At 44.8% G+C, this 111,142-nt stretch overlaps 1 protein-coding gene and 1 pseudogene across 1 annotated transcript; one reads left to right on the plus strand and one right to left on the minus strand.

The window, feature by feature from the left end:
• The first annotated feature begins 14,093 nt into the window (after positions 1 to 14,093).
• Positions 14,094 to 87,794, plus strand: slc16a2 (solute carrier family 16 member 2). The gene is made up of 6 exons (XM_078412111.1): positions 14,094 to 14,491; positions 37,036 to 37,180; positions 57,832 to 58,261; positions 75,583 to 75,729; positions 77,286 to 77,514; positions 78,257 to 87,794. The coding sequence occupies exons 1-6, from the start codon at positions 14,173 to 14,175 to the stop codon at positions 78,481 to 78,483; spliced, it is 1,497 nt and encodes a 498-aa protein (XP_078268237.1). The 5' UTR covers positions 14,094 to 14,172; the 3' UTR covers positions 78,484 to 87,794.
• Positions 58,682 to 60,811, minus strand: LOC144600466 (uncharacterized; annotated as a pseudogene).
• Positions 87,795 to 111,142: the final 23,348 nt, after the last annotated feature.

Here is a 111,142-nt window from a genome sequence, read left to right on the forward strand (position 1 = left end):
CATTTACTTTTACCACCATCTTTTTTTAAAGTACATAAACCCTTAGTCTATTTGTTTCTTATTATTTTCTTCCCTCAATTTTTAAATATTCCTTTGCTTGTTAATACTCCCCATCACTCTGATTTATTGCAGACTGTAGGAGCCATTTACGCTTAAATTTAGTTACTGTTATTGTATTATGGCTATGTTTAATATTTCTAGTTTCTGTCTTTTTTTGCATGCTTGTGGGTGTGATTTGATACGTAATGGGGAGTGTCCACATGGGAGGAGGCTAGTGTAGTGACAGAGATTGTGGGTCAGTTTAGTCTCGGAGGATGGAGAGAATAGTTTTTTATCACACTCGTGCCAGCCACACTCGCGCCAGCTATACTCAAGGACCACACGGTAACGACAACACGATTCTTACTGTATTGTTTGAAGAAGAAACAGTTGATAAGAACGAAAAGTTATGAATTACTCTTTGATTTGTGCTACTTTAATAAAGGCCAATTAATCAAGAAACGGCGTTTGGAAGATTTGTTTTTGTTATCTCTGAGTGCGGTGAGCTATACCATTCCATCCCCGAGCAGTAATGGCTATCGAAGTTGGACTTTGAGAGGGTATAGAAACCGCCATTACATTAGAGTAAAAAACCTCTGAATGGAGCTAGAGTTAAAAAAAAATCTCTGAATGGAGATATAGTAAAAAAAAACTATTCTGACAGAAGAATCTAAGAAAGACTTGTTCTACAAGCAAAATACGATTCAACCGTGGAATTGAAGAAGTAGCGGAATCTCTGCCAGGGATTAGAGCTGAAATCCTGGAACAAAGAACCTGCCGGTTGAAGGCAAATTGACACGGTCTACACCTCGATCATTAGAAGATTGAAGACTTCAGTGACCAGGTACCATGATTAGACGACTGTTTAGTCATAATTTCAAGTTAAGAAGTTTAAAAAACAAGCCTGTGAGAAAATTCTGCAGAAGTACTATTTGATACAAGAAGCTTGTTTATGCTACGAGGAGATAAGAAAACCAAACTCGCAGAGCACGACCTTGAAAATCAACGATGTTGTGAACTTCTACAAGATAAGGTGCTCAGCTAACGATTGTTTACCATAGGTACTGGCCGAAGACTGTCAGCCTTCGAACTAATGATGTGTTTTGAAAAAATACTCATTCTGTTTTGAATTCTTCTGGTTTTTCTGGAACATAGCGATAAGCACCAATTCATCATGGATCTTCCATCAGGTAAGTATGAAGAACCGCCACAGGAGGGAGATGCGGAGCAAAAATCAAGAAGGTATGAGAAAAGGAACATTAAACTTTCGGAAAAAGGAGAGGCAGCCCATCTGGAAAGATGCCAGAAGGAGAGAGACAAGTTGTGAAAGTAGGTCATCAAATTAATTGAATATCAGAAGGAACTAATGGAATCAGATGAGAATGTGAACATTGTACAATCTAATCTGGATCAACTACTTAACCTTTGCCATGGGGTTGGAGAAAAACAACACTCAATACTGTGTTTACAACTACCAAAGGAGCAACTCAAATGGCACACTCAGTGGTTCCAAGAGAGAGTGGAATTTTTTGATGGTTTCATGGCTGATGCGGAGAAGTGGTTGTCTGAAACCATAGCTCAAACATTGCACTCTACAGTAGAAGGTGCGATGCAACAAGGTGTTGAAGTGGAAGAACAAATTACACCTCTGGATAGTGTCTCAAACGTTTCAACGCGAAGATCCAGACATAAATCTGGTTCTGTAGCCAGTTCAACTACGAGGGTCTCTGATCAGATGGAAGCCGAAGCTGAGATGGCTGCTCTCTCGCTAGAAGCTGCCGCCTTAGAGAACAAATATGAGATTGAGGAACAAGAAGCCAAGCTGAAGAGAGAGACTGAAAGACAAGCAGAACAGCTGAAGAGAGAGACTGAAAGACAAGCAGAACAGCTGAAGAGAGAGAAGGGACGGTTGGAAATAGTCACGAAGCTGGCAGCTGCAGGGGCAAGGAGGGACATACTGGAAGGCCAAAGATCAAAATGCAGCTCGAGAGTATCTCGGAAGAAGAGTTCCTTAGTCCAGGAAGGAGCTACAAAGCTGGAAACAACAGCTAAAGTCAACCCACAGCAAGAGCCAGTCTGGTCTCGTGACGCCAAACTGGCACTGAGTAAGTGGATGGCCGACAAAACTAGACCGAAGCAACCTACCTTTGGGATGTCTGTTAAGGCTCGAAAAGAGCCAACCCAGTACTCTTCTCAGAGGCCTGTTCATCAGCCACCTGCACCCAGCCAGAGACAAACAACTGATTATGGGGCTCGTGACAAAATTTATCCGGATCGATCTGCACTAAGCCAGGGATTTCAAAATGAATTCTATGAATTGGTAAGGAATCAAACGAGACTCAGCGAGCTCATGGTTAAACAAAATCTTTCTTCCACCTTACCCCCAATGGAAATTCCTAAATATGATGGTGATCCTTTACAATATGAAACTTTCATAGTAGCGTTTGAAGAAGGAGTGGAAATGAAAACTACAAGTCACAGATTGCTTACGATTTCTGGAGCAATATACAAGCGGATATTCGAAGCATCTTGTTAAAATTTGTCGACATTTGCCTGCGGATGAGGGCTATCAAATGGCAAGAGAGTTGCTTGAAGAGCATTTTGGTAACAAACAGAAGATTGCTAATGCATACATGACAAAGGCATTTGCTTGGTCAGTTATCAAGGTGGAAGATGTGAAGGCTTTGCATGAGTTTGCGATATTTCTTGGGGGTTGTAATTCAATGAGAAATAGCAACCACATGGAAGAAATGAATGTTAGTAGTATGAAGGCTATCGTTCTAAACCTGCCCTATAGGCTTAGAGAAAAGTGGAGAGCTAAAGCAGACCTGATACAGGAGGTTGACGATAGAGAGGCAATGCTTCCTGACCTGGTGAATTTCATGGAAAGAGAAGTACGGTTAATGTCAAACCTACGCTATGGGAATATTCAAGATCCTAAATCAGCAAGTGTCAAAGGCTCTACCTTTACTAAAACCAAGGGAGGATCAGGACCTAAGGAAAGCAGTTTTGCTGCTGCCGTAATACCCGTAGAAATGAAGGACGGAATGAAAAAGGATGTATCTGCCGTTAAGCCACAAGGGTTTTGTTTTCATGTAATGAAGTTGGTCACACTATAAGTTGGTGTTGATTTTTTTTTTTAAAGGAATATAAAGATAAGATTGACTTCTTGAAAGAGAAAGGAATCTGTTATGGATGTCTGAAGAAAGGACACATGGTTAAAGACTGCAGGAATCGGATAACTTGTAATATATGCAAACAAGATCATCCTGAATTGCTTCACATTGAACAGAGGAATACAGACAAGAAGCCGGAGCAAATGGAACAAAAGGAGAAGCCAGCTACAAGTGATGTTGTTGCCTCACCTCAGTTGAATGTGCATATTGGGGCCGGGGTAGAAACCTGTATTTTCTCCATCTTGCCAGTACAGGTAAGGAGTAGCGAGGGGAATACAGTGTTGCAAACATACACATTTTTGGACAGTGGAAGATCAGCTACCTTATGCACAGAAAGCTTGATGAGAAGGCTGGACATTACAGGAGAAAAGGTTAAGCTTCTCTTGAACACCATGAATGGTCAGAAATGCTACGATAGTTATATCACAAGTATGGAAATATCTAGTCTGGAGGAAAACAATTTTGTACAAATATCTGATGTATTTACACAAGAGACTATGCCCGTCTCTCATCCAAATATACCTAAGCAAGAAGACTTGGAAAAATGGCCTTACTTGAAGGATGTCAAGATACCTAAAACAAATTCTGATATCGACCTACTTATCGGAACGAATGCTTTGAAGGCATTAGAACCTCGAAAGGTCGTTACCAGTCAAGGAGATGGACCATTTGCTGTGAGAACCATACTCGGATGGGTTATCTATGGCTCATTGAGAAGGAACAACAAAGGCAGGAAAAAAAATAACTATACTGCTGCTGCCATCAATCGAATATATCTATTGTAAATCTAGAGGAGTTGTTGACCAAGCAATGTAATCACGACTTCAATGAAAGAACCAGCAAGGAATCAGAGGAAATGTCCAGAGAAGGAATTTTTTTGGAAATTATGAATCACTCAGTAAACATGCTAAAAGGACACTATTGCCTAGACTTGCCTTTTAAACAAAGTGTTAGTCTGCCGAATAACCGTTGCATTGCAGAACAACGCATTCAGAATCTGAAACCCAAGTTTGGCAAGAATACGAAATGTCATGATGAATATACATCTTTCCTCACAGAGATGATTGGTAATGGTTATGCCAAAAGGATGCCAGAAGACCAGCTGAATCGAAGTGATGGAGAGCTTTGGAATATCCCACACCATGGGGTGTATCACTCGAAGAAAGGAACATAAAGAGTGGTCTTCGACTGTGCTGTGGTTTTCAAGGGTAAATCACTTAACTGTCAATTGCAGCAGGGTCCAGACCTAACAAACTCACTCATTACCAAGAGCCGGTAGCTTTGATGGCGGATATCAAGGCAATGTTTCATCAGGTCAAGGTATCGGAAAACCATGTCAACTACATGATTCCTATGGTGGCCGGATGGTGATGCACAACAAACTCTCGTTGAATAGGTACAGGTATGTAGGTTAATTGGCTGGGTAAATGTAAAAATTGTCCCTAGTGGGTGTAGGATAGTGTTAATGTACGGGGATCGCTGGGCGGCACGGACTTGGAGGGCCGAAAAGGCCTGTTTCCGGCTGTATATATATGATATGATATGATATGATAATACCGGATGAAGGTACATCTCTTTGGAGCAGTGTCATCACCAAGTTGTGCAAACTTCGCATTGAGGAAAACCGTTGAGGACAATAAAGCTCATTTTTCTGAAGAAGTGACAAACACAGTAAACAGCAATTTCTATGTGGACGATTGTTTAAAATCCATGTCTACGGAACAAGAAGCAATTCAAATGGTAAAACATTTGACTTCCCTATGCAACAAGGGAGGATTCATGCTATCGAAATGGATTAGCAACAGCCATGCTGTATTGGAAACCATTCCACTAGATAACAGAGCCAAGGAGACCAGGGATTTGGACAAAGACAATCTGCCAATGAAGAGAGCACTGGGATTGCACTGGTGCGTTGAAACATATGTGTTCAAGTCCAGAATTTCGATTCAGGATCGACCATGTACAAGATGGGGCATCCTGTCCGTGATTGGTTCTGTTTACAACCCTTTGGGATTTCTTGCACCATTTGCACTACCAGCCAAGTTAATTTTGCAGGATCTCTAAGAAAAAACTTGGATGGGATGAGAGTATAACGCAAATCTTCTCTCAGCGATGGACAGAGTGGTTAGAAGATCTCGACAAGATCTCGGAGTTTAGAATGGACCGGTGTATGAAGCCTACAAACTTTGGCCGAATCAAATATGCACAGCTGCATCACCTTTCTGACGCAAGTGAAAGTGGTTATGGTACAATGCTACATTCTTAATGGGAAAGGCCAGAGTGGCACCATTGAGGCAAATGACAATTCGCAGGATGGAGCTTGCAGCCGCAGTATTAGCTGTCAGAATTGACATTGCTACAAAAAGAACTGCAGCTTTAGCTGGAGGAATCTACCTTCTGGACTAATAGTACGACAGTGCTTAAGTACATCAACAATGAAAACAAACGCTTCCTAACATTTGTCGCAAACAGGATCTCTTTTGTAAGGGATGTTACTAATGTATCACAGTGGAAGTATATTAATACCAAGGAAAATCCTGCGGATGAAGCCTCTAGAGGATTAACAGCAGACCGTTTCTTAAACAGTAAGAGATGGATTAATGGGCCAGAGTTTCTCTAAACCAGACCGAGAATGGCCAAAGTTTAACCTGGAAACTGAAATCTCTGCTAATATCCGGAGATCAAGCAAGACATCTTAGTGAACGCCATTATTAAGGACCCATTGGATTTAACAAACTATTTAATTACCCATTTCTCATCATGGAATAAGTTGAAGACTGGTAGCTTGGTTTCTTAAATTAAAAACCATGCTTTTGCAGTGGACTCGGAAGAGAAAGAAACTCGGGCTGCTATGAGTAGCTTTGAAATGGATCCTGGCAAGCTGAAAGAAAAGGTTGACGAAGAGATGCAAGTCTTTAAGGCATCAACAGTGTTTATGTCCGGATGATCTTTTTGAGGCGGAAAATGCAGTTATCTCTTTCTGTCAAGGCAAGAATATAAGGAAGAGCTATCAACACTACAAGCTGGTGAACATGGTGTTAAAAGGAGTAGTCATTTATACAGGCTTGACCCGATACTGGATAAAGGACTTCTGAGAGTAGGTGGTCGTCTAAATAAACTAGCGATGCCTGAAGAAGCTAAGCATCCTATTATTCTCTCGAAGGACTTTCATATTTCAACACTGCTGTTACGACATATTCATGAACAGGTCGGACATGGAGGAAGAAATCACATGTCGAAACTTCGTAACAAATATTGGATTGTCAAAGGTAACTCCGCTGCAAGAAAGGCTATAAAGAATTGTGTTGTATGCAAGCGTCAGCGAGGAAGAGTTGGAGAACAGAAGATGGCAGACTTGCCTCTGGAAGGGATTCAACCTGACAATCCTCCATTTACAGAGGTAGGAGTTGATTATTTTGGTCCTATCGGGGTCAAAAGAGGACGATGTCTGGTGAAAAGGTATGGTGTAATCTTCACTTGCATGGCAAGCAGAGCAGTACATCTTGAAGTTACATCTACACGATACAGACTCCTGTATTCATGCATTATGAAGATTTATTTGTCAACGATGGTTGAGAATGAGAAGAAATTTTATTCCAGGTGATATCGTCTTGGTTGATTCTACTGCACCACGAGGTTCTTGGTTGATGGGTAGGATACTGGAGATCATGCCAGACGTTAAAGGTTTTGTGCGCTGTACAACTTCAGACTAAGGGCAACATCTTGGTAAGACCGATAACCAAAATATGTCTGCTTCTAGAAGGTGAAGGAGAAGATTGAAGAATCGCTAAAGAAGTTTGAATGCCAACATATAATGCATATTACTTTTGTTTTTGATAAATATTAAGCTTTTATAGCTCCTTTTGGTATCTATTGGTAATTGCTTTGTTATATACACAGAACAATTAGGGACCAGTGTGTAGGAGCCATTTACGCTTAATTTCGTTACTGTCATTGTATTATGGCTGTTTAATATTTCTAGTTTCTGTCTTTTTTTGCATGCTTGTGGGTGTGATTTGATACGTAATGGGGAGTGTCCACATGGGAGGAGGCTAGTGTAGCGATAGAGATTGTGGGTCAGTTTAGTCTTGGAAGATGGAGAGAATACAGTTTTTTACCACGCTCGCGCCAGTCACACTCGCACCAGCTACACTCACAAGGACCACACGGTAACGACTACACGTTTCTTACTTATTGTTTGAAGAAGAAACAGTTGATAAGAACGAGAAGTTATGAATTACTCTTTGATTTGTGCTACTTTAATAAAGACCAATTAATCAAACGTTTGGAAGATTCATTTTTGTTATCAGAGTGCGGTGCGTGCGTAAGCTATACCTCCATCCCATCCCCGAGCAGTAATGGCTATCGAAGTTGGACTTTGAGAAGGTATAGTAACTGCCATTACACACCCAATTCAAACACCCAACCTCGGTTAGCTATTACACAAATTGCAATTCTGTGAGTCTTTACTTCTCAAGTGTATATTGTTGAGAATGCTGAGTGCCAGAAAATTTCTGAGTTCTTGAGATTTATTATTTATTATTTATTATTAAGATTACTCTTCCCACAATATGCTTGCTATATGGTTACAAATTAATTTGATCTCATTATAAATGAACAGAGTTGAAATCGCTTGTCCTCGGTCTGAAGATGATTCCTGACCCAAAACAACATCTGTCCATTTCCTCTACAGATATTGCCTGACCCGCAGAGTTCCTCCTGCACTTTGTGGTTTGCTCAAGATTCCAACATCTGCAGTTCCTTGTGTCTCTGGTCTGATTTCTGATTGGATCCACAGCTTAATGTTTATGAAACTATCCTGAATAGATTCCATGAACTTATCCTGAAAAATACCAGAAAAAGTCTGAAGAAGGGTCTTGACCCGAAATATCGTCTATTCCTTTTCTCCAGTGGCTCAAGAAATCGTGGACGCTTTGGTGATCATTTTCCAATGTTCAATAGATTCAGGATCAGTTCCTGTGGATTGGAGAGTAGCTAGTGTTATCCCACTTTTCAAGAAAGGAGCGAGAGAGAAAACGGAATTATAGACCAGTTAGCCTGACATCGGTGGTGGGGAAGATGCTGGAGTCAATTATTGAGGTAATAACAGTGCATTTGGAAAGCGGTAAAAGGATTGGTCCAAGTCAGCATGGATTTATGATGGGGGAATCCTGCTTGACTAATCTTCTGAAATTTTTTGAGGATGTGACAAGTAAAACGGATGAAGGAGAGCTAGTAGATGTAGTGTATCTAGACTTTCAGAAAGCCTTTGATAAGGTACCACATGGAAGGTTGGTGAGCAGAATTAGAGCACATGGTATTGTGGGTAGGGTATTGACATGGATAGAGAATTGGTTGGCAGACAGGAAGCGAAGAGTAGGAGTAAACGGGTCCTTTTCAGAATGGCAGGCAGTGGAGAGTGGAGTGCTGCAAGGCTCGGTGTTGGGGCCGCAACTATTTACAATATATATTAATGATTTGGATGAAGGAATTAGAAGTAACACTAGGGCCAAATGGCCGCCTCCTGCACCTATTTTCTATGTTTCCAGAGATGCTGTCTGACTGGCTGAGTTAGTGCCCTCCATAATGTTTGGGACAAAGACGCATCATTAATTATTTGCCTCTGTACTCCACAATTTTTTGATTTGTAATAGAAAAAAATCACGTGTGGTTAAAGTGCACATTGTCAGATTTTAATATAGGCCATTTTTATACATTTTGGTTTCACCGTGTAGAAATTACAGCAGTGTTTCTACATAGTCCCCCCATTTCAGGGCACTATAATGTTTGGGACACAGCAATGTCATGTAAATGAAAGTCATGTTTAGTATCTTGTTGCATATCCTTTTCATGCAATGACTGCTTGAAGTCTGCGATTCATGGACATCACCAGTTGCTGGGTGTCTTCTCTGGTGATGGCCTATATTGCAGACATCTTTAGCTTATGCTTGTTTTGGGAACCTGTCCCCCTCAGTTTTCTCTTCAGCATATAAAAGGCATGCTCAATTGTAAGGGCTCAAATTCAGCGTAGCCATGTGGGTTTTATTGCAGGGGTGTAAAAAAGGTGTAAAAGCTCCAGCTCGATTATGTTGCCAGGACATCCTGTTTATGGCTAAGGGTATCCTTTGATATGGGCAACTGGCTTTAAGGCTTTGATGGTTAGCCATCCTTTGAAGTGTTGAGAAGAACAACTTGCCATATGGACTGCCCTTTGTTCCCAAGAAAGAAGAGGTCACGATGGACACAACGATGGAGGTCCCGAAAGACACATAAAGATTTATAGGACATTGTAAAACTTGCCATATAAGGTAGCAACAGGAAATGTACTGGCACATGTATTTCGGGTATAAATATGTGTAATTGTTAGCATTCGGTGAGAGAGACTACACTAGCTTCCTAAGTGTTTCTAAACGCTTCGGTTTCTAGACTCTCTCCCACCTGGGTGAGTAGAATAAAGAGGTTAAACGAATTTGGTTGTCTGCCTGTTTTTTTCTAATAGGCCACAGACTACAACACAATTGCTCAATTAGGTTCAGATTGGGTGATTGACTTGGCCACTCAACAACTGACCATTTTTTTGCTTTGAAAACTCCTTTGTTGCTTTAGCAGTATGTTTGGGATCATTGTCTTGCTGTAGAATGAACCACCGGCCAATGAATTTTGAGGCATTTGTTTGAACTTGAGCAGATAGGATGTGTCTATACACTTCAGAATTCATTATGCTACTACCATCAACAGTTGTATCATCAATTAAGATAAGTGAGCCAGTACCTTCAGCAGCCATAACATGCATGCCCAGGCTAAACACCCCCACCACTGTTTCACAGATGAGGTGGTATGCTTTGGATCTTGGGCAGTTCCTTCTCTCCTCCATACTTTGCTCTTGCCATCACTCTGATATAAGTTAATCTTCGTCTCATCTGTGCACAAGACCTTTTTCTAGAACTGTGGTTGCTCTTTTAAGTACTTCTTGGCAAATTGTAACATGACAATTAGTAAGCTCACCAGTGCTCTCTCTTCTTAATGATGTTCCAAACAGTTGATTTTGGCAAGCCTAAAGTTTGGCTAATGTCTCTAACAGTTTTATTCTTGTTTCTCAGTCTCATAATGGCTTTAACTTTCATTGGCACAACTTTGGTCCTCGTGTTGATAAACAGCAAAAGTTTCCAGAGGTGATGGAAAAACTGGAGGAAAAACTGGGTGCTGAGAGCTCTCTAAAACCTGCATTAAGGGGGCAATTAAACACACCTGAGCAATTATAAACACCTGTGAAGCCATGTGTCCGAAACATTATGGTGCCCAGAAATGTGGGGGACTATGTATAAACACAGCTGTAATTTCTACATGCTGAAACAAATTTATAAAAATGGCCTTTATTAAAATCTGACAATGTGCTCTTTAACCACATGTGTTTTTTTCTATTACAAATCTTAAATAGTGGAGTACAGAAGCAAATAAATGATGCGTCTTTGTCCCAAAGATTATGGAGGACACTACTCCAGCGTTTTGTGTCTATCTTCGGTTTAAACTAACATCTGCAGTTCCTTCCTACACTGATAAATACCTTTATCAGTTCCAATTGCCCACTCTCTTAACATTACAACCACTAAACTAATGTATTTTATTGTGAAGCCATTTTATGTCATAAGAACATAAATAGAAACTGGAGAACATGCTCTGTCCCATTTGCTTACTGTACCGTTTTGATACGATCATGGCTGATATTTCACCGTCGCTCTTCTGTATTATTTAAATCCTTTAATATTCCAAATTATTAATTTCTCAAATATATTCAGCAATCCAGCCTCCACGGATTTACTATTCTGTGTGAATAAATCTCAGCCATCCTGAATTATCAGCCCCTCAGTTTGATTGCAACCCATTCCAGCCAGAGGAAGCATCAAGAAATGAGAACATTTTAAATGTTTCATTGAAAGTACCTCTCATTTTGCATGCAGAAGAGCATCAGCACATCCTGCATTATCCTCCTTTTAGGAAGAAAAAAAAACACGCCCCAGGAATCAATCTGCGCTGTCTCTACCGCTAGACCCTTCCTTAGACTGGGATAGCCAACATGGATGAAATAAGCAGACGTGATCTTACAGAGCTGGATATGATTGAAGTTTTAATCACCGGGTGGCAAGGTGGAGCAGCGGTAGAGTTGTTGCTTTGCAGCCAGAGACCCGGGTTCGATTCTGACTGGTTGCTTGCTTGTCTGCAGAGTTTGTACGTGGGCGTGAGTTTTCTCCGAGATCCTCGGTTTCCTCCCACACCCCGTGCAGATTTGCAGGTTAATTGGCTTGGTATGTGTCAATTGTCCATAGTGTGTGTAAGATAGTGTCAATGTCCCGGGGATCGCTGGACTCGCGGTGGGCCGATGGGCCTGTTACCGCTCTGTATCTCTAAACTAAAGTGAAACTTCCACGTCCTATTCCAACAATGGCAGTATTATTTGCCTTTCTAACTCCTTCCTGAACCAGCTTGTTAACTTTTAGTGATTCCTGTATGGGTTGTTATCTCCCATCTCCAAAGCCGCCATGAGATTCCAGTCATGGGAGTTTTATGTTTTTAAGCCTATTAATTTCTCAAATAGAATTTTAAGTAACATGCGAATTTATTTCTGCTCTTTCACTCTCACAGCACGGACACACTGAGTTCTCTGCTATTTCGGGGAGGTTTTTTGTGTCTTCTATGCTTAGATTTCTGGATTTATTTTGGCAGTAAAGCGATTGTTTGACATTAAAGGGGCAATATTTGCTCCTTTTCTATTGCCTCCTCCAAAACCGATTCTACTTCAAAGCCAAGATGATTCCTTCAGACTGCCCTCATGCCACCCTTTATCAGAATATCAGCTACCTTTCTCGTACCTACAACCCCTGCCCCCTTTACAAGTACCTTATTTGTCACTTGCTTGTTTCCAAAACATCAGGCACCTGGAAATATTTCAGCGTGGTCATCATCATGTCGCTGTTGTCCATTTAGATCAAACCAGGATATTTTGCCACTTTTTAAAGCATTTTTATGCATTCTTTGTGCATTGGAATAGACCCGTTGCCTTCTATGCCTGCAGCCCTGCCTCAACGCCCCTTCCCCGCGTCGCTGACTTTATACATTTTTCTATTTCCCTCTGAAACCTCAAAACAAAACGTTTACGGTAAAGTAAAGTGAAGTCGCTTGGAACGCAGGTAAAGCGGTCACTGTGGCGCAGCGGTAGAGTTGCTCCATTACAGCGCTGGAGACCCGGGTTCGATCCCGACTACAGGGTCTGTCCGTACGGAGTTTGTACGTTCTCCCCGTGACCTGCGTGGGTTTTCTCCGAGATCTTCCGTTTCATCCCACACTCTAAAGACGTGTCTTGACATACAATCACCATCACTAGTCCTCGCATACGTTAGGAGGTTAATTGACTTGGTGAATGTTAAAAAAAATGTCCCTAGTGTGTATAGGACAGTGTTAATGTAGGGGGGTCGCTGTCTCTAAACTAAACGGGAAAAGTGTCAGGAATAACTGACAGGACTCAGAGCAAATGGCTGTGAATCAAGGTGTTGCCCGAGAAAAGGTCAACAATAGAATTAGGTTCAAACTATGTCGGTACACGGAAGCGAAACGACGAGATGGGGAATAATACAGTGATGGTTTTTTTAAATGATGCCCAATTTAAAAAAGTGAACTCGTGAGAACAGCAGCCAGTGGGGAGCAGGTCGGGCAGCACCTGGGGAGCGAAGAGGGGGACGCTGTGTCGCACACATGGAGAACAGCGCGAATGGGGCTCACACGGGACAGGTGGTGGTGGTGAGACCACGTTGGGGGGGGGGAGGGAGTGTGTGGGTGTGTGTGTGTGTGAGTGAGTGAGTGTCTGTCACTGGCAGGGAGCTGGGGACTGTCTGGACCTGAGTGGGGCGAGGCTGCCCTCCGTGCTGCAGGCTCACGGCCATCGCTTCCTGTTTATGAGGGACTAAGTGTGAATGGAGATGAGTTTGGCCGTCGGCGGGCGTGTTGTGTGTTCTGCATCCCTGCTGTGTGTCCGGGGACGTGGTCTCGCTGCCACACTGTCTGTCTGATCCGTTGCGTTGGTGACAGAGCCAGCGGCGGGTAGCGGATTTGCACCTGATTTTGAAGCAAGACGTTAATCTGGAACAACCTATTGGTGCAGGGGCAGCGGCGAGCCCTGGACAGTGGGAGTGAGTGAGGGAGGGAGTGAGGGTGTGTGGGAGGGAGGGAGTGAGTGTGGGAGGGAGGGAGGGAGGGAGGGAGTGTGGGAGGGAGCCGCATGACATCAAGGCGCTGGTGTAAATAACACTGCTCTGCACACGGAGAGCGGGTGAACAGACTGCTCACTCCCTCCCTCTCTCACCCCCTCCCTCCCTGCCGCTCTCTCTCTCACCCCCTCCCTCTCTCACCCCCACCCTCCCTCTCTCACCCCCTCCCTCCCTCTCTCAACCCCCTCCCTCCCTCTCTCAACCCCCACCCTCCCTCTCTCACCCCTCCCTCCCTCTCTCACCCCCCCCTCCCTCCCTCTCTCACCCCCCTCCCTCTCTCACCCCCCTCCCTCTCACCCCCACCCTCCCTCTCTCACCCCCACCCTCCCTCTCTCACCCCCACCCTCCCTCTCTCACCCCCTCCCTCTCTCACCCCCCTCCCTCTCTCACCTCCTCCCTCTCTCACCCCCCCTCCCTCTCTCTCTCACCCCCTCCCTCCCTCTCTCTCTCACCCCCTCCCTCCCTCCCTCTCTCTCTCTCACCCCCTCCCCGCCTCCCTCTCACCACCCCCACCCTCCCTCTCTCACCCCCCTCCCTCTCTCACCCCTCCCTCTCTCCCCCCTCCCTCTCTCACCCTCCCTCTCTCACCCCTCCCTCTCTCTCACCCCTCCCTCTCTCTCACCCCTCCCTCCCTCTCACCCCCTCCCTCTCTCTCACCCCTCCCTCCCTCTCTCACCCTCTCCCTGCCGCTGTGAGGGATGGACGCCGACGAGCCTGAGCCGGAGCCCGGCCAGATGGGGGTCGAGGATGGGCAGATAGTGGAGTGCGCTGAGGGGATGGGGGAGAGGAGAGTGCCCGTGTCCGGGGACAGCTCGCAGCCGCCGGGGGACTCGCCAGCCGACCTCCCCCCTCAGGGCGACCAAGTGGCGGACGGCGGCTTCGGCTGGGTGGTGGTGTTCGCCGTCACCTGGTGCAATGGGTCCATCTTCGGCATCCAGAACTCCTTCGGCATCCTCTTCCTCATGCTGCTGAGCGAGCAGGCGGACCAGAACGACCCGAGCCTTCGCTTTAAGACTGGTGAGTGCGAACTGTCCGGCATTCACCCTCCCCAGTGTGTGAGTGGACCCTGCCCCGCCAGAGTGTGAGTGGACCCTGCCCCGCCAGAGATAGCCACACACAGCCAGCCATTACTACTGCAACTGCGAGTTAAAATACACACGAAATGCTGGAGTAACTCACAGGGAGGGACAGGCAGCATCTCTGGATGGAAGCAATAAGTGCCGATTCGGGTCGAGACCCTTCTTCAAACTGCGAGTCAGGGGAGAGGGAGAGGGAGACACAGAGATATGGACAGTGATGTAGAGAGACGTAGAACAAATGAATGAAAGATGTGCAAAAAAGTAACGACGAGACTGTGGGCGAGGTGAAAGCTAAGAGTTAAAGTGTTTGGAATTGATGCATTTATTTTGCTCAAATGAGTGAGTTGTTACAAGTTTGCCCAAGGTGAAATAAAAGTAGTAAATACTGGGAGCATCTAGGCAGGTGGGGTCGTATCCAGAAGAGTGGGCTCCCTGGTTGATATTTTCAACCTTTTCCACCTTTTCTCTACATGCCACCCCAGGCATGGATGGGCACGGAATTTAAACAGTTGCCAACTCCAGCCACTAGGTCTGGCGAGGAGATGGGGTGAGTAAATTGAGGCAGGTGTGAAATGTAACATTCGCCAGGTGATGGTAAGAAGCCTTAAGATGCAGCTTAATGTGACGGTATTCCCTCGGCACGTAACAGTTCTCCACAACTCCAACTTAAGCGCAAACTGCAGAGTAAAGCACCTGGTCACAGCATTCACTAGGTGACCCGAAACATCACCCATTCCTTTTTTCCTTCTCTCCAGAGATTACTCCAGCTGTAAACCAGCATCTGCTGTTCCTTCCTACACAGCACTCACTTGTCGGTTGTCGGCGGATGCCTCGGTCATCTTAAGATATAACCAGCTTCTAGTTCAAAGTCCGAAGAAGGGCCTCGATCCGAAACGTCACCCATTCCTCCCACAGAGACGCTGCCTGTCCCGCTGAGTTACTCCAGCGTTTTGCGTCTATCTTCTTTTCTAACATATTTGTAAATTCCGACCACATTTTCTTACAACACAGAAGCAGGCGATCTGGCTTCAAAAGTCAGTGGCAGTCTTCAGAGCAGTCCCGTCAATCCTATTACCCACCCACATCCCTGTAACCTACTCTGTCTTAAATGCCCACTTCATTGCCCTGATTCTCCTGCCATCCACCCACACTGGGGATAATTTAAGGTATCCTATACATCTACCAGCTTGATCTACCCATGATCAAGGACTGAAACATGGCACATGGTGGTGTCTATGCATTTTGATGCCGATTTCAGTCAGTTTGTAACAACTAACAATTAATGTAAATTTTGACTTGAAGGTCAGAGCAGAGAAACAGGCAATTTTCCATATTTGGGGGCTGTGAAACAATTGCTAATAATCCCATGGATTGAAGTTGAGCACAGCCAGTTATACAAATGAAGAAAGCTTGTTGCGATTCAGATTGATTCAACTTGCCATCTACTGTACATGAAAGAGATTAAGAAAATCCTCTCCTTTTCACTCTAATCATGTGGTTAGAGTTACCAGAAACATTTTGAAGCACTCCCTTGTTGTTACTTTTTAGAACTGTTTCCAACTCTGCTAGAATTCTCACTCCTTCTCACTGTGCTTTCAAGGAATAATGGAAAATAGCGTTCTCACATACAGACTCGTAGAGCTTTTGAATAAGTTGTCCAAAGGCAACGTACTCAAGTGAAATTTCCTTCACTTATATTGAAAAATGTTGCCGTTCTTTGCAATGTAAAAAGCACATGAATGGAACATAATTGTTTGTATTATTTGTGTCCTTCACCTGAAACAGGCTTACTCTTTAATAAAGTTAAAGTGCTGCTGTGGAACTTCAAAACATTTGGCAATGACAGTATGGGACAGGCATTACATGTAACCTTCTAAATATTTTGTGCTTTAATCTGTGAAACAAGTCACTGAGTCACTAGAAACGAATCACTGCTCAGTGTGGGCTCTTATTTTGCTGGCATAGCTTTGATCATTTTGTTAGAACACAGTATGTTGATTATTACATATTAATCAAAATCATCATTGATGAAACATAAGAATGATCCCGGGAATGAGTGGGTTAACGTATGATGAGCGTTTGATGGCACTGGGCCTGTACTCGCTGAAGTTTATACCAATGAGTGGGGGACCTCATTGAAACGTACCGAATAGTGAAAGGCCTGGATAGAGTGAATGTGGAGAGGATGTTTCCACTAGTGGGAGAGTCTAGAACCAGAGGCCATAGTCTCAGAATGAAAGGATGTGCGTTTAGAAAGGAGATGAGGAATTTATTTACCCAGAGGGTGGTGAATCTGTTGGATTTATGGCCAGAGACAGCTGTGGAGGCCAAGTCAATGGATATTTTTAAAGCGGAGATTGACAGATTCTTGTTTAGTACGGGTGTCAGAGGTTATGGGGCAAAGGCAGGTGAATGGGGTTGAGAGGGAAAGATAGATCAGTCATGATTGAATGGTGGAGTAGACTTGATGGGCCGAATGGGCTTATTCTACTCCTGGAACATGAACTTTTCATTCACGTTCCATTTTTTCTTTCTCTGATTTGTCAACTGTTAACATCCATGCTATCCTAACTCTTTTGTAGTCAGACTTTACACTAATCCTTTTAATATTTCCTCTCTTCCAGCCTTTGCTGCTTACATTGAGCCAAGTCTGTATTGAGTGACTAAGACCTAGATATCTGTCAGAATTAATTTTGGGTTATTAATCAATTTTTTGGGAGATTTCAAGAAGATTCTTTTGAACAGGACTATGATTCCATCCCTGTAAAAGCTGGCATTTTTGGACTGGTCTTTTAGAACTCCAGGTACTTCTCCCAATCTGATGGCTCTGTGTGATCTTGAACGGTGAAATAATGCTGAATGGTGCAAATAAACAATCCACAACTCGAATATCAGAAAAATCTGCAAATGCTGAAGATCTAAAATAAAATCAGAAAATCCTGGAAACACACAGGTCAGGCAATATCGGTGGAAAGAGAAACGGAGACACCATTTCTTGTTCTAGACCCTTCATTGCAACTGAGTTAAAGGTGAGGAGAGACACAAAAAGCTAGAGTAACTCAGCAGGTCAGGCAACATCTCTGGAGTAAAGGAATAGGTGATGATTCGGGTCGAAACCCTTCTTCAGTCATGTTAAAATGGTTCATTTCAATCACATAGTAAATGCTTAGTTCACTTGTTCTGTATCTTGCCCAGCACATATAGAAATTAATAATGGCACAGAAAGGCTATTTTTATTTCAATCTACAAGGTAATTGATAACCATCTCGTTAAGGCTTCAGATTTTGATCACTAGAGGTCTTACCTCTTAAGGAATAAGTTGTCCTCAGGAAACATTGGGTGGGGTTATTCTTCTGGTATTTTTGGCATCTTTTATCATGTGATAAGGTTCAGAGAAATGAGGAAGGAGAGTAAAGAAATGGAAAAGACCGTGATAAATCAGCTACAATAGTCACAATAAGCTGGAGTAACTCAGCGGGTCATGCAGCATCTCTGGAGAAAAGGAATAGGTGACGTTTCGGGTCGAGACCCTTCTTCAGACTCAGAGTCACGGGAAAGAGAAATGAGAGGTATAGACGGTGATATAGAGGGATATAGAATAAATGAATGAAAGATAAGCAAAAGAGTCACAATGATAAAGGGAATAGGCCATTCTTAGCTGTGGACTACATGAAAACAAGTTACAATGAGACTCAACAAGGCGACTTTGAAGTACAACCACTTGAGTGGGGGAGGGGTGGAGAGAGAGGAGATGCAAGGGTTACTTGAAGTTAGAGAAATCAATACTCAGACCACTGGGTTGTAAGCTGCCCAAGCGAAATATTTGCATTTGGCCTCAGCTGGCAGAACTTGTTAAATGATAAAAGGTGAAAAGAATAGCAATGGAATAGATAAAGAAAAGGATTAGTCTAGAGATGTAATAGTGGGATATCTTTAACACTGAAGTAGTCACTATGATACTCAGGTCCCTGTGCTCACATGGTCATTCAGGCATTTTGGAAGTACTCCATTTTCTCCTCACATACTTGGGTAAGGTTCTGTGAAATGCCCCTCTCCCAGGATCTGCTTGACCTGCTGGCAGTTTCCAGCAGTTAGATGCAAAAAGCCAGAGTAACTCAGCGGGTCATTCAGCATCTCTGGAGAAAAGGAACAGGTGATGTTTCAGGTCGAGATCCTTCTTCAAAGGCTGACCCGAAACGTCACCTATTTCTTTTCTCCAGAAATGTGGTCTGACCCGCTGAGTTACTCCAGCTTTTTGAGTCTATCTTCGGTTTAAAGAAGCACCCACAGCATCTACATGTTTCCTGTTTATATTTCAGATTTCCCGTATTTTGCGTTTTTAAATGTAGTTCCACAATATTTCCTCCGATGGGTAGAAGATCAGTTGATTTTCAAATAAAATCCCTTCCGTTAACCCTCTAACAATGGACCCGTAAAGGAGATTGATTCTCGAGCTGTTGGTACCACTAAAAGTACAGTTGAAGTGGGCACTCTTCAAATCCTGAAAATGAAATGATTTGCTACCAAGCACTTCAGTAATGATATGTTACAGTAAAACATTTAAATTTAAATTGAGGCAACTGTAATCCAAATAGAAATGAACTGCCTTGTATCTTGCACTGGAAATAATTTATTCTTAAATCCTTTGAAGGCAAGCCAAAGCACGAGTGTAAAATCAACCACATTTGGAGCAAGCACTTTGCATCCCTTGAGAAATGCATTTGTCCGCTTAGTCTAATTTTGTTGACATGAGATTTTGAAATAGTAATGACAGAGATACTTTGAAATGTTAATATAATAATTCACAAAGGGAATTTTCTACGAATTATAAATTCATATATATATATATATTCATATATAAATATATATATATATTCAAGATAAATTCATAGTACATTGAATATAGAACAGTACAGACTTTAGGAGAGCTCCCCCTCCCCTCCCCCCCACTCCCCATCAACAGCACCACAGTCATTTAAGTTCCTTGGAACCATCATCTCCAGGGACCTTAAATGGGGGGCCACCATCGACTCCACAGTCAAAAAGGCCCAACAGAGGATGTACTTCATGCGGCAACTGAAGAAACACAATCTGCCACAGGCAATGATGGTCCAGTTTTGTACTGCCATCATAGAGTCTGTCCTCACCTTCTCCATCATGGTCTGGTTTGGCTCAGCCTCCAAGCACGACATTCGGAGGCTGCAACGGATCGTTCGATCAGCTGAGAAGGTTGTTGGCTGCAACCTTTCCACCCATTGACGAACTGTACACTGCAAGGGCCAGGAAGCGAGCGGGCAAGATCATCTCTGACCCCTCTCACCCTGGCCACAAACTCTTTGAAGCACTTCCCTCTGGAAGGCGACTCCGGACTGTCAAAGCAGCCACAGCCAGACATAAAAACAGCTTTTTTCCCCACGAGCAGCAGCTCTACTCAACAACCAAAAGTCTGTAGCCTTCTTTTGCTCAGGTATTTTATTTCATTCTTCACATGTGTAAACTATAATGTTTTATTCTTAACTGTTTACTCTATGTCGTGTTATTACTTGCGAGCAAAGCACCAAGACAATTATTTTCCTTGTATGTATACATACTTGGCTAATAACATTTATTCAATCCAATTCAATAGAGGATTAGGCCTTTTGGTCCATGCTGTCTGTGCCAACCATGATGCTAACTGAAATGACCCCATCTGCCTGCGCATGGTCTACATGCCACCATTCCCTGCTGGTTCATATGCCTATCTAAATGCCTCTTAAACATCACTATTGTATTTGCTTCGGTTTGTGTTCTGTTGTGCTGCTGCAAGTAAGAATTTGGTTGTTCTATCTGGGACATATGACAATAACGGTGGCGGCACAGTGGCGCAGCGGAGAGTTGCTGCCTTACAGCGAATGCAGCACCGGAGACTCAGGTTCGATCCTGACTACGGGCGCTGTCTGTATGGAGTTTGTACGTTCTCCCCATGACCTGCGTGGATTTTCTCTGAGATCTTCGGTTTCCTCCCACACTCCAAAGACGTACAGGTATGTAGGTTAATTGACTGGGTAAATGTAAAAATTGTCCCTAGTGTGTGTACGATAGTGTTAATGTGCGGGGATCGCTGGGCGGCGCGGACTCGGTGGGCCAAAGGGCCTGTTTCCGCGCTGTATCTCTAAATAAATCTAAAAAAAACTCTCTTGACTACTCCCCCCACCTCACCAAACTCCAGCTGTGGGTCGCAGGCACACCCTCCTTTCTGTGTGTCTGTAAAAATAAAACCATCTTGCCCTGCACATCACTTTTAAACTTTCCCACTCTCCTCTTTAACCTACGCCCTCCAGTAATTTGTCATTTTCACCTTGAGGCCAAAGATTATTGACGATCTACACTAAACACTAGGTTAATTCCCGGAATGACGGGACTGTCGTATGTTGAAAGGCTGGAGCAATTAGGCTTGTATACACTGGAATTTAGAAGGATGAGGGGGGATCTTATTGAAACATATAAGATAATTAGGGGATTGGACACATTAGAGGCAGGAAACATGTTCCCAATGTTGGGGGAGTTCAGAACAAGGGGCCACAGTTTAAGAATAAGGGGTAGGCCATTTAGAACGGAGATGAGGAAGAACTTTTTCAGTCAGAGAGTGGCGAAGGTGTGGAATTCTCTGCCTCAGAAGGCAGTGGAGGCCAGTTCGTTGGATGCTTTCAAGAGAGAGCTGGATAGAGCTCTCAAGGATAGTGGAGTGAGGGGGTATGGGGAGAAGGCAGGAACGGGGTACTGATTGAGAGTGATCAGCCATGATCGCATTGAATGGCGGTGCTGGCTCGAAGGGCTGAATGGCCTACTCTTGCACCTATTGTCTATTGTCTATAAACCTGCTCTCATAATTTTATAACTTTCTGTCAGGTTTCCCCTCAGCCTCCGATGCGCCAGAGAAAACAATCCAAGTTTGTCCACCATCTCCTCTTAGAGTCATCGTCACACAGCAGGGACACAGATCCTTTAGCCCTACTTGCCCATGCTGGCCAAGATGCTCCTTCTAAGCAAGCCCAATTTGCAATTTAAATTAGAGCCGTCTAGTCCATCGTCATGTGCGCCAAGGTACAGTAGAAAGCTATGGAGCAAGAACTTTGCATCCGTTGAGGAGAGTATTTGCCTGCTTAGTCTAATTTTGTTGCATTTTGTTTCAAAATTCAATGCCTGACCCATATCCCCCAATTTATGCATCAGCCTCCAAAGTGCCATCCTGTCGAATGTCTTTTGGAAATCTAAAAACATTACATCTACATCAGGTTTCTCCGTCATCTTTCCTTGTCACATTTTCAAAGATTTGCAGCACATTTGTCAAAGATTATTTACTATTCATAAAACCATGTTGACTTGCTTTGATTATATTTAGCTTCCCTAAATTAATTGTTCTTTAAATGTTACTTAGTGACCCTAGCATTTTGCCAACAATAGAAGCCAAACCAGCATTGTTGTTTGTACACAAAAACGTTTAAAAAACATATATGTCGCGTGCCAGCGCATATCGCCACAAGAAAACATGGTGTGTTAAACTAGCCCGCTTACCGTTCCCAGCCTTGTGCCGTCCTCTGATATTCTGCAGATTGACACAAAATGCTGGAGTAATTCAGCGGGACAGACAGCATCTCTGGAGAGAAGGAATGGGTGACGTTTCAGGTTGAGACCCTTCCTTCACCCATTCCATTTCTCCAGAGATGCTGCCTGTCCCGCTGAGTTACTCCAGCATTTTGTGTCTATTTTCAGTGTAAACCAGCATCTGGAGTTCCCTCCTATAAATTCAAATATTCTGACATCCTCCCTCAATTTGGCGTGCTCTATTTTGACCAAAGTTTCATCCTTTAAATGCTTTGGGTGCCATCCATTGTGTCCTGGCAACTTTTCAACTTTTAGCTATTCGTTTCTCTGATACCTTATTCCTTATGATTAGGCTTGGAAATTCTTCCCCGTTATTTAAAATCAGTTCATCTGCTAGCTTAGGAATATTTACAATGTCTTCCACAATGACGACTAAGGAACACTTGATTTAATTTATTGTTTTCTGTTATTAGGAATTGGGGCCAAGAACTCATTACCTGGGCTAATCCATTAGTTCCATCCTTCGAGCTTATAAAGGACCATTTTAGGATTAACGAGGCTATCCCCCTCCTATCCTTTCTGGTCTGTTATTTAGGAAGATTCATTGGAATTTAGAAGGATGAGAGGGGATCTTATAGAAATGTATAAAATTATAAAAGGACTAGACAAGCTAGATGCAGGAAAAATGTTCCCAATGTTGGGGGAGTCCAGAACCAGGGGCCACAGTCTAAGAATAAAGGGGAGGCCATTTAAAACTGAGGTGAGAAAAAACTTTTTCACCCAGAGAGTTGTGAATTTGTGGAATTCTCTGCCACAGAAGGCAGTGGAGGCCAATTCACTGGATGAATTTAAAAGAGAGTTAGATAGGCTGGTTCGTGTGATGGACTGAGCTGCAACCAAAACTCTGCAATTTCTTATGGTCTTTGACAAAGCTAATGGCAAACCAAGCCGTGATATAAGCTGATAGGACGCCTTTTATGGTGCATCTGCAGAAGTTGGTAAGAATCATTGGAGACATGGTAAAAACTCCCTTTGTCTTCTGAGGAAATAGTGGCATAGGCATCCTTTCTTGGCCATTAATATTGTAGCAGCAAGATTGGGTGATAAAATGGGCATTGGCTTTCAACATGCATGCACGCCCTGCTCTCACCCAGCCTGTCACATCTCCAACAATCTCTAACGTTGTTTCCTTATTCCTTCCCAGCTCAACGTAGATTTGGCTCGAAGGGCCAAATGGCCTCCTTTTGCACGTATTTTCTATATTTCCATTCAAAGCTCAATTGCAAATGAAATGATGCAACATCTTATACTTGTGTAACACATCTAATTGCATCAAATGTCCTGAGGCATGTCATGGGATTGTGGATAAACAAAATCTGACAGATATCAAAGGAAGGGAATATTAGGGCAAATGATCAAAAGCACTGTCAAAGAGATCGTTTTCTGTAAGTCTAAGAGGAGGGAAAAGGGAAATGGGTTATTTTGAAAGGAAAATTCAGAGTAACTAAAACCACAATGTTTATATGTTAGTGCAAAAGTCAAACGAGGTAGTAAGGTTTGTTTCTTCAAATGTAAGTTCTGCATATGAATATTTATTGTGTGCAGGTTAGCCAGCTGGACAGTTGCGAGGCTAAAGGTTTTTCTAATGATAGACACAAAATGCTGGAGTAACTCAGCGGGTCAGACAGCTTCTCCGGAGAGAAGGAATAGGTGAAGTTTCAGGTCGAGCTGAAACGTCACCTATTCCTTTTGTCCAGAGATGCTGTCTGTCCCGCTGAGTTACTCCAGCTTTTTGTGTCTATCTTCGGTTTAAACCAGCATCTGCAGTTCCTTCCTACCCATAAAAGTTTTGCTAACTCTTTTGAGTCTTTGACTCTGTTAAACAAAAACAAAAAACATTGTAGGAATATGAACCAATTCAGATGTTTCGTAATTAGTTGAAAATCCTGACCTCCTCATGTCTGGCATAATTCAGAGCAGAAGCAGTGGTTCAAAACTATGAGGTGCTTTCTCCCATTCTGCAGAGGACATCTGCCTGTAAGGTGCACAGATGTCACCAGCTCTGGGTTGGAAGGAGCTGTGCACCCGGGTTTGATCCCGACTACTGGTGCCATCTGTATGGAGTTTGTACGTTCTCCCCGTGACCTGCATTGGTTTTCTCCAAGATCTTCGGCTTCCTCCTACACTCCAAAGACGTACAGGTTTGTAGGTTAAGTGGCTTGGTATAAAATGTAAATTGTCCCTAGTGGGTATAGGACAGTGTTAAAGTGCGGGGATCGCTGGTCGACGCGGACCCGGTGGGCCGAAGGGCCTGTTTCCGCGCTATATCTCTAAACTAAACTAATAAACTAAAAGTTGATTAATAAGGCCACCACTTAGTAGCAGCCACACAGCCACTGGAAGTGAGGTTCTTGCATTACTTAGTTACAGCTGTAGATGCAGCAGATGACAGAGATCTGTGAGAACCAGTAGACAGAAGAATTGCTCCAAGGACACCTGGGCAAATGTGCCTTCCTGTTGCGAATCCTTCACTCTCTCCTCCCCCTCCCACACTGTACCTCTAGGGAAACACACACATGCACTGATATACATGCAACTGGGATCAATTAAGGGATTCATCAACTACGGATGAATATCCAATCTTCCAATCTACCTCGTTATCACCCTTGCACTTTTTTAATATGTACTTTCTGTGTATTCTATTCTGCACTCTGTTTCCTTTCTCTTTTTCACTATAGTTGTGAACATTTAAAACACTACATTTAAAAGGACTGGACAAGCTGGATGCAGGAAAAATGTTCCCAATGTTGGAGTCCAGAACCAGAGGCCACAGTCTAAGAACAAAAGGGAGGCCATTTAAAACTGAGATGAGAAAAAAACTTTTTCACCCAGAGAGTTGTGAATTTATGGAATTCTCTGCCACTGAAGGTAGTGGAGGCCAATTCACTGGATGAATTTAAAAGATAGTTAGATAGAGCTCTAGGGGCTAGCGGAATCAAGGGATATGGGGAGACGGCAGGCATGGGTTACTGATTGTGGATGATCAGCCATGATCACGATGAATGGTGGTGCTGGCTTGAAGGATCAAATGGCCTCCTCCTGCACCTATTTTCTGTGTATATGTCTATGTCTAACTCATGAATAGTATGATTGTGCTCATGTATGTATAATTTGCCTGGTTAGGATGCAAAAGGAAGCATTTCACAATATCTCGATGCACATGATAATATTAAACCAATTCCAATACCAACTGTGTAGGAAGGAACTGCAGATGCTGGTTTAAACCGAAGATGGACACAAGATGCTGGAGTAACTCAGCGGGACAGGCAGCACCTCTGGAGGGAATGGGTGTCGTTTCCGGTCGAGACCCTTCTTCAGAATTCAGTCTGTCCACCAATACCAACTGTTTTGTACAAAATTGGGTTAGACTTTCAATATGTGCCTTACCTCTCCTGCCAGGCACCACCAATTGAAATCACTGTAGAAATTAATGATAAAACCAGAAAAGGTTGGAAAAACATAGCAGTTCAGGCAGTATCTGTGGATAGAGAAAGTTGTTAATGTCAGTTTGGACCAAATCTCTTCAACCTGAAATGCTAACTACTCTTCCCTTTTTAAAGATGCTGCCTGATCTGCTGAGTATTTCTGACATTTTCTGTTTTTATTTCAGATTTCCGGCATCTGCTGTTTTATTTTATTTTCATGGAAATTACCAACTATTTATGACAAGAAGAAATCGGCCACCGGTTAACCCATAGATGTTTTAGTTTAGAGATACAGTGTGGAAACAGGCCCTTTGGCTATCCGACACACACTAAGGACATTTTTATTACATTGATACCAAGCCAATTAACCTACAAACCTGTACATCTTTGGAGTGTGGGTGTAAACCTAAGAGCCTGGAGAAAACCCACGCAGGTCACGGGGAGAACATACAAACTCCACAGAGACAGCACCCGTATCAGGATTGGACCCGGGTCGCTGGCATTGAGGCAGCAACTCTACCACTGCCCAGCCATAGCACTGGCATCAAATGAAGGTTGCATGCTGACTGTCATCGTAGTTTCTCAATTGTACATGCTTCTCGCCAACATTCAGAGCATATGCATTAATATCATCCCTGATCTGGTATTTTGCAAAACTGTGCACATGTGTGTGTGCCATATACACATCCTGGACCTTGCTGCACCCAGTCCATGTAACTATCTGGTTGCATTTCATTCTGCGTTGTTATCACAATTGATTGCCCATTGGAGGTGAATCAAGGAATAGAAGACATAGGTTGAAGGTGAAGGGGAAAGATTTAATAGGAATCTGAGAGGTAACTTTTTCACACAAAGGATGATGGGTGTATGGAACAAGCTGCCAGAGGAGTGGCCACGGTGGCGCAGCGGTAGAGTTGCTACCTTACAACGCTTGCAGCGCTGAAGACCCGGGTTCGATCCTGCCTACTGTTTGTACGTTCTCCCTGTGACTGCATGGGTTTTCTCCAAGATTTTCGGTTTCCTCCCACACTCCAAAGACGTGAAAGTATGTTGGTTAATTGGCTTGGTGAATGTGTAAATTGGCCCTACTGTGTGCTGGATAATGTTAATGTGCGGGGATCACAGGTCGGTGCGGACTCAGTGGGCCTATTTCCGCGCTGCATCTCTAAACTAAAAACTAAACTAAAGGAGGTAGTGGAGGCAGGGACTATCCCAATGTTTAAGAAACTGTTAGACAAGTACATGGATAGGACAGGTTTGGAGGGATATGGAACAAACGGGCAGGTGGGATTAGTGTAGCTTGGACATGTTGGCCAGTGTGGGCGAGTTGGGCTGAAGGGCCAGTTTCCACGCTGTAGCACCCTATGACTTTATGCTGTTCCATTGTACAACATTTTGCTTTAAGATTGATGGGCATTTTGGTCCTTGTAAAAACTCACTGATTTGAAAGGAATGTGAAGCTAACATTATTATTAATTCAAGAATGATCTCGCAAATGTCCTGTAGGATCACAGTGTTCTTGTGCATAAATCACAAAAGGTTAGCAGTCAAGTGAAGTAAATAGATAAACAGACACATTGACCGTTATTACAAGGGTGTTGATGTTTAGACAAAGGGAAGTATTGCATGGTGTTAATGAGACTACACTTGGAGTACTGTCCAGTTTTGGTCTCTTTATATAAGAAATGGTATAACAGCATTGGAGACAGTCCAAAAGAGATTCACCAGGCTACTTCTAGAATGAAAGAGTAGTTTTGTGATTAAAGAAATAGGAAGTATGCTATTTGGAGTTTAGAAGAATGAAGTGTTAACTTATTGAAAGGGGCATGACAGGGTAGATATTCAGATGTTTCCACCATAGAAACATCGAAAATAGTTGCAGGAGTAGGCCATTCGGCCCTTTCTAGCCAGCACTGCCATTCAATGTGATCAAGGCTGAACATCCACAATCAGTACCCCGTTCCTGCCTTCTCCCCATACCCCTTGATTCCGCTAGCCCTACGAGCCCAGTGGGGGAGCCATAAATGAGGAGACATAGATAAGGAGGTAGTATTTAAAACCAGGTCCATGGACATATCTTCCCATAGAGGCTGGCAAATCTTTTGAATTCTCTGCGCAGGGGGATTATGGAGGCCAGGTCATTGAGGGTATTTAAAGAGGAATTGGATATATTATTAAAAGATTAGGAATTGAGAGCATGGAGAAATGGAATAAGAGGGGAGATGAAGCCCTGGGCAGAACAGCCATGGTCATGATGAATTATGGGCAGGCAGGGAGGGTCGAGTGGTCATCTCCTATTTCTGTACCATTTTGTGATCATTTCATATGTATGTAGAATGGAGATGTTATGCAGAACTCTGACCTTTACTCACCTGCTGGATTTGCTGCTAAACCCCGTTAGGAATAGGAAGAGGAATACTTTATTGTCACATGTGACTAGGCACAGTGAGATTCTTTGCTTGCATACACAATATATACAACTAGCAGCCACCTACGGCACCCCCGAGGCCCCATCGTCACGAGGCTTCAGCGCCACTGAGGCCCCATCGTCACGAGCCTTCACCGCCACCAAGGCCGCATCATCGCGAGGCTTTACCGTCACCGAGGTTCCATCGCCACCGAGGCCCCATCATTGCGAGGCTTCACCGCCACCGAGGCCCCATCGTCACGAGGCTTCACCGTCACCGAGGCTCCACCGCTGTGAGCCTTCACCGTCACCGAGGCCCCATCGTCACGAGGCTCCACCGGCACCGAGGCTCAACGTCGCGTGCCTTCACCGCCGCCGAGGCCCATCATCGTGAACCTTCACCACCACCGAGGCTCCACCGCCACCAAGGCTCCACGTCGCGTGCCTTCACCACTACAGAGGCTCCACCACCACCACCAAGGCTCCACGTCGCGTGCCTTCACCGCCGCCGAGGCCCATCATCGCGAGCCTACACCGCCACCACCAAGGCTCCACCGCTGCGTGCCTTCACCGCTACAGAGGCTCCACCGCCGCGAGGCTTCACTGCTGTCGACGCCCCACTTCACATCTGCGTGGTGCCATTCCAGGCCTCAGCCATGGGCTCCGCCAGCTAGGCGTCGGCTGGGCCCCGACCCGGGCTTCTATGCGGTGATCCGGGAGGCAGCGAGACCGCGGCGCCTCGATAAAGGCCTCCGGCCGCGTTCCCATCCCACTGACCCCGTTACTGATACATGCTAACATCTCCAAAGCTCCAGCATGTGGAACTCTATATTGACCGTGGTTTCTGGTGCACTCTGGTCTTAAACTTTTCCGAGTCAAGCAGTTTGATTCCATTTGTGATTGTTATATGGAAAAATCATCTGAACTTTGGAACAGGTTTGAATCAGTTTACATTTATATATTTTATATTTCAAGGAGTTTTTGCTTAATTGAATCAGAGGTTAAAAGAGTTAGCGACCAATAGAAGTTGGCACGTACTGTTTTCCAATGTCTATTCTGAACAATGTAATGAGCAAAATAACGATGAGACAACAAATACAGGTCAGTTGACATAACTGTCTGGTAAAACCTGAGTAAAAGTTTAACTCTCTGTTAGACTCTGTTCCTTCCCTGGAATGGCATTGCTTAATTTGGATCAACACTCAATAGTTTACCCTTCACCAGTTTGATATTTGCACTGGGTTGCATTGGTCACGGGCAGTAACCTTTGCTTCTCTCCAGAGTCTATTTATCTCTGTCATATTGTCTCTTCTTGAATTGTTTGTGCAACTACTCAAAATTTCATCACTATTTCAAAAGATATTCAAGGAAAATATCTACACTCAAATGTCCAGTCTCTCCAACTGATCACTTAATTCCACGAATGATGTTGACAATGGTAGTAGCATAGGAACATGTGTATTCAATAGACAATATACAATAGGTGCAGGAGTAGGCCATTTGGCCCTTTGAGCCAGCACCGCCATTCAATGTGATCATGGGTGATCATCCACAATCAGTACCCTGTTCCTGCCCTCTCCCCATACCCCCTGACTCCACTATCATTAAGAGCTCTATCTAACTATCTTGAAAGCATCCAGAGAATTGGCCTCCACTGCCTTCTGAAGCAGAGAATTCCACAGATTTACAACTCTCTAAGTGAAAAAGGTTTTCCTCATCTGTTCTAAATCGCCTACCCCTTATTCTTAAACCCTGGTTCTGGACTCTCCCAACATTAGGAACATGTTTTCTGCATCTAGCGTGTCCAATCCCTTAATAATCTTATATGTTTCAATAAGATCCCCTCTCATCCTTCTAAATTCCAGTGTATACAAGCCTAGTCGCTCCAGTCTCATGAGGCATTTGATCATAAAATTTGTTCTGAACATTTCTAATCCTCTTCTAACTAAATAGTTATATTGCGATCAACTAATCCACTTGTTTTTATACTGCTTTCCTTGTGCAATAGCACAGAGAGCTTTATAAGGAGAGATTAAAAGTTATTTTGCAATTAATATGTTTCTACTTTGCAGTTTGTGCTCATTAAACTTTATTTAGAACCATCAGGCAGAAAATGAGGAATGACATTTGTCCTCTGTATGCCCTGAACATGTTTAGCAACCAGGCATGTTGACCTACTCTTTTAAAAGAAGGTTCCACTGAAGTCAGTCAAATTTCAGAACGGGATTGTAGCAAGCGCACACAACTACATCACATGTTCAGCAAATACAACTCAGGTACAAACTCTGTACAGACAGCACCCAAAGTCAGGATCCAACCCGGGTCCTTGGCGCCGTAAGACAGCACTCTACCGTGCTGACTTGATGAAAACAGAAAATACTGGAAAGACCCGGAAAATACAGGAAAGACCCGGAAAATACTGGAAAGTTTTCTCTTTACATATTCTGCCTGATCTGCAGAGTTTTTTCAACTTTTTTCCATTATTTCACATGCCCAGCATCTGCATTTTCCCTTGTTTATGTTTCCGGCCATTACAATGGGAGCTTTGAATAATTGTTTTATCCAGTTGTAAATTATCCAGTCCTAATTTGAGGAAGGACATCCTTGCTATTGAGGCAGTGCAGCATAGGTTCATGTGGTTAATCCCCGGGATGGCGGGACTGTCATATGAGGAAAGATTGGCAAGACTGGGCTCGTATTCACAGGAGTTTAGAAGGATGAGAGGGGATCTTATAGAGACGTATAAAGTTATAAAAGGACTGGACAAGCTAGATGCAGGAAAAATGTTCCCCATGTTGGGGGAGTCCAGAACCAGGAGCCACAGTCTCAGAATAAAGGGGAGGCCATTTAAAACTGAGGTGAGAAAAAACTTTTTCACCCAGAGAGTTGTGAATTTGTGGAATTCTCAGCCACAGAAGGCAGTGGAGGCCAATTCACTGGATTAATTTAAAAGAGAGTTAGATAGAGCTCTAGGGGCTAGTGGAATCAAAGGATATGGGGAGAAGGCTGGCACAGGTTACTGATTGTGAATGATCACAATGAATGGCGGTGCTGGCTCGAAGGGCCACCTATTTTCTATGTTTCGATGTTTTAAACTTTTTCAAAGAGTTGAAACAGGCCCTTTGCTTCGGCCCACCACTTCCTTGCCAAGCTTTCTGCTTACCAACCAAGCAAATTTCCAACGTACTTTAAAGACAACTTATTAAATGTAATCCAAATGTGCCGATTCATTTCATTGTTAAAAGAAGTAGCAAGTAAATTAAGTTTGTCCAATCTCAGAATTTTCTGATGAATCTGAAATATTTTGACATCTCCAATATAAAAGATCCTTTCAGAGTCAGTACATGGGCTCCAACCATTCAGATCTCTCCCGGAACCTCTGCACAAGCCCTTATTCAAACCTTTAAAATATTATACGCCTAGAAATCCGTCCTGATCATCAAACACAATGTAAGGTGGTTTCGTCATATTTTAGACACAGAATGCTAGAGTACCCCAGTGGAACAGGCAGCATCTCTGGAGAGAAGGAATGGGTGACGTTTCGGGTCGAGACCCTTCTTCAGCCTGTATGTACTCCAGCACTTTGTGGGTCTACCTTCAGTTTAAACCAGCATCTGCAGCTCCTTCCTCCACATGTGTCATATTTTACTCCACTTATGAAGTACAGTTCCAATGACACATGTTGAGCCTACAATTTGGAAGTCATTTCCCAGCAAAGGTTTACCTCACATTCTCCTGATAATATTTCTAAATACAGAACATTTTGAACAGGTAGCAATATTTTCTGTTGTCTGTAAGATTTTACTGGCAACATCACCTCCAGGTCTGTGCCTGTCTCTTCTTGATCAGTTCCAAATGATTTGAGTCAAGTGAGAAACTAGACAAACACAATTGTACTGCGTCTTAACAGGGCAAGGTGACCACAAAAGAACATTAATTGTCAACTCTGTGGTTATTAATTAATAGTTATTTTTATTTCACAAAATGCTGGAGTAACTCAGCAGGTCAGGCAGCATCTCAGGAGAGAAGGAATGGGTGACATTTCGGGTCGAGACCCTTCTTCAGACTGATGTCAGGGGGGCGGGACAAAGGAAGGATATAGGTGGAGACAGGAAGATAGAGGGAGAACTGGGAAGGGGGAGGGGAAGAGAGGGACAGAGGAACTATCTAAAGTTGGGGAAGTCAATGTTCATACCGCTGGGCTGTAAGCTGCCCAAGCGAAATATGAGGTGCTGTTCCTCCAATTTCCGGTGGGGCTCACTATGGCACTGGAGGAGGCCCATGACTGAAAGGTCAGACTGGGAGTGGGAGGGGGAGTTGAAGTGCTCAGCCACCGGGACATCAGGTTGGTTAAGGCGGACTGAGCGAAGGTGTTGAGCGAAACGATCGCCGAGCCTGTGTTTGGTTTCGCCGATGTAAAGAAGTTGACATCTAGAGCAGCAGATACAATAGATGAGGTTGGAGGAGGTGCAGGTGAACCTCTGTCTCACCTAGAAAGACTGTTTGGGTCCTTGGATGGAGTTGAGGGGGGAGGTAAAGGGACAGGTGTTGCATCTCCTGTGGTTGCAGGGGAAAGTGCCCGGGGATGGGGTGGTTTGGGTAGGAAGGGACGAGTGGACCAGAGAGTTATGGAGGGAACGGTCTCTGTGGAATGCAGAAAGGAGGGGATGGGAAGATGTGGCCAGTAGTGGGGTCCCGTTGTAGGTGACGGAAATGTTGGAGGATGATTTGTTGGATACGCTGGCTGATGGGGTGGAAGGTGAGAACGAGGGGGATTCTGTCCTTGTTACGAATGGGGAGAGGGGGAGCAAGAGCGGAGCTGCGGGATGTAGAAGAGGCCCTAGTGAGAGCCTCATCTATAACTCCCTGGTCCACTCGTCCCTTCCTACCCAAACCACCCCATCCCCGGGCACTTTTAGTTCTGGATGTTGGTAAGAGTTCAGCTTAGTTTATTTAGCTTAATTTATTGTCACAAGCTGGCCCCTTGCACACGCAGAACCTCAGACTGTAAACCACCACTGACCTATTTTGTTTTTCTAATGTTTTTTGAGGAGTTTAACTCTTGGTTACCAGGAAGGTTTGGAAATCACTGACTCTGCAAATAAGTCTTTGTTCTTTTTGATTTCTACTTTACTGCTTACATGGATAATAGTGAGTTTAACTGTTTAAAGGTTACAGATTGTAAGGTGAGGTGAGAATATTTCATAATTTGTATTCTCCAGGTATAGCGAGCTGATTTGTTTATCACTTGCACTCGTACTTTGGAAGCAACATATATAGAAGCTGAGACAATGTTAGTATTGAGTGCTGTTGCAAGCACATTTGATTCAGTTCAGTTCAGTTTAGTTTATTGTCACGTGTACCGAGGTACAGTGAAAAGCTTTTGTTGCGTGCTAACCAGTCAGCAGAAAGACAATACATGATTACAATCGATCCATTTACAGTGTATAGATACATGATAAGGGAATAACGTTTAGTGCAAGGTAAAGCCAGCAAATTCCAATCAAGGACCGCCCAAGGGTCACCAAAGAGGTTGTGGTAGGATGATTCAGTTGCCTGAATACAGCTGGGAAGAAACTATCCCTGAATCTGGCTGTGTGCATTTTCTAACACTGCCAAACTTTTCCACGATCAACAAGACACATATCAGCAGTGTGATTGAACAGTCTCCACTTCACTGGATGTTTATAGCTCCAACCCCCAAATCTTGGTTTGGGAACAGCTCCATCCAAGACCGCAAGAAATTACAGTGAATTGTGCACACAGCCCAGACCATCGCACAAACCAACCTCCCTTCCATTGACTCCATTGATACCTCACGCTGCCTCGGCAAGGCCAGTAGCATAATCAAGGTCGAGTCACACCCTGGCCACTCCCTCTTCTCCCCTCTCCCATCACGCTTGCAGTAATAGTTATTGGATCAAGAAACAAAGCTACCTACTTCATACAGCTCAGACCGCAAAGCTCTCATTGGATTGGAAGTCGTTGAATGTATGCAACCGTGTATTGACCTTTGTAGTGCAGAGATCTTCTGTGACTTTTTTTCAGATGGCCATTGTTTCGACGTGTATAAGTCAGTTGCATGCAACCTTTGTATAAACGTAGATGATTTTCTGTTAACTTTTAATTTGGATAACATAAAACATTTACATTAATAGAAAAATGTACATAGCTGAATTACGTCCCATTTCTTTTGTTCGTAACCAGTGCTTATGAATAACTTTGGGGAGATTTTGAATACAAATGTCAATGAATATTTTTAAGGCAGAGATAGATAGATTTGTGATTAGTACGGGTGTCAGGGGTTGTGGGGAGAAGACAGGAGAATGGGGTTAGGACAGAGAGATAGATCAGCCATGGTTGAATGGCGGAGTAGACTTGATGGGCCAGATGGTCTGATTCTACTCCTATCACTTATGACCTTATGACGTGCATAAATGAAAGGTGGCCATTAGGTTGGGAATGAGGCAAACACCAACATTTCAGCATTGGCACCAGAGCTTTTGAACCCATGGGGGCAGGCCACCAGCTTCAGGTAAATCAGATCCCCTTTCCTGACCCAGCATCCGCCTTGGAAGATACACTTAGGCATCATTCCCACTGGGAATGTGGCCAAATGATTTTCAGGTCTGCAGAGTCTGAAATGGAAATGCTAGGTTGTGGAAACAAATGCAACTTTGTTCAAAGAAATGTTGAGCATTTGGCTCAACAGTGGACCTGTTCCCCACATAAAGAGACAAGGCAGTGCACTGGGAGACTAAAACCCGCCAGAGCCGGTTATAACTTGGCCTTTGACAAGGTCTTCAGAAGCGCATAATCAAATTCCTGTTGAGACAGAGCTTTTCAAAGACGATGGAAGCACTTTGCGCAATTAGTTGATAAAAGCTAGTCGAGCCCCCCTGCGGCCTATTGAACTGAACAATTCATGCGAGAGTCTAGGGTGAACATAGACAATTGCAGCAATTTGGAAAATGTGTAGTTGGTCTCTTTCACATTACAGGACTTGAATTTCTTTGTGGGGGAGATGTGAATGTTTTCAACTGATTTGTTTATATCCCAATGCTTAATATTGTGCAAGTGCCACATTCGAAATGGCACACAACGATATGAGATACAGCCAAGTTGATCAAATGAAGAGAAATGGGCCTGTCATCACCTTGTCCTCCATTGCCAATGCCCCCTTCCTGAGAATCCTCTATTAACCACCAAGGTGCTGAACTTGGTGCAGAAAATGGGAACCGTGCCTGTCCACACCTAGCTCATAAACGCAACAAAGCATGAGGGCAATATAGATGTTTCAGGGCCGCTGAATAAAACTATCTCATCCTACTTTTTAAACTTAAAAGTATATATTGATTATAATGATAAGAAGGTATTTATTCACAAAATGCTGGAGTAACTCAGTAGGTCAGGCAGCATCTCAGGAGAGAAGGAATGGGTGACGTTTTGGGTCGACACCCTTCTTCAGACTGATTGACTGTCTCTTTTAAGGTGAGCTACACAGGAGCAAATTCCCCTTCACTGTATTCAATTTTTAAATACAATAAATAGGAGCTGGACTTGGTAGTGCTTTCAATTGTTTGGACGATATTGAATTTTCACAAATGCAGCATTTTGGGAGGGAAAGAATGAGTGACGTTTCGGGTTGAGACCCTTCTTCAGTTTTTAGTTCAGTTTAGAGATGCAGTGTGGAAACAGGCCCTTCGGCCCACCGAGTCCGCACCAACCAGCGATCCCCGCACATTAACACTATCTTACACACACTAGGGACGATTTTTACATTTATGCCAAGCCAATCAGCCTACAAACCTGTACGTCTTTGAAGTGTGGGAGGAAACCAAAGTTCTTGAAGAAAACCCACACAGGTCACAGGGAGAACGTACAAACTCCGTACATACAGTACCCGTAGCCAGGATCGAACCCGGGTCTCTGGCGCTGTAAAGGCAGCAACTCTACCGCTGTGCCACCGTGCCACTCTGTCCAAAGATCTTTAAAAGGTCGTAATTGTATTGCCTCTATAGATTATTCCAGATATGGACAGGCATCCGAGTTAAAAAGTTGCCCTAAAATATCTTCCCTTTCACCATAAGCCTATGCCCTCTAGTTTCAGATTCATCTGTCCTGGGAAAAAGATTACATTCATTCACTCTATCTAGGTACTTCATGATATAGTACACCTCAATAAGTTCACCCCTCAGCCTCCTATTTTCCAAGGCAAAGGTCCCAACAAATGCAACCTCTCCCTATAACTCAAGCCCGTAAGCCCAGGCCACATCCTGGTGAATTACATTTGCACCATTTCCAATTTAATGACATTCTCCCGATAGCTGGATCACTGGAACTGCACACGGTACTCCAAGTGTGGTCTCACCAATGAACTGCACACGGTATTCCAAGTGTGGTCTCACCAATGAACTGCACACGGTACTCCAAGTGTGGTCTCACCAATGAACTGCACACGGTACTCCAAGTGTGGTCTCACCAATGAACTGCACACGGTACTCCAAGTGTGGTCTCACCAATGACTTGAACATCTGCAGAATGATCTGTCCATGTTTGTTCTCGATACCTGTCCCGATGAATGCAAGCATGCCAAATGTCACCCATTCCTTCTATCCAGAGATGATGCCTGTCCCGCTGAGTTACTCCAGCATTTTGTGTCTATCTTCGGTGTAAACCAGCACCTACAGTTCCTTCCCATACATGTTGTCTCCTTCACCACACCATCCACCTGACTTGCCACATTTAGGGAACCAAGCACCTCCTTAGATTATGAAACCATGATGTTCTGTACTTCAAATCACGATGAGTTCATTTTTTTAATGTATGGGCTCTTAATGGAAATATTTTTACATCTTCCTGATAAATGGTATTACAAAACAATGTGAATAATGGATGACTCAAGAAGGAAATGATGTTTCACTTTGTTATTGTTGCAGCGTTTATAGTGTGGTAAATTGTGGGAAGGGATGTTGAAATCCTATTAAACCTTTGTCTTCTCCACAGCCTGGGTTGGTTCTCTCTCGATGGGGATGATATTCTTCTGTTCTCCTGTCGTCAGCATTTTCACTGACTGGCTTGGCTGCAGGAAGACTGCCATGGGTGGTACAGCAGTGGCATTTATTGGACTTCTCTCCAGCTCCTTTACAAAGTAAGACTGCATTTCTGACTTATTGCACACATACACACAAGCACTGGTACATAGACAAAAGACACACATTTAGTTTGGTTGAGAGATACAGCGCGGAAACAGGCCCTTCGGCCCACCGAGTCCACGACGACCTGTGATCGCCGCACATTAACGCTATCCTACGCACACTGGGGACAATTTACATTTTTATACCGAGCCAACAAACCTGTGTGCGAGGAAAGGGAAGATCTCGTAGAAAATCCACACAGGTCACGGAGGAAACGTACAAACTCCGTACAGGCAGCACCTGCAGTCAGGATTGAACCCGGGACCCAGGGCTCTGGCCACAGTGCTGCACAATAGACACATGAAACACATAAGCATGTGTAGGAAGGAACTGCAGATGCTGGTTTACACCGAAGACAGACACAAAAAGCTGGAGTAACTCAGCAGGTCAGGCAGCATCTCTGGAGAGAAGGAATGGGTGATGTTTCGGATTGAGACCCTTCTTCAGGGGAGAGGGAAATTAGAGATATGGAAGGGTTAGGTGTGAAATTGAGTGATCAAAGCAGATGGTGATCAAGGAAATGTAGAATGGTTTATTGTTAGCTATGGGGAAGGTGACAACAAGACATACAACCAAAATCAACCACAAAAATGAATATAAGCATGTTGAGTTAAATATTTTATCAATTTATTGGCAGAAACTGGCTAGGGGGCCTGATCAGCTGGGTTGATATCTGAATGAAACTGTATGTTGGCTGATGCCTCGCATGCCTCTGGAAGTTTAAGGAGTTGGCACTCTGATCTATCTCTGCCCCAACATTATGCCTTCATGCCCACCTGATCTGATGAAAAGCACTTTTTCTTCCATCCACATGGTTTTATCCCACTGACACATCCTTTCTGAATCGCTACATCATCGCGCGGCAGTTTAAATTAACGTGTCATTTTTCATGTAATATTCTCTATTTTTTAAATGATTGGTTTCTTAATTGATTTTTTAGTTACGCTTTTATGCATACACAAATAAAACACACACATAACAACGAAACTTACAACAGTGCAGTATACAGAACTATTAATGATGCAGTATACAGAACTATTTTCTTATTAAAACATTTTCCAATAACGTACATTATTGTCAATAAAATTATACCGTGTTTATGCCTTCATTTCTATACCTAATCCATTTTTCCTATTTTCTGTTCAACTCGTCTTCTTTCACTCTTAGAGAATATGTCATTTTCTCCATCACAAATATTTCCTGTACCATGTCTAACCATTGTCTAAGTCTGGGTGTGTCCGCTACAAGCCAGTTTCTTGTAATGGCCTTTCTGCCAGGATTTTAACCAAGTAATGATCTTCCTTCAGCACCACTGTAGTTATATTACCCAGGTATAAAATGGAACACTTCTTGGAGACTATATATCCTAATACCTCCTTTAATACTGAATTCACTCTGTCCCAAAATGGTTCTATTTTTGGGCAACTCCAGAAGATGTGTGCATGCTTTGCGTCTGTATGGCCACATTGCCTCCAGCATGTTTGTTGCCTTAGAATTTGCTTGCTTTTTATGTTAGGCATAATAAAGAAACGAATCAAAATTTTCCAATTAAATTCTCTCCATTTTTGTGAATTAGTGGATGTCTGTCGTGTTACATTCTTCTGCCATTCTTCTTCTGAGATTGTGATGTTCAATTCCTTTTCCCACTTAAATTTTACATAAAATATAGTTTTAGCTTGACATTCCATAAAGTTTAGAAATAATCCTTGATGTTTTTTGATGATACGCATTGACTATCACTTCTACCACTGGATTATTTTCTTCTGGTGCCTCCCTTTTTACTTTTTTGTTGTAATATTCTCTCAGTTGGAGGTATCTAAAGAAGTCTTGGTTCCAAAGTGCAAATCTGTCCTTCAAATCTTGAAAACTTCTTAGGTCTCCATTTTCAGTAACAGTACAAAATGCAGTCATTCCTTTTTTCATCCACTCTTTAAATGTTGAGTCATACATCCCTGGTTTAAATTCACTATCCAAAGCTATCCATCTTAACACTTTTTGTCCTTTATTCAATTTAAGTTGTCTGGTAAGAGTGAACCAGGTTTCTAAAGTAAATATCGTTATTGGATCGATTATACTCCTGATATGTCCAGGAAGCGCTTTTTCTCCCAAGAGTGTTTGGATGTGGAAGTCAGGGATATATGTCTCAATCTCTTTCCACCTCGTTATGTAGTTATCCTCGCACCAATTAATTAGTGGTCGAAGTTGGGCTCATAGAAATATAAAATTTGGAAGTGCCATTCCACCTTTGTCCTTTGGCAACTGGAGTGTAGTGTATCGAACTCTGGCCTTCTTTCCTCCCCAAATAAATCTAGATATTAATTTATCCCATTCTGTGAATTGTTTTAGTGGTATCTCTATTGGCAGAGATTGAAACAAGTACAATAGCCTTGGCAAAATATTCATTTTCACCACATTTATCTTACTACTAAAATCCATTGGGTAGGTCGACCATCTTTCTACATCCTACTTATGTTTTGGTTGATGAATTATAATTGGCCCCATACAACATTGATATATTTTTCATTATATATACCCCTAGGTATTTGATTGATTTTGAATCCCATTTAATATTATACTTTTGCTTGATTTCTTCTGGAGGAGCACAATTAAATAGGAGGATTTGAGTTTTTGAAATATTCAATTTATATCCTGCTTAGAAATTAAATGTCTCTATGATCCCCATCATCCTTGGAAAGGAGGTGTTTACATCCGTGAGATACATCATTACGTCATCTGCAAAAAGGCCAATTTTATGTTCTCCAAATCTTTTCAGCTTCTTGCCGCGATAAATGGGTTTCTTGTAAATGGGTTTCTTTTTTCAATTTAGTCATGACTTTGGCCCTCTTAATTGGATTACCCAAACCATTAACATTTAAAGACATCAGCTTAAGTCCTTGGCATTGCATCATTACACTTAGTATGATTGATTTCACTGTATCCCCTCAACTCAACACCAGAACCATTCTGAACAGCAAACCAGAACATATCACCAAACAAAGGTGTTTTGCCTGGCAAAACAAAACAAAATATCAAAACATAGATGGACTCCCAGAAAAGGGTATTCTCTCTCCACCATAGATCCCGAATCCCTTTGTAAATTGAGGGGGGAAGCCGAACACTAAGAACGGGCCCTCTCCTGGATAAGGGGACTAACCCTCCATGGGTCCCTCCACTCATTCTAGCTCTAATACTTCGCTAATCTCCCTAACAGTCGGATTTATCTGGTACAAAAAGTTGTATTAAATCAACATTAATCACACTCACATGAGGTCTGTGATGCTTGGTGATATTCTTAGAACCAGGCTTATAAACGGATTTGTCTATGCATGCGCACTTATTTGTAAACCTAGGATTCCATAAGAACTCAGTATTCTAACATATTGACCACTGTATTATCCATGTCTATGCGTATGATATTAAATGATTGGTTTCTAAACGCAAGACACAAAAGACTTCAGCTGTTGGAATTTGGAACAAAAACTAAACTGCTGGAGAAACCCTGCAGGCCATTGCAGCATCTGTCGAGGCAAAGGGAAGGGTAATGTTTTGGTTTGAGATCTTGCAACAGGAAGAATGTATAGGGGAGGTAGCCAGAATAGAGCAAAGACAGTTCTAATTACTTGACTTGACTTGCTCACAGCAGTGTAGTGTAGGTTTACTAGACCCCTGAGCTGAGGTGCAGGTACAGCTGGCAGTGAAGAAAGCTGATGGCATGTTGGCCTTCATAACGAGAGGATTTGAGTACAGGAGCAAAGAAGTCCTATAGTTGTTGTATAGGGCCCTGGTGAGACCACATCTGGAGTATTGTGTGCAGTTTTGGTCTCCTAATTTGAGGAAGGACGTCCTTGTTATTGAGACAGTGCAGCATAGGTTCACGAGGTTAATCCCTGGGATGGAGGGACTGTCATATGAGGAAAGACTGGGCTTGTATTCACTGGAGTTTAGAAGGATGAGAGGGGATCTTATAGAGACGTATAAAATTATAAAAGGACTGGACAAGCTAAATGCAGGAAAAATGTTCCCAATGTTGGGGGAGTCCAGAACCAGGGGGCACAGTCTAAGAAAAAAGGGGAGGCCATTTAAAACTGAGGTGAGAAGAAACTTTTTCACCCAGAGAGTTGTGAATTTGTGGAATTCTCTGCCACAGAAGGCAGTAGTGGCCCATTCACTGGATGAATTTAGAAGAGAGTTAGATAGAGCTCTACGGGCTAGTGGAATCAAGGGATATGGGGAGAAGGCAGGCAAAGGTTACTGATTGTGGATGATCAGCCATGATCACATTGAGTGGCGGTGCTGGCTCGAAGGGCCAAATGGCCTCCTCCTGCACCTATTTTGTATGTTTCTGTATCTTTTATGTGAAAGATCGTACTGACCTAGAACCCATTTGGACCGCTGGATGAAAGGGGAATCAAGGGTCATGGGGTCACAGGCAGCATGATGGAATTGAGGCTAGCTGTCAGTTCAGCCACAATCTTATTGATGAAGAGAATGAGGTTAAGGGGTTGCATTGAGTCCTAATACTATTGCCAGCAATAGAAATCATGCAGTTCATTCATGCATCCTGTGTCCTGCACATTACATAAGAACATAATAGATAGGAGCACCAGTGCATTGAGTCTGCCCCACAATTAAACAAGATCATGGCTGCTCTTCTACCGCAACATAATGACCACATCCTACCCTAAGGTATTTATTCACAAAATGCTGGAGTAACTCAGCAGGTCAGGCAGCATCTCAGGAGAGAAGGAATGGGTGACGTTTTGGGTCGAGACCCTTAGAAGGGTCTCGACCCGAAAGCTCACCCATTCCTTCTCTCCTGAGATGCTGCCTGTCCTGCTGAGTTACTCCAGCATTTTGTGAATAAATACCTTTGATTTGTACCAGCATCTGCAGTTATTTTCTTACACATCCTACTCTAATATGCATTGATTCTTCCAAAGTCTGAAAATGTATTAATGATTGTGCCACCTCTGCTCTTCGTAGTAGAGAATTCCAGGCAAGCACCACCCTTTGAATGGAGAAATGTCTCCACATTTAAGTTCTAAATAGTCGACTGCCCTCATTTTGAGGCTGTGACTTCCCGGTTCTGGACTTCTCAGCCAGAGGAACCAGCCTCCCCACATCTACCCCTGCACAAAAAGATGACATTAGTTGGCAGAAGGAGTGCCAAGTTGCCATCTGAAACTTGAGGTCTCAAGGGCTTTGGTGGGCAAAAGCTGCTGTTTTAAAATCTGCTCCAATAATTAGATTATGAAGGAATAAGACTGTACATTTGTAAATTTGGATTTTCAGTGGAAAAGATCGGGCGGCACAGTGGTGCAGCAGGTAGAGCTGCTGCCTCGTGGCACCAGAGACCCGGCTTACATCCTGACCTCGAGTGCTGCCTTTGTGGAGTTTGCACATTCTCAATAGACAATAGGCAATAGACAATATTCACTGTATCTATATATCAAGGAAAATGTAGAATAGACCATTGTTAGCTGGGAGAAGATGACAACAAAGCAGACAGAGATACAATGTAATCAGAGGGACAGTCTTTCTGTCCTGGGCCTCCTCTATTGTCAGAGTGAGGTCCAGCGCAAATTGGAGGAACAGCACCTCATATTCCGCTTGGGCAGCTTACACCCCAGCGGTATGAATATTGACTTTTCTAACTTCAAGTAACCCTTGCTTTATCTCTCTCCATCCCTCCCCCTTCCCAGTTCTCCGACCAGTCTGACTGTCCCTCTGATTATATTGGTCTCCGTCTGCTTTGTGGTCACCTTTTCCTAGCTAACAATGGTCTATTCTACATATTCCTTGATCTGCATCTCTTTTGATCTCTGACTCCTCCTCATCTCTATAACTCCCTCTCCCCTGATGCTCAGTCTGAAGAAGGGTCTCGACCCGAAACGTCATCCATTCCTTTTCCCCAGAGATGCTGCCTGTCCCGCTGAGCTACTCCGGCATTTTGTGCCTATCAAAGTTTAATTTTGTCCTACATCCCTAATTGTCCACACGCAAGTGATGAAGAGCCACCTTCTTCAACCATTGTGTTTTGAATCTCCACCTATAGTGCTGTTGGGAATTTCACATTTGACTAATCGACTCCTTGGTATTCCAAAGGTGTGCAATCTATAGGTGGTGTCTTAGACAATAGACAATTGGTGCAGGAGGAGGCCATTCGGCTCTTCAAGCCAGCACTGCCATTCACTGTGATCATGGCTGATCATCCACAATTAGTACCTCGTTCCTGCCTTCTCCCCATATCCCATGACTCTGCTATCTTTAAGAGTTCTATCTAGCTCTCACTTGAAAGCATCCAGAGAATTGGCCTCCACTGCCTTCTGAGGCAGAGAATTCCACAGATTCACAACTCTCTGGGTGAAAAAGTTTTTCCTCATCTCCGTTCTAAATGGCCTACCCCTTATTCTTAAACTGTGGCCCCTGGTTCTGGACTCCCCCAACATTGGGAACATGTTTCCTGCCTCAAGAGTATCCTATCCCTTAATGATCTCATATGTCTTGTCCATGTTGCCTTTCTCTTTCTAAATGGCAGAGATTGCAGATTTGGGTGATACTGTTGTGGAAGCCCTTGTCAATGGTTCATTTGGCAGCCATGACATGCCAGGGGCGAAGTTGGTGAATATTTAAGATGATGAATGAGCTGGCGATCAAGCAGTCCTGGATGGTGTCAAGTGGGAGGGGAGTCTACAGGTTGTGGTGTAATGGTATACCTTTGCCTCTCTTGGTGGTAGTGACTGCAGACTTGGGAGGCAGAGTAGTGATTGGGGCAGCCCGGGTGAATAACTGCACCATGTTGCTGGAGGGGATGGATGTTTGGGCTGGAGGATGAGGTGCCAGTTAGGTGCGCTAGTTTTTTTCTAGTTGATTGCAAGCTTCTTGGGTGTTGTTGGAATTCCACAGAGCCTTTGCAGTCCAGACTTGTGCCTTGCAAATGATAGCAAAAGGTTTGATCTGTCAGGCAGTGAATCACCATCCTCAGGATACCCAGCCTGAGACCTGGTCTTGTGGCCACAGTGCTTGTGGATGTTGAGCTGCAGGTCAGTGGCAATCCCCACAATGTTCATTAATAGTGGGGCAATGGTAATTGGAGCTTTCTGAGGCTGGTAGTGCTGCTGGAAGGATACGGCATGTCATAAGGTCATAAGTGATAGGAGCAGAATTAGGCCATTCGGCCCATCAAGTCAACTCTGCCATTCAATCATGGCTGATCTATCTTTCCCTCCTAACCCCATTCTCCTGCCTTCTTCCTATAACCCCTGACACCCCTAAAAGAGGATTAATTGACCTTGACAACTGATTCCAGCGTCCAGGTCCACAGGGCTTGGGTCTTGCCATTGGAGAAGCTGCTGCCACTGCCTCTGAGCGTGTGTGTGGGTGACCTCCTCTTCCTTACCCTTTAACCCATTCCTTCTCTCCAGAGATGCTGCCTGTCTGGCTGAGTTAGTCCTGCGTGTTGCGTCCATCTCCCACCTTGCCCCTTCCTTTACAGCGCTGCATTGTGTTCCATCAGCACATGTCTACAACGTGGCAACAAACACCCGGATCCTGCAGCCCACCAATGTCAACATGAGCCATCACTAGATCCCATAAACCAGGAGCTCTGCCTTTGATGGCCTGCACTGTGAGATGGTGCCACAGCTGGGCCCCTTTGTCATTCGCTGCAGTGCAATGTTCTGTTTTACCATTGCCGCATTTAATGCGTGTAGCTGTGGCAGTAACACCATTAGCTTCGTAAACTAAATACACGAGAGTAGCAGCCAGCAGCCCCGGTTTAAGCTTTTCTTTCTCTTCCCCCAATCCGGCCCCTTGCGCACACAGAACCTCAGACTGTAATCCATTTCACTGACCTATTTTGTTTTTCTAATGTTCTGTGAGGAGTTTAACTCTTGGTTACCAGGAAGGTTTGGAAATCACTGACTGCAAGTAACTCTTTGTTCTTTTTGATTTCGACTTTACTGCTTACATGGATAATAGTGAGTTTAACTGTTTAAAGGTTACAGATTTTAAGGTGAGGTGAGAATATTTCTTAAATTGCATTCTCGAGCTGATTTGATTATCACTTGGACCCATACTTTGGAAGCAACATATAGAGAAGCTGAGACAATGTTAGTATTGAGTGCTGATGCAAGCACATTTGATTCAGTTCAGTTCAATAAAGTATGATTATGATTATGATTACGGTGATAATAAAATGGGATTAGTGTTTGACAGCTGACATTGGCTGGACAAAGAACCTTTCACTGTGCTCCATAGCTGTGAAGGTTGCTGATGGTAAAGTTCCACTCCAGCTAGTGGTTGTGGTGCAGGTGAAGTGGTGCTTGTTCTGCAAGAGTGCTTGTCAAGAACATAGAAGTTTAATGTTCCGATTGATAAAGTACACACGAAATTGCTGTGGCTTTTCACAAATCATTTAGTTTACTTTAGAGATACCGCGTGGAAACAGGCCCTTCGGCCCACCGAGTCTACGCCAGCCAGCAATCACCCCGTACACTACCACTATCCGACATGCGAGGGACAATTTACAATTTTTACTGACGACAATTAAACTACAAACCTGTACATCTTTGGAGTGTGGGAGGAAACCGAAGCTCCTGGAGAAAGCCCACGCGGTCCCAGGGAGAACGTACAAACTCCGTACAGACAGCACCCGTAGTCAGGATCAAACCCGGGTCTCTGGCGCTGATAGGCAGCAACTCTACCGCTGTGCCACCGTGCCGCCCTGTGCTATTTCTGTGAGTCTTTTTGTGGAATACATCAATGGTAGCTTGGCTCATACAACCAACATCTGTTGATGAGTCAGCTTTGGTGCGATTCCTATTCTCATCAATTACAATTTCCTCCACCTGACCGGAAATCGCAGCAATGCATAAACTGGATTGTTGGAAACATACACCAGACCAATGGGTTTATGGAGAGCTTAAAATTTCAGATAGGTTCCTATGTTGGGACTGGTTCGGGTCACATTTGTCTGCTGACTAGCTCTTATATTTCAATGCTTATTTCATATTCACAACATTTGTTGAGCTCTGTTTTACTTCAAACGTGTGCTTTCCTTCCTTGTGCATTTTGTAAACCACAAGACCAGGTCTACATGGAACATCTCCCTGGATGTCAACATCTGATTTCAGCCCTTAACTGCTGCAAACCCATCACTGGTCACTCAACCTGTCCACGATTATGGCTTGTGACCTCCCCAACCAAACTGAATAACGAATGGGGTCGTAATTTTCCATTTAGATGCCAAACGGAGATGAGGAAAAACCTTTTTAGAATGGAGATGAGGAAAAACTTTTTTAGAACGGAGATGAGGAAAAACTTTTTCAGTCAGAGAGTTGTGAATCTGTGGAATTCTCTGCCTCAGAAGGCAGTGGAGGCCAATTCTCTGAATGCATTCAAGAGAGAGCTAGATAGAGCTCTTAAGGATAGCGGAGTCAGGGGGTATGGGGAGAAGGCAGGAACGGGGTACTGATTGAGAATGATCAGCCATGATCACATTGAATGGTGGTGCTGACTCAAAGGGCCGAATGGCCTCCTCCTGCACCTATTGTCTATAACACCCTCTAAATGCATGTCCAACATACTTAGTAGACTTTTTTTTTAATGCCTCTATGATTTTGTTCTTTGGTTGCTCATAACAGAGACTGCTCACTGCTTTCTGTGGTCTCCATGGCGATCCTGGAGAGTTAGCAATGGAACTTAAAACAATATTATTATTAGGATCGGTGAAGCAGAAGAATCAGTGAGACTGTGGGGATTTTGCGTGTCCTTCTCATAATAGCCAGCAGATCCATTAGTGGATGTGTGAACTTTGAAAAGCATTGAAGTGTCAAATCAAAGGGCTAAAGATGAGGCTCTCACTCGGGCCTCTTCTATATCCCGCAGCTCCGCTCTTGCACCCCCTCCCCCCATTCGTAACAAGGACAGAAACCCCCTTGTCCTCACCTTCCACCCCACCAGCCAGCATATCCAACAAATCATCCTCCAACATTTACGTCACCTCCTGGCCATATCTTCCCATCTCTTCCCCTTTCTGCTTTCCGCAGAGACCGTTCCCTCCGTAACTCCCTGGTCCACTGGTCCATTCCTACCCAAACCACCCCCTCCCCAGGCACTTTCCCCAGCAAACTCAAGAGATGCAACACCTGTCCCTTTACCTCCCCCCTCGACTCCATCCAAGGACCCAAACAGTCTTTCCAGGTGAGGTAGAGGTTCGCCTGCACCTCCTCCAACCCCATCTATTGTATCCGCTGCTCTAGATGTCAATTTTATTACATCGGCGAAACCAAACGCAGGCTCGGTGATCTTTTTGCTCACCACCTTCGCTCAGTCCGCCTTAACCAACCTGATCTCCCGGTGGCTGAGCACTTCAATTCCCCCTCCCACCCCCAGTCTGACCTTTCTGTCATGGGCCTCCTCCAGTGTCGTAGTGAGGCCCACCGCAAATTGGAGGAACAGCACCTCATATTTAGCTTGGGCAGCTTACAGCCCAGCGGTATGAACATTGACTTCTCTAACTTTAGATAGTTCCTCTGTCCCTCTCTTCCCCTCCCCCTTCCCAGTTCTCCCACTGTCTTCCTGTCTCCACCTATATCCTTTCTTTGTACCGCCCCTCCCACCCCCCGACATCAGTCTGAAGAAGGGTCTCGACCCGAAACGTCACCCATTCCTTCTCTCCAGAGATGCTGCCTGACCCGCTGAGTTACTCCAACATTTTGTAATGCCTTCGATTTGTACCAGCATCTGCAGTTATTTTCCTGCACCTACATGCACATGCACATACACACACATGCATGTACATACACACATGCACGTACACACATACATGCACGTACACACATACACACACACATGCACGTACACACACGCACATACACACACATGCATGTACATACATGCATGTACATACACACACATGCATGTACATACATGCATGTGCATACATGCACGTGCACACATACATGCACGCACACATACATGCACATACACACACCCACATGTATGTACACACATACACACACACACATGCATGTATACACGCATACATATGTATATATACACACGCACACACATATAAAAGAGTAATGTATTTATGTCAGAGAGATGGAATTGTTTCACAGTCTGGTGAAGTGAATGTCAGTGATTTGAGTTTGTGCCAGAGGCAGTGACATGATTGATGTTCAGTCACATGTTTCATGCCTGAGCCCTCTGCATCCTTTTGGCATTCTGGACAATATTTTACATTTTCAAAGAAGAATAAGAAACATCCACTGAGGTGATTGTTTTCTGGTTGGGAACCGTAGCATGTCACGGCTTGGAGGGATGGCATTTTCTCTGGCACGCTACGCTGCCTGGAATGGAGAAATGCAATAATCCCCCACCCTGCTCTTTCCCCAGAACCCTGTAAACATTGTCTCTTTAGATATCGATCAATTTCTTGTTTAAAAAGAGGTAGCTTCATAACTGCGTCATGCCCAGCCTTGATGTTGTGCCAGCAGGGCGTACTCTTTCACGTCACCCACTTTCTCTGATAATCCATGCTTGATAAAAACACACTCACTGGTTTCACCCTCTGCACACTCAGTTTATCCACGTGGTTGCGTGTGCCCGTTCTGGCTCTTTGAGAAAGATAGCTAATTCGTTTCACTCTCCTGTTCTTCCAGAACTTTCCAAATGTTTTTTTTCCCTTCAAGTATTTATTCAAGTAACCTTTAAAAGTCATCAGCACATTTATTTACATTTCACAGCACAGCTAGGCCAAGTGAACAGGTTTTTCGCGAATGAAAAACATTTCCCCATGTTGCTTGGGGTTGCTGTGCCAACCACCTTAAGTTGGCACATTTAAGTCAACAGTATTCTTTAATAAATGCGCAGAGTTGGAGGGAGGCGTGGAGGCAAGACTTTCCGAAGCTGCTCCCTCCTCTCACCAGGACCTGGAGTCATTGTGGGCTACTGTACAGCTCCCCATCTCTCTCAATTAGCCCTTCTTTAGTTGCCCATATACGATAACTGGGGACTATTTAATCATGCAGGAGTCTTTGCATTGTAATTGAGTAATGCAATTACTGGATATACCCTCAAATGACTTTTGGGAAAGTTAAGGTGTGGTGGTTGGAATGGATACATCTGCAGTGCTTGCGCAAATGAACTGGCATTGTTTTCAAAGTAGTATCATTGCTGAAGAGAGATCTTGGTGCAGTCACACCCTGCAATTAATAAACAATACTTCCTTATTTTGAGTCCCTATTTGAACTTCAGGCATGCAGCCTCTCACCACCTCTCACCATCAGTACGCTGTTCCTGCCTTCTCCCCATACTCCCTGACTTCACTATCCTTAAGAGCTCTATCTAGCTCTCTCTTGAATGCATTCAGAGAATTGGCCTCCACTGCCTTCTGAGGCAGAGAACTCCACAGATTTACAACTCTCTGACTGAAAAAGTTTTTCCTCATCTCAGTTCTAATCTGACTGAAAAAGTTTTTCCACATCTCAGTTCTAAATGGGTTCATTTATTCTTGGGTAACAATTATTAACCAGAGTGATCTGACAAATTTAAATATGTTTTTCTATTCTGTTTTGTAGTTTTAGCACAATCCGCAGGCGTTGCCACTTTCATTTCACTGCACATCTTGTTTTTGTATGTGACAAATAAAGTTGACTTGACTTGACTTGAATTCAGTCCTGAATTTGGCAGCGTCTCCGAGCACTGGTGAGATGTCTGTGTGAAGGCCTGAGTTCCAAACCTGCGCGCTGGGCAATGCTGGGATTTCCCTGTGTGCTTTAATAGAGTCAAAGTCTACGCAGCATGGAAATAGATCCTTCAGCACACCTTGTCCGTGCTGACCCAGGTGGCATTGTGTGCTACCCCCTTTTGCCAATATTTGCTCCATACCCTCCAAACCATTCCTATCCATATATCTGGCAAAATGTCTTTAGTTTAGTTTAGTTTAGAGATACAGTGCGGAAGCAGGCCCTTTCTGCCCACCGGGTCCGCGCCGACCAGCGATCCCCGCACATTAACACTATCCTACACCCACTAGGGACAATTTTTACATTTACCAAGCCAATTAACCTACAGACCTGTACGTCTTTGGAGTGTGGGAGGAAACTGAAGATCTCGGAGAAAACCCACGCAGGTCACGGGGAGAACGTACATATTGAATGGCATAATTGTGTCTGCCTCTAGAGCTTCCTCTGGCAGCTTGTTCTAGATATGGACCGCGCTCTGAGGGAAAGGGTTGCCCCTGAGGTCCTTCTTAAATCTCTCCTAATGAGTGTCGGACTAGAAAGAACGGTGGGTGAGAACTTGTTGCAATCACTCAGCAGTTGCACTCGGAATCTGCCCCTCAATCCTTGTGCGGCAACAACAAGTGGCGCAGCGGTAGAGTTGCTGCCTTACAGCGCTAGAGACCTGGGTTCAATCCTGACTACGGGTGCTTGTCTGTATGGAGTTTGTACGTTCTCCCTGTGACCTGCGTACGTTTTCTACAGGAGCTCTGGTTCTCACCGGGAGCTCTGGTTTCCTCCCTCACTCCAAAGACGTGCAGGTTTGTAGGTTAATTGGCTTGATATAAATGTAAATTGTCCCTTGGATAATGTTAGTGTGCAGGGATCGTTGGTCGGCGCGGACTTGGTGGGCCGAAAGGCCTGTTTTTGTGCTGTATCTCTAAACTAAACTAAAACTGTGGCAGCTTAGATCTGATGAAAGAATATACATGAAGAGAGAGGAGTTGGACACAAAATGCTGGAGTAACTCAGTGGGACAAGCAGCTTCTTCGGAGAAAAGCAATAGACGATGTTTGGGGTGATACCTTCTGACAGAGAGTTGGGGGGAGGGAAACTAGAGATATGAAGAGGTTCAAAACAAATCAGAGTCGATACCGATCACCAAAGAGAGGTGGAGCCCACAGTGGTCCATTGTTGGCTTTGGAAGAGGTGATAACAGTATGAATGCGAACAGTGGAATTGGCAGGATGACCAGGGTGGGGGGGGGGGGGGGGGGGGGCAGAATGCAATGGAGTTAGAGAAGTCAATGTTCATACCGCTGGGGTGTAAGCTGCCCAAGCGAAATACGAGGTGCTGTTCCTCCAATTTGCGTGTGGCCTCACTCTGACAGGAGTGGAGAGGAGTTGTTGATGTGCAGGGTAGTTGGCGTGTGGCTTCACTCTGACAGGAGAGGGGAAGAGTTGTTGAGGTGCAGGCTAATTTATTTGTTCACATTTTTTTCTACAACAGTCAATTAATTCAAACTCTATAATTTATTTTTAAGGATTTGTGATTTTTAATGCTTAATATATTAAGATTTTTCAAATTCAATTGGTTTCCATAGTTTTAGAATGTCTTTGAATGTCAGGCATGTTCGAAGTCCTTGGTGGGATTTAGAACAGGCAATGTTTGGTTCAGTTGTTTTCAATTATTTTGTGACTTTCCCCTGCCTCCTTCCCTTCACCACATCCATACACACATCAATATTACTTCGTGCCTCCTACATTGCACAGTTGTGCCACAATGATTTTGTTAATTTAGTTTAGAGATACAGCACGGAAACAGGCCCTTCGGCCCAACGAGTCCGCACTGACCAGCGATCCCTGCACATTAACACTATCCTACACACACTAGGGACAACTTACAATTAAACCAATACCATTAACCTACAAACCTGGCCGACTGAATCAAGTGACATGGGGAAAACGTAGGAACAGGGTACTAATTCTGGATGATCAGCCATGATCATATTGAATGGCGGTGCTGGCTAAAAGGGCTGAATGGCCTACTCCTGCACCTATTTTCTATGTTTCTATGTTGCTTTGAAGAATGGGAGGAATCCAAAGATCTTGGAGTAAACCCAAGCAGGTCACGGGGAGAACATACAAATCCCATACCGACAGCACCCATAGTCGAGATCGAACCCGGGTCTCTGGCGCTGTAAGGCAGCAGCTCTACCGCTGTGCCACTGTGCTGCCCTCTGGACCAGACCTGATCTGGAATAAGTTCAGGTAGTAAGTCGTGGTAGATCTGGGAAAGGTAAATCAGTACATCTACTGCTTCTTAGGCAATCCTTCAAGCATAATGTGTTTGGTAACCAGTCTGGTAGCTCCTGAAGTGACTGATGAGGTGAAAGTGGGAATAACAGACTTGTTCAGAGATGTTGCAAGAGCAGTCTGACAGGGTGGGTGGGTGTGTAGGAAGGAACTGCAGATGCTGGTTTACACCGAAGACAGACACAAAATGCTGAAGTAACTCAACGGGACAGGCAGCATATCATATCATATCATATCATATCATATCATATCATATCATATCATATCATATCATATCATATCATATCATATCATATCATATCATATCATATATATATACAGCCGGAAACAGGCCTTTTCGGCCCACCAAGTCCGTGCCGCCCAACGATCCCCGTACATTAACACTATCCTACACCCACTAGGGACAAATTTTTTTTTTTTTTTTTTACATTTACCCAGCCAATTAACCTACATACCTGTACGTCTTTGGAGTGTGGGAATGGAGAGAAGGAATGGGTGACGTTTGGGACAGTTTGGGAGGTGGTGCACTGCTTTGATCATTTACAATACTGGTACCCAGTGGCTAGAAATGGAGGTCTGTATCTTTACTGTGATTCCACTCAGATTTGTTTTATGGAGAGGTTGGTTCTGGTGAGTGTTTGTATTGAATTTCCTTCACATTTTTTATGTAAATAAAGCAAATCAATTGAATGGACGAAATGAAACTTCTGGAATGTAGACAATTTTATCATTGGAATACCAATGACAGGACATGCTGAATGTTTCCAGATTTTTCTGTTTTGATTTCAATTTCTAGCAGCCATGGTATTTTAATCCAAGTAATTGCTATAAAACGTGAATCTACTGGCTATGTTAAAGCTGAACCTCCTGCACTTCTACTGATGAATCACAATGCTTGCCTTTTTTAGTTTAGTTTAGAGATACAGCGCGGAAACAGGCCCTTTCGGCCCACCGGGTCCCCGCCGACCAGTGATCCCCGCACAATAACACTATCCTACACCCACTAGGGACAATTTCTTTACTTTTATCAAGCCAATTTACCTACAAACCTGTACGCCTTTGGAGTGTGGGAGGAAACCGAAGATCCCGGAGAAAACCCACGCAGATCACGGGGAGAATGGACAAACTCCGTACAGACAGCGCCCGTAGTCAGGGTCGAACCCGGGTCTCCGGCGCTGCATTCGCTGTAAGGCAGCAACTCTACCGCTGCGCCACCGTGCCACCACTTTCTTCCCGATCGCACCTTTCTGTCCCTGACCAGTGACTGATTCTTCAGCACTTGACTTAAACTGTGTTATTGTTCTCTGGAACACAGCATTCAGATAATTTCCCCCTCCTCTGGTTGATTGCTGGGTCCAAAGCTCAAACTCCAGGTCATCAATAGACAATAGGTGCAGGAGGAGGCCATTCGGCCCCTCAAGCCAGCACCGCCATTCAATGTGATCATGGCTGATCATCCACAATCAGTACCCCGTTCCTGCCCTCTCCTCATACCCCCTGAATCCGCTATCCTTAAGAGCTCTATCCAACTCTCTCTTGAAAGCATCCAGTGAATTGGCCTCCACTGCCTTCTGAGGCAGAGAATTCCACAGATTTACAACTCTCTGAGTGAAAACATTTTTCCTCATCTCCATTCTAAATGGCCTACCCCTTATTCTTAAACTTGAAGAGCAAATTCCAGCCACGGTAATTTCCATTTGCATAGCCACTAGAAACCACCTGTCCTTTTGTTTCAGTCAGTAGTAGTTATCTTGCTCATCAATATCTTTATAACTTTTAATTAGGATTTTGCTGAGTTAATCTGGCTTGAAGGTGCCTATTGTACCACTGATTTTTGCTCTGGATTATAATTTTTTACAATTTATTTTAAGATTAAGGGCTCGCACGATGGCGTAGCGGTAGAGTTGCTGCCTTCCAGCACCACAGACCCGGGTTCGATCATCTGTGTTGCATAATAAGAAAAAAAAAATAATTGGTAATAATATTCTCAGTGGACCTACCCCGACTTTGACTCCTCCCACTCTCCTTTAACTCCTCCCACTTCCTCCAAACCAGAGGCGTAGCTATGGGCACTCGCATGGGCCTCTTTGTCGGGTACGTCGAACAATCCCTGTTCCGGGCGTACACCGGCCCCATCCCCGAACTCTACCTCCGCTACATCGACGACTGCATTGGTGCTACCTCTTGTACCCATGCAGAACTCACTGACTTCATACACTTCACTTCCAATTTCCATCCTGCCCTTAAATATACCTGGACTATCTCCGACATCTCCCTCCCGTTTCTGGACCTCACCATCTCCATCACAGGAGACAGACTAGTGACTGACATCTACTATAAACCCACTGACTCGCACAGCTATCTGGACTATACTTCTTCCCACCCGTCTTCTTCCCAAAAAGTCTATCCCCTACTCCCAATACCTCCGTCTACGCCGCATCTGCGCCCGGGATGAGGTGTTTCACACTAGGGCTTCAGAGATGTCCTCATTCTTCAGTAAACGGGGCTTCCCCTCTTCCATTATAGATGAGGCTCTCACTAGGGTCTCTTCTACATCCCGCAGCTCCACTCTTGCTCCCCCTCCCCCTCCCCCTGCCCCCATTCGCAACAAGGACAGAATCCCCCTCGTTCTCACCTTCCACCCAACCAGCCAACGGATCTAACAAATCATCCGCCAACATTTCCGTCACCTACAACGGGACCCCACCACTGGCCATATCTTCCCATCCCCTCCCCTCTCTGCGTTCCGCAGAGACCGTTCCCTCTGTAACTCTCTGGTCCACTCGTCCCTTCCTACCCAAACCACCCCAACCCCGGGCACTTTCCCCTGCAACCGCACGAGATGCAACACCTGTCCCTTTACCTCCCCCCTCAACTTCATCCAAGGACCCAAACAGTCTTTCCAGGTGAGACAAAGGTTCACCTGCACCTCCTCCAACCTCATCTATTGCATCCACTATCTACACACACTAGGGACAATTTACATTTATACCAAGCCAATTAACCTACAAACCTGTATGCCTTTGGAGTGTGGGAGGAAGCCGAAGATCTCGAGAAAACCTGTGCAGGTCACAGGGAGAAGGTATAAACTCCGTACAGACAAGCACCCGTGGTCAGGATCAAACCTGGGTCTCTGGAGCTGTCAGACAGGAGCTCTACCGTGTGGTGTGAGTACATGTCCCAATCTGCATCAATGGTGCCAAAGTGCAAATGGTCGAGAGTTTCAAGTTCCTTGGGATAAATATTAGCAACGGTTTGTCGTAGACCAACCACACTGAAGGGACAGCCAAGAAGACCCACCAACTTTCTCAGGGGACTGGGGAACTTCAGCATGTCTCCAATAACTTCTACCAGCAGCTACAGATGCACTGTTGAGAGATCACTGTTAGCTTGCTGCACAGCTTGCTTTGGGATCACGTCTGCCCAAATTCGCAAGAAGTTGCAGAGAGTTGTGGATGTAACCCAGTCTTCCTGGTCACATAGACCAGACTTCCCACCATTGACCCCCATCTCCACACCACAGTGCCTCCAGAAAGCAGTCATAACATTCAAAGACCTTTCCCACCCCAGTCATTCCTTCTCCTACCCACTCCCATCAGACAGAAGATACAGAAGCTTCAAAGCACGCACCATCAGACCTAGGAACACCTTTTGCACTGTTATCGGACATCTGAATGGTCTTGCCATGAGCTAGGGTGCAGGCCGATTCTCCTCTGCCTTTTAGCAGGCATTGCACTGTGTCACTGTGTTGTGCCACCAGGCTGAAAATTAATTCCGTACTCTGCATCTTTTCTTTATTCTATTATACACGAGTTTGGCGTGATTGTGTGCATGTATAGTATTGTCTGATTTGATTAGGTACCATGAAACGCAAAGCTTTTCTCCTGTCTTGCTGCACATGACAATGTTAAACCTGAATCCACATCTAACTAGCCAGAGTAACTGTGAAAAACTGCAAAGAGCCGCCATTACTGTTGCAGTCTGGACAAGTTGGGCTGAAAGACTTTGGTCCGTGTAAATAATTCTAATAGCACGGCTTCTGCAAAAGGAAAGTCTGTGGATCATGGATATGTGAAGTAGAAAGAGGAAATGCTCAACGGATCAGGCAGCATCACTGGTGAGAGAACAGTTAATGACGCTCGTTGACGATCTCTCAGCAGGACTCCGATTGAGGATCAGGGAAATGTTCTGCCCCTCTGGTATGCTGTACGTTGCTGTGCATCAGGTACCTTTCCCAATTGGACACTGAAGCTTAGACTCATTCATATATATACAGTATATGTACCATTCTTTTTGCTATTCAAATTGGAAAGGGAAAGCAGGGTTTAAAACTGGTCTAATTTGCTAATCATGTGACTCTGGGTAACAAAGTAGACTAGGGTCTGAAGAAGGGTCTCAGCCTGAAAAGTCACCCATTCCTTCTCTCCAGAGATGCTGCCTGACCCGCTGAGTTACTCCAGCATTTTGTGTCTATCTTCAGAGTAAACTGCACACCAGGTGAAATTTAAAATTCACAGTGTGTAGTAGATACCAATTGAGAGGGATGTACTGTGACATGTAGTGCATTGGTGCTGTGGATCCTGTTGACAGCACGAGCTGCCATCATCGTTTCTCTAGTGATGGAGAAAATTACAGTTTAGGGTAGCGAATGGCTGCCAACTCTAGCCAGCTGCCCCGACCAGGATGATGCCAGGATTCTTGAGTGTTAGAATGAGAGGCAAGCAAAGGTTTTTCTATTACACTGCAGGCTCGTACCTCGTACATGTTGGGAAGGTTTCATAGTATTGGGAGGGAGATCACTCTGCACACGTACCCAGCCTCTGAGCTTCTGTTGCAGCCGCTGAATTCTGGTGGTTGCTTCAGTTGCTTTTAGTTTGAGGACCCTCAGGATGTTGGTGCTGGATTCCACAAAGGTGGTGCAAATAAATGTCAGGTAGCAGATGATTAGACTTGCCATTGTTGGAGATGGCCATTGTAGCAGCGTGCACAAGTTGTGCCCTAATATCAATAACACCGTGCCACATGCATGGATCGGATCATTATCTGCTGAGTGTAAATGGGCGCGCGGTGCTTTCCCTGGGACTGAACTGGCCTGCATCATAGAAACATAGAAAATAGCTGCAGGAGGAAGCCATTTGGCCCTTCGAGCCAGCACCGCCATTCATTGTGATCATGGCTAATCATCCGCAATCAGTAACCCGTGCCTGCCTTCTCCCCATAATCTCTTGATTCCGCTAGCCCCTAGAGCTCTATCTAACGAGCTCTATCTGACTCTCTTTTAAATTCATCCCGTGAATTGGCCTCCACTGTCCTCTGGCAGAGAATTCCACAAATTCACAACTCTCTGGGTGTAAAGGTTTTTTCTCACCTCAGTTTTAAATGGCCTCCCCTTTATTCTTAGACTGTGGCCCCTGGTTCTGGACTCATTTGACTTTATTAAATGAAATCCTTCACAGCTTTGCGATGGTCTTTGAGGGACGTGTTATCCAGAATAAAGGCAAGTACTTTTCATTAAGGAGAGCAGCCACCTGATCTATTGCACCTCTTCATTGTGTTTGACAGGTCGCTGGAGATGAGGTATTTCACCTATGGAATTCTCTTTGGATGTGGGTCGTCTTTTGCTTTCCAGCCATCGCTAGTCATCCTCGGTCATTACTTCCGACGTCATTTGGGCCTGGCCAATGGAGTGATGACGGCAGGGAGCAGCGTGTTTTCCATTACCATGCCTCTGCTTTTGACAAAGATTGGCGATGCCTTGGGTCTGGCTCACACTCTGCAGATTCTCAGTGTCTTCTTCTTTATTCAGATATTTCTCACCTTGACATACAAACCCGTGCTTCCTTTGAAGACTAGCTCAACGAAATGCTTGACGTGTTTGCATCAGTACAGGAGATACCTTAATTTGAGAGTCTTCAGGAACGTAACATACAGAGTTTGGGCCTTTGGAATTGCCACTGCTGTCCTCGGCTACTTTGTGCCATACGTTCATTTGGTAAGTACAGCAAACCTGGAAGGGTTTTTCTGTCATAAATTGTAAACACTATCCTGAAAAACATTGTGCAATGAAAACCTTCTACTCCTCTGCTAAATTAGATTGATAACTACACTATATGGTCATGCAGCGTGGAAGCAGGCCCTTCAGCCCAACTTGCCCACACAGGCTAACATGTCCCCACTACACTAGCCCCACCTGCCAGCGTTTGGCTCATATCCCTCCAAACCTGTCCTATCCATGAACCTGTCTAACTGTTTCTTAAATGTTGCGCTAATCCCTGCCTCAACTACCTCCCCTGGCAGCTTGTTCCATACACCCACCACCCTTTGTGTGAAAAAGTTACCCCTCAGATTCCTATTAAATCTTTTCCCCTTCACCTCAAACCTGTGTACAAAAGTTGAATTAATTTTGAAGGATTCACACCACCTCACAACAGTGTTGTTGCAAGGGATCAGGTTGCAGGATCTGACTGACGCCAGGCGTGTGAATTGGCACCAACTTGAGGCTCTGCAGGTGCATCATTTCGGGAGATGAGAAGTTCTTCGACATCGACATGATCAGTGAGAACCCGACTGGTTACCAGAGCAGAAAAAGGCTCACCCATCCGTTTAGTTACAAATCAGATTTATTGGCAAGAGAGAGAACAAAAATAAGATAATTGCACCCATTCAGAACTCATGGACTTCATCAACTTCACCAACAATTCCATCCTGCACTCAAATTTACTTGGACCATGTCCGACACCTCCCTCCCCTTTCTTGATCTCACAGTCTCCATCACAGAAGATAGACTATTGACTGACGTCTATTACAAACCCACTGACTCCCACAACTATCTCAACTACACTTCTCCTCACTCTGCTTCCTGCAAAGGCTCTATCCCCTACTCCCAATTCCTCCGTCTACACCGCATCTATGCCCAAGATGAGGTGTTCTATAACAGGACATCCGAGATGTCATCATTCTTTAGGGAACGGGGAACTGCAGCATATTCTCTGTCCGAAGGCCAGTTAACCAGCGGTGAGACTGTCCAGCATTTAGAATTGATTGATGACATGAAATTATTGTTGATTGCAGTCTTTCTATCAACTGTTCTATATCAAATTCAAACTTCTGTGTGAAAAAGTTACCCCTTGGGGGTCATTTGTGTGGAACCCGGGGAAGGTGCATGGAGTGAAGGGCAGGTTCCTCATCGGCACCGAATGGGTCAACCACGCAGGCGTGGCAAACGACACGAAGCGCTGGCGCCTCAACTTCACGCTGCGGTTGTGAAAGCAGGTCTTCGCCTGAATCACGGAAGGTGGAGCAGGGTGGCCAACTTGCTCCTCTCCCAGGTAGGTTTGCTGCTTGGACTTGGCCTCCAGTTGGTGGACGTGTTGGGCTGTGAACACGGTGCACGCCCTGCGAGGGGTGTCACACTCACACTCCACGTCCACGCTTCTCCCTCGCCCAGCCTGCCCCTGGCTGAACCCTCCGTGCCCCGGCAATCCTCCTGCGTGCTGCAGTCACTGCCTGCTGTGTCCTTCACTGTTTGCTCTGGGTCACGGCCTCGGCAGTTGCAATCCTTTTATTTCGGGCGTGGAGCGTCTTGGTGGTGGTGCATGTTGGTAGGTGTGAGTGGTGTTTTCTGCATGAGAGCTCAGGGAGAGGGCAGCATGGGGATTGCAATCGCCCACAGACCCTTCTTCAGGCTTCTTCTCAGTGCGCCCATGCATCGTGTCTGCTTCGTGCGAGCCAGTCTATTGTAAAATGTCCTTTCACATCTCTCTGCCCCAGTGTGCTGATCCCAGGTCCATCTGCAATGTTGGTCCACCCCGGAATGCACTACTCCACTGCATCGATTGTTTTTTTACCAAACATTTGCTCTGCTATTCTCCAGATCCTGCCGACTACGCCAATTGTTACAAGGGAGCAGGTTCAAGGATCTGACTAGCAGAGCAGAAAAAGGCTCACCCATCCATTTGGTTGGGTGAGATTTATCCTCTCTTCCCAATAAATCAGATTTATTTGGAAGAGAGAGAACAAAAACAATTTGCGGGGCCCCTCTACAGCAGCACCTCTCTCTCTCTCCCTCCCCCTCCCCCTCTCCCTCCCCCTCTCCCTCTTCTCCTCTCTCCCTTTCTCCCTCTCCCATCTCCCACAGAAAGCAGGCACTGCAAGCAAAGGCAGTTTTTGTCTTCTTTTTGGAAACAAAGCGCTTCCAGCCGCAAACTGTTCACATGAAGCTTTAAGCACAGCGCTGTTGACTGCAGACTCATGCGCAAAGCTTTAAACAAAGTGCTGTCGACTGTAGAATCTTCGCATGTGAAGCTCTTACTACAAATGTCAATAAAGATTTATTTGAATGGTAAATCACTTACCCCTTATCCTTTGCCTGTCTCCTCTACTTTTATTCACCTCTGATTTTAGGGGAAAGTTTCCTGCAGTCAACCTGAAGAGACCTCAGTTTGGCATCAAAATGGCTGCCGTGGGTTCGAAGCAGATGTGTTGGTAAAGAGGTGGCTATTTTTTTCAGGCTCAATGTCATCATTAGAATGTAACCAGCCATTTGGATACATAACCTTGTAAAAAAGCCCTCAAATTTGAATTAATGTGCAGCTACAAATATGACATGGTTTTGCCAGCTACCAAACTTTAGGATATTCAAAAAACACTGTAAAAAAAAACTAAAAATTAGCAGTCTCTGAAGAACAGTTATTAATATATTGGAGGTTTGTCTTCTGTTCCACAGTCAGCCAAGGAAATAGTTGGATGATCATGTTTTCATGCTTGTGTAGGAAGGAACTGCAGATGCTGGTTTAAACCGAAGATAGACATGAAAAGCTAGAGTAACACAGCGGGACAGACAGCATCTCCGGAGGAAAGGAATGGGTGACGTTTCAGGTCGAGACCCTTCTTCAGAGAGAGGAATGTTGATCATAGGAGTGGAGAGAACTTGCCTTGCTCAGGAGTCAAGTGTTTTAGATTTTTTTATTTTGAGATACAGCGCGGAAACAGGCCCTTCGGCCCACCGAGTCCGTGCCGCCCAGCGATCCCCGCACATTAACACTATCCTACACACACTAGGGACAATTTTTACATTTACCCAGTCAATTAACCTACATACCTGTACGTCTTTGGAGTGTGGGAGGAAACTGAAGATCTCGGAGAAAACCCACGCAGGTCACGGGGAGAACGTACAAACTCCGTACAGACGGCGCCCGTAGTCAGGATCGAACCTGAGTCTCCGTCGCTGCATTCGCTGTAAGGCAGCAACTCTACTGCTGTGCCACCGTTTTATTGTCATGTGCCCCAGATAGAACAATGACATTCTTACTTGCAGCAGCACAACAGCATATGTAAACATATCCATAAGGTCATATGTGATAGGAGCAGAATTAGACCATTCGGCCATCAAGACTACTACAACATTCAATCATGGCTGATCCATCTCTCCTCCCTAACCCTATTCACCTGCCTTCTCCCCATAACCCCAGACACCAGTACCAATCAAGAATCTCTGCCTTAAAATGATCTATATATTCAGGTAGCTGAACTGAAGGCAGCAGCAGGAGGAGGAATCTTGCAAGTAAGAATCTGCTTTTTAAAGGACAAAGGATTAAAAAAGTCGGTGGGCAGTAGTTAGAGCAGCAGTTCCAGAGTGCCAATGGTGGAGGCGGGACATTACAGTGTCCGGACCTACTGTGTCCGGGCCTGGTGTCCGGCACTACAGTGTCCAGGCCTCCAGCACCCCCTAGCCCTACAGTATCCGGGCCTACAGTGTCCGGCACTACAGTGTCCGAGCTTACAGTGTCCGGGTGTCGTAGTTCGTGCCCTATTAACAGAATAGTCAGACAACCAAAATCATTTAACCTCTTTATTCTACTCACCCAGGTGGGAGAGAGCTTAGATACCGGAGCGTTTAGAAACGCTCAGGAAGCTAGTGTAGTCTCTCTCTCTGAAAGCTTACATTTACACACCTTTTATACCCTAAATACATGTGCCAGGATTTTTCCATCACTGCCTTATATGGTAAGTTTACAACGCCCTATAAATCTTTATAGACAATAGACAATAGACAATAGGTGCAGGAGTAGGCCATTCAGCCCTTCGAGCCAGCACCGCCATTCAATGCGATCATGGGACCTCCGTGTCCGTCGTGTCCATCGTGACCTCTTCTTTCTTGGGAAGAAAGGGCAGTCCATATGGCAAGATGTTCTTCTTAACACTTCCAAACTTTGAGGCCAGTTGCTGATATCAGAGGATACGATCAGCCATAAACCGTGCTTCCATGCTGACAACAGGATGCCCCAGGAATAATCCGAGCTGGAGCTTTTACACTCCTGCAATAAAACCCACATTGCTGCATTCGTAATGTTAGCCCTTACATTCCCCTCTTTGATTATGCTATAATCACAGTCTTTTAAAGTGGCCGATTGACAAATATTTGGCGTATACATGGACCGAAGCAATAACAGATGAACAGAATCACAACCATATAATATAACCATATAACAACTACAGCATGGAAACAGGCCTGTCCGGCCCTACCAGTCCACGCCGACCACTCTCCCTGACCTAGTCTCATCTACCTGCACTCAGACCATAACCCTCTAATCCCCTCTGATCCATATACAATAGACAATAGACAATAGGTGCAGGAGTAGGCCATTCAGCCCTTCATGGCTGATCACTCTCAATCAGTACCCCGTTCCTGCCTTCTCCCCATACACCCTCACTCCGCTATCCTTAAGAGCTCTATCCAGCTCTCTCTTGAAAGCATCCAACGAACTGGCCTCCACTGCCTTCTGAGGCAGAGAATTCCACACCTTCACCACCCTCTGACTGAAAAAGTTCTTCCTCATCTCCGTTCTAAATGGCCTACCCCTTATTCTCAAACTGTGGCCCCTTGTTCTGGACTCCCCCAACATTGGGAACATGTTATCTGCCTCTAATGTGTCCAATCCCCTAATTATCTTATATGTTTCAATAAGATCCCCCCTCATCCTTCTAAATTCCAGTGTATACAAGCCCAATCGCTCCAGCCTTTCAACATACGACAGTCCCGCCATTCCGGGAATTAACCTAGTGAACCTACACTGCACGCCCTCCATAGCAAGAATATCCTTCCTCAAATTTGGAGACCAAAACTGCACACAGTACTCCAGGTGCGGTCTCACCAGGGCCCGGTTCAACTGTAGAAGGACCTCTTTGCTCCTATACTCAACTCCTCTTGTTACGAAGGCCAACATTCCATTGGCTTTCTTCACTGCCTGCTGTACCTGCATGCTTCCTTTCATTGACTGATGCACTAGGACACCCAGATCTCGTTGAACTCCCCCTCCTCCTAACTTGACACCATTCAGATAATAATCTGCCTTTCTATTCTTACTTCCAAAGTGAATAACCTCACACTTATCTACATTAAACTGCATCTGCCATGTATCCGCCCACTCACACAACCTGTCCAAGTCACCCTGCAGCCTTATTGCATCTTCCTCACAATTCACACTACCCCCCAACTTAGTATCATCTGCAAATTTGCTAATGGTACTTTTAATCCCTTCGTCTAAGTCATTAATGTATATCGTAAATAGCTGGGGTCCCAGCACCGAACCTTGCGGTACCCCACTGGTCACTGCCTGTCATTCCGAAAGGGACCCATTTATCCAATTTACTCTTAAATAATAAAATCGAGCCAGCCTCCACCACTTCCACCGGAAGCCCATTCCATACAGCCACCACCCTCTGAGTAAAGAAGTTACCCCTCATGTTACCCCTAAACTTTTGTCCCTCAATTCTGAAGCTATGTCCCCTTGTTGGAATCTTCCCCACTCTCAAAGGGAAAAGCCTACCCACGTCAACTCTGTCCGTCCCTCTCAAAATTTTAAAAACCTCTATCAAGTCCCCCCTCAACCTTCTACGCTCCAAAGAATAAAGACCCAACCTGTTCAACCTCTCTCTGTAGCCTAAGTGCTGAAACCCAGGCAACATTCTAGTAAATCTCCTCTGTACCCTCTCCATTTTGTCGACATCCTTCCTATAATTTGGCGACCAGAACTGCACACCATATTCAAGATTCGGCCTCACCAATGCCCTGTACAATTTTAACATTACATCCCAACTTCTATACTCGATGCTCTGATTTATAAAGGCAAGCATACCAAACACCTTCTTCACCACCCTATCCACATGAGATTCCACCTTCAGGGAACAATGCACAGTTATTCCCAGATCCCTCTGTTCCACTGCATTCCTCAATTCCCTACCATTTACCCTGTACGTCCTATTTTGATTTGTCCTACCAAAATGCAGCACCTCACACTTATCAGCATTAAACTCCATCTGCCATCTTTCAGCCCACCCTTCCAAAAGGCCCAAGTCTCTCTGTAGACTTTGAAACTCTACTTCATTATTAACTACACCACCTATCTTAGTATCATCTGCATATTTACTAATCCAATTTGCCACACCATCATCCAGATCATTAATGTAAATGACAAACAACAGTGGACCCAACACAGATCCTTGGGGTACCCCACTAGACACTGGCCTCCAACCTGACATACAATTGTCAACCATTACCCTCTGGTATCTCCCATTCAGCCATTGTTGAATCCATCTTGCAACCTCACTATTAATACCCAACGATTTAACCTTCTTAATCAACCTTCCATGTGGAACCTTGTCAAATGCCTTACTGAAGTCCATATAGACAACATCCACAGCCTTGCCCTTATCAATTTCCCTGGTAACCTCTTCAAAAAATTCAAGAAGATTAGTCAAACATGACCTTCCAGGCACAAATCCATGTTGACTGTTTCTAATCAGGCCTTGTTTATCCAAATAATTATATATATTGTCCCTAAGTATCTTTTCCATTAATTTTCCCACCACAGACGTCAAACTAACAGGTCTATAATTGCTAGGTTTACTTTTAGAACCTTTTTTAAACAAAGGCACAACATGCGCAATGCGCCAATCTTCCGGCACCATCCCCGTTTCTAATGACGTTTGAAATACAACAATTAACACAATGATACTGCCGTAATGGAGAATCGGCCCCCACAAATATTCTAAACCAAACCAATCCACCCTGAAGCATTAATTCGATCTTGGGCTAAATCTGGCCCTATTTTCCTAGTTAAGTCAAGTCAATTTTATATGTATAGCACATTTAAAAACAACCCACGTTGACCAAAGTGCCATACATCAGTTCAGGTACTAAGAACAAACATACAATAGCACACAAACATAACAGCACATACATAAACAGTTCAAAAGCAAGATAACAGCACCCTGTCCAGGTCACATAAGATCCCTGATCATACCGTGGCGAAAGTCCTGGTAACCAGACATATGCCCAGCTCCCACATATTAAGTAAGTCCCATTAAGAGGTCTTGGGGGAACTGCAGTACTGATATGGGTGCATGTGCTGAATCCCACAGACAAGTTGATTAAAAGCTTTGTCAACTTGTAACATGAATTTAAAAATACCTGGACCGAAAGACAAAAACAAAATTCCCGTGTAACCTCCAATTTTTTCAAAGTACAAGGCCAATTTATTTCTTAATGTGCCATTTGCTCGTTCCACTATACCTGCAGCTTGTGGATGTTGTACGCAGTGGAACTGCTGGCGGATATTTAACTGTTCGCACATTTCATCATTAACTTTGGCTGTAAAATAGGGTCCATTGTCCAAAGTGCTCAATGTACACAGTAGTCCAAACCTCGACACTATTTCTTTCATCATACAGTGGGTGTAATTCGAATTTAACTCCGTTTGATTCTGCATTACCCTTTCCAGTTCTTTTTCTACCTCTTCATTCTGTCTCCAAGTCATTACATCAGATAACCATCCTGAAAATTGCATTTCTTGTAATCCTTTATCCCAAGCATTTCGTAGTTTTATTCCTTCTCCCATCAATCCTCCTACTGTCTGTATCTTATTTTGTAGGGTCTCTATATCGAAGGAATTTAACGTTCCTATTCCAGTTCCAACCCCTCCATTGTACTTTCAGCAATGTTACATTCACTCTGTTTCCTGGATTCATATTCTATCCTGACGGTCAAATTTAACACATTCGGGGATCTAACCATTGGGGTACAAGTTGTATACATTCGCCTTAAATGTCCTACATTGGATTATTCCTGGGTAGTCTCTCGTACTGACCAGATTATTACTAGGGGGTGCCTTCCTTCTATCTGGGTAGCGTTGGTACCAAACATCTTTCTTCAGAATGTAAGTGCTGCTACTTGCCCCCAGCCGTTCCAGCCCTTTCTGCTCCATTCCCTTAACGCAGTTTGATTACTCAACCATGCGGTTCCATCTCCTCTTTCACAAGTCATGCTTACATTCCATTTAGTGGTCAAATCGACCTTCCCCTGGTTATGTGTAATAACCATTAGTTGTCCTTTTGCTGCATACCCTCCGCACCCCTCAGGGCATTGTACTTCATACTTCTCTACTGCACATGCTGTGTTGGCTGGACATGTAAAGCTCTCCTGCGTTCTACTGCAAGAGTCCCTTCTCCAGTCTATTCTTCCCCTCATCTCTTCTCGTAGGGACGACTAATGTAACCCTCGAATTCGTCTAGACTGACCCTGATATGGCTGCTGCTTCTTACATGGAAAACTAAATTCATCTGTCAGGCATTGGAAATTAAACTGGCACAAAGCATGTCCCAATAGGCTTGCTCTCTCAATTGTTTAGCTCTGGTCTTATTAAACCATCCTGAGCAGGGTCCTATTCTTTCTGCCTTCCAGGGTATTGTCCCATTGCCTCCTCTGCATATCATCTGATCGTCTTTACATAAATGTCATGGAGTAAATACAGATTGACCACAATCCCATATAGATCTTGAGTGCACTTCCCCTAATAGCGGGAGTAACAATAGCAAAATAGCAACATCAATAGCAAAATCAATCCATCAGCTAAACACATCAACAATAACTAAGCAATACTTATAACTATGTACACGTGGCAATTCAATAAAATCAATTTGTAAACCCCAATGTATTTTGGGGTGATACCATGTAGCATTTATTACATCCAACATTCCCCTCTTACCAGCAGAGGTAAGAGAGTGCACATAATGCAACAAAACAGGTAAAAGCGCGTTAGGGACACAAACTTCGCCAGAGGCAGTAACCCAAAGCAAGTCAGATTCGCAAGGGGAACACCCATCCTGGCTCCACTGGTGTCTCTCAGCCTCGGGGGCGTCCCCCTGAAGCTGGCAGAATTACGAAACACTGGGCATAGCGGTAGTTGCAGAAAACTGCTGTTCACCTGAAGAAACTAAAATGGTAGGGGTCAGGGCCTCTGTGCGTGCCAATGTGTCAGCCAATGCATTCCCGAAAGAAATGGGATCCCTGACAGATGTATGCGAATTACATTTAATGACAGCCAAGGTTTTCGGGAGTGTTAAACCCGCTAGTAGATTTCGGACAAACAGGGCATTTTTAATAGGAGTGCCTGCTGCAGTCACAAAGGCCTTGCGCTGCCACAGGTTACCAAAATCATGTGCAACCACAAAGGCATATCGTGAGTCGGTGTAAATATTAGCACGTTGGTCAACGCAAAGGTGGCAGGCCTGCATGAGGGCAAATAATTCAGCCTGCTGGGCAGAATGAGGTGTACTGAAAAAGGCGAGGGTAGGCAGTATCCTCAATCTCTAGCGCCGATCGTGCGGATTCTTGTTCGTGGCGCAACTGAACCCTTTGTCTGGGACCTATCCATATTCCCTGATGCTGTCTCATTATCGGGGGGTAGTCCCCAATATTCTGGCGGGGAGGGTAGAACCGGGACTGGCACCACCGCAGCCGGTGGCTCTGCCTGTGGGGCTGTGGGGATCGGACACGTCCAGGGTTCCTCGTCACCCTCGGACTCCTGATTACCTAGTAAAGCCGCTATATACTCCAGTGGTTCGGATTCTGACTTTTGTTGTTGTTGTGCGGGATATATCCCTGTGGTACCGGTTTTAAATTCACCTCGAGCTCGGGTAGCACGGTCAAGTTTTAGATCATACACCTTAAATTCCGCTTGCAAAATAACGCATGTTTTCAGTATTCCCAACCTATCACACACTGATATCCCTGTACTACTTGCATTTTCCCTCCAACTTCGCTCCCTCAACTCCTGATGGCGCTTCCCCCTCTTTCCATTCTTTAATCCTCTTTTTCCATTTCTTCACTGCTTCTCGCTCCCACATTAATTGTTCCGCCGCTCTTATATCCATAGCCTGTCCCATTCCTGGCCTGACAACCAATCACTATATCACTTTATGAAATTACTCTTAAATTTACCCAGACCACAGACTAATGCGATAAAGACTCTTACCTCAATATCCAAAAAACACATGTGTTGTACCAGGGCACCGCCATCACTCTTATCCAAAGTTCGTCTCACATGTCTGACATCCAATTATCCGAAATTATGTTACCAATAAATTTTACCAAATGATCAATTTACCCAGACCAAAACAATGTCAACAAGAGTGACCGCCCCTTACCTTCCTAATACGTATCCTTATCCTTGCCCTTTTCCTTATTGGTTCGTCTGTGAATCTCAGTTGAACACGAAATCAACCCCAAACGAGGGACTTCAGTGTCTGAAAGACGTCAACGTCCGGGGTCTCGAACAACGGTCGAGAAGTGCACTCTGTCCCCTTCGGATGTGTTTCAGTCACCGCTGCCTCTTAGTCGTTCGTGGTTGACGGTACCAAAGAGATCCTGCCGACTACGCCAAATGTTGTAGTTCGTGCCCTATTAACAGAATAGTCAGACAACCAAAATCATTTAACCTCTTTATTCTACTCACCCAGGTGGGAGAGAGCTTAGATACCGGAGCGTTTAGAAACGCTCAGGAAGCTAGTGTAGTCTCTCTCTCCGAAAGCTTACATTTACACACCTTTTATACCCTAAATACATGTGCCAGGATTTTTCCATCACTGCCTTATATGGCAAGTTTACAACGCCCTATAAATCTTTATGTGTCTTTCGGGACCTCCGTGTCCGTCGTGTCCATCGTGACCTCTTCTTTCTTGGGAAGAAAGGGCAGTCCATATGGCAAGATGTTCTTCTTAACACTTCAAAGCTTTGAGGCCAGTTGCTGATATCAGAGGATACGATCAGCCATAAACCGCGCTTCCATGCTGACAACAGGATGCCCCAGGAATAATCCGAGCTGGAGCTTTTACACTCCTGCAATAAAACCCACATTGCTGCATTCGTAATGTTAGCCCTTACACGGGCTTACAGTGTCCGGGCCTCCAGTGGCCCCCTAGGCCTACGGTATCCGGGCCTACAGAGTCCGGCACTACAGTGTCCGGGCCTACGTGTCCGGCTTACAGTGTCCAAGCCTAGTGTCCGGCACTACAGTGTCCGGGCCTACAGTGTCCGGCTTACAGTGTCCGGGCCTAGTGTCTGGCACTACAGTGTCCAGGGCTCCAGCGGCCCCTGGGCCAACAGCGCCTCCCGGGCCTAATACGGTACAAGGGCTAAAACCAATTTAGCCCAATATACGGGATGCCCCGGCTATTACGGGACAGTTAGCATCCCTAGGTACAGCTGCCAAGCCAGGTGGAGATACGGCCTGTCGGGATGCTCTCCACGGTGTCTCTGTAGAAATCCCTGAGGATCCCTGGGTTCAGGCTGAATTTCTTCAGTCGCCGGAGGTGGTCGAGGCGCTGTTGCGCCTTTTTTGTGATGGTGGAAATGTGGGTGTTCCAGATCAGGTCCTCTGTGATGTGGACACCGAGGAACTTGAAGTTCTCCACCCTCTCCACCGTTACACCGTTGATGTTGATGGGAGGGTGCCCCCCCCACCTCCTGTAGTGGACGATCACCTCCTTGGTCTTGTCGACGTTGAGGGAGAGGGTATTGGCCTGGCACCACCATGTCAGGGCCACTGAGGTGCGCCGATGTTGAGGGTGAGGGCTGTCGGGGTGTGATCCTCACCACCTGGTGTCGGCCTGTCAGGAAATCCAGGTGCACAGGCCCAGGTCCAGAAGTGTGTTTGCTGCACTTCATTTTCGGGGTTGTGGTGCTGTTGCCCATTTTCCTTTGTTCCAGGTAGTTCTGTACTGTAGGCCTGGAAACTGTGGGCCTGGAAACTGTAGGCCTGGAAACTGTGGGCCTGGAAACTGTAGGCCTGGAAACTGTGGGCCTGGAAACTGTAGGTCTGAAAACTGTGGGACTGAAAGTTGTAGGCCTGAAAACTGTAGGCCTGAAAACTGTAGGCCTGACAACTGTAGGCCTAAAAACTGTAGGCCTGAAAACTGTAGGCATGCCAACTGTAGGCCTGACAACTGCAAAACTGCGCAAAACACCAAATAAAACCTGAAAAGCTTCAGGAAAGCTGCTACTGCACTAGCACTTGACTGTGCTATCTAATATGTGCGAAAAGAATGAAAGAAGAACAAAAAAAAACATTTAAAAAAATGGCAGAGCTCGCGGCCTCTTCGGCGCCAATATGTGTTTGATTGAAGAACTCAGACTGAAAGTGGACGAGCTGGAGTCTGAGCTTCACATGCTGAGGCACCTCAGAGACGGGGAGAATCACCTGGACACTGTGTATCTGGAGGCAGTTACACCCGCTAAAGTATGTGCTTCCAACATGGTCCGTGGTGACATCGAGGGTGTGACTGCTAGTGAGGCAGGCAGAGGAACAGAGGTGAGGACTGAATAGGAAGAATGAGCAACCTGACCAGGGCACTGTAGTTCAGGGGGTCATTCGAGAGGGAACAGGGAAGAAGAACATTGTTGTCATTTGGGATAGTATAGTTAAGGGTCTGTCCCACTTTGGCGATTTTTTAGGCGACTGCCGACGACTGTCATAGTTGTAGCAGGTCGCCGAAAAACCAGCGACAGGACCCCCCTACAGCAAAGTCTACGACAAGCTACAACAACCCACCACCTAGTCGACGTCAAGCTACCGACAACCGGCGACCCAATCATCGCGAGTAGGACGTCCATCTACGACCGCACCTACGACCACACAGGCGACAACCTACAACAACCGAAGTCAACCTACGTCCACCCGCGACAAGCTACGACAAGCTACGACCCTGTTGATGACAACTGAAGACAAGTCATTTTCGCCTCCAGTTTTGACGCTGGTACCTGTCGCATTCCCTCCACTCCCCCCTCCCTCCCTAGGAGATTGATTTAAAACTTTAAAATGTGAATAACTTTAAAATAACTTTTAAAATACAACACCGATTTCAATGAAACCTCTTCCATTAGCACCAAAGGGACGACGGTGAGTAAGGTGGGCCTAAAATTGTTGGGCTATTGTGTACCCATTTGGCTGTAGTTCAGGAACAAACAAACAACCAAACAAGAGTTTTAGTATATAGATTATAAAGGATGAGGTGTGTAAGAAGGAACTGCAGATACTGGTTTAAACCGAAGATAGACACAAAAAGCAGGAGTGACTCAGGCAGCATCTCTGGAGATTGTTGTGATATTGCAAGGACTACTTTGATGTATCACAAGGACTACTTAGTTTGCCCGCATAGTAACATGTATATATGAGAATGACGTGTTCTTTGCGGGCACTCTGGTTCCAGGTGGCCGTGGAATAAACAGCCTGGATTTAAGCTCCAGCTTTCAAACCTTTAAAACACGTGTACTTGTGGTCAGTCCAGAGTCATAACAAAGGTATAACAGATACCGGACCACGAAGTACAACATGGTGGCAGCGGTTTGGTGATTTAGCCCTGGAAAGGTAAAAAAAAAAAAAGATAATTAAAAAAGTAGACAAAAACATAGAAAGCCCTAAAGCAAAAGAAAAAGATGAATGCTTTCCAGCTCAGTAAGGGATGCTAGGAATGCATCTCGACAGGGCCACTATCTAAAAATACCTGATCAGAAGTCAGCGCCGAGCTGCCGACAGGATGCTGCAGGTTGCTGACGGTGGTGAGTGAAGGCCCACATCACGCCCCAGCCCTGTGCAGGCCCAAGTTCGGAAACCAGGGACTGCTTCTCGGAGGGACCGCCACCCACGGAGGTACGGCGACCGGAGAGACCGGCGCACACGGAGGCCGATGACCGGTACGACCGAGAGACTGAACACTCACCAGGGCGCGACGCGGCGACCGGAGAGTTGGCACAGCCCGAGGCCTGAGGCAGCGGCAGCGCGTACCGACTATAAGTGGTAGCGGCCGGGAGCACCAGTGGGCGGGGCCAGTGCGCACTGCAGCCAAAACCCGATCACACCGTGGCTTCAGCAGCTTGGAGCAGCATAGTGCGAGTCCAGCAGTGCGAGTCCAGCAGTGCCAGCCCGGCAGTGCCAGCCCGGCGGTGCGAGCCCAGCAGTGCGAGGCCAGCAGTGCCAGCCCGGCAGTGCGAGGCCGGCAGTGCCAGCCCGGCAGTGCGAGGCCGGCAGTGCCAGCCCGGCAGTGCGAGCCTGGCACTATGCCACCTGAAATGCTATCTGCACTGCCGGCACTTGTTACCTGAAGTGACCTGGCAAGTGCTGGACATTGCCAATTAGTTCTCCTTGTTCAAACAGAGGATGAAACTGTGTCTGCAAGACTTAGAAATCACATCGGTGTCTAAGCAACAAAGATAAAACTCGCCTTAGGAGTAGAAGGACTCCATCGTTTGAATGCGTCAGGTCTGAGTGAAGAGGATCAGGACAAGCCAGAGGAAATATGGACTGGTTGAGAGAATGGTACGAACGGTGAAATCCGTCATCAAGAAGCCCTTGACAACAGAACAGAGTGTAGCAGCAGCTTTACTCAACTTGCGTACTAAGCCGATTGATTCCAAGTTACCGTCACCAGCAGAGATGATGTTTGGACGACAGATTCGGACACCTCTACCCATGAACCTTGACACGAACAAGGCATACCAAAGGCAGAGGAACTTTGAGTGACTTGAAAAGCGCAAGCAGCGTATGAAGGCGCATTTTGACAATTCGGTCAAGAGACAAGACTTGAAACCATTACACATTGGACAGAAGGTCCGGGTTCTGGATCAAGCAACTCGTGTCTGGATACCAGCAGAAGTGAGATCGATCTGTGACGAACCCCAATCAAGATCTTACATCATTGAAACATGTTTACATCATGGAAACAGATTAAGACGGAATCGAGTGCAGTTGAGAGATGTTCCTCCACTGGAGAAACCAGGCTTTGGTCCCCACTGCATTACTCCAGACAGCAACAGGACTGAGACCAAATATAGAGGAGGAACGACCGGCACATAAGGCTGATAGAGATTATGTGACACGTTCAGGACGTGTTAGTAAGAAACCTGCACGTTACTGTTGATAATTGTTACTAGTGAAGAATTATGGTGTTTATAAAAAAACATGTGTGTTTAGAGTTTGTTTGTTAAATATATTTTATTTTATATCTGACAAGGGGGATGTTGTGATATTGCAAGGACTACTTTGTTGTATCACAAGGACTACTTTGTTTGCCCGCGAAGTAACATGTATATAGGAGAACGACGTGATATTGGTGGTCACTCTGGTTCCAGGTGGCTGTGGAATAAACAGCCTGGATTTAAGCTCCAGCTTTCTAACCTTTTAAACACGTGTACTTGTGGTCAGTCCAGAGCCATAACAAAGGTATAACAGATACCGGACCACGAAGTACAACAGGAATGGGTGATGTTTTGGGTCGAGACCCTTCTTCAGACCTGAGTTAGTCCAGCTTTTTGTGTCTATAAATGATGGGGTTACGGCGTACTTAGAAGTTCACGGTAAAATAGGCTGAAGTCAGCATGGCTTTGTGAAGGGGAGGTCTTGCCTGACAAATTTGCTGGAATTCTTTGAAGAAGTAAATAGCAGGACAGACCAAGGAGTCAGTAAATGTTGTTTTAAGGGCCTGTCCCACTTTAGGCGATTTTAAGGTGTCTGCCGGTGACTAGGCTGTCGCCAACAGTTCGCCATGTGTCGCGGGCATGATCGTGAGGAGTCTTCAAAGAATCGTAGTGGATCTCAGCGCGTCGCTGAGAAATCATCCGGAGTGAAATTTCTCGGCGGCAGCTGCCTTGTCGCCAGGTATCGTTGCTTATTGCGGGCGCTGTCGCATGCTGTCCCCAGGTTTGCTAGGTTCTCTTAGACGCATTTAGAAGCACATAATATTAAAATAATTAAAGTAATTTCAAAATACCATAAAATGCTTGTGTTTAACCAATTTATTTACCATCAGGACATTTGACAGGTAGATTGGAGGCGACAGTTTGACGGTCAGGTAATCGTGGGAATTTTTGCGATGTTTATGGCCATCAGCCATTACATTTAAAGTGGGCTCCCAACCCAGATATGCAACCCAGAAACCAGATATGCATCTCCCGTACATTTTCAAAGAATGCCCACACACTTTTCACAAAAATCCACTTAACCACTTTTTAATTTTTTTTTTTTAATACAGCTATTAGTAAACTGGAAGTAAATCCAGTTTATTCCTTGTTACAGTGAAGCTTGGTTTTTAAGTAACCCATACAAGATGTTATAGTTCAAAACTCTCAAGTACTTACCGACTTGTCAGTGATTTCAGCGAAAATTAGGATGCCGGAGAAGCATTGACAGCGTGGGAATTTTGCGATGTTTCAGAAGACGGTGTAATCTTGACCTGACTCGGCATTGTCGTGGTCATTGTTGTCGGGTAAAAGAAAAGTTCGGCGATCTGCTATGACTTTGACAGTCGCCGGCAGTCGCCAAAAAAAGCACCTAAGTGGGACAGGCCCTTTACCTAGATTTTCAGAAAGCCTTTGATAAGGTGAAACACATTAGGCTACTTAGGAAGATGAGAGCCCACGGTGTCAAAGGGCACAGTGAAGATTTACGAGGATGTTGCCAGGACTAGAGGTTCTGAGCTGTAGGGAGAGGTTGAGTCGGCTGGAATTCTATTCCTTGGAGCGCAGGAGGATGAGGGGTGATCTTATAGAGGTGTATAAAATCATGGGAGGTATAGATCAGGTAGATGCACAGAGCAGGACTGAGACTCGAGGATTGGAGGACATAGGTTCAAGGTGAAGGGGAAAAGATTTAATAGGAATCTGAGGGGTAACTTTTTCACACAAAGGGTGCTGGGTGTATGGAACAAGCTGCCAGAGGAGGTAGTTGAAGCAGGGACGATCCCAATGTTTAATGAAACAGTTAGACAGGTATATGGATAGAACCGGTTTGGAAGGATATGGGCCAAACGCGGGCAGTGGGACTAGTGTAGCTGGGACATGTTGGCAAGTTGGGCCGAAGGCCCTGTGTCCACGCTGTATCACTCTATGACTCTATTTTTCATGAGATAGTCATTTATTTTGTGGATCATCTGCAGCCTGGTTGACGTGTCCATTATGATATCTGCCAAATTATTTGTCTGCAGATGAATCATGTCCGCAAAGAATTTTCTGCAGAAGCCGAGAAAAATTGGATACTACTTGGCTGCATTGGAGCTTCATCAGGAGCTGGGCGGCTGATCTTTGGAAAAATTGGTGATTCCATCCCTGGACCCAAGAAGATCTATCTGCAGGTAGATCGATCCAGTCCAAATGCTCCATCTTTGAGGAGCAGCTTCTTAATTTCCCAATATTCATCATTAGATGTTGTTTTAATTGCACTGAGTGAAGCTATTTTTGACTGTTACACATTGTAAAATTCCCTGATTTATTCTCATAGTTCTGTTAAAGACACACCTGCAAAATGGCAGCAACTTAATTTCTCAAACCCATTGATTATAATCAAGATGGACACAAAATGCTGGAGTAACTCAGCGGGGCAGGCAGCATCTCTGGAGAGAAGCAATGGGTGACGTTTCGGTTCGAGACCCTTCTTCAGACTGAGAGTCAGGGGTGGGGGAAACTAGAGATATGAAAGTGTAAGGAGTGAAAAGTTCCGATTAAACTAGAAGATGCTCAAGGAAATGTACAATGGTTTATTGTCGGCTACATAATCAAGAGACCTAATACAAGATCAGAATATTTATGGATCTGTTGCTGCTGTATCGACCAGTAAAATGTGATGTCTACTCAATCACAACTTAGTTAGCCAATATTGGATAGGGCTGAGGAGATACACCAATTGTCCCTACTACCTGCAGGTTTCAAAATGTAGTAGGTTTTCTTGCTTCTGAATAATATTAATGAATGATGCTGGAACCTACTTTGGGCGACTGCAGGTGCAACTCTGAGCCTCCCTGATGACCAATAGCTTGCCAATACCTAGTTTTATGTTCTAATTATTACTGTAACAGAGAGGGAACAAAAGCTGTTAAGGAATAATTTGAGGAATAATCATATCCCGGTCATTTGTTTATCCCTCCAGGGCAATAGGAAAAAATATAGAGCAAGGAGAGGCTAAGATGGTAATTCAATGGAAGATCCATACTGCTGTTGCTTCTCTTCCTGCTTCCAGCCAGAACCTGCCTGATACAGAGGCATTTGTTGAGAGTTTGGCTTTTCAATGGCAGTGTATTAACATGCCTATTGTTTGTTAACCCAATGTGTTTATGTTTTAGTATTGCAGTTCCCTGGGATTAATGCCTTATTGGGGATGATCATGTATAGTATTGTGTAGGAAGGAACTCCAGACGCTGGTTTACACTGAAGATAGACACAAAATGCTAAAGTAACAAAGGGACAGGCAGATAGACGGACTGGGTGATGTTTTGGGTCCAGACCTTTCCTCAGACTGAGAGCCAGGGGAGAGAATTAATTGTATTGAACACAAAGCTTTTCATGTACCTGGGTCCATGTGACAATAATAAATCTAATCCTAATGACCTCTTGATGACAGACACAAAATGCTGGAGTAACTCTGCGGGTCAGTAACTCTTCTCTCTGGAGAGAAGGAATGGGTGACGTTTCGGGTCGAGACCCTTCTTCAGACTGATGTAAGGGGAGGGGGTGGGACAAAGATAGGATGTAGTAGGAGACAGGAAGACTGATGGGAGAACTGGGAAGGGGGAGGGGAAAGAGAGGGAAAGCAGGGACCATCTGAAGTTAGAGAAGTCAATGTTCATACTGCTTTGGTGTAAACTACCGGTGAAATATGAGGTGCCGTTCAATGACCTCTTGTTCCCATTTGCAGGTGGCGGCATTCTGGGTGATGGGGATTATGTCCATCATGATACCGCTCTGCAAAATATTCAAAGGCCTCATTGTCATCTGTATTTTCCTGGGACTTTGCGACGGATGTTTCATAACCATTATGGCGCCCATTGCCTTTGAATTGGTTGGAACTCAAGAGGCCTCCCAGGCTATCGGCTTCCTGCTGGGACTCATGGCCATTCCCATGTCTGCAGGACCACCCATTGCAGGTCAGTGACGAAGGAAAGTGCCCTTTGTTTCACCAATATGGACCAAGAACAACAAAGAATTGAGTTCATACTGGAATGTAGTTCCTGTACACTAACAGGGGCGGCACAATGGCGTAGAGTTAGAGCTACTGCCTTACAGCGCCAGAGACCCGGGTTCCATCCTGACTACGGGTGCTGTCTGTACGGAGTTTGTACGTTCTCCCCGTGACCTGCGTGGGTTTTCTCCGAGTTCTTCGGTTTCCTCCCACACTCCAAAGGCGTACAGGTTTGTAGGTTAATTGGCTTGGTATAAATGTAAATGTAAATTGTCCCTAGTGTGTGTAGGATAGTGTTTGTGTGCGGGATCGCTGGTCGGTGCGGACTCGTTGTTTCCACTCCGTATTTCTAAACTAAACTAAACTAAACTAAACTACTAAACTAAAGCAATGCATAGGTGCACCTCATAACTACCTGAAGAGTAAATGGCCTAACTATCTGCTTGTTTCGATTAAAGCCTTTTGGTATAAGATTTTGTTGCATTGAAAATCAGTTTCGATCCATCCCAGCGATCAGGGCAGAGGCCATGTGGAAACTATCAGCAATACTAATCTAGACCCCCACTGCCCAGCCATTCAGGTTATTACTTGATTAAAGCACTGATGCCAAAGATTTCCCCCAGATTAGAGGCAGTTAGTTTAAGCTTCAACTTTGTTGGGTTTTAATAAAGAGCTCTCCTAACTGTCGATCTGTTTACTTCACATAGGGTTTATTGACGATTCTTTGGGCAGCTATCACTTGGCCTTCTACTTGGCTGGAATTCCACCCATCGTTGGTGGATTTGTTCTGTTCTGTGTCCCGACAATTCATCATCGAATGCTGGAAAGGCAAAAGAAAGAAGAGTCCACCAGGGGCGAGATGCTGGTAGCGACTGAAAATGAATTAAATACAGACATGCTTCCTGGAAACCCCAACTCAGAAGCCAGCGTGTAAACAGCCAACCCAGGTCCAGCCGACATTCCAGAGAATGGGTCATTCCCTGCACACACTGTGATGTTCCCCTTTGGTATATTCACTTAGTTCACAACAATAGCTCTTCCACAAATGTAACATCAAGATTTCTCTTTCTAAACACTCAATGAAGGCATCAGTGGGAAAATTTAAAATACCCAGCAGAAAGTTCTTAGATAATGAAGCAGATTTGAAACGTCTGTGGCTGCGTTTTAACTGTAGTGTTGGATTTAATCGCAGTCTGGCAATGCTGGCAGGTTTTCATTACTGTCATTTATTAGAACTAATCATTGTTCTGGTCGTGGTGCACTGTGTAGAATGGAAAGCATGGAAAGGTTACAGCATAGGATGAGGCCATTCGGTCCATTGTGTCAGTGATGGGCTTTCACAGGTCTGTCCCAGCCAGTGGGGGTGACTGCCTCGTGGCCCAGTTTTGTAACCATTGAGGCTCAGATTCTGATTGTGCGCCAGCAGTAATAGATCACAAGGCCATAAGTGGTAGGAGCAGAATTAGTCCATTCGGCCCATCAAGTCTACTCCGCCATTCAATCATGGCTGATCTATCTCCCTCCTAACCCCATTCTCCTGCCTTCTCCCCATAACCCCTGACACCCGCACTAATCAAGAATCAATAGAATAAGCATTCAGCCAAGAAATCAGTTGCATGTACATAGACCACTAAGTACTTCTTTGCCCCAATTTCGCATTGGTGCTGTAGAATGAAAACCACTTAAATCAAGTAATTGTACTCTCATGTTTTCTCATGAAATAGGAGGCCATTCTGCCCATCAAGTCTAAGCCAGCCTGGATCAATCCTGTTTCCCCACTTATTTTCCTGCACATCTCTCTCACTTGGCCATCGACCAGGAGGTCGCGAGAGAGAGAGTGGGAGCTAGGCAAGGCCAAGGAAAGGCAACGAGACCGGCAGGTACCCGAGGCATTGGAAGACGGAATGCGGCAAGGCTGACAGGACCATGAAACGGGAAGTGGCCATTTTGAGTGTAGCCGTCTTGGAGGTGGAAGCACTGCGGTTGTGGTCAAAGTGCAGAGGCATTGACCAGGGAGGCATCGGTGAGGCAGCTGGGCGGCACAATGGTTCAGCCAGGTAGTAGATGGGTGACCAACAGAAGGGGTGTTCTTCTTTCGTGTCCATCTTCTCTGTTTCAAATGGTGACATCACTGTCATCGTCCGTCCTGAAGAGGGCGCAAGCTACCGGCGACAATCAGTGGGAGCCATCACTTGTACAGTAGATGGTGGTGGGAGCAGAATGAGCTCAGGACACTTCCAGTTTCCAGCCCCGCGATGTGGACGCTTCGGCTATGGGGCCAGTAGAAGGGGTGACCAGGCACTCCCCAGTAGCTGGTGAACAGCAACTGTTGGGATACTGTTGGAGGGGGTAGCCTTTCAGGGGAAAGCAGCAGCAGCAGCAGCAGCAGCCAAATCGGCCTCAATGCTCAACGGGGTAGGATAAATTATAGATGAGCAGGGACAGGGAACTCGATAGGTGTTTCTGTGGTTGCGAGTGGGACTCCAGGATGGTGAGTGGTCTGTCAGGTGCCGGGGCAAGGGCATCTTGGAGCAGCTATGAAACATTGTGAAAGGGGCAGGTGAACTGCTGGACATCATGGACCATATTGGTACAAAAGACTTTGATAAGGAGATGTGGTCGGATAAGGGGAATTTAGGGAATAATTGATTGATTGAAAGATGCAGTATGGAAACAGGCCATTTGGCCCACCGAATCCATGCCAACCATCGATCACCCGATCACACTAGTTTTATCCATTTTCACATCCACTCCCTGCACAGTAGGGGCAAATTACATTGGCCAATTAACCTACAAACCCTCACATCTTTGGGACATGGGAGTAAACTGGAGCACCTATCTGATCACAGGGATAACATGCAAACTCTCCACAGACAGCACCCAAGGTCAGGATCGAACCTGGGTCTCTGATGCTGAGAGGCAGCAGCTCTACCAGCGATGTTACTGTGCCATCTGTAGAAAGATGAAAAGCAGCACCTCTAGTGTTATAATCTCAGGCAATAAGTTTAGAGATAGGAAGGTTGGACAGATGAATGTGTGGCTAAATAACTGGTGCAGAGAGGGGGGGCTTCAGGGTTGTGGATCATTGGCATCTCCTTTGGAGCAGTGATGGCCTGCAGGAGGATGGGTTCCATCTGATCTGCAGTGGGACCAATATTCTTCCATGGAAGAATATTGCCAGTGCTACTCAGGAAAGTTTCAACTATTGATCTAGGGGGTTGGGACCCAGCGAGGGGGTTGGGACCCAGCGAGGGGGTTGGGACCCAGCGAGGGGGTTGGGACCCAGCGAGGGGGTTGGGACCCAGCGAGACAGTGCAGCAGAAAGACAGGCTGACTCAGCCTCAGACTCATTTATAGAAAATTGAAGAGCCAAGTCCAGTGGGAAGAGAAAGCGGAGACAAAAAGGGAAGCCGGAGAGAACTGGAAGACTGAATTGCATTTACTTTAGTGCTCGGAGCTGAGAGTGTGGACCTGTACATGGGGTGGATATTGTGGCAATGATGGACACACGGTTGATGAAAGGCCTGCAGTGGCAGCTCAGTATTCCAGGGTATGGAGGCTTCAGACATCAGTTCAGCTTAGTTTATTGTCATGTACCGAGGTACAGTGAAAAGCTTTTGTTGCGTGCTAACCAGTCAGCGGAAAGACAATCCATGATTACAGTCGAGCCATTTACAGTGTATACATGATAAGCAGTAAAATCCGATCAAGGATAGTCCAACGGTCACCAATGAGGTAGATAGTAGTTCAGGACTGCTCTCTGGTTGTGGTAGGATGATTCAGTTGCCTGATAACAGCTGGGAAGAAACTGTCCCTGAATCTGGTGGTGTGCATTCACACACTTCTATACCTTTGCCTGATGGGAATGGGGAGAAGAGGGAGTGGCCAGGGTGCGACTCGTCCTTGATTATGCTGCTGGTCTTGCCGAGGCAGCGTGAGGCATAAATGGAGTCAATGGAAGTGAGGTTGGTTTGTGTGATGGTTTGGGCTGCGTCCACAATTCCCTGTAATTTCTTGCGGTCTTGGATGGAGCTGTTCCCAAACCAAGCTGAAAGTGGAAGATGCAGAAGAGGAAAGGGTGTTGCACTGCTAATCAGGGAGAACATTACGACTAGCTTGGGGAGGATATCCTGGAGGGATTGGCCAATGAGGGTAGACTTTGTCACAAGAAAGGGGTGGTCACTTTGATGGGGGTTACACTATAGATTTCCCAATAATTGGTAGGAATTAGTACAGACTAGACCGTCGATCCGTTGGGCCCAAACCTCTCCGGCAATGGTGCAGCATCCTCTCCTCCCCTCCCCCACCCCCTCCCCTCCTCTCCTCCTCCCCCCTCCCCCCCTCCCCCCCTCCTCTCCTCCTCCCCCCCTCTCCCCTCTCCCCTCCCCCCCTCTCCCCCTCCCCTCCTCCCCCTCCCCTGCCCCCTCCTCCTCCCCTCCCCTCCTCCCCCCTCCCCAGCTCCCTCCCTTCCCCTCCCCCCCTTTCCCTCCCCCTGTTTCCCTCCCCCCCACTCCATCCCCCTCAAACCCCTTTATCCTCCCTCCCCACCTCTCCCTCCCTCCATAGTTCAGTCAGCTTCAAGGTTATCAGGTGAAAAGATAAGGTCGGTCCTCAAATTAGGGTCTGAAACTGGGGGAAGACAGATTTCAATTGTGTAACAGATTTCATTGCCGGTGAGGTTTGGGCCCAACGGGTCCACTTGGTCTAGTCTGTACTAATTCCTACCAACTATTGGGAAATCTATAGTAATAATAATAATAATACATTTTATTTATATAGCGCTTTTCATATACTCAAAGACGCTTTACAGAGATTTTGAGAACATAGGGAAATTAATAAATAGATAAATAAGTAAATAAATAAATGAACAGTAGGTGAGGTGACCTTCAGTGGTTGAAGGCAGTGCTGAACAGGTGAGACTTCAGCGATGTTTTGAATGTGGTGAGTGTGGGGGAGTCTCTAACGGTTTGGGGTAGTGAGTTCCATAGGGTGGGAGCAGCGATGGAGAAAGCCCTGTCCCCCCAGGATCTGAGTTTAGTCCGGATGTGGGGGGATAGGAGATTGGCAGCGGCAGAGCGGAGGGTGCAGGTGGGAGTGTGCCTGTGGAGGAAGTCGGTCAGGTAGGATGGGGCCAGGTTATGGAGGGCTTTGTAGGTTATGAGGAGGATTTTGTACTGGATTCTCTGGCGGATGGGGAGCCAGTGGAGTTTATAAAGGACGGGGGTGATATGGTCACGGATCGAGGTGTGTGTGAGTAGACGGGCAGCGGAGTTTTGAATGTATTGAAGTTTATTGATGATTTTTGAGGGTGCGCCATAGAGGAGGCTGTTGCAGTAGTCCAGACGGGAGGTGATGAAGGCGTGGATGAGGGTTTCTGCAGCTGTGGAGGAGAGGGATGGACGGAGACGGGCAATGTTTTTGAGGTGGAAGAAGGCTGTCTTTGTGATGTGTTTGATGTGTTTGTCGAAGGAGAGGGTTTGATCAAGGATGATTCCAAGATTCCGGATGTGAGGTGAGGTGGATACTGGGAGACCATCAATGTTGAGGATGAAGTTTAACCCTCATCAAAGTGACCACCCCTTTCTTGTGCCAAAGTCTACCCTTACAGCCTCATTGGGAGTAGATAGCAAATAGTTGCTTGAGAGAAAAGCTTACTCCTCAGATTTCCTTTAAACTTCTCCTCTCTCCCCTTAAACATGTACCCTTTAGTTCTAGTGTCTAGATTCTGGCTCCCTATCCTCTCTAGAATCCATCGGAATTGAGATAAAATATCACGTGATAAGTCACAGGCATCTAAAAGCGAGTTTGTCAGAGGGTGAGAGGACAGAAGTTTAAAAGAGAACTGAGGAGTAAGCTTTTACACACAGAGGGTGCTGAATATCTGGAAAGAGCTGCCAGAGGTGGTGGTGGTGGGAGCAGATACAGTTACAATCTTTAAGAGGCCTTTCGACAGACACTAGGATAGGAAATGCATAGAGGGACCCAGGCTTAATGCAAACAAATGGGATTTGCAGAGATGGGGCATCACAGTTGGCATGGACAAGGTTGGCCAATGGAGTCTATTTCTGTACTATAATTCTATGAATGCTCCCCTAATTTTCCCACTTTCCACCTATCCTAGGAGTGGTTCATAATAGCCAGCTAACCAGTGGCAATATGCGGGGAAATCTGGGGGTAGCTTATTGGGCTGGATCATTGAAAGTATTTAGGATGGAGACAGATAGATTTGTGAAAGATCAGGGAATTGAGGAGAGTTGAGACTGCCACAAAAGAGGTGAGCCTTGGGACAGATCAGCCAAGATCACATTGAACGGCAGGACAAGTTCGAGGGGACTGCTGACCTACCTCTGCTCCTATTTTTAGAAAGAATGAGAGAACTCCACTCTGAGGGTCTAACCCATGAGGGTCTAAAGTGAACCAAGGTTCTTGGAGTTTCGAGGCAGTAACATTACTTGCATTGGCCATTGTTAATTCCAACCTGTCTTTTGCTCCCACACATTGTGTGGTCATGGGTGCCTAGACTCATGGATTTGCCCACATTACAGCAAGACCAATCATTCCGATCTGTGCACTACCCCTGGTTCCCTATACGGTACCTTCCCAAAACTTGTCGAAGCTATTTATTTACAAAATGCCGAAGAAGGGTCTCGACCCGAAACGTCACCTATTCCTTCTCTCCTGAGATGCTGCCTGACCTGCTGAGTTACTCCAGCATTTTGTGAATAAATACCTTCGATTTGTACCAGCATCTGCAGTTATTTTCTTACACTTCCCAAAACTTGTGATACCCAAAACTTTATGAATAACTACATTTAACACAATTTACTTTGTGGCTGAAAGCATCAAATCTCCGCATTTCTCTGAGAAATATATTTATGTCTTACTTATCAAAAAAAACCTGGTTCGAAGTTATACTACATTTCTATGAAACAACATCAGAGATTTCATTCTTATCTCTGCGTTTAGTTTGAGGCACCACACCTTAGAAAGGAAATCTTAGTCTTGGAGTTTTTAACAGAGCTGTTACCAGAGCTGAACGGGTTAAATTGTGATGACGTTGAAAAGTTCAGATGATGAAATGATGATCTGATGTTTAAGATATTTAAAGGATCTGATAAACAATAATTTCTCTCTATTTACCCTCTGACAGGAGAATGGTGGGAGAACAAGCAGCATAATTGTAAAATTGAAGCCAGAATCTTTCAGATGACCAAAGTACAAAGTGCTAGAGGAACTCAGCAGGTCAGGCAGCAGCTGTGATGGGAATGAACAGCAGCATTGCAGTATGCAGCTGTGTTCTGACCCAAAACGTTGCCTGTCCATTGCTTCCACAGATGCTGCCTGACCCGCCAAGCTCCTCCAGCACTTTATGTTTTGCTCATGATTCCAGCATCAGCAGTTTCTTGTGCCTGCATCTTTTGGATGAAGTTTTTTTTCATGCAAAGAGCAGTGGAAATCTAGAACACGTTTCCCTTCGAAAGCTGTCAATGTCAGGAGCTGGAAGCAGGGTGGGGTTCAACTGAAAATGTCAAAACTGGGATTGATATCTTTGCTATGCAAATATCAGTCAAAGGATACGAAGCAACGATGTGCAAATGGAGCCAAAGAGCAAAGCAGCCATGATCTAAATGGACTTTTCCGGTTCCTAGATCACTGTGTGTTTAATTATGAATAAGGAAAGGTAGCATCTTTCTGTCAGTTGTATTTGCACAACCAAGCAAATATCTACGGGTAATTTTCAGATGTTGCTGAGTTAAATACTGTAAACACAATCAAATACTCTTTGAAGGAGGGCAGCAGAATGTTAAGCAAAATACTCCTTTGTGCAGTTAGCATGGGATGTGCAGGAATGACATGGCTTAATCATAACCACCCTGCATTTTTAGTGCAATGCCCCTAACGATATACACAATCAGATAATTTTAGTTTTCGTGCTATATCTACATGCAAAGACTTTACAAATCATGCACTAGGAAAGCCAGATCTCTGAATCTCAGATCTTTACAATCTTGAGCCATTTAGATGCAATACCTCACAATTTCCTCTTCACAACTTACTTTCCTTACTATCTGTGTGGCACCAGGCAAATTTAGCATCCATCCCTTTGATTAATTCATCCACATCATTTATATAAATGACAAAATGTTATGGCCCGGCCTACACCATGGGTTTGGTTGAGTTTGGTTGTCCTCCTGGTGGGTTCTTTCTGTGGGTATGTCCCTCCCACCTGTGTGTGACACCTTGTAGTGGGGACAGGTGCACAGGCAGCCACCACACTGGTGGTCCTTTACAGAGGCAGAACCCGGTCCTACGGCATGGACTCCACTCCAGTTGGTAGTCTGCATCTGCAGCAGTCTCTTCTACCTTCTGTGCCATTGTGGTGCTCCATCTACTGGCCAGACACCACCTCCACCTGTTTAATCATTACTCGATTCTAACTTGTCTTGTGCTAATTTGAATGCATCTCAGAGATTATTACCTTTGAGCTTCTTACTTTAGTATCCAACTTCTCACATCAGCTATTAAAGAACCTCCTACTTTGCCCTATGTTATTGGTTGCTGGATTCTTGTATGTATCTTGGATCCACTGTATGTTTCTCTCCAGCCCAGAGCTGACACCATAAGCACTATGTCACTGGCCGGGCAACTGTCTCTGGACACTGCTCTTTGCTGCTGAGAAACGTGTCCCTGACTTCACTGTTCTGTGCCCTGCTACCACTCCATTCTTGGTTAGCTTGAACGTACCAAAGTGTCAAGGTCATGTATCTCATCCCCACTCTCATTCAAATAAGCTGGATGAATCTCAGATGCAGTGGGAAATGCAAAGGCTGAGGCCCCACAACTGTTTAGTTAATTTATTGTCACGTGTACCGAGGTACAGTGAAAAGCTTTTTGTCGCGTGCAACCCAGTCAGCTGAAAGATAATACACGATTACAATCAATCCATTTACAGTGTCGAAAATACATGATAAGAGAATAACGGTTACTGCGAGATAAAGTCTGATCAAAGATGGTCTGGGGGTCACTAATGAGGTAGATAGTAGTTCAGCACTGCTCTTTAGTTGTGGTAGGATGATTCAGTTGCCTGAATACAGCCAGGCTTTCCACTTTCCTTTTCCTGCAGTCAAACATTCATGTCCCTAAAAACGGACTAAATCAGAAACTCTATCTTATGAGTTGCGATCACCTCCTGTACTAAATATCCAGGTGACATTGCCCCTTCATGATCGTCCATCAGCTGCAGTGCTGTCTCCAGCTCAGCTCTTCAAGGCACAGGCACCAACTCTAGCCACTTGTGCCCTGGATCACACCACCATTCAGCCCCTCGCATGTGGTTGCAACATGTCCTGCCATCCCTCGTTAATTAATTCATGCAATTAGTTGTTTTTTTAATCCATTTTTATCACCTCCCTTACAGGGAACGTTAGGGATTAAATAGATTTTAACTGCTTACAAAATATTCAGTTAGCTTTTTTCCTTCAAAGTCCAACACATTGTTGAAAGCCACATTCACCCTCAACGAGAGCTTGTAAGGCAGAAGTTTGACAAAAAAAAGAAAATATCAGGCACCTGACTTGCACTCAGATCACATTGATGCCAGGATAGATACAACATGCTGGAATAACTCAGCAGGCCAGGCAGCATCTCTGCAGAGAAGGAATGGGTGACATTTTGGGTCCAGACCCTTCTTCAGACTGAGAGTCAGGGGAGAGGGAGTCACAGATATGGAAGGGTAAGGTGTGAAAACGAGAGATCAAAGGGGACAACGATTAAGGAAATGTAGAATATATCATTGCCAGCTCGGGGAAAGTGACAACGAGACATACAAAGTAAAATTTAATCAGGAGGCCAGTCAGACTGGTCAGAGAACTAGGATGGGGAGGGATGGAGGGGGAGGGAAAGCAAGGGGTACTTGAAGTTAGAGAAGTCAATCTTCATACCGCTGTGTTGTAAATTGCCCAAGCGAAATATTTCCCTCTCCCATTCTACTGGATTCTAAATCCCTGTAGCACTACAGGGAAAATTGAGCAAAGTGAGGTGCCAAATAGTGATAATTCTCTTGACAAAGAGAACATAACAAGCCTAATACCACAGCAATTTACTGTTACAAATGCCACTGTCATTATTAAAGATGAAAACTCATCAGTATTTGTACTCAGCACACGCAAGGTTGCCAAACGTTGTGTTGAATTCATCTTTGTAAAAATAAAGTCTGAATTAAACAATAAAAACATGTTGATGTTTTTAATAAACACAAATTATCACACACTTAGAGCAATCATAAGTGTCTGCAATTGTAAATTCTAAAGTGCAGAGGAGTCACATTGCAGGGATTAGAGACGGTGCTAATGTGTAGTTCATCTAGGGTGAAGATGGGAATGTGATTGTGATTGCAACATGTGACTGCAACATCATGTATAATTGTAAACACTTTCACCATGTGTTCCCACATGCCCAGAACCTTGGGCAGTGCAGGGGCTTTTGCCATTGTGGGTACTTTTAGCCCTTCCACTTCTGGTCTTCCCTGACGTTTAAAAACATATAATAAAACGCAACAGAACACACAAAATACATTTTAACATGAACATCCACCACAGTGACTCCTCCACATTCCTCACTGTGATGGAAGGTGAGCAATCACAATTAAAGAGAAATTAGTTTAATTTATGCAACAAAAGAATAATTATCAGCAAAGATGGAGACATCATTGGAGACTCAATATTGGCGAGACCAAGCAGACGAGGCAGTGGCTTTGTGGAGCACTGTTTGTCTGCTCTGGCAACCTGGAGCTCTGGGTTACCGGCCATTTCAATCCATCACCTCCTTCATACACAGACCTGTCTGCCCTTGGTCTCCTGCACTGCCAGGGCAAGGCCAAAAGCAATCTAGAGGAACAGCACCTCATATTTCGCCTCAGCAGTCCACGACAATGGCACAAACATTGACTCATTTAATTTCAGGTCCCCCTGGATCCTCGTCTCTCCCAACACTGCCCCCATTCACCCAGCGTCTTCCCTTACCCACTCCATCTGCCCAACTCCCACAGACCCTATCTCGCGTCCCTCCACTGTTCCCATCTGCTCACCCTACCTCCCTTATTTGGTCCCATTCTCCACCTTTCTTTCCCATCAGGCTCCATTATCTGCATTGGCTCGCTCCACCTATTACGTATCAGCCTCTGATGTTATCTCCTTTCCTCTTCCCCCACCTGATGCCATCCATCAATCTACCCCCTCCTCACGGGGACCCACCTTTCACCCCAACTCTTCACCTCTTAATGCTGACCATCTCCCCTCCACTCTTTGTCCAGAGGAAGGGTCTCAACCAAAAACGTTGATTGTCCATTTCACTCCCTTTCTCTCTGACTCTTACCACTGCCAGTATCAGCTTTTTTCTTTAGTTTTATTTGAATTTCCTGTCTGTTGTACTGTCGCCACCCAAACTGGTGGCGCTGCCCCAGCAGCTGCGGCTTACCTGCGGTCCGTTTGTCTTTGTGTTTTTTTGTTGTTTTTTGTCTTGCTTGTGGTGTTTAGACGTGATGTAGTGTTTTTTGTGGTTGTGTGTTATGTGTGGGGGGTGGGGGGGGGAAACTAAAATTGTCTCTTCCGAACGGAGACCCGACCTTTTTTCTGGGTTGTGTCTCCGTTCCCGCTGCGGCCTACCATCGGCCAAACACCTGGAGCTGGCGGCCTCCAGCTGGGACCGCCTGGGCTCTGGTTCACAGAGCCCGTGGACCGGACTCACCATTTGCGGTGCTGGCTGTCTTCGGAGGCTGCGGGAGTGGCTGCGACTTGCCTTCGGAGGCTTTGGCGCGGGCCGTGTGGACGTCAGAAGCTCGCAGCCCCCTGGGTGGGGGCCGACATCGGGAGCTCCGGCAGCGGCAGCGTCTTCGCCCGCCCCGAATCGCGGGGCTTAGGTCGGCCCGCTGCGGACCTTTCACCGTCCGGCGCGGCCTGGAACGTGGCAACTTCAACAGCCTGACCGCAGGAGAAGACGGCAGGGGAAGAGAAAAGACATTCTGGCCTTCCATCACAGTGAGGAGGTGACTGGAGGAGACTCACTGTGATGGATGTTTCTTTTTTTTGTTTTGTGTTGGTTTGTGATTGTGTATGAAATTGTTTATTTTTATTGCTCTTATTGTTGGACTGTGGGTGACGAAATCTCGTCCAAAGGACTTGTTTTTTTTGGATTGGCATTTAAACTTCTGTGATGGATCTTCATCCATCAACTTAACCATTATTGTCCTTGCATGGAACACATCAGATAGATATTCTTCCTTCGGCAGTTTAAAAGTATAAAATTAATTTGCAGAAAACTCTGCTTTAAGTGTCGAATAGGTCAGGAGAATACACGATTCAACTGTCAGTTCCTTATGCCAGTTTACCCATTGACCTACTGAGTTCCTCCAGCAGTTTGCCTTTTGCTCCAAGAGCCTGTTTCTGGTGTTTCAGAGGTCACCTCATACCTGCACCACTGTGAAGAGCAATGCACATGCAGGCTTGGTTTTCCAGGGCATTGGTCACTGAGAGATGTGATATGCTGCAAGACCATCCTCTTGTGCCAGGACTTCTCTCTGCATTGCCTCTCAACTTGCTGGTCACAGGATCATACCAAGCTGCAGAGTTGCTGCCTTACAGCGGCAGTTCAATTCTGACTACGGGTGCTGTCTGCACGGAATTTGTATGCTCCCCCGTGACCTGCGTGGGTTTTCTCAGAGATCTTCGGTTTCCTCCCACACTCCAAAGATGTACAGATTTGTAGGTTAATTGGTTTTGGTAAAAGTTGTAATATTGTCCCTCGTGTGTAGGATGGTGCTTGTGTACAGGGTGATCACTGATCAATGAGCCCTGGGGCCTGTTTCTCTAAATTAAACAAAAAAGTTAAAGCCGATTTTCTTCTTCCAGTATGAACCATCTCCACAAAGTGCTCCATTGTTCCAAAACCAAAGCAATAAGTGCCCACAGAGCCCCATAGACCACCAGAGACCATCGCAAACAGGAGACCACAGAGCTTTGCGCTTTTAGAGCATGCTCCATTTTCCAGTAAGATCATTGGTCACCTACCACAACTCTACCTTCTGATCATGATTCTCCTTGTATTCAGAAGTTAACAGTCCCCTCCGGATGGTGACTGTGTTCTGGGGTGGCAGGTTACACAGCCACATCGCCTAAGTGAAGACACAGTTCCACCTCTTTGTGGCACTGCATTAAACTTCTGCTGGAAAGTAAACATTCACCGACTTCGTCTCTGCAAAAATACACTTAAATATGTTAACATGCTCCTAGAAATTAGCACAGTTCTGGAAACAGACCTTAACCTCTTGCAAGTGCCAATTACTTAGTGACATTTCAGTTCTAACAACATGATCTTTAAAATTTTATATGCAAATAAAATTAAGCAATCTAGATCGTCCATTTCAGCCAGGAAATAAGGTAAAGATTTAGCTCCTTAAAGTCTCCACCTTGTGGTGAAACCTTGCATAATTAGTCAAGAGTCAAAACTGTTTTATTGTCACACTAGACCAAGTGGACCCATTGGGCCCAAACCTCTCCTGCATTGGTGCAGTACCCTCCTTCCCTCCCCCCTCCCTTCCCCTTCCCTCCCCCTCCCTCCACCCTCCCTCCCCCCTCCCTCCACCCTCCTTCCCTCCCCCCTCCCTTCCCCTTCCCTCCCCCTCCCTCCACCCCCCTTATCCTCCCCCCCTCCCTCCCCTAGGAGATAGATTTAAACTTAAAAATGTGAATCATTTTAAATATATAACAATGAAACTTCTTCCATTAGCACCAAAGAGATGACGGTGTGCAAGGTGGGCCTAAATTGTTGCGCTATCGTGTACCGTTTTGGCTGTAATTCAGGAACAAACAAGCAAACAAGAGTTTTAGTATGTAGATGTCCCAGATAGAACAATGAAATTCTTACTTGCTGCAGCACAACAGAATATGTAAACATAGTACACTGTAAACAATATGATAAACGAGAGAAAAAGGTTCCGTGTGTAAATACACATATACTCACAAGTACACACACATATGTGTATATATATATACACATACACATACTCAAAAAACAATAATAATTATTGCAATAATAATAATAGTCTATTGTAGTTCAGAGCTTATTTGAGGTTATAGTGTTTAATAGCCTGATGGCTGTCGGGAAGAAGTTGTTCTTGAACCTGGATGTTAGTTTTCAGGCTCCTGTCTCTTCTTCCCGATGGCAGGGGTGAATGAGTGTGTGGCCGGGGTGGTGTGGGTCTCTGATGATGCTGGCTGCCTTTTTGAGGCAGCGACTCTGATAAATCCCTTCGATGGTGGGGAGGTCGGAGCCGGTGATGGACTGGGTTCACAACTTTGTGCAGTCTTTTCCGCTCCTGGACGTTCAAGTTGCTGAACCAGGTCGTGATGCAACCAGTCAACGTGCTCCCTACTGAACACCTGCAGAAGTTCAAGAAAATCCTCCCTGACACACCGAATCTCCGTAACCTTCTCAGGAGGTAGAGGCGTTGATGTGCTTTATTTATAATTGCATCAGTGTGCTGGGTCCAGGAAAGATCTTTGGAAATATGCTCGCCCAGAAATTTGAAGTTTTTGACTCTCTCCACCATTGTCCCATCCTCATCCTTCCTCTTCCAAAGTCCATAATCAGTTCATTGGTTTTACTAATATTGAGAGCCAGGTTGTTGTGCTGGCATCATTTGGTCAATCGGTCGATCTCACTTCTATACTCTGACTCATCACCATCTGTAATTCGTCCAACAACGGCGGTGTTGTTGGCAAACTTGAAGATGGAGATCGCACTGTGTCCGGCTACACAGTCATGTCGTCTTTTCAGATTGCAGCCACTTCTCAAGATTTTCTTTTGCACAAAAATATACTGATTTGTTTGGGGAAGCGTTGAGGCTAATTAACACTTGGAACCGTGAAACAATAAAAATCTGATCAGCACATTTTGCAAATAGCTTTAGAAGATAAAGGAGCAACTGCATGCAAACAGAACCATTTACAGACAGATCCACATTCTTCTCCCATAGCTTCTTGAGTTATGAGTTCAGAGACTGCATCGTTTGCCAAGTCTTCAGTAGCAAACGACCATGACAGAGAGTTACACACACTCGGTTAAGATTTGTGATTTTATTTCCCTTCTTTGTACGTTCTCTCCGGGACCGTATGGGTTTTCTCCGGGTGCTCCGGTTTCCTCCCGCACTCCAAAGACGCCCAGGTTTTTAGGTTAATTGGCTTTGGTAAAAGGTGTAAAATTTCAGTCCAATGACAATTGGTGGTGGGGATGGGGTGTGTGGTTTGTGTTTGGTGTGCTCTATGGGGTTCTGTGGGCACTTAGTGCTTTGATTTTGATTTTGAAAGAACTGATCCCCTTGTGGAGATGGTTCATACTGGAAGAAGAAACCCAGTTTTAGTTTTTTAGTTTAGCTTAGAGATACAGCAGGGACACCGAGTCCATGCTGGCCAGCTCAACCTGCACACCAGCACTATCCTACGTAGACACCAGGGACAATTTTACACCTTTTACCAAAGCCAATTCTGAGGGGCTGGGCCTGATGTAAAGGGCTCTCTAGTGTTTCATGGATGCATTGTTTGAGACCACACGAGTGGTGCGACACATCTTGAGATAATATTCCATTGATGGTAAAATGAACGTGAAATACAGGTTCCATTGTATTTTGCTGGATATATGTTAAAACATCATATTTTTGGTTAAAAGTAGGCTAAGTTCTGCTCCTACTTCTACCCACCCCTGGGCAATCATCAGCCCAGAATAGACAATAGACAATAGGTGCAGGAGTAGGCCATTCGGCCCATCGAGCCAGCAACGCCATTCAATGTGATGATGGCTGATCATTCTCAATCAGTACCCCGTTCCTGCCTTCTCCCCATACCCCCTCTGACTCCACTATCATTAAGAGCTCTAACTAGCTCTGTCTTGAAAGCACCCAAAGAATTGTACTCCACTGCCTTCTGAGGCAGAGAATTCCACAGATTTACAACTCTCTGACTGAAAAAGATTTTCCTCATGTCCGTTCTAAATGGCCTACCCCTTATTCTTAAACTGTGGCCCCTGGTTCTGGACTCCCCACAAAATTGGGACCATGTTTCCTGCCTCTAACGTGTCCAATCCCTTAATAATCTTATATGTTTCAATAAGATCCCCTCTCATCCTTCTAAATTCCAGTGTATACAAGCCTAGTCACTCCAGTCTTTCAACATACAACAGTCCGGGAATTAACCTAGTGAACCTACGCTGCACTCCCTCAATAGCAAGAATGTCCTTCTTCAAATTGAGACCAAAACTGCACACAGTACTCCAGGTGCGGTCTCACTAGGGCCCTGTACAACTGCAGAAGGACCTCTTTGCTCCTATACTCAACTCCTCTTGTCATGAAGGCCAACATGCCATTAGCTTTCTTCACTGCCTGCTGTACGTGCATGCTAACTTTAAGTGACTGAACAAGGACGCCCAGATCTCTTTGTACTTCCCCATTTCCTAACTTGAAACCATTCAGATAATAATCTGCCTTCCTGTTCTTACCACCAAAGTGAATAACCTCACATTTATCCACATTAAACTGCATCTGCCATGCATCCGCCCACTCACACAACCTGTCCAAGTCACCCTGCAACCTCATAGCATCCTCCTCACAGTTCACACTGCCACCCAGCTTTGTGTCATCTGCAAATTTGCTAATGTTACTTTTAATCCCTTCATCTAAGTCATTAATGTATATTGTAAATAGCTGCGGTCCCAGCACCGAGCCTTGCGGTACCCCACCAGTCACTGCCTGCCATTCTGAAAGAGACCCATTTATCCCCACTCTTTGCTTTGTCTGTTAACCAATTTTCTATCCATGTCAGTACCCTACCTCCAATACCATGTGCTCTAATTTTGCCCACTAATCTCCTATGTGGGACCTTGTCAAAGGCTTTCTGAAAGTCGAGGTACACCACATCCGCTGGCTCCCCTCTGTCAATTTTCCTAGTTACATCCTCAAAGAATTCCAGAAGATTAGTCAAGCATGATCTCCCCTTCGTAAATCCATGCTGACTCGGAACGATCCTGTTACTGCTATCCAAATGCTCCGCAATTTCGTCTTTTATAATTGACTCCAGCATCTTCCCCACCACTGATGTAAGACTAACTGGTCTATAATTTCCCGTTTTCTCTCTCCCTCCTTTCTTAAAAAGTGGGACAACATTAGCTACCCTCCAATCCACAGGAACTAATCCTGAATCTATAGAACATTGGAAAATGATCACCAATGCATCCACAATTTCTAGCGCCACCTCCTTAAGTACCCTGGGATGCAGACCATCAGGCCCTGGAGATTTATCAGCCTTCAGTCCCATCAGTCTACCCAACACCATTTCCTGCCTAATGTGGATTTCCTTCAGTTCCTCCGTCACCCTAGGATCTCTGGCCACTAGAACATCTGCACTTAGTGAAGACAGATCCAAAGTACCGGTTCAACTCGTCTGCCATTTCCTTGTTTCCCATAATAAATTCCCCCGCTTCTGTCTTCAAGGGACCCACATTTGCCTTGACTATTTTTTTCCTCTTTACATACCTAAAAAAGCTTTTACTATCCTCCTTTATGTTAATGGCTAGTTTACCCTCGTACCTCATCTTTTCTCCCCATATTGCCTTCTTAGTCATCTTCTGTTGCTCTTTAAAAGAGTCCCAATCCTCTGGCTTCCCACTCTTCTTTGCTTTGTTGTACTTCTACTCTTTTATTTTTATGCTGTCCTTGACTTCCCTTGTCAGCCACGGGTGCCTCTTACTCCCCTTAGAATCTTTCCTCCTCTTTGGGATAAATTGATCCTGCAACTTCTGCATTATTCCCAGGAATACCTGTCATTGCTGTTCCACCGTATTCCCTGCTAGGGCCCCTTTCCAGTCAATTCTGGCCAGCTCCTGCCTCATGCCTCTGTAATCCCCTTTGCTATACTGTAATACTAACATTTCAGATTTTCCCTTCTCCCTCTCAATTTGTAGAGTAAAACTTATCATATTGTGATCACTGCATCCTAATGGCTCTTTTACCTCGAGTCCCCTTATCAGATCAGGTTCATTACACAACACTAAATCCAGAATTGCCTTCTCCCTAGTAGGCTCCAGTACAAGCTGTTCCAAGAATCCATCTCGGAGGCACTCTACAAACTCTCTTTCCTGGGGTCCATTACCAACCTGATTTTCGCAGTCTACCTGCATGTTGAAATCTCCCATAACCACCGTAGCATTACATTTGCGACATGCCAATTTTAGCTCCTGATTCAACTTGCACCCTATGTCGAGGCTACTGTTTGGGGGCCTGTAGATAACTCCCATTAGGATCTTTTTACCCTTACAATTCCTTATTTCTATCCATACTGATTCTACATCTCCTGATTCTATGTCACCCCTTGCAAGGGAGTGAATATCATTCCTCACCAACAGAGCGACCCCACCCCCTCTGCCCACCTGTCTGTCTTTTCTATATGTTGTGTACCCCTGAATATTCAGTTCCCAGCCCTTGTCCTCTTGTAATCTCAGTGATTCCTACAACATCATACTTGCCCATGACTAACTGAGCCTCAAGCTCATCCACATCCCAAGAGGGTGTACCTGTTTGCAATAGGCACAGCCACCGGGGTCTCCTGTAGTCCACGTTCGCTCCCCCCTGCTGCTTCTCAAACTCCACCACACGTCCATTCAGGAGCTGCACCTGGACATAATAATTGTTAATGCAGTACTGATCTGCCATTATTGTCTAAAAAAATGAAAATCAGGCTCGAAAACAAGTGCATCCTCCTCACCTCAGCCTCCTCCTCACCTCAGCCTCCTCACCGAAAGACTCGCAGCCGAAAGACTCGCAGCCAAAGATTCGCAGCCAAAGACTCGCAGCCAAAGACTCGCAGCCAAAGACTCGCAGCCAAAGACTCGCACTTTACTCACAGGGCACTTCCCTCAACAGGGCTGCACCCCTTGTGCAAGCCTTGTTAATATCAGTCTCTAAATTACCTAATTGCCAAACTTCCAATTTAATTGATCAGCCAATCCACGCACTCACTTCTATCCTGTCTTCCTTGCTCCTTCTTTCCCGACCTTTTCCTGACTCCCAGATCCCAGAAGCTCCAGCAGTCCCTGCCTTCCCACATCCTGCAGGAAACACACTGCACCAACATGCCTGCCATTACTACACATGGAACCATGGAACATTACCAGAATACAAGTTGGTTTATGGATGTCATGTGTCCCTAGTGCTTGGTATTTGCTGTGCATAAGTGAGGCCATATATTAAACAGCTCAAGGTTCTTGCCTCTCTGCAGGACATTGCACTTTCATGATAAAGACCAATTCTACCACAGATCGTTCTGCTGAAATAGTTGAGTTCCAAAGAAACCTTGCGTTATGGAAAATCTTGTCACAAAACCATTTGTGACAATGGGGAAAAAAGAGGGTAAGGGGCAAGAGAATTCCACACTGGCAATGACCAAGTTAGTTATCCCCCACAGGGATAATTCTGTCACTACAAGCTAAAACAATACCAAAGGCTAGTAACAAGGGAGAACAGATGCTGGTTTACAAAATAAGATAAAGTGCTGAGGTAACTCAATGGGTTAGGCAGCATCGCTGGAGAACATGGATAGGCAATGTTTCAGATTGGGACCCTTCTTCAAACTAAAGTCCTAAATGCTGTACATTATTGTTTAATAGATATTATTGCACAAGTGTCAATAGAAGCGATCGTTTGCCAATTTCAATGCCCACTTGCAGTGAAACTAAGAGCCTGCATTTTTAAAGGAGAATGGTATTTGATTACTGCAGGGAGGTTACATAGAGTTTTTTTCCCCTAAGACAGCTTTTTTGTACTTGTAAATTGCAATGGCCACCGTGAAACTGACAAGAGTATGTTCTTAAGAGACAATGCTGTTTGAACATTGCAGGGAGGTTACATGAAAACTGTTTTTTTTTCTATCCCTGAATTACTTTTCAGTAGTTGTGAGAGAATTTGGCGAAACTAAAGATGCTGCATTGTTGTTAAGAAAGCCTTGGCCGAATGATTGAGCATTGCATAGAGATATCTGTTTTTTTTGTGCGTGATGTTATTATCTGTTATCTGAAAAACCAAACTATGTACTGGACTGAGTCATGTAATTTAGGCAGTTTCGATCAAATCGCAACTCCCCGACGAAGCTGTTAAAGGAACTCGGGTCTGGGCTAGTCTGCACATGTACTTGTTTGTTCGTCTCTATATAAACCCGTTGCCGTCTGTATTTTTGAGGAACTGACCCGTGGCAGTTCCTCCGTGATATCACATAATAAAGTCTCGCTCTCCATAAGTCCTCTATTGCTTTATCTGACAAAGATGTTCTCTAGTTCACAATCTAGATCACACTATAACCAATTTGGCCCAAATAATACAAGTAGTTTCCCCGATTCATCAAACGCGTTATATATAATTAGTGTTATGGAAACACGCTTTATAGCAGAATTTACCGAAGTCAGCACCGACGACAACCTACGGCACCTGGTGACAACCTGGCAATAACCTATGACAGCGCTTAAGTCAGGAGACATCAAGCTACGAACATTGGTGCCACACCAACATGAAATGAAACTTTACATTGCACAGGAGGTTTTGATGTTAAGGGAACTTTATAGTTGTACAGGATGAACTAGAAGGATGAACTAGTCGCCGAAAATGTTTAAACATCTCAAAATCCAGTGGCGACCAGAAAAACGCTACGACTCTTTGGAGACGACTCACGACCGTACAGGCGACCGTGTGGTGACAGCCTAGTTGCCTGTAGTCGCCTAAATAATCACCTAAGTGGGACAGGCCTTGACCTGCTCAGTTCCTCAAGATTCTAGTATCTAGAACTATTCTAGTTCCTTGTCTCACCATGTGAAGTGGTTCATTTTTGGTTCATATTGTTTAGTTACTAAATTCCTGCCACTTGATTAATTCAGTCAAAACATAAAAAGTCATGGCTGGACTATCTTCAAGTCTTAAAACACATGGTAATACATCCTTTAATACTTCACATGTAAATATTTGATTTATATTATTGGGCATGAATAAGGTAATCATAATCTTTTCCCCAGGATATTAAATATTAGGCATAGATTTATGATGGGAGGTGGGGGGGGGGGGGGGGGGGGGAGTTAAAAGGAAATTTATGAGCAAGGTTGTTTCTAGTTTTACATGCAGTCATCAGTGCCCGAAACATGCTGCTCAGGGAGGTGATGGGGGCAGCTTCAATAGTACCAGTGAAGAGGTTTTTAAGACAGGCACATGAACAGGTAGGGGATTCAGGAATATACACCATATGTAGGTAGTTATAATCAGGTCAGACATAGTTCCTGTGTTGTACTATTGTGGATTAGTTCACCCTGTACGACTATAAAGTTCCCTTAAGATCAAAACCTCCTGTGCAATGTAAAGTTTCATTTCATGTCTTCTGTGCAGCTCAAACATTTAAAATTATAAACGTACATCTGTAATTTATAAAAATGTGACCTAATTACCAATGTTAGGAGTAAGATCACCTTCCAAGATCACTTCCTTTCAAGGATATAACCATTAGAACAAGGGTGGGGGGGGATTACACATGTTGTGTTGAGCAGGAATATCAATGGTGGACCTTTATAGCTTGTTCCATTGCCAGCATCTCATCACAAACTTTTCCAATGTATTTTCTTTCTAAATGTTCACAGTAAATCCCAAATTTTTTTTACCACAGAAAGTCGTCTGCTGATCAAGAGAGTAGTTTAAATGTTTAACAATAATTGTTAATGCAGTACTGATCAATTTCACTTACCCACTGGGCACAATTGTAAGTGCTCTATCTTTCCAGCAAATAGGCAATCCGTAGATTTTTTTTTAAACACAACAAATGTAATCTATTTTTATTTTAAAATATTGTTGTCTCAAGTTTATTGGCATCTGCACAAGTATAAAGTACAGATACAATGAGAAATCTCACCTGCAGCAACACAGGCCTAGACTGACCACACACAAATATAAATTATACACAAATTACACAAAAATCTTACATGACAGTTGAGCAAAACAATTAGAAAACAAGTCCTTGGCAGTGCAAAAGGCAGCCTATATATTTCCATTGCCTAGGTAGGATTAAGGTCGTGCAGGTTGGTACAAGAACCTGAGATATGACATTATAACCTGATGGTTGTGAGAAAGAGGCCATTCCTGAACCTGGCCGCGCGAGACTTTAGGCTTCTGTACCTCCTGCCCAATAGAGGCAGCTGGTGGTGGTCATGGCCCTTTTTCTGACTCTTCTCCAAATTCGGCCAATCTAACCTTTTATGCAGCTTTCTAAATTATTGACACTAACTATAGTGGCAACTTCAGTCCTTACAATAAAGTCCTCTCCGCTTACCACCATTTCACAGAGGCTGGAGTGATCGATCTTGACGCAAACCGACAACAGAGTGATCTTCACGACGTTTCAGTTTAATTGGTCGTTTATTGAAGTAGTAATACAAACAGATTTGTATTTCTCCCATCATAGATCTGGTAAGAACTGTATCTCGCCATAGCTTCTCCCCATCTGACATATCCCATCTCTGCATTCCCAGATAGTACCTAATTGTGCATTCCCAGATAGTACCTAACTCCTCCCAGTACATTATGCCCATATATGTATTCATAGAAACATAGAAAATTGGTGCAGGAGGAGGCCATTCGGCCCTTCGAGCCAGCACCACCATTCATTGCAATCATGGCTGATCATCCACAATCAGTAAACTGTGCCCAACCTCTCCCCATATCCCTTGATTCCACTAGCCCCTAGAGCTCTATCTAACTCTCTTTTAAATTCATCCAGTGATTTGGCCTCCACTGCCCTCTGTGGCAGAGAATTCCACAAATTCACAACTCTCTGGGTGATAAAGTTCCCCCTCATCTCAGTTTTAAATGGCCTCCCCTTTATTCTAAGACTGTGGCCCCTGGTTCTGGACTCCCCCAACATTGGGAACATTTTTCCTGCATCTAACTTGTCCAGCCCTTTTATCATTTTATATGTCTCTATAAGATCCCCTCTCATCCTTCTAAACTCCAGTGAATACAAGCCTAGTCTTTTCAATCTTTCCTCATATGTCAGTCCCGCCATCCCAGGGATCAATTTCGTGAACCTATGCTGCACTGCCTCAATTACAAGGATGTCCTTCCTCAAATTAGGAGACCAAAACTGTACACAATACTCCAGATATGGTCTTACCAGGGCCTTATACAACTGCAGAAGAACCTCTTTACTCTTTTACTGAAATCCTCTCGTTACGAAGGCCAACATGCCATTAGCTTTCTTCACTGCCTGCTGTACCTGCACGCCAACTTTCAGTGACTGGTGTACAAGGACACCCAGGTCTCGCTGCATTTCCCCCTTACCTAACCTGACACCATTGAGATAATAATATGCCTCCTTGTTTTTGCCGCCAAAGTGGATAACCTTACATTTATCTACATTATACTGCATCTGCCATGCATCTGCCCACTCAATCAACCTGTCCAGGTCACCCTGCAACCTCCTAACATCCTCTTCGCAGTTCACACTGCCACCCAGCTTTGCACCCACTGCCACTCATCTGCAAACTTGCCAGTGTTACTTCTAATCCCTTCATCCAAATCATTAATATATATGGTAAACAGTTGCGGCCCCAACACCGAGCCTTGCGGCACTCACAAAAAAAAAGATGGCCGCGCCGTTGTGTTTGGCTGCCTGTCGTCGCTCACCTGGAGATCGTAGTGTTCTTCGAGCCACTTTGGTTTACGACCGCCAAACCCTCCTGTTGATCCGACCCTCCGTCGTCGACTTCTTCAGTCCAGGTCCCGGACAAAGTTTCTTCCAGCGATTGCTCCTCGATCAACTCCCGGTAGATGTGTGGGCCCAGCCTTACATCCACCGCCGCACGCACCGCGCTAGGAGGCGGGGTAAACGCGCGGGAACATTCGAAAATTTAAAAAACCTCGCCCGCGCTCAGCCAACAGCGGCCTACCTCGCCCAGCGCTGCGAAGTCGGACCTGGTCGACCTTACAGCTCCATCCACCGGCGCTCCCTCGAGCTCAGGTATGCCGCTCTTCGACCGATCATCCCGGTCCCTGGACTGCCGGCCCGTGGGCTCCCAGCAAGGCCATCTGTGAAGCGCAACGGCGTGGTCTCCCTGAACCTCCGCCCGCTGGCTTGGGAGCTGCTACCAGACCGAAGCTCACCTGTTGTCCCTGCTGTCCCTGCTAAAGTGGCCCTGATCAACGCAAGATCCTTACAGAACAAGAACTTCATCCTCAACGACTTCTTCATCACCCGTGGTTTGGGCTTCTTACTGCTCACAGAATCCTGGCTTAACCCTGGTGAGCTTGCTCCACTCGTGGAACTCTGTCCTGATGACTGTAACTTCTTCACCTCGCCTAGGCTCTCCGGACGCGGTGGGGGCTTAGCCACTGTGTTTAAGAAACATTTCAACTGCCGCCTCCTGAACGCTGATCATTTCTCCAGTTTCGAGGTGCAACTAATTAAAGTAGGCCTAGCCTATCCCCTCTTAATTGTTCTTGTGTATCGCCCACCAAAAATGCATAAGGACTTCATCACCCAATTTGCTGATCTGATTTCTAGCATTTTGCCCAAATTTGACCGGATCATGATTCTTGGTGACTTTAATATTCATGTTTGCTGTCCCACTAAGCCTCTTGTGAGTGAATTTATGCACCTGGTTGAGTCCTTCAATCTGACTCTTCACACCACGGGACCCACTCACAAGTTAGGCCATACCCTCGACCTAGTGTTATCGTCCGGATTCCCAATCAACAACATTGAAACTACTGAAGCCTGTCTATCGGACCACAGCGCTATCATTTTTGACGCATCTCTGCCTTTATCTCCCGCAAAATCTCATCTCCCTGTTCGCTACTCCCGCGACATAAATTCATTGACTGCCAGTAAATTCTCCGAGGCTCTCACAGCTGCCCCCAACATCTGCACTATTGAAGCTTCTCCCCCCACATCTCAGCACTGAGGATCTCACCTCTTTATTTAATATCACTTGCTCTTCCATCCTGGATTCTATCGCTCCCCTTAAAATGAAAAAGCCTAAGCCCAAAGGTCGGCCGTGGCTCAATGACTCCACCAAAGCCCTAAGAAGGGAGTGCAGAAAATCAGAAAGGAGGTGGAAATGTGACAAGCTTCAAATTTCCTTCGAAATTCTGAGAAACAGTCTTCTCAAATACCAGGAAGCAGTAAAGTCTGCTAGAGCACAATACTTCTCCGATCTTATTTCCAAAAACTCTCATAACTCCAAGGTCCTATTTAGAACAATTACCTCTGTCATATGTCCCGCCCCCAGTACCAGCTTAGTTGGGTCCCCTGCTAAGTGCGAAGAATTCGCTAAATTTTTCACCAACAAAGTTGAGAACATTAGAATGAACATTTCCCCTCCCACCCGTGACCCAGTTGTCTCACTAGTCTGTTCATCTAAATTGGACTGCTTCCAACCCGTCACTCTATCCTCCCTTGCAAAGCTTGTCTCCGCTATGAAACCTGCAACCTGCCCCCTTGATCCTGCCCCCACTGCCCTTCTGAAGGATGTCATTGCAATAGCCGGTCCCAGCATCCTCTCTATTATCAACAGTTCTCTGGCCACTGGCACTGTTCCAACCAGTTTCAAGCACGCGGTGGTCCAGCCCCTACTGAAAAAACCTAACCTAGACCCCACCTTGCCTAGCAACTACAGACCCATTTCCAAACTGCCATTCCTGTCAAAAGTCCTTGAAAAGGCAATTCTAAACCAATTAGTGCCCTACCTGCACCAAAACACCATCCTGGAAAGTTTCCAGTCGGGTTTCAGAGCCCACCACAGCACAGAGTCTGCCTTGTCGAAGGTACACAACGACCTGCCATCGACACCAGCGACTGTGCAATCCTGCTCCTTCTCGACCTCAGCGCAGCGTTCGATACAGTGGACCACACCATCCTTATTGACCGTCTCCGGTACGCGGTTGGCATTGATGGCACTGCCCTGAGCTGGTTCGCTTCGTACCTCAAAGATAGGAGTTTCGCCATCAACATAGGCAGTTATTCCTCTGCTCCAGCTAGCCTCTCCTGCGGAGTTCCACAAGGCTCCATCCTAGGCCCCATTCTCTTCTCTCTATACATGCTCCCCCTTGGCCAAATCATTCAAAGGCACGGCATTTCTTTCCACTGCTATGCCGATGACACTCAGCTTTACCTCCCCCTGAAACCCAACAACCAGTCAAATTTAAACAGCCTCTTACACTGCCTTGAGGACATAAAATGTTGGATGGCACAGAACTTCCTCCAATTAAATGAGAGCAAGTCTGAGGTCATCCTATTCGGCCCCCCCCCCCCCCCGACTCCATCAAATTGATAACAGGCAGTCTTGGAAGTCTATCCTGCCTAGTCAAACCGCATGTCAAAAACCTCGGCATGATATTTGACTCTGCATTAAAATTTGATAAGCAAGTCAACGCTGTGGTAAAAGCCAGTTTCTTCCAACTTCGAACCATAGCTAAAATCAAACCTTTCCTCCAATTCGACGACACAGAAAAAATCATTCACGCTTTCATTTCCTCCCGCCTAGACTACTGCAACTCCCTATACACTGGGATGAGCCAATCTTCCCTGTCCCGCCTGAAACTGGTCCAAAACGCAGCAGCGAGACTCCTGACGGGTACCCGTAAAAGGGACCACATCACCCCGATTCTGGCCTCTCTCCACTGGCTCCCTGTACGGTACAGAATCAACTTCAAGCTCCTCCTATTCACATATAAAGCCCTAAATGGACACTCCCCCCCTACATCAAAAATCTTCTAACCCCCCTCTCTAACTCCAGGTCCCTCAGGTCGGCCGACTTGGGGCTACTCACTATCCCGCGGTCTAGGCTTAAGCTCAGGGGTGACCGCGCTTTTGCGGTTGCAGCTCCTAGACTGTGGAACAGCATCCCTCTCCCCATCAGAACTGCCCCCTCCATCGACTCCTTTAAGTCCAGGCTCAAAACCTATTTCTACTCCCTAGCGTTTGAGGCTCATTGAGGAGGCGCTGTGAACTGTTTGCATGCTACTGTATGTTTCTTTTTTTTTTCCATTGGAACCTAATCAGATGTACAGCACTTTGGTCAACGTGGGTTGTTTTTAAATGTGCTATACAAATAAAATTGTCTTGACTTGACTTGACTCCACTCGCCACTGCCTGCCATTATGAAAAGGACCCATTTACTCCTACTCTTTGCTTTCTGTCTGCCAACCAATTCTCTATCCATATCAACACCCTACCCCCAATACCATGTGCTCTAATTTTGCTCACCAATCTCCTGTGTAGGACCTTATCAAAGGCCTTCTGAAAGTCTAGATACACTACATCCACTGGCTCCCATTCATCCATTTTACTTGTCACATCCTCAAAAAATTCCAGAAATTAGTCAAGCATGATTTCCCTTTCATAAATCCATGCTGACTTGGACTTATCCTTTTACTGCTATCCAAATGCACCGTTATTACCTCTTTAATAATTGACTCCAGCATCTTTCCCACCACCGATGTCAGGCTAACTGGTCTGTAATTCCCCGTTTTCTCTCTCCCTCCTTTCTTAAAAAGTGGGATAACATTAGCTACCCTCCAATCCACAGGAACTAATCCTGAATCTATTGAACATTGGAAAATGATCACCAATGCGTCCACTATTTCTAGAGCCACCTCCCTGAGTACCCTGGGATGCAGACCATCAGGCCCAGGGGATTTATCAACCTTCAGTCCCATCAGTCTACCCAATATTATTTCTCGCCTAATGCAAATTTCTTTCAGTTCCTCTATCCCCCTAGATCCTCTGTCCTCTAGTATATCTGGGAGATTTTTCGTGTCTTCCTTAGTGAAGACGGATCCGAAGTACCTGTTCAACCTGCCATTTCCTTGTTACCCATAATAATTTCACCTGTGTCTGCCTTCAAGGGATCCACATTTGTCTTTGCTAATCTGTTTCTCTTAACATATCTAAGGAAGCTTTTACTGTCCTTCTTTATATTCTTGGCCAGCTTCCCCTCGTACTTCATCTTTTCAGCCCGTATTGCCCGTTTTGTTCCCTTCTGCTGTCCTTTGAAAGTTTCCCATTCCTCTGGCTTCCTGCTACTCTTTGCTGTGTTATACATCTTTTCTTTTAGTTTTATTCCATCCCTAACTCCCCTCATCTCACGACAACCCCAAGTGTCCAAAAATAATACAGCAAGATACAAAATGATATAATATGCTAAACAGCTAACAAACACAAATGTTCGATGTATATAACAAAACGATTATAATAAACATTAAAAGGAGCCATAACAAAACACACATAATCAAAATAAACCATGCACTATATGTTGGCATCTAATCTACTTTAGTGATTCTTCAATATTAAAGGCCACCAGTCTTTGCTGTACTCAGGTATCAGCTTCCAGGAGCAGAAATAAAGCGGAGCGGAGCCGGCCGTCTTCGGAGGCTGCGGGAGCGGCTGCGACTCGCCTTAGGCTCGGCCCGCTGCGGACCGTCCGGCGCGGCCTGCAACCACAACAACCTGACCGCGGGAGAGGACAGCAGGAGAAGGGAAAAGACATTGTGGCCTTCCATCACAGTGAGGAGAGGACTGGAGGAGACTCACTGTGATGGATGTTTTCTTGATGGATGTTTCTTTTGTGTGTTTTGGGGGTTGTGTAATTTTAATGCCTATTTTGATGCTTTTGTTGTTGGACTGTGGGTGACTGAATTTCGTCCAATTTGGATGACAATAAAGCTATCTTGAATTTTGAATCTTGAATCTTGAATTATCGGTCTTTCCAAGATGTTGCTCTTAATCTGGTCAAACTGTACGCAGAAGATCTTGTGCATCTGGTATGGTCTCCAATATTCTGCCCATTAGCCAGGATCTTCTTCAATCTTCGTCTTCCAGCTTAAGTAGTCTGCTGTTAGTCCTGCGGCTGTAAACTCCATTCTGGGAATCGTCATTTGTTTTAATGGTGTCACTCTGGATTTCCCCATTATGAATGCATTATTCACCTTTGCTATTGTTTTCCAGCCTTAGATGTGAAACAGTACCTCAGCCACCTTCGCTGGTGTCTGAAAAGTGATGCAGCCGTGCATATCTGATGTGACCAAAGCTTGTGGGCTTCATGCACCGTTCCATCTTAAACTCTGCAATCTTGTTGAGATCTGCTAGCCAGCCTGCCCATTGCTGAGAGAAGGTTTGGGGTATGTTTTCATCCCATCCAAGTTTCTCCATAATCAGCTTGGCTGGCAGAGTAAATGGTGCTAGAAATCCTAAAGAGTCGTATATAGAGCCGACTACAGACAAGATGCCACGTCTAGTGTATGGTCATTCCTGTGCAGCAATTCTGAACTTGAACACATCTGTTTCAACGCACCAGCACAATCCCAGTGCTCTCTCCATTGGCAGATTGTCCTTGTTCAAGTCCAACTCCTTGATCTCTTGGTTCTGTTTTCTTGAGGAATGGATGCCAATACTGTTGCTGATCCATTTGGCTGTTGCTGATCCATTTTGACAGCATGAATCCTCCCATTTGGCGGATGGCAGTCAGGTCTTTTGCCATCTGAACTGCTTCTTGTTCCGAAGGCATGGATTTTAAACAATCACCTACGTAGAAGTTGTTCTTTACTGTATTTGTCACCTCTGCTGGAAAGTGAGCTTTGTTGTCCTCAGCAGTTTTCCTTAATGCAAAGTATGCACAACTTGGTGATGATACGGCTCCAAAAAGATGTACCTTCATCCGGTATTCAACAAGATCTTGCTGCACATCACCATCGGGCCACCACAGAAATCGCAGATAGTCAATATGTTTTTCTGATACCTTGACCTGATGAAACATTGCTTTGATATCAGCCATCAAAGCAACTGGTTCTTGTCTGAATCTGATGAGAACTCCAATGAGTGAGTTGGTTAGGTCTGGTCCCTGCAGTACTTGGCAGTTGTGATGTTCCTTTGAAGACGGCATCACAGTCAAAGACCACCCTTAAAGTTCCTTTCTTTGAGTGATACATTCCGTGGTGAGGGATGTACCAGAGTCCTCCATCACTTCGATTCAGCTGGTCCACTGGTACCCTTTCAGCATAACCATTGTCAATCATTTCTGTGAGGAAAGATGTATATTCATCATAAAACTTCTCATTCTTGCCAAACTTGTGTTTCAAGCTCTGGATGCGTTGCTCTGCAATGCAACAGTTATTTGGCATGCTGGCGTTTTCTTGCTTGAAAGGTAAGTCTAGCCAATAGTGTCCATCTGTCATCTTTGCTGAACGATTCATAATGTCCAAGAACTTTACCTCTTCTCTGGACATTTCTTCTGCCTCCTTGCTGATTCTTTCACTGAAGTCGTGATTGTATTGTTTGACCAGTAGCTCCTCTAGGTTTGCAATGGATATTCGATTGACACCAGCAGCAGGACAGCCATTTACATCCCTGATGTCATGGTCTGTTCTCAGGGGTCCATAAATGACCCATCCCAGTAGTGTTTTCACAGCATATGGTCCATCCCCTTGGCTGTTGACCAGCTCCCAAGGTTCCAATACTTTTGAAGCATTTGTCCCAATGATTAGGCCATTGTTTCAGATCTTGTCTGGGAATGTTTAGCTGAGGAACAGGCATGGTCGTATGTGTGAACACATCCCATAGTTGAATAAAATCGTCTTTGTCCAGACTAGATATTTCCAAACCTGAGATAAGACGACCGGTCTCAGACTTCACTTGATTCACGGTACGCAGGAGAATTTTGGTCCTTGGTCCTGAAATGTTCAGCCTTCTCATCAAGCTTTCTGTGCAGAAGGCAGATGGACTTCCATGATCCAAAAATGCGCCTGTTTGCAACACTGTATTCCACTTGTGGCTCTTTACTTGTACTGGTACAATGGAGAAGATGCAGGTTTCATCACCGGCCCCAATATGCCCACACATTTGAGATGGGCGAACAGCATCACTCGCAATTGGCTTTTCCTTCTGTTCTGTATGTTCCGGTTTGATCAATATGAAGTATTTCAGAATGATTTTCTTGCACCTGTGCTTCTACAGGTTTTGCCCTCTTTGCAAAACTGCTTCTGGCTGTTAGCGGCTTTTAATTCTTTTTTGTTCATATTCTCTTATTTCCTCTATTTCTTCAATTAACAATTTTATGTCTTTCAATTGTTCTTTCCTTCTTCTCAGTTGTTCTTCTTTTATTTTCAACTGTCTTTTCTTCTTCTTCAATCTCACACTGGCTTTTCAGGGTGGCAACCCAATTCAAGACATAAGAGAACTTTGAAGTTCCACAAAATGAAGAAAAACCATTTTCCCTTACAGAATCCATTCTGATGTTGCCACCTTATGGCTGATCAGATCTAACCACAGACATACTTGTACATCACTATTCCTTTAAGACGTGTTGACGTAAAGTCGTATCTTCACAAGAATTCAAAACAAACTGATACTTGCGATGCTCAAGGTCACTTGTTTGTTCTCAACATTTCAAAGTTTTTAGTAGCAGCTTTTCAATACAATTTCTGAAATACAGCTTTTCCAATAAAGCTTAATATTGTACTTACAATTCCTGTGAGAAGGCTTACGAAGTTTTCAATCTCCATTAGTGAGATAACACAGGTAATGACCCTGTCCAGTCTGTGGAATTCGGTTCAAGGCTGTTGAAATAAAACGATCCTTGTTCCGTCCAGTCGTTTCACAAGCTCCAGTCTCACTCATAGAGCCAATTATTACTTTAAATGGCTCTTTGGTGACAGGTCTTACTTTTATCTTCACTCACCGAGGTTAATTCTCACATTATCACTCCGGCTGAGGTAGTTCTTACATTATATAGTGGCAACTTCAGTCCTTACAATAAAGTCCTCTCCGCTTACCACCATTTCACGGAGGCTGGAGTGATTGATCTTGACACAAACCGACAACAGAGAGATCTTCACGATGTTTCAGTTTAATTGGTCGTTTATTGAAGTAGTAATACAAACAGATTTGTATTTCTCCCATCATAGATCTGGTAAGAACTGTATCTCGCCATAGCTTCTCCGCGTCTGATGCATCCCATCTCTGCATTCCCAGATAGTACCTAATTCTGGCTCCTCCCAGTACGTTATGCCCATATATGTATTCAACTCACGACAATCCCCAAGTGTCCAAAAATAATACAGCAAGATACAAAATTATATAATATGCTAAACAGTTAACAAACACAAATGGCCTACACTAACATTATGACACTTTTGACAATCTTGCCACATTCAAATATCCAAAGTACCATTGACTTTACCAGCTTGCACTACCAGGAAGTTACACATGAAACATTTAAGCAGATGCAATCTTAAGCAGGTGCAGAGAGTTGTGCCATTCTGGCCCATTGATTTCCAAAATAGTAATTAAAATTGGAGTTCGAATCAGGCCTGATTCGAGTGCATAATATGAGGGGAAAACCATATCTCCTGCATTTAGGAATTTATCACAAACTAACTTGCACTGTGAACAGCCCCACTAATGCAAGTGTGCAAGACTAAAAACAGAATCACATCAAAAACTCAAACCTGTCAACTGGGATTACCAATTGTCAAAGATTGTGATGCAAGTTTGACAGCAGAAGCTATCAACAACAGATTTTCACATTTATTTTCTTCTCTCCTCATCTGTACCTTAAAATCTCTGACCAAAGACAGTTCCAATGAAAAAGCATTGATCTAAAGCATTAACGATTCCTCTTTCCATGGATACCACCTGTACTGCTAAGTGTTTTCAGTGCTTTGTTCCATTTCAACAAATTCATAACATGAATGTGAGCGAGTAGTGTATGCATCATTATTGAATGATCCTCATTGCACTTGCGTTTATTATCATCATGGGACTTTCCTTTGGCATTGTGAATTGCCCACAAATACTGGAAGAACTCAGCCCATCAAGCAGTAACTGTGGAAAGAATAACTAGTCAACATTTCGGGTCAAAGATCCTTCATCAGAACATGTTGGTGAATGGAAAATAGCTCATTTGCTACCTTCAGATTTGGGAATTCCTGGTTTCTGTATATTAGAAGTTATTTTGACATGTACCAATGCAAGCTAAATCAATACAGGCTACTTGAATACATTATTATGTCTACCAACTTGTGCAAAAATGAAAAACAAATAGGTTGAGATGGAAATTAAATCTATCAAATATGCACTCCATATGTTTACCATATAATCTTTCATCTGCTTGATCTTGGATTTTGGTAGTCCTTTAACTTTTGCATAAACTCTTATTGCAGTGAACTCACTGGCAAATAATAAAGTAAGCCCACATATTTTTTACCAAAAAGACAGTAATGTTTGCATCCTGATATAAGACTGCAATTGCTTTGTTATTCTTAAACAACTGTGAACTGCTCTATCAATTCATAATTAACTTGTCGTTCCCCTTCCCCCCCCCCCCCCCCCCCCCTCCGCCCCCATTCATGGCTCTGCTGATTTCAAAAACATGGAGTCTTTTTTAATCAGAAGTCCTGGATGAACTAGGGGATTTGTAATCACTGAAGGCTATATCTGTGGCATTTAGTACTGATGATCCAGAGTCATACACTT

This window comes from Rhinoraja longicauda, chromosome 15, assembly GCF_053455715.1.
Source record: "Rhinoraja longicauda isolate Sanriku21f chromosome 15, sRhiLon1.1, whole genome shotgun sequence".
Taxonomy (NCBI): Eukaryota; Metazoa; Chordata; class Chondrichthyes; order Rajiformes; family Arhynchobatidae; genus Rhinoraja; species Rhinoraja longicauda.

Excerpts from the sequence above, each read along its gene's own strand:
- slc16a2 (XM_078412111.1), top strand. The coding sequence starts at position 14,173 with ATGGACGCCGACGAGCCTGAGCCGGAGCCCGGCCAGATGGGGGTCGAG. Across the intron at positions 37,181-57,831 it reads CTCTCCAGCTCCTTTACAAA|GTCGCTGGAGATGAGGTATT; the intron begins GTAAGACTGCAT and ends TGTGTTTGACAG. Across the intron at positions 77,515-78,256 it reads TGCAGGACCACCCATTGCAG|GGTTTATTGACGATTCTTTG; the intron begins GTCAGTGACGAA and ends TACTTCACATAG.